The following is a 144179-nucleotide window of genomic DNA, read 5'->3' on the forward strand; positions in this document are numbered from 1 at the left end:
ACTCCAACACTTTCTATTAGTCATATAATGTTTGGCTGTATGTGAGCAAACAATTCCCTTTGACAGTAAATTGGACATTACAGAAATCTGAATAGACAGAACACATATGAGATTATAACAATGAGAAAAGTGTCATACTTTGCTTAAGGTTTTTTTATTTATTTATTTTTTTTGTGAAGAGGCTTGATTGGAGACATGTGGCTTTAAGGTAGTGTCCAAGAAGATAAAAACAAATAATAACCTTAGCATGTTTAATTTATAAACCAAGTTTAGCTTACTTTGTTCACTTATTTTAATATTCATTAATATACTAAATCAATCAACATTTATTCAAAATGAACAACATTCTAGGAAGATAATAATTTACTATCCGATAGCATGCGTTAGTTAATTTTATTATTGACTGTTAATTGTAAAGTACGTGGTATGCATTGTCCCTTGTTTTACTGAGTCTACTACTTGCGCAATGCCTGTTTAATTATTGCCTTGTACTTTGTTGTCTGCATTTTCACTGCAGCTTCCTCATTTTGCACACCATTTGGTCAGGTGTGTTTCATGGTCGTCGTTTTCAGTAACACTTTGCACTAGGACCTCGAAGAAGGATATTTCTTTGTACTCTATACCTTTGCATGTCTAGAATGACAGTACAGCTCTTTACTCTCTACTAAACAGTCATCTCCTCAACTCCTTGCTCTCTGTCCTGAAGACTTGTGTATCCTGTGACAGAATACTTCCTGAGTGCTACAAAAGGCTTACACTGAAAGCTTCTTTCATTAATGTTAAATATATAAATATAAATGTTAAATAATGTTATAATGAGTGTGTTAATCTAGAGTTAAATCTGTGATTTGAGTGACAGCTGGTGCTACTGTCTGAGCAATCTGTGGTGTAAAACTAAAATAACAAGTCAAAGAGATGATTTATCTGATCGGAAGCATTAACTGACAAGTAAGAACGTTTAGAATAAATAACAAGAAAAGTCAAAATGTATGATATTATAAATGTCATAGTTTTTTTTTTTTTTTTTTTTTTTAATAAATCTCTTTGCAGTTAATTTACTTATATATTGTATTTCTGTCATTACTGTTTTTTTTCTGCCTCTATTTGTACTATTTGTAACTTAAACTGATATGTGTACCAGAGCCTATGCTTTATGGGGTGAAAGGTGGTGACAGTGACAGGGGTTCCACAGTCCATAGGGGGGCCCACACATTCTAGTATCCCATAGACCCTTGATTAAATTGTTCTATGCGTAATAAGCTAAACTGTATTAAATGAAACAAAATTTAAGCAAAAGTACAAAAACATGTAATATTGATGAAAACATCCCAATCAATAACCTCCTCCAAAGAAATGGTTTAATCCATTGTTCATGGAAATAAGTTGGTTCATATGGAGCACAGGCTGGATAATTAACACTTTTAAAGTGTAAATAACAGCTAAATAACAACAACAAAAGGTAAATAACAAGTTTAAATAAATAACAAGGTTATATATTTATAACCTTTATTATAATTTATTTATTTATATTTATTATTATTTGTTTTTATTGCTTATTTGTTATTTGGCTAAATACTAGGTTAAAAAGGCTGTTCAAATGTATGACTATTATTATGAATTATGACTATTATTAACATATCACATAATTGTTTTTTTTTCTTATGTATTTATGCAAATTTTAATTTGCCTATATATTGCATTCCTATCACCGCTATTCATTATTTGTCCTTTTTCTTCTGTTTTGTAAATTTTTATCTCTTTTTTTTTGGGGGGGGGGGGGGGGGGAGGGGGTTAAATTGACTCATTCCATTAAAATATAAAAAAGAAAAATCTTCAGTTATCTTCATCTTCAGTTCTGCCACCAGATGTCGCCAGTGTGATAATTTATTTTCTCCGCCTTTTGCGCCCTCTAGTGGTGATCGTGAGTAATGACGGCTTAAATAAGAAGAGTGTCTTCTAGTGTTTGCGACTTTGGGGGCAGAACGGAGGAGGTGCGACTCCGTGAGTCTCAGCCGGGGCACTGCTGCTGAATTAGCTGCTGTTATGGAGTCCGACAGCGGCTCCAGGCTTTAAACTGGACATTTTGACGACCAGGTCAGTGGAGGACATTTAAAGCGAAACCGCTGCGTTCTTTAATTCAGAGCTGCTTTGTTATGGTCGGCGCGTGCACCAATGTTTAGCTAGCAGAGTGCGCGCGCGTGTGTTTGTTAGAGTGTGTTTGTTAGAGAGAGAGAGAGAGAGAGAGAGAGAGAGAGAGAGAGAGTGTGTGTGAGTGAGTGAGAGAGCTAGGCTGGAATTTCTGCAAGTATACACGTTGAACTGGCTTTCAAGCTGACATTCATTTACCAAGTGAGCCCGATTGCACACTAAAGAGAGCTATTTTAGAGACAAAAAATCCATATGCATAAATGTATAATTGATGGGACTGATGCAGAAGCGTTATTAAGTGTTATAACATTCACAGCTAGATCATTAATCACTTAACAGGGTGTCTCACTAGCTCTCCTTTGGGTATTTAAATGAAAACTGACTTTGCAAACTTTACAACTGGTTGTAATTTGTTGCAGAATCCAGAGCAACATTATTATTATTATTATTATTAATAATAATAATAATAATATCATCATCATCATCATCATCATCATCATCCTCTCATCTGTTCAGATTCACTTTTTTGAATAGAGATTCATTTGAGTTTATTCCCATACTGGGATTCATTTTCAAAATGAATGAAAACATCATGGTGTTTAAAGGCGCTCTCTTTCTCTTTCTCTTTCTCTCTGTGTGTTCTCCTAGTCGAAATTCTTTACTCTCTACTTGAGTAAACACATGACCTGATACTGACAGTCATCTCAGTAACACACTGATTTTATCATTCACTTTTAGTTGACGGAAAGAGAATAGTGTGTGTGAAACTGAGAACTGAGGGTCCCTGATTCGGTCCTGACTGAGCTCCGGTTACTGTCTGTTGGACTTTTCTGTGCAGGTTCTTATGGAGTTTTTTTTTCAGGGATCTCCGGTTTCCTTCTGCTTCACCCGAAACATACCAGTAGGTGGACAAGCGACTCTAAATTACCTATAGTGAGTGTGTGTCTTCGGTGCCTTGAGATGCACTGGTGTATTACGCCCAGTATTCCTGTGTGATTCACCGCAACTCTGACGTGGATAAAGTGGTTCCTAAAGATGACTGAAGGAAGACAACATTGACATGACATGACATGACTCTGATGATCCTCTCAGTAACACACAGTTTTTAACACTTTCTCTGTTGACAGAAACGACAATTATTCATTTAACTTAACCACTTTTAAGTAAAGGTTCAGGTTAACTAAAAGTGACATGCAGGTCTGATATGTACATTTACATTTATTCGTTTAGCAGACGCTTTTATCCAAAGCGACTTACACATGATTTAAATACAAGCAAAGTGATATATCAAGCGGAGAGTAGTGCTACTATACAAGATTTCATAATTGAGTTCTGGAGAAGCAAAGTGCGCAGAGTAGAGTTGTAAGAGCCAGTCTAAGTGCAAATTGGTTATTTATTTATTTATTTATTTATTTATTATAAGGGAGGGTAGGGTTGGGGGGGGGGGGGGTTAGTTAAGTGTTCACGGAAGAGGTGGGTCTTTAGCCGTTTTTTTTTTTTTGTGGAGATATGTAGTCTGTATTTGGGAGGATTAATGGATCTTTGATGTCTAGAGTAATTTCAGTCATGGCTGATCTCCCTTCTTTAAAGAAACATTAAAGAACAAAAATGAAATGTAGGCAGTCTTTGCTTTTGCCTATCAGTGTGTCGTACAGTGTCAGAAGCCACATAAGTTAGTCTCTTTGCGATTACTTGGTTTGAAGCAAGTGCGTGATGATTTATACGTGCAGTTTACACGAGGACAAACTGATGGACTTTTTTATTTCTTAACAAAATTAGTTTTCTAGCTTTGTATGGAATCCAAATTTGGATGAAATATGTTTTGGTTGATTTACTATATTTGGGGAAAAATTTAGCCTACTCTGGTTATGGAAGTATTATAGAAGTGATTCATTGTCGATGTGATCCCGGTACCGGAGCCCTGAGTATCAGCTGATGTGCGACACTGATGTCTGCTTAATAACTGATCTGACACTCTGCAGGCTTTTGTTGCCAAGTTATGTGTAACGTTGGAGGTGTGATTGCATCATGCCGTAAGACGACTTGTGTCCTGCGTTCACGTGTGAGATCTCTCAATTTTCACTGCATAATGTTAAAATAATGTGCAATGATAATATTAAATATTATGTTAGTTTACTTCTAACGGGTTCTAGAGGATTCTTCTAACTCTCTGAATTTCCCTCTGCAATGAGTAAACTAATCGATCATCTATCTGTAAAATATTACCGACAATGGGAATTTCGAAATCCGGATCTGATCCAGTTCTGATCCAGTGTTTCAGGACCCTATGCTGATATTCAGTATCGGATAGGTGCAACTTTAGTTATCACTAACTATTGGTTTGATGGAGCAAAAGAAACTGCTGTACTATGTATATACACGTCCAAATATTTTAGGCACCCTATACACTTGTATACATTTATGTAATAAAGTCTTACATGCCTGGTGTTGGAAAAAAAATAAAAATAAATCAAGTTCTCCAAGAAAACTGGAACAATCTACTAGTTGATGTACTTAAAAGAAATTGTGCAGTGTTAAATGTAAAGGCAAATTATTATGCTCAAATATCGTATTTATTGTAATAATCTGAAAGATTATTTTTGAAGGCGTTACATAACTTCTGTGGACGTCACAGACTTTCGCACAACACAGAATGTGCTGCTTATATCTAGTTTTCTTTATTGAATATTGGTTATGTTTCTGCATCCTCATTGGAAATGTGTGTGTTTTTAACTCATGGTTGCAAATTCATAGCATGCTCATATAACAGGATCATCTCCTTTAACAGCTTGGGATGCATTCTGTCTCACGCCAGATCAATAAATGGAAATCTAGATGGATAGAATGTTGTGTTACTGTGGAGAGTCCAGACTCGGAATGTTGTGTTACTGTGGAGAGTCCAGACTCGGAATGTTGTGTTACTGTGGAGAGTCCAGACTCGGAATGTTGTGTTACTGAGGAGAGTTCAGTCTCGGAATGTTGTGTTACTGAGGAGAGTTCAGTCTCGGAATGTTGTGTTACTCAGTTCTATGTCAGAGTTCTGTCTGTAGAACTTAACAGTATCCACTAGCTGATTCTCTTCCTCTCTGTAAAATGCTGAAGCTGGAATTTTCAATGCTTCAGTGCCTCTGTAAGGGTGTTGTGAGTTAGTCTGTGCTGCTGTTTTCCCATGATCCCACGTTAAGATAAGATTCTCAGCAGAAAGAGAACAGACCCAATCTGATCTCAGCACAGCAATCCTAATTTAACATCAGCACATCTGCTGCCTTGAAAAACACATTTGTCACAGTTTTCCAATTGATTTACTCGTCACACTCTAGATTTGCAACCAAATGTTTTCTCTGCTCCTGACATTGCTGTCACTCAAAAATGTCCTAGAATTAATACCCAAGGCAGGACAAATGATAACATAATAATAAGTTAGTCTGCTGGGCTAACATCTGATGTGACCCTCAATCCAATGTTCCAGTTGCCTGGAAACTGACTAGGCTAAAAGAGGTAGCTAACATAATGTAGTAATGCACAATAAGCTAGTTTGCTAGTTGAGTATGCTAATGCAGACTAGGGCTGCAACTAACGATTATTTTCATAATAGATTAGTTGGCTGATTATTTTTTCGATTAATTGGATGTGGGGGGGGGGGGGACTTTCAGTACAATTTTTGCGTTTATTTAAAATAAATTCCACAAACTGCATGTTACAAATATAAACTTCAGACTAAAACTTTACACAACTGTTTGTCCAAATATATAAGACTGAAAAGAACCCAATACACACACACACACACACACACACACACACACACACACACACACACCAGAATATATATTATTAATTTAGGACTGTAGTTTAATTCAGTGCTTTTTGTGCATCCATTAAAAAATAATGCATGAAATATATATATATATATATATATATATATATATATATATATATATATATATATATATATATATATATATATATATATATAATATATATATAAGCTTATATTATATTTAAGTGTTTATGCATTACCTTTTATAAAAGGTAATGTTGACATAAGCAGTAAACTGAAGAAAGTGATTGTCGGTGACTCTGGGTATCTGCTAAAGCTAGTGGCGTCACATTACATATGTATGACGTCATGCGCCGTCGACTAGGAAGCGGCTTATACTTCCAGTTAGTAAAGAACCGCTAGTGTTCCATTTGAGACAATATTACCTTTCTAAAATTCATACACTAGATGGTAGAGTATATAGTGCATAGTGTAAGTGTATAGTACGTCATTTGTGACACAACTTTAGTATTTACTCTCTGATGCGTGTCTTCGGAACAGAAGTTACGTGATGAGTAAACGCACCCCGTGCTGCGTGCAGACCAACTAATCCATAATGATTCGTTGACAGCGATTTTCGTCATTGATTGTTATCGATTTTATCGATTAGTTGTTGCACCTCTAATACAGACTAAGAGTAACTAAAGAGTTTATGATCATTGTCCATTATCCCTGATCATTTAGAACAGTTATACTATGTAGTTGGTCAATTTTTAACCACTATACTCTAAGAAAAGTGTATCTTGCCACAGCGTATCATGATATACAGCATATCAACAATATATAGTCATATTGCCCAACCTTACTTTTTTGGGGAAAAAATTATGAACAAATTCACACATTTCACTGAAGTATCGAGTGTTTATAAAACTTTTTGCCACTCGAGTGGTGAGCATGTTGTTCGCTGGTTTTCCAATGTCGAAAGCACAAGATCCAGCTGGATACGCCATTACACAATCTCTAACGCGCTTAACTGTGCTGACACATGGTGCTAGCGAGAGTTTAATTATTGCTGAATTTCTGCTAGCCAGAGTTTAATTAGCTTAATTTGTGTTGTCTGCTGAATTGTACTTGTCAGCCATTTGAATTGATTCTGCCACCGTTTGTCCTGTATGATTTACACAGCAGTCATCGCACAGAAAAACACAAATATGTATGATCAGAGTCTTCCTATGTTGTTGCCAAGAGGACCAAAGTGAAAAAGAAAACAACACTGCTGTCTTTTCTAGAGACATATACAGAGAGACACGAGACATGACAGACATGAGGGCCACTCGGTCCACAGCTGTCGTGCAGTATAAAAGTTATTTATAGGTAAACTGATGCTGTTTGTATCTCTTCCTTGACTTGGAAAAACAACCTGCTTGGTGATATCGGGTCATTTGTCAAACCTGTTTATGAGAAGATTCCACATGAATGGCTCACTCTTGTTTATTTTTTCATTTACTGACTGAGATCATGAGATGTGACAGAATGTTGACGTCTCTTCATGAGGCAGAACTCATGGATGTTAGCAGTTGATGCTAAGCGTAATTACAGTGCCATTTTAGTCTTAGGAATTTGCCAACACATTTGAGGGAAATGTGTTTTCCACAATGTCTTTACAAAGACTTAATCCCTATGTGATGTTTAGCTAAATTGCGAGCTGAGATTTTAGCTTGCTCAGTCCCAGTTACATAGCAACAGCGTTCTCAGTGCTTGAGCCACTTAAGCATATCATGGCAAGCATATTGTGTGTTTGCCTTCATATACCGCAAACATTAAATATTAACTTCCTGTAAACACACCATTGGCCATATAACACCTTAACCTGTGCCATCACCTAGTCTAGCCAGAGTTCAGCTGAATTACCAAGAGTTACATTCATTACATCTTTTAAAGAGTGTATAATCCTATGTAATGGCTAGTTTAATTTCATTACTGGGAAAATCTCTTTCCAGTAGATGAAACATGAGTAGTAGCAATAATTTAGGTTTCAGTATTTGGCTGCTGCTTTTATTTTAAGTGACATACAGGTGAACCAGGAACCAGTCCAGCGTGTACCGTAGCTGAGCACGTCTAAGACCGACCATTGGTTAGATTTCTGGGTTTTGAACGCTCAACCTTCTGGTTACAAGGATCTTAACTGACCAGTTGCTACATTTTTTTTTTTTTGGAGATCTGGGGCTGCTAAAAATTCAGACCTGTCTATTATGATGCATTAATATATAAACATGGTATTTGATTCCTGTAAATTATACAAATTTATATGATCTGCCTTGTAGAAGATCCGTATCAATTCATCTCCATCCTCATTCTCCCTCTCTGTTCCTTTATTTATATATATATATATATATATAATATAAAAATATATAAAAATATATAAATATATAAATAAGGCCTCCATGTCCTTTTTTTGGTTGTGTAATGTATCTGTTTTTGCATGTATATTATCTGCAAAGTTACAAAGCTCATAGTCTCCCCAAAGGGATTTTTTTTTTTATCTATCAGAGAACACTGCTCCAGACCTGTACAAAACGCGTCGTTCAAAGTCCAGATATTACTTCCGCAAACGTCTACGTCACAGCGTGAACTATTAGCATAATCCCGCCCATAGGCAGGCGTGAAGAAAGAAGGCGAGGCTTCAGTGAATTCAGGTGGCATGTCGAGGAGACGCTGTGTGTTTTGGTGCGAAAGCAAAACAGCTTTGTTTAGCCATCTGCAAACAGACGAAATTAGAAATCAAGGGTTACTGTACGGTTTATGTAAAACGCTGTCCCTGAGCGGTACAACCCAAACGTTTTCTTGTGCACAGCGCATTTTACGGAGGACAGCTCCCTGAACCTGGGCGAGTACAACGCAGGCTATACACGAAGGCTACGCCTGAAAACGGGGCGATTTCCACTTTGCTCGGACAATCTTTTGCTTGTGAATCAGAACCTGTAAGCGTGTTTGATTCTTTTATGAAGTATCTGCTATTGACCGTTCAGATGCGGAGTTTTGTGTTGTGGCTCAGTTGTAGACCTGTAGCTGACGTGCTAGCTAAAGTTTGCAAAGTTGCCAAAGTATTGTGTGTTTGTTTGTATGTTGGTGGTCTGACAGAGATGATGATTGTAGCTGCTGTTGTCATTGTATCTTGAAACGGTTTATATCACCCGAATCACAAGAATCTTAGCTTTCCAAAGATATATCGCACGAGTAGCTACATACACACAGAAGCTGTGTACATAGCATAGTTTTGCAAACCGTCGGCGGGGCGTCGGAATTTACATCATATCTGAAAGGTAAGAGAGTTGCAAAATAAAAACTTACTGCTGTTAAACGTTCTGCTCAAGTCGTGTTTGCAAAGTTGGTTCCGCTTGATCTTCTGAATTGAACTTGGGCTTGAACTGATACGGTAAAACCGATGACATGTTGCTTAGGAGCTTAGAATTGCTTTAGAAGCCTTGGAGGCTGAATCAAGGGGCGTTACATTTCCAACACATGCTTGAGGTTTTTGGCCAATCACAACACAACGGGTCAGCCGGCCAATCAGAGCACTCTGGGCTTTTTGGAAGGAGGGGCTTTGGAGAAATCGGAGCATTTCAGGCACTGCGATATTGTACAATATGTGACATAATGTGTTTTTTGAACATTAAAGCATGTTAATCTAATCATGTTAATAATATTACACCCAATAAACAAAATAACGAATGTTTAAAAACGTATAAATGGTGATCTGACTCCTTTAATATTAACCTTTGGTATGAATTACAGCTACTGTCAGAGCTGCTGTTATAGAAAATTAATCAACACCGATCAGGTTTAAGAATTCATCAGCACTGTGGTATTAAAAAGAGATGGGTTTTTTATTTCATGTGTAGATCCATCTTTGTTTTATGTTAAAACATCAAAGCAGCTTCGTTTCTGTAAGTGTGTATCTCATGCCATTTGGGCTGGACTTGATTGAATGACTGCCACATTCCTCAGCCATTCCAAGACCAAAGCGTGAGGAACGCTGGCTGAGTTGAGGGTGTGTGAAACCAAGCTGCAGGCATCGTGGATCTCTTCACCTGTTTCACTCCGTTCTCCAGCATAGCAGCTGCATGGAGCTATCAGGAAGTGTCTAAACTGTTTTTAGAGGAGAATGTTTTTACAATGGTGGAGGTGTGGGGTTTCAGTGCATCTTTATAGACTCTCTTTCTCTCTCTTGCTCTTTCTCTCACACACTCTCTCTCTCTTGCTCTCTCTCTTGCTTGCGCGCTCTCTCTTGCTTGCTCGCTTTCTCTCTCTCTCTTGCTTGCTCTCTTTCTCTCTCTCTCTTGCTCCCTCTCTCTCTCTCGCTCTCTCTCTCTCAATCTCTCTGTCCAGAGGAACACTAACATGAGCTAAATAGTAGGTTATAATGTAGGATTTGTGGTGCCTTTTTTTAGGTTATGCAGTTATGTGTAATGTGGCTTGGTTTAAGTTTGCCTTAAAAAATGTGCTCTCTGTGTGCAGAGGACGTGTGTTGATTCGAAATGCAGAGCTGGTGTGTGAAAAACGATTGCATAAGTACATCTATAGTCCTGATAAATAACCCGGATTTATAGTTCTTTATTTATTTCCTGTCCTTTCATGTTTGAGTTCATAAAAATTCATTGAACATGTGCTTATTAGTGAGTTTTATTGACAAACCAAATCACTTTTTCACCTTGAATTAACTGGCGAAGTGCAAAGCAACAGTCGCCCCCCTGGCGATCACCACAGATGTTGGATTAGTTTGGATCACCTTCCCAATGACACGGCACTCACGGTTCCTGAGCACCTGATGTGCTTCAGATGATTTTGGAGAAATCGCATGTGTCGGTGCTCCCGCTGACCTCCATTTCGGAGATGTTCTTGAAGACCTTGATTAGTTGGAGCGGCTGTGCTGGATTAGGAACTGGAGTCGGCAGGGGTACGGCGGTCTGACTCTGATCTGCTGAAAAGTGTCCATATCGGTCACGTCTGTTTTCATCCAGTGATTCTGCGGAAAGAGCTTAAAAGAACGCATTGCTCTCAGATTCTCTTTGCATCCTGTTTTCTTTCTGTCTGTGGGAAAAGGTTGGCTATTCTTAGATCTGATGCAGAATGTGGTCGGAGGTGGTGTGGAAAAAGCCCGGCTGTGGGATGCTGTGTTTTTCTTGTGTTTGGTTAGAAGAGAACGTTGACATGCTAATTCATTTCAACCTGTGGTTATTGTTAAGTCAAGCTGCATTGATGTAAAGTAAACTGACTGTAACGGTCGTAATGAGAAAGTAATATTAACCTTGGCACACACACATGAACAATTACTTAATAATTAATTAATTTCAATGAACAGTTGTACTGCCGGAAATAAAAATAACTACAGTCTAATGATATGATGATGATAAGAAACCAGTCCTCTCCTGTTTGTTCAGTTGTACATGTGTGTTTATTGTGGACAGGTGGAACAATTCTTGTCTTGTTACTGTGTTTTTGAAGTAGCTAATGGCTGACAGGTGATCAGTGTAGCTTCATTGTTTATGTATGGCTTCTCCTACAACTTCACTTTCATTCCGTTGCTATAACTCGTAAATAGGCAATTGCTTCCTATGTATAAGGAATAAAACACAATATGGCATGCTGTTAAAGAGAAATCATCAACGATGTACAATATGTAACATGGCCCAACACGAATCTGAGTTAATGTGTTTCTTCTTCTTATTCTTATTATTAGATAACAAGCATAGTTTTATACGCTATATGGCTAAAAGTAAATGGACACTCGATCATCATAACCACGTGTGGTTCTTCTCCAAACTGTTTCTACAGCGTTGGAAGCACACAATTGTATAGGATGTGTTTGTATGCTGTAGCATTACAATTTCCTTGTAATGTCCTGCACAGATCCTTGACCTCAGCCCCAATGAACGCCATTGGGATGAACTGGAACGCTGATTGCACCTCAGGCTAATGCTCTTGTTGGTGAAGGGACAAATCCTCACAGCCACGCTCCAAAATCTAGTGGAAAGACTTTGCATAAGAGTGGAGGTTATTATAACCTACTTCATTTTAAAGCCCATGGTTTTCGAATGCGATACACAAGTACATGAGGATGTGATGGTCAGATGTCCACATACTTTTGTCCATACAGTGACATTTTGCATCTATTTAAGTTGTCTGTTTGTTTGTGTGCTTTTGGATAAGAGTGTTTTCCAAATGACTAAATGTGAACGTAAGTGTGTGGTGTGTCCCCACTGAGCCTGCAGTGCCTAATAAGTTCGCTTAATGTTGTTAAATGCTGGCAGTTAGCGATGAGTGTAACAGTTAATTGGCAGGTGTCACGTTCCTTTAAATCATTACCAGCTTGCTAACAGTACACCGTGATTCCAAGGGCTACCAGTACAGCTTAAGGGCTGAACACGCTTTTCATAAACACATTTCCGGTTTTGCAAGGAAGAAATCGACATCTTAACATATCGTTTGCTCCAAAAGGCATATACAGCTACACTTTTAAGTGATGCAATAAAATGAAGTAAAGTAAACATAACATTAGGTAAATAGCTAGTTAGCCTACGTGTTTCAACATGTTTAGCACCTGACGTGTTCAGGACCTTACCTTACTCATGTTCTTCATTTTTCTTCTATAGTTTTTGTCATTTTTGTATTCAGAATAAACGTAGAAGTTTGAAAGTGCTCGAAAAATGCTCGAATTTTAGAAACGTGAGATAAACCCTGGTGTTCTGGAGCCGAATTTGGTTTATAGTCTTCCCTGAGTAGCAAGTGATTACATTGTATGCTAGGAATGAGGCTGATTTCTCAAATGAGATGCTGCCAAGGTTACATTTTGGTTAATTATGGAGACAGGTACAGGCAAAATTCCTGAGTGTGATATCGTTGTATGATCAAATGTTTGGCACTTATCTTGAGACGAACGTTTCATGCTGAAACGGGCCTAACTTTTGCGGCGGTACAATCACAGCGCAAAGCAACAGTCAGAATCAACTAGAGGTGTTAGTGTAACATCCCTGACGTTAACAGGCATTGGATTGTAATTTGCATTAGATATAATGTATTTTAATGCCCTGTTGTGCTGCTGTGCTCTTTTAACCCTTTCTCTGTGTATGAAATCGTCCTTCTAAACAGTGCTGACCTCCACACACACACACACACACACACACAAACCCTTTTGAAATGTCATGCTGTTTGTTTTTAGTGCTTTAATGAGGTCTGTGATGATGGATGAACCTCAGACAACATGCACTGGAGCTACCTGCGCCTCTGGCTCCGAATGTATTTGACCTCATTCGTTAGCAGATGGTCTGCTTACCCTTCACTGCCTTCCTCTCTTCCTCGTTCTTTTTGTCTTCTGGCTGTTTTCTTTTCTAATGAGCCATGTAGAAAAGCATCTGTTAAACAGAACTGAGATTGCACAGTGGTTACAGTACTGAGTGAAGATGAAAAATCGTGGAGATGATGTCCCGTTTCCAGAAAATGTACAGTCTTATTATTAACAGACAGACACTGACACTACATTACATTATCAGTGATGCAGGTACAAGTAATTCAGAAACCAATATTGTTGGCTGGTGATAATCTGTCTCTTTTGACTCTTATCTGATTCTGTCATATTAGATTATCAAAATTAGGCCTGCACATGTTTCATTTTAAATGATATACAATATGATAAAATGCCATCAGTCAACAATGTGCTTGTTCTAATACTGTGTATGGCAGAACCTTGTGTGTGCAGCTATGGATATGGTGAAGTTTTCTGTCTTTCTTCTGCATAGCATTTTTGGAAGGAGTCTCCAGTGTCAGCACTGCGACAGTCCGAGTTAAAGCTATTCCTTTAAGTTTTCCAACATGGAAAAGTCTTCAGGATGAATGATTTAGCAATTTCTCCATAACGTGACATGCTGCATCTTATTAACTTTGTGTGTGAGAGAGAGAGAGAGAGAGAGATATGGAAAAACAGGATAGTGAAGGAACAACTATAGTGATAACAGGAACTAACTTGTTTTGTAGACATTCCACAACATCAAATGCAGCTATAAATGGATAAAAAAAATACTGTTGGGAAATTGCTGTAGTATAAGAAGAATAAAACACTTTTTGGAAAATAATTAAGACCACCCAATCATTGTTGATTCTTTTATAACAGCATGCTCTGTTTATTTTAGTTCTTTCATACCAGAGTATTGTTTGATGCTCATTGCTTATCTAATACTGATATTTTCATTTTTAGTAATGTGTGTATAATTGCAATCTACGTGTTTGAACACATCTAAGCTACTTATCTTTGCATAAAACATTGTGTTCACGTTCACACTTTTTTCAAATTAAATTAGAGTTAAATTAGAAAAACACCAGATGTTCATCTAATTTATTTGGTTAGATGTTTGTCTAATCTTCCTGAAAAGCCATCATTCAAATAATCTTTTTTTATTACAATGGGCAGGAATCAGCCTGATGAGAATAATGATTGTTTTTTAACAGTAGATCTGCTGGTTTATATGTTTCTACCTGAAATCAGCATAAGGTATTAAATATGTAGCAGTACTGGCGCCTCTCTGACGCCTATGTCACAAGTTCTAGACAACAGAGCCAATAAATGAAATCACTTTTTTTAGCATCACACAAAAGTGTAACCATAGTAATGAATACTAAAGTTAATACTTGAAAGAGAAGGAAGCTTTGCAAAACAATACAGCTAATGCTGCGCACAGGAGGTTTTTGTTTGTCATTCCTGTTTATCCACTTCTAGTTGTGACCGACTTGCTGCACACTTTCCACTTCATGTTAGTTTGTTTGACTGTGTCCCTCAAATCTCAGCCATATGACGAGCAGTACTGGATCAGTGCTCTAATGAAACATAATAACGTTGTTAGGCGGTAGGCAGATAGTACGGACAGCGTAATGAAGGCGCACAACTTTTGTTTTAGATCTGAAACTCGTGACTCTCCTCATGCCGGTGATGTAGTGTATCCATTATATCTGCTTTCTATCTTGGATCTTTTATGTAGACAAATATATGACGTAGAACAAAAGGGGACTTTTTCAACAATACACTTTTTAACAAGAAAATGTAGTTAAATATACTTTTTAACAATAAAATGTAATTAAATATACTTTTTAGCAATAATATATGGTGAAATATACTTTTAACAATATAAATGTAGTGAAATATACTTTTTAAAAATATAAATGTAATTAAATATAATTTTTTAACAATAATATATGGTGAAATATACTTTTTAACAATAAATAATTTGTGGCATATACTTTTTAACAATATAAATGTAGTGAAATATCCCTTTTAAAAATATAAATGTAATTAAATATACTTTTTAACAATAATATATGGTGAAATATACTTTTTAACAATAAATAATTGGTGAAATATACTTTTAAACAATAAAAATGTAGTTAAATATACTTTTTAACAATAAAAATGTAGTTAAATATACTTTTTAACAATAAAATATAGTGAAATAGACAAAAATAATGTAGTGAAATAAATAGAGAATAAATAAATATATTACAATAAGATTAAATATAGTGAAAAATAAATTAACAATAGAATTTTGTGAAATACACTGCCTTCTACTAATATTGGCACCCTTGGTAAATATGAGCAAAGAAGGCAGAAACAAATTAAAATACTAAATAATAAGTGTACGACATCGTTAGAAACTATAAAAGGTCATAATAACAGCAAAACCTTGTGCTTTTGTAAAATAAAGAAAATAAACAGGGTGCGCTTTCAGCTGTCTCTGTCTATGTGATAATCTTTCTGAAACACGTCACAAAAATGAACTGAAACTCAGCGAATACTTATCACACAAACATGAAACATATGTCTAAAGAAAACTTCAAATGTCTACTTTTATATAAAACAATCCACATTTAAAACAAATATTCTCCTGCAAAGTAATCTGTGTGAAACTACATAGATGCACAGTTTCTCCTGGCTGAGTTAATTATTGTTAATGTGATCACACCCATGAACAGAGCGCGCTATTCATACGGTAATGTACCGAGGCGATCTATGCAAAATAGTCAACGCCCCCAACAATGCCTTAAAAAGCATCGAGTTTCATCATTAGATTCACTCACTGGTCGCAGGACATTCATGCTTTGCAAAGTACAGCGCAATAAATGGCAGGCCTGTTCACTTGTGTCTTCAGTTGAACAGGAACTATTTTCAAAACTGGCACAAAGACATGTAACTCTATTCTCAAATCTATGTGCTGTGAACTGTTCACTTCAAAGTTCACAGTGCTTATGTGCAATACTATGTGAGCGAGTAGGCTACATATAGGTGGATGAGTGGGCTCATATAAACCATCAACTTTCTGTAATACTCTCGTCTCTCCCTATGTGCACTGGACACTTCAATAATTTATCTTTCATTTTGCAGCTGTTTTCAACATTATTATTATTATTATTATTATTATTATTATTAACAATAATACATCTTTCTTGAGCAGCAGATCAGAATATTAGAATGCTTTCGGAAGGATCATGTAACATTGAAGAATGGAGTAATGGATGCTGAAAATTCAGCTGTGATCACAGGAATAAATTGCATTTTACAATATATTCAAACAGTTATTGTAAATTGTAAAAATACCTCACAGTATCACTGTTTTGCTGTATTTTGGATCAAATAAATGCAGCCTTGGTGAGCAGAAGAGACTACTTTTAAAAACATTTATAAATCTAGGTCTAAAGGTCTAAAGTTTCAAATAAAAGTAAAGTCTTTATGTATGTAAAGAAAATGTATAGTGAGGTTACTTCTTTTAACTTAAAATTGATTTTGTGAAATAAGCTATAAACAATACATCCAATCATGAAGTCTCTACACATTCGTCCTTCTAGTTCCCACATTCACATTCCTCATTGATAGGCCCAGGGGAGGGGTCTCTGTCTCCTCAAGTGTGAATCAATATTCATGATGATTCACGCCACCTCGAATACAGCCTTTCTGACACTAAACAACACTGTCTTACAAAAGTTAAATGACTATTATTTTGTATGAATGAGTGATCAGGATGGATTTCACATCATTATGTAGCAAAGACTCTACAGTAAGCTACAAGATTCAGATCTAGGCTAAAAGATCAAAGTCTTGTGAACAATTGTTGAGTATGTTTTATATGGTTTTATTTCAGTGACTTAAAATGTTTAGATTTTTTCAAAAACCATGCATAAATGTCATATTCTCTAAAAGACAAACATGTACATGCATGCTGCTCACATGTTATTGTAGCCCTATTTGTGCTGAATACAGTGTTATTAGACTTTAATATGTTTATAAGCAAGTTAAAATAATCACACGTCGAGACATGTTAAAAATTTTCCAGGGCCCAAAAACACCCTCAGGGCCCAGAGGGTTAACAAATATATATATAATTTTTAATAAACCTTTGTTGTGTTTGCAATTGTTTGATATCCATGAGAGCAGAGTATTTTTATGAATTTTCTGAACAAAAGATCAAAAGGTTAAACAATAAAGACAATTTTTCACAGCCTTCTTTGCTCATATTTACCAAGGGTGCCGATATTAGTGGAGGGCACTGTACACTTTTTAAACAATAAAATAGTGAAATATACATTTTAAGAATAATAAAAAAAATGGAGCGAAATATACTTTTAAACTATAAAATATGGTGGAATGTACTTTTTAAACAAACAAAATATAGTGAAATATGCTTTTTATTTAAATAGGGCTTCTGCATTTTCATATCCAAAGTGAAGGCCACAGTACTGGTGTTTGTTTAAACCTCTGTCAAATGAACAAATCCTAGTGCATATATTGCTTCCCTAGGCAGGCCAGTTTGATGGATTTTCACGGAAATAAGAGAAGATTAATCATCCTGCTACATACTTACATATGGATGGGATGACAAAAGTAAAAGGAAATTACAGACTGCTCACAAGGCCTCTATTTTTCTTTCTCTTTGGCTTATTCGTTTTTCCTGCACCTCAGTCGTTGATGCTTTGTTTTGCTCTGTAGTGGTTTTCTCTGTTGCTGTGTGTGTGTGTGTGTGTGTGTGTGTGTGTGTCCTGCCTACAGGCCTATGACTCTTTTTCTGTTTGAATTCTTTCATTCTTCTCCTGTTTTCTGTTTATTCTTTCCTATCTTTCGGTCCTTCCCTTGTTCTTTCAACTTTTAGCCTTATGTCTTTCTCTTTTGTGTGGATTTCTTTATTATTTCTTTGTATATGTAGTTTAAAGCTGTTTTGTTATGGTTTTGTCAGGTCCGGTGACGCCAAACAAATGATTCATTTGGTGTTTTGGACTCCAGGTGCAGGTGAACAGCAGTGTCCAGAGCCTGAGCATTTGTTTCTTACTGTTACTGAACCAACACCAGCACTGAAGGTAGTGATGGGTGATGTGATTTTAGTGAGATTGAGTGTACTGTGATAGTAAACACATTTTGTGAGCTGTGCTGAAAACACTCAGACATGAAATTCGGGAACGGCTGGATTTTATACAATGGCACGCACACAGCAGTTGTTTGCAAACTATACAAAGGCAAGATTGGTACCTCTGGAGGAAACATGACCAATTTGGTTAACCACCAAGAAAATGCCCCAAAGGGTATGGCAAAATCTGTATAACACAGGAAGTGTGTGTGAGCGTGCCAGAAATAAAGATGATGCTGATGCATCATTGATGCCATGACATTTTACCTGGCCAAGGATATAATACCCATAAAAGCTGTTGAAAATGAGAGTTATGAGCGACTTTTAACTGTAGTCCATGTTATGACTTACCAAGTCGCAAATGTTTTTCTGACACCATCCTTCAGTGCAATAAAAATCAAAGCAATGAAACTCAAATTGCTTATTTAAAAAAAAAGAAAAGAAAAAAGGTAAACCAACTCCGCTGATGTCTTAGGCATATTTAAATACTCGCTTGCCTCTCAGCCCCCGTTCCATTTATTCATTTAGTAGAGGTGATGTACTTTTTAATGTAACATTTTTTTCAAATACACTCTCCAAATTTGTTTGAAAAGGTACTTTGGACTAAGGTGCGTCTGTTATTTTTTATTTTTTTCTTTGAGGTTAAGTTTCCTTGTAGAGCTCCAGTACATTTTCATCAGTAGGGAAATGAGTTTAGTTGCTGTGTTCAGTAACAATCTTAAAAGCCAACATCATACAACATTTGTTATAATGTTGTGGATCATGATCCAGCCAGAAAAAAAATTGTGATATGATTTGACATTTTTGCCAGATCACCCTCCAGCCCTAAGTTTACTGTCCCAGCAGTAGGACTTTAAATTTTGTGTTTATCTTTGTAACTGGACTATTTTTAGTTATCTTTAGTTATCATTTTACCCCTCTGAGGGGCTTCATCATCCCTGAATGGTGGAAAAATCACTGCTATTTAAACACTGTGTGATTCAGACTTGTAACATTATGAGGACGACATGACACTGTTTTCTGGAGTTGTGAATTGGTGTGAAACGGCATGGTGGCAGGTAACGTGGGACAGGTTTGCCCATCTGTTCAGAGATGACTGCTTTAGTTTGACATATAAGGTTGTCTTTACTCTTATTTCAAACTTATTTTGGGTTCTCTGTCCAGAATGGATATGTTGAGTGTCCCCTGTCCTTCAGGTGTATATAGACAGCTGGAATATTTTTCCCTCCTGTCTTGAGACATGCATTTATAAAGCGGATGCTAAGTTTCACTAAAGTACAAATCTCACGTTTTAAATTTCACGTTTTTTTTATCTAGTCTTTTGGTTTTAGTAGTCTCTGTCTACGTTTACACGGACAGCAATAATCTAGTTATTGACCTTATTCTGAATAAGACAATATTGTGATTAAGGTGTTTACATGAGTCGCTTTTAGAACATTCCTTTCATGTTCCCATTTTACATGTTATAGAACATAATTAGATTAACGGCACACGTCATTACGTCCCCACGCCACGCCGTCCGACGTTCCCTCCAGAATTTCACGTATCGACATACAGTTGGTCTTCGCTATGGGACCATATACAGTTTTGGGTGTTTCATTTATAATTTTACGAAAGCTTCAAGTGCGGTTAATTATTTGTCATTCTATACGTGCTAATAGACGACTGCTTGAAGCCGTGAGCTGCGTCCCAAACCGCGTGCTTGCCTACTATATAGTAGCCGATATACGTGTATTTCTCCTACTATATAGTAAGTAAGTACACTGTTTCAGACGCAGCCGTGCTCTCTTGTTTGTCGTTAAACGGTTGAGCACTGCCGTGTGTGTGTGAACGTGTCCTGTCGCAAAATGCGGTGAAAACTCTCACGCGACATTAATAGTGTGATTAAGGGGTCTATAATGCACTTTGATTAAAACAGGAATACTCCACATGTCTTAATTCGATTTGTGTTTACCTCGAGTATGACTAGTCAGATTAAGGTCATCAAAAATGGCTGTTTACACGGTAGTTCTTAATCAGAGTATCGTCTTAATCGGGTTCATATTGGATTATTGTTGTCCATGTAAACTTGCTGACTGAGTGTGTTTATGGGTTTTCGTATTTTCTGGAATACGTTGTTTACTGAAGATCCCCTGAGTTTCCCTCACACCCTTCTTCCACTCGTCCTGATCTTACTCTTCTGGTGCTTTTCTGTTGTTCCAGTTCCAGTTGGACCTTGTTTCTGTTTTCACAAAGACCCATTTTGGAGAAACACAAGCTTTTAAGACATTCCTTAGATGCTTGCACTCCTCGTCCTTGGGTTCAGTGTTGATCAGCAGATTTTTCGTCCCAGCGGTTGTTGCCTGCTGACCTTTTCTTGTAGTTAAGGAGAGATCTCTACAATAGCCACAAGAAAAAGGTCATAGCTTGCTTAGAAGAAAGGAGCCTGAACCCCTCACTTTATTTGAGAGATAAAGCCACCTATCATCTACTTACTGTGCAGTCCTTGACCTTTGATTGACCTTGGTTGTCATGTCCGTTTCAAGATGTCATGGATGTGAAACATTCTTTAAGTACATTTTAATACAAATCTATTTAAGAGTACCATGAAACTCATCAGGAACTAAATCACTAAAACATTCTTAACACATTAACAATCATCTTCCTGTTTCTCTTAACAAGCATAACACTTAGGCCTTTCACATTTACTGTTGCTTGTATTCACTAGGCAGATATTCTGTTAATGTGTTACTTTGTGCTCCATGGCTTCATTCACTCGCTCACTTGAGTCATAAATACGGAGATGAAACCAACACACTGCAGTGCAATCATTACAGTGGAAATATACTGTAAATCCATCTCACATGCCCTTAATTATCAGTAGTGACGAGCAGAGAATCTCTTTACAGAAAAACAATGTTTGATTTTGAATCTGAATAATGAAGTGCTGAGTTTGTGTCAGAAATTAACGCGCCACTATATTCAGTCCGTATAGGATTTCGCAGATTTTTATTGTGATTGTTGCGGTCAAAAATGCTTGATTTTGCTGCAGCTTTTTTTTTTCTTCAAAAATTGCGATGCAGCTTGATTTTTTTTATTTTTTGTGCTTTTTTGCAGAAAACTACTTGAATTGGAGCAATTGCAATTTATTTTGCTACGATGGTTGTTGGTAAATGAGACGTTTTAGCTGTACTCATGTTCAATGCAAGATCAAAGAGGGCTTTGACTGAATGTGTACTGTGATAACGCATCTTCACCCAAATTAATTGCAAGCTCCTTCGAATATTGCAGAGTTCGCTTGATTTTGCATTCATTTCTGCAGGCTGGAGCTTTGAACAGCCAGAAGTAAAGCTGTAACTTTTAATTCAGTTCAGTTCAGCTCAATTCAATCTTATTTAATAATAGACATTGTCACGAAGCAGCTTTACAGAAATCCAGATATGGAAACCTTTTCAGACACTGGAATGCCTTCAAAACCTGTTGTAATTTTTTTAGTTTTGGCAAATTGCTGTGAAATGAGAGGAATTAAACATTTGACGTGCTGTTATAGGACGATATCGAAATGCATTGATTGCTTAACGTTTATTTCTGCTGCATTTATAGCAACTGCAAGGTGAAACATGATATTTTCCGAGTTTTACCATGTTTTCTGTGCATGTGTGTATTGCGTTGTAGTCATCGAATTTCAAAGTGCCATGAAGTCATCCTCATGCATCAGCAGAGGATTTATAGTGATACCTCGACCCTCACATTTCCTGACTTCCTAATCCTACGTATCGTCTCTTCTCATTTCTCCCATGAAGTGGCTTCTAATTCTCTGCTCAGATGGATTATGGGTAATTCAACACCTTTTGTCATTGGTCCCCTCTTGTCTTAAGCATTCGGGTCTCCTTTTTGATTGATGTCATCACTCGAAGTCCATTCTTGGCACATGTACACACATACGCGCACACACACACACACACACACACACACACACACACACACACACACTGAATCACACATGCCTGAATGTCTTGAGAGTGGAGATGCACTGATGTATTGGCCAGTAGTTGGTATCGGCTTATAAAGGCAGTTTTTGATTCTGTGGGCCATCAGCCGATAGTTTAGAAACATCCGATGATAAGGGCCGATTATATCCTGTCAATCAAAAGAAGGCGGGACAACATCGATTTCGTGCTGTGTGTAAAGATGATGTCTCTTGTGTGGAATGATGATAAAACTGCAGTTTGTAATCTCTGTAATCTCTGCACTGATCAAATTTTACACCGGACGCTGCAGCGGTGAAGCGGGAGTTTCGGCAACAAGTCTAATTTATTTTTTTGCTGCGCTGCTCGAGCTGAATTAAAGCTCCAGTACACCGTTGAAAGATTTAAATGAAGATGAGTTGACAAAAAAGTATATATTACACAGAAAAATATATTTGTAGAGTAGTATATTTCATATCCAGTTAATGTTAATATATAAAAAAGTGTATATTGTATATTAGCAGTTTGATGTTAATGATGAAGTAGAAATGCTTTTGTCTGTGCTGAGTGAATGTGAGACTAACAGGAGGATTTTTTACAATTCGGTCAATTAATTCTGTCAATATGAATTAATAACATTCAATAAGTTAATAATCTTACTTTAATCTTCAGAATTGAGTTCATGTGTTAATGTTAATGTGAGTAATGTGTTTTCTGTTTATGAGACTAGTTACTGTGAAACAACTTGTTGAAATGGAGAGAATAAAGTTTTTATTTACATTTCTTTCAGAATTGTGGAATTAATTATTATTAATGTAAATGAAGGCATAAAAGGCAGAACTATCGGTATCGGTTATTGGTATCGACTGATGTTACGTAACGGACTCAAAACTGAAGCAAGTGCAGGTTCCAGTATTTATTCACAGCTAAAGTCAGTGTATGTGAAACGGGAAAACAAGGTCTATACATGAAACGAGAAACGAGGTCTAAACATTAAACTAGAACCGAGGGCATGAAACATGAAACTAGAACAGGACATGGAAACACTACCGCTTAGCATCTAGGTAGCTAACACATACATGGGGTCTATACCTTTTATATCTCAAACTAAGGTCAAACACAAAACGAGGTCTAGACATTACACTGGAATTGTGGCATGAAACGAGAACAGGACATGGAAACTTAACTGTATCGACATCTATACACTCCGTTACCGCTTTACCCATTAGCACATTTAATACTGCGTGAAGTGCGCAGCAACACGAGGGGTTTAAATAACAAATGTAATTTACCTTAATCGCTGACAGCTGGTAACAATTAGTACACACCCTCGAAAAACAACCAATGACTAAACGAGGAGGAGACAAAACGGAAACAAACGCAGGTGTCCATTGTAAACAAAGTCTCCATAGTTCCTACGTAACCCGCAAGCATGTGCTCGCTCTGGGTCGTGCACGTGCGCGCCCTCCGGCTCTCCGTGCACATCTCCACCGCAGCGCCATCTGCTGGCGAGATCATGACAGCCGATATCACTCTGAATAATCGGTTATTGGTATTGGCTGAGAAATTTTGTATCGGTACATCTCTACTTGAGAATATTAAGTACACATTGGTAAACCTGCTGTGACCTATGTGTGTGTTGCTGCGCTTTCAAACTAATGTGTGTTGTAACGTAATATGTTGAGTAAAGGCTGATACATCAGCGCACGGGAGAATGCTAACGGAGCATGGATGATGTACTACATAACACATTTCTGAGAACAATGTGACATGGTTATCCTTAAGGGAGCCTGTGTGTCTGTGTATCTTCTATTACGACCATTTTAGACATCACCTTATTTAAAGATATCCTACACTCCCTTTAGTTGAGCTTTCATTTTAGTCTAATGTGGCTCTGAGTGCTGAATCACATCTATTTCTTCTCACATCTTACATAATGTCTTGATATCCTGTTTTTTTTTTCTTTTTCTTTTTTAAAGATATCATCCTTTTTCTCTGAATGTAATTTCCTTTTACCTAGGGCCATTTTTCACCTCTACTCAGTACTCCTTTCAGACCTGAACTTCAGGTCTCATTAATGAAAGATGGGGGTTTTGTCGGGGATAATGAATGTGTGTGTGTGTGTGCGTGTGATTGAGAGTGAGAGAGAAACAGAGACAAAGAGTGAGAGAGAGAGAAGGAGAGAGAGGCTGAGAAAGAAAAGAGATAGGGAGACAAGGGGAGGGGTACAGACAGAGACAGAAAGATAGAGACTGCAAAAGAAGGTGAGGCAGAAGGGGAGAAAGAGAGAGAGAGAGAGAGAGAGAGATAGACACCGAGCAAGAGACAGATAGATATACAGAGACAGAGAGAACAAGGAAGAAGTAGTGACGGGGGAGTTAGAGATAAGAGAGAGGGGGGAGAGAGATGGAGAGAAAGAGACAGCGCAGGAAAGGTAGAGAGAGCAAGAAAGAGAAAGAAGAGAAAAAGAAAGAAACAAAGTGAGACAGAAAATTACAGAGAGGGAGTGTCAGAGAGAGGACGACAATAAGACAGACAGAGAGAGAGAGAGAGAGAGAGAGAGAGAGAGAACAGAAGCAAAGAGTAATCGAGAAAGATGAATAAGAGATTTTTCACACACTGAGTAGCGTAATGTCTTCCTCAAGCTTCCCCTGCTGAGATTCAGTTAACAGAATGATTTGCTGTAAGTAGCATCATATACACTCAGTTATGTACACGCTAAAACACCATTCCTGCCTTTATACCCTCCAGAGCAGTGGAATAACCAGTCCTTCCAGGATTGTCCACTGACAAAGGCACAGCCGATGTGGTGCTGGCAAACATAGTCCATTACTGTATGGAGACTTTCCGGACACCCTGTAATGAATCACAGATTTTCTGTGTTTTCCTTGAAATGATACGAGTATGGGTTATAAATATTTTTTTAATCATTGTAATCTGCACCTTTAAGGAAATATGACCATGAAAGCTTGGTTTTCTTCTGTGAGAGCTTTTCTGCCCCTGAAGTTTTACCTCTTCATTTCACCCTCTCTGGACAAGAAGATATTAATGGTCTGCACTTATACAGTGAGGGGAAAAAGTATTCGATCCCCTGCTGATTTTGTACGTTTGCCCACTGACAAAGAAATGATTGTTCTATAATTTTAATGGTAGATTTATTTGAACAGTGAGAGACAGAATAACAACAAAAAAAATCCAGAAAAACGCATGTCAAAAATGTTATAAATTGATTTGCATTTTAATGAGGGAAATAAGTATTTGACCCCTCTGCAAAACATGACTTAGTATTTGGTGGCAAAACCCTTGTTGGCAATTACAGAGGTCAGACGTTTCTTGTAGTTGGCCACCGGGTTTGCACACATCTCAGGAGGGATTTTGTCCCACTCCTCTTTGCAGATCTTCTCCAAGTCATTAAGGTTTCGAGGCTGACGTTTGGCAACTCTTCAGCTCCCTCCACAGATTTTCTATGGGATTAAGGTCTGGAGACTGGCTAGGCCACTCCAGGACCTTAATGTGCTTCTTCTTGAGCCACTCCTTTGTTGCCTTGGCCGTGTGTTTTGGGTCATTGTCATGCTGGAATACCCATCCACGACCCATTTTCAATGCCCTGGCTGAGGGAAGGAGGTTCTCACCCAAGATTTGACGGTACATGGCCCCATCCATCGTCCCTTTGATGCGGTGAAGTCCTGTCCCCTTAGCAGAAAAACACCCCCAAAGCATAATGTTTCCACCTCCATGTTTGACGGTGGGGATGGTGTTCTTGGGGTCATAGGCAGCATTCCTCCTCCTCCAAACACGGCGAGTTGAGTTGATGCCAAAGAGCTCCTTTTTGGTCTCATCTGACCACAACACTTTCACCCAGTTGTCCTCTGAATCATTCAGATGTTCATTGGCAAACTTCAGACGGGCATGTATATGTGCTTTCTTGAGCAGGGGGACCTTGTGGGCGCTGCAGGATTTCAGTCCTTTACGGCGTAGTGTGTTACCAATTGTTTTCTTGGTGACTATGGTCCCAGCTGCCTTGAGATCATTGACAAGATCCTCCCGTGTAGTTCTGGGCTGATTCCTCACTGTTCTCATGATCATTGCAACTCCACGAGGTGAGATCTTGCATGGAGCCCCAGGCCGAGGGAGATTGACAGTTCTTTTGTGTTTCTTCCATTTGCGAATAATCGCACCAACTGTTGTCACCTTCTCACCAAGCTGCTTGGCAATGGTCTTGTAGCCCATTCCAGACTTGTGTAGGTCTACAATCTTGTACCTGAGATCCTTGGAGAGCTCTTTGGTCTTGGCCATGGTGGAGAGTTTGGAATCTGATTGATTGATTGCTTCTGTGGACAGGTGTCTTTTATACAGGTAACGAGCTGAGATTAGGAGCACTCCCTTTAAGAGTGTGCTCCTAATCTCAGCTCGTTACCTCTATAAAAGACACCTGGGAGCCAGAAATCTTTCTGATTGAGAAGGGGTCAAATACTTATTTCCCTCATTAAAATGCAAATCAATTTATAACATTTTTGACATGCGTTTTTCTGGATTTTCTTGTTATGTCTCTCACTGTTCAAAAAAATCTACCATTAAAATTATAGACTGATCATTTTGTCAGTGGGCAAACGTACAAAATCAGCAGGGGATCAAATACTTTTTTCCCTCACTGTATAGGGCTTTTATCCAAAGCGCTTTACACTGGTTCTCATTCACCCATTCTCACACACACACACTCACACACACACACACACACACACACACACACACACACACACACTCGCACACCATTGGTAGAAGAGCTGCCGTGCAAGGCGCTAACTTGCCATCGGGAGCAACTTGGGGTTCAGTGTCTTGCCCACACTTCGGCATGTGGAGTCATGTGGGCCGGGAATCGAACCGTAAACCCTACGATTAGTGGACAAGTCACCCATATTAACAGTTATACAGTGGATGAAATGACTCCATATTGGATTAGCTGGGACCATTTTAATAGCAAATGCATATTAAAATGGGTGACAACCTCATAACATGGATTAAACAGGTCTTTTTATGGCAATTTTAACCAGCACAGAATTCCAAACGAAAGCCTCGGTTTTTTCCAGAAGCCTGAAAATCGAGTAGTTTGAGCCGGGATTTCCTGTAGGTCTTCTTGCTTACAACTTTTGGTGGCTTAGGAAACAGAAGGCTTGGATAACTACGCTGTTTTGTTAATCTACTTTCTCTTCAGGCGATCATTTAAAATTCTCTTTTCTATTCAAAGACTTCAGCATCACTTCCCACATGTCCGACCAAAATTCATCTTTCATATGTTGTTCCTCAGCTAACTAATCAATAAAAGGCATTTCTTGCCAACAATTTTTCATGTCTGTTATTGATTTTGAAGACTTAGTTTCCAGTACTTATGTTTATGTATACTAATATTTCCTTTACTGGAAAAGCAGGACGTGTCGGTGTAATCTCAGGTTTCTGATTTGTCGGATTTTATTCACGTTAAGTCGTAAAACCTGTTAAAGGAAAACTCCAGCCTGAAACACATTAAAGATGATTTATATCGAAGTATTTGACGTGCTTATTAATTCTAGTATGTTGTTGATTGGGGCTGTATTTTTATGTTAGCTGTTGTCTGCTGCGCTGATGGCACAGGATTAACCTGAAGCATAATTAATAACAATCAGCTTTCGCTGTTAGCACCTAAAAACAAAACAAAAACAAGGGCTTCTTTTCTCAATCACTATTTCCAAGACTCCCAACATAATGCTAATGGAGACAACAGAGACTCGGCTGAGTAGCGATCTATGAGGTGACGAGCGCCATGGTGTTGACACTGTTATTGGTAGAAAAGTTGAAACTTTGGAAGCTGATCCGTTTAAGCAGAGTCAGTCCGTGAATTTTTTTTTGTTGTTGTTCTGCCAAAAAATGCTCGATTTTGCTGCAGCTTTTTAAAAAATTTGCAATGCAACTTGCAGAGTTGCATTGAAAAAAAATTTTTTTTTTGCTTTTTTGTGGAAAACTACTTGAATTGGTGAAATTGCAGCTGCATGAAATAGATTTGCATGGTCTTTCGCTGTAACGTTTGTATGTAAATGAGACCTTTTAGCTGTACTAAAGGACTAAAGCTCTGCTGCATCATCTTTAGTTAGAGATGAAAGTTAGTCGAACAGCATTGTGTTGGTAATTAAAGTGAAATGAAAATAGACCAACTTGACTATCAAGTAAAAAAGAAAGCCTCGGAATTTAATTTCAAAATAAGTCTTGGACATCATCCAAGATCACATGCAAATTCTAAAAAAATTCATATGCAGTGGAGGATCTTACCATGTAATAGGTGTAGTTGGAGATTCAGTACCGTGCTTGCATCTCCAACAAGAAATCTTTGGGGTTAGGTTACCACTTTTACAGGGACCGCTGACATTTTGGCGTATGAAGTGGAATTGAAGCTTGTGTCCCCTTGAGGCATGTGAACGTTTCAGAAGAAAAAAAAACATTATTCTGGAAATGCAGTATCGCTCAAGAAAACAACAACAAGAACAAAATCTCATCAGCGCTGTGATTTAAAACCATGATGGACTTGGGGAGGGTAATGCGTTATCGTGACAGAACACAGTATGGAGTCCAAAGTGTAGTGGAACACGCATTAATCTCACCGGCTGTAAGGGCAAGGAGGAAAAGAAAAGAAGGCGAAAGTGACAAAGGGAGCGAGTCGGAGCGCTCGAGGCAGGGCTAGCGGGGAGAGAGACATGCAGCCCTGGGAAGAAGCGAGGCGAAGTGCCGGCGGGGGCCGTAGGTTCTGGAAGGCCCATTCATCATGCAGTGCCTTGTGGGATACGGGAGGGTCACGCTCACACAATAGCTGTCTGTTCCAGCTTGCCCGATGGGGAAGAGAGTGTTATATGCTCCTTTAGATACGAACAGCAGATCCACACACACACACACACACACACACACCCTCCCTTTCTCACTCTTGTTCCCTTTTTCCTTCATATACTTGGCCATTTTTCCAATAGAAACAAATGATAAATTTCTTTGATGCCGAGCAGGCGATATTTACAGACTACTGTGTGTCATTAAAATAGCATTAGCAGAGTTCTAGAGCTCAGCATGTGAATGCTGGAGGGTGGGAATGTGTTGTATATTAATCGTGTAATAATGATTTTATCTTCCTTAATAAATGTGTGGTGGCCTTGGGAAAGCCCTTCACATGGTGGGAAAAAAAAAAAAATCTTCTATATATAGTTCTGAAAACTGCATGGATTCCTGGACTGAAGTATGTTTCTGTCTTGTATGTATCTCATTTACAAGTAAAGTTCTAACATTTTAAATTCTGCTCACACCCAGCCCAACGCATTCCCCCCCCACAAAATAAAAAGGGAGAGAATTGCATTTAAAAGATTCTATTCCCATAGCACAGGCACATCACGGACATATTTACAGCTGGTATTACAAAACTTACTGAAATTATTGAGCCTTTGTCCATTCATGTGTGTAAGGCTTATGGCGCGTAGTTATCTAACAGCTTGATCTAAAGTTATCTAAAGCGTGACATTTACTGTGTGAAGAAATCTTTAAAAGGTTTCAAACTGACTGTTTTTAAACTGCCACCTTATCTAACACGATTGTAGGCAGAAAGATTTAAAAAGTAAATAAAAACATTTCCACGTCAGTTTGACGATGCATATTTATAGTTAAAGTTAAGGCGTGAAAGTATGTTATAGGGAAAAATCCTACAAAACTCTCTGGTCAAATTTTTCCGAATTTTTATTTCTGGATAGTCCATCCTTGTGTCCATCCGAGATTCTCATTAGCGCGATGTCTAAAAAATTGAATGCGTGTAGGTGTCGGGATTCAATTGAGGACGCATGTGCAGGTACTCAATGGTTTTATTAAAAGTAGCGAACTGAACAGAAATGTGATCCAAAGGCAAAGTAAGATTCAGGCACGGGTTAGGCGATGAACAAGACTAGGCAACAGCGAAACGAGAAAACCGGAAGGAGATGAAACCATGGAAACAATTAATAATCAACGGCTTGGTGTAGACTGGTACACAATGACACAGAGCGGCTACTTCAACACGAACACGGAAACACGAGGGCTGTAAATACAAAAACTAATCAAGGGCAAACTAAACACAAGTGAGAATAATCATGACTCATTAGGGAGACAACCAATAACAAGACAATCGAGGAGACAAGACATGAACCAAAATGAAAACACACGTGACAACGTAAACAAACACTAGACAATAAGGAAGTGTGTCGTAGCTCTGTGTGCTGCTGAGAGTCGTGGCATGCAGTGCTCGGTGCAAGGGGGAAATACGTGACCGTGGGATTTATGTGGAATAATCGTTGTAACCAGCAGATGAACTTAAATAGTTTTAGAAATTAACAGGGTCAAGGTCACAGCAAGATCAGATGTCTGAAATAGTTTATCTTCAATTGTTTCCTTTCTGTTTGCCATACAGAGATGTTACTTACACGTTCATATTCAGGAACTCCAGGCCCATATTCTGGCCATGTATGATTTCTTACATGGGTTCTTCTGTATGTCTGTCCAAGATGCTTATTAGAATGATATTTAAAGAATGAGTGGTTGGATGTTTGCAGGATTTCTATGGGATTATCACTGTAACCAGCAGATGAACTGATTCAATTTTGGAATTGATTCAAACAGGGTCAAGGTCAAATATCTGAAATAGATTCCTTCCTATTCCTTCCTTCCTATGAAGTATAGTTTAAGGGTATTTCTAGTATACGATTTAGGACGAAGGACTAGACTTGGTGCTGGTGGTGGAGGCATGCCTGTGAGTTCGACTTGTTGGATGTTTGCCTGAATTCAGCCACAGCAGCATCTTGCAGGTTTTCCCAGACCACCACACAACTTAAACATAAACGACTACAATAATGATGAACTCTAGTAATGATGATATCTAGTTGACTTACATTTAAATATTTATCTACTGAGTCTGCTGTTTAATCAGAAGCTTTCCAGTCAAACATTTTGTAGACGTATTTTATGCCGAATGCAGTTGTCATTTGAGGCAAATCTGTGCTGGAAACAAACAAAAAAATGGTAGATAAAACAGGCTACAGCAAAAATATTTAGAATGCAGTTGTACAAGTTGTAAAAGTTGTAAAAGTTGTACAAAAATCCAAAAAAAAATTATTAAGATTGTTTACTAAGTTTAAAGTTAATTCAATTGTAGAATATTTACTTTTTTAAATTTATTAAATGTATTTATTTATGTGTATTTCACTGTTAATCTCTTGAGTTGAATTGAATAGTAACAGGGTACCGTCTTGTAGATTTATAATATGAAAGAATGCAGTCTATTAATGAGCTGTGTGTATGTGTGTGTGTATGTATGTGAACAGCAGTAATAAAACTGTATTGTTTTTAACATGGCTAAAAAAAATGGCTGTATGTAAATAAATTATTATAATTCCAGTATTGAGCATATGTTATCAGTTCTGACACTGAGCAGCTTTGTATCAGATGTGATACTTCCTCAATGCACACACACTAACACACACTCACACACTCTTCCCTTTCTGTGGAGAAAGAGTGAGCTCATTATCTAACCTGGCAGCATGGATGACTGATATAGAGTGCTCTCCAGCGCTTGGTCTGTCCTAATGTGACCTGCTCTAGTTTAGCTCTGACCCATCTATAAATCAGAGCTGTAATTCGAGTTCTGGGCCACAAATTGGGGTTTAACCAAGTGAGTGAATGACTGAGGGAGTGACTGACTGACTGAGTGACACAGTGAGTAAGTGAGCAAATGAGTGAGTGACTGACTGACTGACTGAATGAGTGACAGTGAGTTAGTTAGTGAGTGACTAAGTGAGCAAATGACTGACTGAATGGCTGACTGAATGAGTGAGTGACTGACTGAGTGACACTGAGTTAGTGAGTGAGTGACTCACTAACTCACTAAGTGAGCAAATGAGTTAGTAACTGAATGAGTGACTGAGTGGGTGGCTTAGTGAGTGAGGGAGCTACTAACTTAAGGTAAAGTTATTTCAACTTCCAGGTTTCAAAATAGCAAGCGTGATTAATAACAAATCCTGTGCTCGAGTTTGCACCATTTATGAATTTTTTATGACTCTTGGTACAATCGTGTCCTTTTTTTTGCAAACTTATGTCCCGAGAATCTTTCCTAACCTCTGCTGAGGGAGAGAGATATGATGGCAGGCCTGCAGCCCGCACACATAAACAGCGCTCCACACGCAACTGTCGGCCGGATGCTGAAAAGACAGCACCATTTTAGAACCCAATTTATTTTGGACAGCAAGAGAGTGTGTGGCTGTGAGGCGGGGTTGCAGAAATACACACAGGTGACATCCAATGAATGGAGCAGCTTCTCCTCACCATCTTTCAGAAGACAGCCGGCTATAAAAGGGCGCAGCAAGGACAGCGGTGCGAGTTCATTCTCAGAATGCATGAGTATTGATGCATGTGTCTCGCTGCCCTCCAGACGCTGCCACCAACGACGAGAAGAAGCGCCCTGTCTGCGTTGCACCCCTCACCGGCACCCTCGGCCTACATCACGCCCCCTGGGTCCCGTCTTGCTGCTACTCCGGCCTGCTCATTACGGCCCCCACCGGGAAGACAGCAATCACCAAGGCCGCTCCCCTCACTTTCACACCTTCACCCCTCCCCTTGATCCTAAATAAAAGAGCACCTTAAGCGCTTTGAAGAAAGCAAGGCATTGGGGATGAGGAACGCCTGAACACTCAGGGAGATGGTGGAAGCCCTCGAGTGCACCCTCACCACCCTGAGCATCAGCAGGGGCGAGCGGAGAGACAACTTGCCGAGACTCTGCTGGGGCCAAGCCTCACGGAAGTCGGAGCCCTGGCTACACTGGGAGAGGAGACCTCCAGAAAACCGCCGTGCCTATGGGACACCCCAGGACGAGCCCATGCTTACTAAGCTGGACCTGGTCCCGGCACAGTGAGTCAACAAGCCCTGGCTGGCTGGCTGTGCCCTTCATGCCACTGTGCCACCCAATGCCCCAACCCTGACCATCAAGGTAAATGACAAGCTGGTCACCGCCCTCCTGGATTCGGGAAGTACTTCCCAGTCTTCTGTGTCCACGAAGCGAACACCGAGGCCAACCCTGTGATCTCCTGGTTCTGCCGTGCCCCAGAACCTGGCCCCTGATTCACCTGGACTGACCAGCATCATGAGTAGATCTTAGTGATCCTCGATTATGCCACGAGGTACCCCAAAGTAGTCCTGCTGTGGTAGGCCACTTCCCGGAAGATGTCCAGAGAACTGGTGCTCCTGTTCAGCCACGTAGGGATCCCCAAGAACATCTTAACAGACCAAGGTATATTGATTAATGGGTGATATGTGTCGAAACTGGGACCTCCTTTTTCCCTACGTCCTTTTAGCCATCTGGGAGATGCCCCAGACCTCCATGGGGTTCACCCCCTTTGAGCTCCTATTCGGCCGGAAACCTCGAGGACTGTTAGACGTGGCCTGCAAAGCTTTGGAGGAGCAACCCTCTCCATTCTGCTCCTTGGTGGAATACATACAGGAGATGCAGGAATGGATCGACTGGGTCATGGCAATCTTCTGCGAGCACATGGAGGTGGCGCAGCGAGAACAACAGCGGACCTATAACCGACCAGCCCAGCCCCAGGAATTCTAGTCGGGCAACCAGGTGCTCTTGTTACTCCCAAATGCCTCCTGCAAGTTCCTGGCCTGCTGGTAGGGCCCTTATACAGTCCGCTAGAGGATTTGCCCAGTGAAATACCACCTGCAGCAACTGGGTAAGTGCACAGACACCCAGTACCCCAGTACTGTCTGCCTTCTCTACTGACGAGTGTACCTTGGTCCAGCGGGGAAAGGACCTCACCCCTGCGTAGCACCAGGAGCTAACGGAGCTGGTAGACCAGTTCGCAGACATTTTCTCATCCACCCCAGGCCTGACCCACCTGGTTCAACACGAGATTAAAACCCCACCGGGAGTGGTGATCAGACAGCGGCTGTACTGTGTCCCAGACACTTGCCGTCATGCTATTGAGGAGGAAGTTAGCCAGATGTTACAGGACTGGGTCATGGAGGAGTCTGCCAGACCCTGGTCTAACCCCACAGTGGTGGTCCTGAAACCTGACGGTAGCATCCACCTTTGTGATGATTTCCGGAGGCTGAACCAAGTGTTAGAGTTCGACAGCTACTCTTCCCCGAGTCAATGACCTGGTAGAGCACCTGGGGAGGGCCCGGTTCACCTCCACCTTGGATCTAAAAAAAAAAAAAAAAAGGGCTACTGGCAGGTCAGTCTGGCCATAGAAGAGAGACCCAAGATCGCCTTCAGTACCACCAGCGGTCACTACAGGAGATTTATCCCTAACTTCTCCTGTCTAGCTTCCCCCCTCTCAGACCTCACCCAGAAGGGACAACCGGACTGGGTGTGATGGACCGAGGATGCAGAGTGAGCGTTTCAGGCTCTCAAGCAGGCTCTCAAGCAGGCTCTCACCAGCTCACCCATTCTCAGGAACCGTGACTTCTTCCTTCCCTTCATCGTCCATATGGATGCATCTGAGACAGGGCTGGGAGCTGTCCTGTCCCAGACCTTCTATGGGAAAGAGCACCCGGTCCTCTACGTCAGCAGAAAGCTCACCCCTGCCAAGCAGAAGTACGCCACTGTGGAATAAGAAACCTTGCCATCAAGTGGGCCGTCGTGGAACTTGGCCTGGCCGGATGCCACTTTACCCTGGTCACCGACCATGCCCCTCTACAATGGCTGACCCGGGCGAAAGACATGAATGCCAGAGTAACTCGATGGTTCCTCTCTCTGCAGTACTTCTCATTCCAGGTCCAGCACAGAGTGGGAGAGCAGCATGGAAATGCCGATGACCTCTCCAGGAGACATGCCCTTTGGGCCCAACTCTCGCTGGCAGTGGGCTCGGAGCTGAGGGAGGGGGGTACTGTGACAACAGGTCTGCAGCCCGCATACGTAAACACGGCGCTCCTTGGGCAACTGCCAGCCGGGTGAATGGACGGCGCCATTTCAGCTTCTCGTTTGTTTTGGACAGCAAGAGAGTGCGTGGCTGCAAAGCGGGGCGTCAGAAACTACTACTCCACTCACAGTGGCTACTCCACTCATAGCCAATGAGTGGAGTAGCTTCTCACAGTCTGGCAGAAGACAGCCGGCTATAAAAGGGAGCAGCAGGGACAGGATATGAATTCGTTCTCCGAATGCACAAGTATTGTCGCATGTCTCTCTCTGCCCTCCAGATGACGACAACGACAACAGAGAGGAAGCTCCCCAACTGCGCTACACCCCTCGCTGGCACCCTTGGCCTGCTTCACGCCCCCTGGGTCCCGTCTCACTGCTGTTCCAGCCTACTCAGTGCGGCCCCCCCGGAGGACCGTGATCACCAACGCCGCTCCCCTCACCTCCACACCTTCACCCCTCCACTTGATCCTAAATAAAAGATCACCTTATTTTCCACTACCACCACCTCCAGTATGTCCGTGTTCAGCCTGTTGCAGTCTAGAGTGGCCACCGAGAATTAGAAAAAAATCATTTAGGAGTATATGCAACATCAGCCCTGAATTTCAGGTGTGCACCATCATTCAGGGAATGAAGAGAAGTGAAATTCTACTACTGCCAAATGTGTGTAGTCTTAGGGGGAAAAACATTAAATAATTTCACTTGCCAGGTATTATCACTATAATCATGTATTCTTTTTCATTACATGTTGTTATTTGATGTTTGAAATGAATAATTTTATGGTTAACTGTGTTTTTCCTGTGATTTGCCTATAATATTAGTTTTGGCAATAGTACAACCTAACATCCGTGCCAATAAAACATGAACTGTGAGTGCATGAGAGAAGCGTAAAAGCGTGAGAGAGACAGAGTGAGTGAGCGAGAGAGCTTGTGAAGTCGAGTGAGGGAACATGAGGAAGAGAGCATGCACTAGAGAGGAAGCAGGAGATTGTGTGTGAGGGAGAGCGAGAAAGAGAGCGGTAAAACAGGCTAGGTCATTACTCACTTAACATTGGCTGATGTTACGTATCCGATGCAAATGAAGATGGAGGCACGTCATGAAACAAAAGCTTGTGCTGTAATGGAATATAAGATTGGACTAAACTATTAAAATCGGTGTTCTGTCTGCATTTTAATGGAGAATAACAAAGCCAACACCTGGTAGGTCATTATTTTATTGAATGAATTGAACTTTTTTTCAGATGTTATTGACAATATTCCCTGATCGAGCAGTTCTGTGCATTAGTTTAAAGGAAGGAATGAACGAGATCTATTCCTTTTGTGTAGTGTGGAATAAGTGCACGTGTTTTCACAGTAGCTAGCTGTCAATTTTTATGGTCCTCAATTTTTATAGGCTCATACACACTTACATAGCAAGACATAACATCAGCTGTGTTTCCAGGACAAACTGCATGCCATAAAAGACAGTTCAGAGCTTCGGACATGATGTGAAGTGCAAACAGTGAGACGATGTATATGTCCTTTTGAAATCATACTGACTTCTAACTGAGCATAATTTCTTCTCCGGGAGATTTTCCTTTGCCACTCTCTCATGTCTTGCTGATTATGGATGTGGTGTTCTGTAGGGCTGCTTTGTCACATTGTCCATTGTTAAAAGCACTATATAAATAAAATAAAACTGATCATTTAATTGATCAACCAGAATGAATTAGAGACATGGATCAGATGCTCGCATGTTGCTGTTGGTACTGAGATTTGCAGCAGTCCTGTGATATGTTAATTGCCTATAATTCACATTTTCAATCCTCTGATGAAATGACTCCTCAGATAGTGCTAAAAAACAAACAAACAAACATACTGCTATGTTTTCGATTACTGATTGTGTCAGAAATGGACAGAAACCTACTCGGTGACTGTAAATTTCACTTACGGATACAACTTTCCAGGCTGATCTCTTTCTCTTTGTCTCGGACTTACTTTCTCAAACTCTCTCTCTCTCTCTTTCACTGTCCCATCAACTAATAATTCATCAATCTCGTGCTGCTTGTATCTGCTTAGTTCAAATTTCATGTATTATTGAGCTCACTCAAAAGCCGGAGTTGAATAATAGATGTTTGGAGCGAGTCATGCCACGACTTATCCAGTTCCGCAGGTCTTTCCCTTCCTCCTATTTTTGTTTGGCTCACATTAAAATTTCACCAGGTTCTTTTGTTTCATTGTTGTTGTGGCACAGTCAGAGATTTATCTGAAAACGTGGTGTGGATTTAAAAAATGAACAAAGTGCTGAAATGACCATCTGCTATGCCAGCTCACTTCAAATCCACACTTCATTTGGATGCACATAACTTTACGTAGGAGGAATAGGAATACTTTCTCAAAAAAGTGTACAAGGCGAGCACTTTCTCATTATTTCTAATTTGTTGCATCTAAATTTGACCCCTTTTCCCCATATAGTGCACTGTTTAATCTGCAGCCATTTTTCTTGTTGGCCAAATTTGCAGTGGACAAATATTGGATGATATTTGTCTATATTATTATCTCTGGTGTGCTATAAATACAGTGTACATGGCAGAGTGGACACCAGAGCGGACAACTTTGCATTTTATTTTCGGGTGTTGCGAGCCGTAGCGTTAGGGTGAGTGCGGTCACAAATTAAAGGATTGCGAATTAGTTTTTCAAAATAGCAAAATTATACCAGCTCTACACCGAAAATAAAATGCCAGAGTTATTTCACATTTGTATTTTAATAATGGTAGCAAATGCGTATTTTTCAGTTGGATTTGAAATCATATACATGTTTAAATTTAGCATTTTTAATTATTGTTTGAATTTGACTTGTATAAAAATTCCACAAAATTCTTCCTTTAACAGAAATGAATGCAAAATCGAGCAAACTGTGCAATATTTGGGGAAGCTTGCAATTTTTCAGTATTACTGCAGATTTTCTGCAGATTTGGGCCAAGATGCATCATGTGACGTCATCACAATGCACATTCATTCAAAGCCCAATTTCTTGTGCGTCAAACTTGAGTAGAGCTAAAAGTTCTCATTTACCAACAAACATCACTGCGAAAGGCTATGCGAAACTATTTTGTGCAATTGCAATTTCGCCAAGTAGTTCTCCGCAGAAAAGCACAAAAAAGCAGCAGCAAGATCAAGCAATTTTGGCCAGTCGCAAAAAAAAAATGCCCTTCCTCTCTCTTTTTTTTCCTTTCTTCCCTGAGCTACATAGTGTTAATTTGTCCTACATTATACATTCGTTATTTCTTTTCTGTGTTGATTGAAAGTGAGCTAAATTTTCTGACCTCATTGTGAGTTTATTATTGTAAAAGAGAAGTGTCCATAATGAGATAAAGAACGAAAGTAACCGATGAGCAACAATCAGCTGAACAGCCTCTTATCATCTCATCTCCTTTCTTTCGCTCTGATCATGTTAATAGCTACTCTCTTGTTTTCCAATATGTCTGATTATAGGGTTGAATATTTAAAAGCACATTCACCAGATCTGTCCGGAGCAGTCTCTCTGTTCCTCATTCCCCACCCCCTTTTTCTCTCTCTCGCTCACTGTGATCTCAATATACTCTTCAGAGCTTAATTAGGATCAAATCAATCATGTATGGACAATGTGTCCAATTAGGAGCAGCTCTTCTGGTGCAGCGTACTTATTCTCAGCGGGTGTTGTTATCTGTTATTAAGCCTTTTTTTTCCTTGTGTTGGTCTTCACAGAGCAAACATTCTGCTGTAATCACACATCCTCTCTGTACAAGGTAGGAGCAACTGATAGACCACGACCAATACATGCAACAAAGAGCACGCTGTTTAAGCATAGTGTAGCCAAAAGTCACCCACTCCAACAAGCAACTGGTGATTTTTATGCAACAGTGTGAATGATTTACTTCACTTCTTGATTTTTTTTGTCATGTTTGAGCACATTATTAACCTACATTTTCTGTAAATCATAAGCTAAGACTTTTTTTAAATTAGTTTTTTTATTTTTGTTTTGGTAAAGCCTGCAGGGTGCCCCAAAGTTGGCCACCACAAAACTATACTGTCTAACGCCTCGATAAACTGTGACTTTAAATTGTGTTTTCACTGAATGACGAGCGGTTTCTGTGGGTTCCACCTCAAAGCGAAGTTTCGCTCAAAGTGAAGTTCTGTCATGATTTTGAAAACATGCTTCATGACTCATAAAAGTAAACCACTTTTGGCTCCTAAGCGGACAGAAACAGAAAAAGCATCCAGTCAAGACATCACAATGTCAAATCCTGACAGTGATGACATAGTCTTTCTCCCCTGTCAATCACAATGACAATAGCCAATCGTCACTGTGCTGGGTGGGAATTAGTGACCAAATATGACATTTTTAAATGGACTAGTTTTGGTTGAAACCAAAGAAACCGTCAAATCTTATACTATCTCGATTAGGTATTATCTTGCCAAATGACTCGAAAAGGAATTCACTGTGGCTTGAATATATATTTATCAAAATACTACTGTTGAAATATTTTGCATTCAAGTAAACCTTCCAGAAACCAAGTGTCATTTAGATGAAAAATGGTCACCTTGCTGGTTCTCCCATCAATCAGGCTCCTATGGGATGAACTTTACCCCTCAGTTAGAAAAGCATGTCTCAACAGTCACTTGACTGGTCACTTGAATCTAATGGAATTAATCCAAACCTCAATAACTCAAAAATAAGTAGCCTGTAAATAATGTACACATGGGTCTAGTGTGTGCTGCTGGTCGACAATTCAGAAATAAAAAGCTTTAAGGCTCCAATAAATCAAGAAAAATACTACTGTACATATTTAAATAGCTTTCATGAAGGGTTTTTTTTTTTTTAAACAGATTAAAAGGTCCCTGGCTACAAAAACGTTTGAGACAGCCTGATATAGAGTACTTGAATTAGTTTGAAGTGAAATGTTTGGGTACTTTAAGAATCAGTTGCTCACTTATTTTAAGTGAAACATTTTTTTTTTTTTGTATATAAATAAACTAAATAGTTTCTTATAATATTTTTTCTTTACAAAGTTAATGTTGCTTCCAAGTTTTGGCCTGTAGTTTACATTTACATGCCCATTTATTCTTGCATTTATTCTGCACCACCACTTTATAGTCATGAAACCATCTGGCTTAGAACTAGAACAATTCATGGAAAATTATGGCTAGGTGTTATAAATAAACTTTGTTTTTTAACTTTGTTGCTTTTCTACTTTCCCAGCATGAACTTGAATGTAGCGCTTATGACGTTAGTGCCAGTATAAGTGATGCTATCCATAACCCCTAACATTAACACTAATATTAGGTTTGCAGGTGCCATTACCCGTGCCTATGAATAAATACAATGCCAGGCTTTTCTCTAATGCAGAAGGGTTTTTGTTTCAGCCTCTATATGATGTATGGTGTCTTTTAATGCCATTTTAGATAGTGGTCACATATCAGTCTGTTTTAAAAGCTCCACTGATGGCATGAAGACTTGGGCTATCTTTCCTAGTCAATCTACCTGTCAGACCTGTGAGAGAGTTGCTTTGTCACTGAGTCGTACCCTGAATAATAAGCGTGGAGAGTAGTGAAGAAGGCCGTAAATCACAGACCATTCAGCTTTCATGTGTGGCAAAACCGATTCCCATTGAACCCAGCAGGCTATCTGTGTGAAATCTAACGAGCTGCCATGCTCTGATATGCACACCTCACCATTTTTTTTTTTCTGATGACCCAAGCATCTCTCTTTTGGGAACACAGACCTGTTTTTGTTGTCTTTTTTTTTTTTTTTTCTTGCTTCAGCCCAGCTTTTCTCCTGCATTAATCAGCAGCCGATGGCTGCCTAGGAAGATGAAACGGCTCGAGTAGAACTCTGGAGAGACTCTAATACACTGATGCCTGCTGCAGAAGTGAATTAAAATCCAGTTCAGCACCCACTCTGAAGGGCTTTCTAGGGTATTTTGCAGGTGATTTTCAAGCATACCTGGATTATTTGGGATTTGATGTGAAGTGCTAAGGTGGTCCAAGGTTATAGGGGGGATTTTTATTTTTTTTTAGTTGACTGTGTATCCATTGCTTCATATTTATACCATTTTGATGCTTGGCAATGTGATATGATGTTATTAAAAGAGAAAAATATTTTTAGGCTTCTAAAAAATATATATTTTGTGTGTGTGTGTGTGTGTGTGTTCCAAACCTTTTTAAATCAGCAAGCGCTGTCAGTGAAGTGCGTTAGCTAAAGACAATAAGCTAGCTAGTGAATAGCTTCATTAATGTAAAGCGCTAATTATAGCGATCTGCCTAGCATTACATTAAGAGGTTTTCAGTAGGTTTAATGTTACATACTTTAATATTGCTAGCAAGCTAGCACAGCACTGTAACTTGCTGTGCGTTCAAGTCCTCCTAGGAAGTTCGTATTTACAAGTAATTATGACATCATGTGCGTTCAAGTCACTTTGGTCAGAGCAAAATGGCCGTGTACTGTCTCTTAATTAACTAAAAAAAATACAGCAAGGTTTTTAAGTCTACTTCTAGAAAATGAAGAACAAAGAATGCACATCAGGTGTTTTGAAGCCACTGTAAACTTTATCATTGCTTATTATATCGTAATTGTTCAGTGCTGTCATATATTGTGCAGGAAATTTGTTTGTTTTATTGTACCACATAATAACTGAAATCTTCTGAGACGAGTAATCATTAAATTTCAACAAATTTACCGTCAATTACAGACGTTGCATCAATTGATTCCGCCATGTTTTCTTACTGACACGCCCTCAACTTGAAAACTCTGATCTCGGAGAAATCCAGAGTTTCCCACTCGTAATTACGATTATTATGTGTAATTACAATCTTTCGGACATGATTTAAACACACCATTGGATGAGCTCATCATCATCATCTTCCATTTGGAGGACCACATGGAAATCTTTAGAACCATGGATGATGTTTGGGTAACACCTTCACTGTTTCCTCAAGTATATTGACTACCCAAACAACCTCAACACACTCCTCATCACCCAAGCCACACCTCTACCACCCCTTGTTTCTCACATAGTAGAAAACATTGATACAGGTCACCATATTGGAACTTTTGGCACCAGAAAACCGGTGTACATTTCCATTGGCAGCTGGTCTATTACAAAAGGTTCTAGTGGATGGGTTTTGTTATCTTCTCGTGACTGGCACCAACAGGAACGGATGTTATTCAGGGATGGAGTTGGCCCCATACTGTCTTACAGAATCAGATTTATTATTTTTTTTTCCTGAAAATTATGAAATTGAACCAGTGGAATAACAAGAAGGCACAGACACTATTTTTTTGTGCAGTCATTACAAGCTAATTTACCAAGCTGCTAAAGACAAAGGACCAAATGCGGTCTCCCTGCTGACACAGTGTTCTTGTATCTGCTTTTTACTTTTGCGTCCTCGTTTGAGACCGTTCTTATTGTTGGTGTGTATACTTAAGCGTTTTATCACCGCGCATTCAAAGACGTGCCACCACATTATGTGCATGTGTTTGTAAATAACACGCACATAGTCTGGCCTTTTCTGATTTGCACTTCATCAGCACTTCAGGCGCTTTTAGACATTTCCAAAACAGCGGGCTTCGCTATTGACTCGTCTAGCAGTTTAGATGGAAATTGAATTCTAGCTCTCATTTAATTTGTCCTCTAGCGACCGTTCTAGAGCGCGTCACTGCGAAAGTGGCACGCACGCACACTCAAATGCGTCGATAGCCAGAGCACGCTGCAGATATGACAGCTTATCCTTTGCCAACCCCCCTAGAGCTGCCAAAAATGATAAATTACCCCTCAGCCCTCTCAGTAGTTGGCTCAGGGGCAGTGCAAGCTATTTGTTCCATCCAGATATCCTATTGGTAAACACAACAGCAGTGATGTGTGAGTGCGTGTGCGTGTGTGGGAGGGTGGGTGTTTAAGTCACAAGACTGTGTGCATCTGTGCCACGGGTGGGTGGATATGAGTACGGGTCAATGGGTGAGCAATTGAGCATGTTAATGTGTTTGTGTATGTGTTAATGTGAGTGTGTGAGTGAGCATGTGTGCGTGTGTGAGTGAAAGACTTGTGTAATATATCGCCTGAGGTGTTCCATTTAATTTGCTCATCATGGTCCTGTCTGTTACAGTTCCGTGGTCAGTCGGTCACACCGTCCCCAGTGGAAAAGGTCTCTCTCTTGATGGTCAGAGCTCAGCAGTCAGTGCACATGGTTATGGCTCTATAGGTTATGGGTTTGATTGCAGGTAATAACTGTTGTCTTTGTGCCCTCAGGCCAGGCTTTTACGCCACATGGCTTCTCTACAGATTGCTCTGCATTCAGTTAGTGTCTCTTGCCACAAGCTAAATCGGTGGCCAAATGAAAGCTGGTTAATTTGTGTTGCTTTAAACCAAAGTGTCACGAAATTATAAGCTAATGTTTCATTGCTCTATGAATTTCAAAGTAGTTATTTCCATATTATTGTTCATGTATTTGTGAAATTCAGTTTAGTTTTTTTTTTTTTTTTTAAAAAAGATGTTTTGCTGCCAATTTTCAAGCATGCGTAAATTATTTGGAAAATGAAGTTGTGTTGATGTGCTGCAACATCATTGAGGCAGTTATATTAATGTTATATTAATATAGTGATTATGTCACAATTCTCTTTTCTGGGATATTGCAGATGTTGTCAGTATTTTTATAACAAATTTTGATCGTATGATAAAATCTTGTACTGAATCTTTAGAATTGGCAATGTTACAATTTTGTACAGGTTTTTTTTTTTTTCTTTTCATCATTCATAAATAATGAACCATTATTTAAAAATATAATTGAACACAGTTTTGAAAAATGTAACACCACTGTTTTGCTCGCAGTTTGTTAGGAAACCAAATCATGCGTCATAGAAACGTCTTCCGGGATTGTGGTGATAATTTTTTTTGTCATATCGCCCACCCCTGTTTTGGAATTTGGGGAATTTTTTTTTTTTTTTTTTTATGTACTTGAGTGATGAATTGTTCTAATTGTTTTTATACACTCCTGAGCTTTGAAAATTTAACTTTGGTCTCATTCTAATTGGTTGTTTGATGGGTGATTTTAACTCATTTAAAGAGGGCAACATTTTATACTTTTTATACTCTCATCGTTATGTATATTTATATCCCAAATTTATGTGATATTTGTGATTTATGTATATTTATCACATTTGGCTGGTTCTCATTGGAAAAAGTGTTTGTTTATTTATTATTTAAAAACACTAGTTTTTTTTTTAAGCCAGAAGGTTTCTTTATTGTTAGCTGCATTAATAATTATGTCAGTGGAAGATCCACTGTTTAAAAAAATAAATAAATAAAAAAAGTGTGTGTGTGTATATATATATATATATATATATATATATATATATATATATATATATATATATATATATATATATAGTGTGTGTGTGTGTGTATATATATATATATATATATATATATATATATATATATATATATATATATATATATATGTGTGTGTGTGTGTGTAATTTATTTATTTTTATTATTATTATTTTACTTTCCTTTTTATAAATTGTTTCTGTTTCAGTTTTAGTAGTGTAGTAGTAATCTAGTGTTCCAATGGCACTTGATATCCATAAACAAGCACGTTCTTCAGTCTTCTGCTCAGTAAATCAGGATTTCGCAGAGTTTTTTTGTGATTGTTGCAGCCATAAATGCTTTTCTGTGGGTTTTTTCACTGTTTATTTTTTGAAAAGTTTTTTTGTGGAAAGCTACTTGAATTGGCGAAATTGCATAAAAATGTTTTGCACGGTCTTTCACAGTGATGTTTGTTGGTAAATGAGATGTTTAGTTGTACAGTTTGACACACGTGAATCGAAGAGGCTAAATGCATGTTGTGATGCCGTGACATGACATGTCTTGGCCCAAATTTGCGGAAAATTTGGAAAAATTACGAGCGCCTATGAATATTGCGGCGTTTGCTTGATTTTGCGTTAATTTCTGCGATTGCAAAAATAACGAAATCATGGAGGGACTGGTATATGTCTGTAATAAGTTTCTGCCACATTTATAAATGTAGAGTTCTAATCAAAATTTTTCAACCCCCATTGCAAATCAGGTTTATTGTCAAAATTCACAGACTTTCATTTGTTTGCAATGAACAAACCTAACAAAAGCGATTGAAATAGTTCAACACAACGAATGCTTCAAGTGTTTTCCCCAAATTCAACTGAAAATGCAACTTATTATGATTTCTCCAGTTTCAAAATTATTCAACCCCCTCAATAGAATCCCTCAAAACAGCACAAATATGCAAAACAGGCATAGAACTATTTCATTGATTTTGTTTGATTTGTTCATTGCAAACAGCTGAATGTCTGTAAATTTTGACAATAAATCTGATTTGCAATGGGGATTTGAACAATTTTGATTGTAACTGTGTAAGTACAGTATAAATGTAGTCTAGTGCATTATTCAGTCTTTAAAACAAGTTGAGTTCTTTAATGTCCATATTCATTATACATTTTTTTTTTATTTCTGTTTTTCTATTAATAGTTTTCATGCTTTTAGTTCAATGTGAGTACTCTGGTAAAGTATTACAGTGGAATTCAAGAATTAGTTCACAGTCCTCTTTTTTGGAGCCGCTAATAATAGAGCAACATTTCAAGGACAATTTCATTGCAGGGGGTCAGCGCTTTTTAATATTTCCTCTTTTCTCAGTGCCTCCTCTCTCTCCCTCTCTCCCTCTTTCGCATCTCACATGATGAGATTGCCTCCTGCGTCCGCAGACTTCTGTAACAAGGTAATTCCATCACAGCAGAATTAGGTTTTGCAATGCAATTTGGAATCAGAAACTCAAACCATGCTCCAAAAATAGGTTGATTTAAAAAAAAAAAAAAGTAATCATATTTGAGACTATGATGTACTGAAGAAATAAGGCTATACTTCTGTTTGTTCTTTACTCCTTCTCATTCCTCTTAGTATGATGGATTTTTGAATTGATAAAGGCCAGAGGAAAGGAAAATAGAAGGACATCATGTTTATTTTATCCAGCATAATCTTGTCTAAAGCTGATTGACTGATAGAAGCTATCACTGCAGGCGAAGAAGAAAACGAAGAGAGGAGAAGAGTTAATGCTCAACACTTAAAGGACCTTAGTGAAAACTCCCAGCTGGGCTGTTTGCGATGGCATTTACCTTGACATTTCTTGCTGATGAACTTTATTGCTCTTTTAGACAGAGAAATTGCTTTCACCTTTATCATAATGCCTCACTTTGAAGGTTCTGCAGATACATTTCTTCTTTTGTCTCTTTGCCAGCAGTCTCTAAAGCAACGTCAGTTTGAAATGCAGTTTGCTGATTTTGAGTAGTTTCAGCACTGCCTCAGATTAGACTTTGGTCAATGGGAGAACTGTCATAAATGAATGTCTGTCTCTCACTCGCTCTCTCTCACGCTCTCTCTTCTCTCTCAGTCTCTAAAATGCAGTTAATATCATTAACACTGAGTTTCCATTGAGGCTTGGCAATAATCTTTTTTTATTTACATCAACAGAACTGCAAAATCAACCTACAACCTGTCACTAATTATATACAACATGAAATATTACATTTAATTTCTATTATAAAATTAACAATAATGTTGTATAAGAGAAATCCAATAAGGCATATGTGGAAATATTGGAATTTATTTTCTAGGATTTGTTTATTTTTTTATTTTTCATTCCACCTACCGAGTATTTAACTGTTATCTTCCACATTTTCTGTTATTTAAAATAACCCATATAGGCTTTTATTAACCTTGCTGATTTTTTCCCCTTAAAAAGATTGCTGTGCTGTTTCCTCTGTGTCTTACTTGCACTCCCAACCATACACGTCTACCATTAGGATGATGAAAATGGCTTTGTAGACCCATTTATACATCAGAGTTGTTTATATGGACCCTCGCTGAGATAAAGAAAAAATGATTGTTACAGTTGTATAGCTATAAAATCTAAAAGATGCCCCAGGGTAATGGAACACAACATTAAGCAGTGAACAGAGCACAATGGTATGGAGATACTTCATTTCCCCCAAAATAAATAAATAAATAAATAAATAAATAATGACATTGAATGGAAAATTATACTGGTGCAAGACCAAATACTATGATCCTAATTAAGGCAGTTGTATACTTTAAACAACAAAATAACTAAATGAGGGGAGGGAGAAAAAAGCCACATACATGTAAACCAAGCTGACATCCTGACAGAGAACAAACAAAGGCACAAATGCAGCCAGAGAGAGGTGGTGTGTATGTATGTATGTATGTATGTATGTATGTATGTGTATGTGTGTGTGTATATATGTATATGTATATATATTATATGACTTGGAATGAACAGCAAAAATTACACTATATGGCCAAAGGTATGTGGACACCTGACCATCCCACCCGTATGTGTTCCCTCCTCAAACTGTTGACACAAAGTTGGAAGCACTCAATTATATAACATGAATTTGTATTTGACAATTTCCTTGCACACAATGCAAAGCAAACTTCCCTGTGTTCAAACTCCCATGGGTTGACAAGGTTGAGTGGCCTGCTCAGAGCCCTGACCTCAACCTCACTGAAGACCTTTGAGATGAATTGGAATGCCGACTGCACCCCAGACCTCCTCACCCAACATCAATGCCTGATCTCACTTAATGACATGAATATGAACACATCCCACAGACACACTCCAAAATCTAGTGGAAAACCTTCCCAGAAGAGTGCAGATCATTTATAACAGCAAAAGTGGATTAAATCTGGGATGGGATGTTCACCAAGCACACATGGGTGTGAAGGTCTGGTGTCCAAATACTTTTGGCCATATTGTGAATATCTGAACATATGACAAACTACAATATGTCAAAGCATGTTGAAGGAAATCCAGTGCCTTTATGATATCCCACAATGCACCGGGACATTTCCGACACCGGGACAGTGTTTGAGAGCCTGGATGTTCACACCACAATGAATTTATGAATCTATGCTGAATGTAAACATTCTCAGAATTGCATTGGAATCCTAAATTCTAGACTCATCCATACATATCCTGATTTGGAAAACAGCTTGTAGTCCTGTTCATACTTTTTTTTGAAAATGGAAAACCTTTTTAAATGCTGACATGTGCAAGCTAGCACTATAGGTGGTGATAATGAGTTGTGAAATTTGATGTCAAACATGTAAAAAACAAACAAAAAAAAAAAAACAAAGGTAAGAGCATGCAGATTGCTCAAAATATGGAGCGTGGACCTTCACCTTGAGTGCAGTACATTGTAATGGATGGTGCAGCAATTAAGAAAAGGCACATTCCATGACCTAAATTGCCATTTTTATAAGGATGGAAGATCAAAATCCAGAGAAAAATATACGTTTTCCAAATATATACAATACTATGCAAAAAATCTTAGGCACCCTATTTTTTTTTTAGTACAAACTTTATTTTATTTTGTGACTTCTATATTATCGTGTCAGTACAAAAGCATTTTAGATTCACAAACATTAGTTTTCTAGCACAAAATTAAATGTTACAGAAATATGTCTGGGTGTCATTAAAGAAAGCAGTATATTACGTGAGAGACACTTTTCAGACAAAAACACAATGAAGGCTGATGGGTTTTTCTGCAAAACTAAGAAGCAAGTGTGACAGTCAAAGTCTCCAGAAGAACCGTGGCTGGTTCTGCAAGATGCTCAGTAAAACTTACAGCTCGTTTCCTATAAAACTGCATAAACTGTACTGGAGACTACTATTTTTATTTGTATTTTTTGTCACACCAAATATTGACTCTGTTTCATTTACTACTGTTTACTGCTCTTTCTGGTAGTTTTTTTTTTAATGTAGAAACATTTAATTTCATTATTTCAATTTGTTCCTATGGGGACCCTATTTTTTGTGATATTTCCCACTACTCATAGTGGTTAAGTAAACAGCTACTGTTACTAGTTAGTGTTTTTCCTCTTTTTTTTTTTTTTTTTTTTAAACCATAACTACAATTGATAAGAGGCATTAGGAAAGTAGCAAAGCAAAAATCTGGTATGATCATTCCTTTTTTTGGAAAGATATATAAGCTTATGTACGGTGGCTTAATAGTTAGCATGTTTGCCTTGTACCTCCGGGTTGCGTTGGGCATTCGATTCGTGCCTCTATGTCTGCAGAGTTTGCATGTTCTCCCCATGCTTCGGGTGTTTCCTCAGGGTACTCCAGTTTCATCCCCCAGTCCAAAGATATGCATTGTAGGCTGATTGGCATTTCCAAATTGTCCATAGGGGGTGAATGGTTGTGTGAGTGTGTGCGTGTGTGATTGTGCCCTGCATCCAGGATGTCCCCGCCTTGTCCCCCCGAGTCCCTTGGTATAGGCTCCTGGCCCGTTGCGACCCTGTGTGCAATAATCAGTACGAGAAATGGATGGATTTTTGCATTCCTGCACCTTTTTTCCTTTTCCATTGTAGTGAACTGGGAGGACCGACCAATCCTGCCCACACTCACAGAATGTTTGACCCTATTCTACCTGCCCTCAGCAGAAAATTTGACCAATCCCCCTGTTGGCTGATACTGCCTGCACTCACAGAAAGTTTGACCAGTCCTGCCCACTCCCGCTATATGTTTCACTCACAGTCTAACCCACCTACTCCCACAGAAGGTTTGACCAATCCCATCTTCTCTCACAGAAGGTTTGACCAATCCCATCGTCTCTCACAGAAGGTTTGACCAATCCTGCCTGCTCTGTTAGAAAGTTTGGCCAGTCCTGCTTGCACCCATAGAAGTTTTGACCAATCTCAACTGCTCTGATAGAACGTTTGACCAAACCAGCCTTCTCTAGTAAAAAGTTTGTCTAATCCTGCCTGCTCTGGTAGAAAGTTTGACCAGTCCAGCCTGCTCCCACAAAATGTTTGTCCAATCCCACCTGCTCTTGTAGAAAGTTTGACCAATCCCTCCTGATCTACTAGAAGGTTTGACCAATCAGTGACTGCTCCCACAATTCTAATTGGCCCTTGCCCACAAGATTTTCTGATGTGCTTAGTTGTTTCTGTTTTTCAGAATATAAACAAATTGGTCATTTAAACCACCGTGAATCTGACCAGGATAAAGCAGTTACAGATGATTATATTGAACGAAAGTAATGCAGTGCTGTACACGCATCATATATACTTTCATGTAAATGAATGTGGACTTTCTTTTGACCCACATGTTTTAGAAAGTAACCACCCATAGAACCTTTAAGGAACTCTACCAAGAATCTAAACATAACAACAACCTGTGATTCAAACATAGTTCTGTGGAACTGATCTTTTTCTCTCAGGGTGAATGTGGTTGAGTTGATGAGAGCGAGGGGTTTATAGAGATCAGCTTGCCTACCTCTCTCTCTCTGGTCCAAACTCTCTTCATGACTCTCCATTAGACAAAAGAGCTGGCGTTGTAGGCTCGTCACAGTTAACGCAACTCTGTTTCCATGGAGAGCGTGTGGTTTCCACGGCGCTGGTATGAGAGATTTTGCGTGAACGTTGGTATGTGTGAATGTGGAGCATGGAGAAGCCACAGGGATTCGCGCTGACCCCACTGCACTCACACTAACACAAAGAGTCACAGAACACCTCAAGCACTATTGTTTGACCTTCAGCATACTGCACTCAGCTATCTGACATGATTTACTTCAAGGACTTTTAACAGCATTTCACAAAGGAACGTCTCTTTCTGCTCAGTCTTCTGTAGCACAGAGATGTTGTATTGCTCATGGTGTATTATACCGTACACTCATACATGTACAATCCCATTTCTGGAGAAGTTGGGACAGTATGGAAAATGCAAAAAACAAACAGAAGAGTCATTTGAAAATTCTATTGACCCTGTACTATATTGAAAACACATTATTAACACTTTATTTGATGTTTTACTTTGTGAATTTAAATTATTTTTGAAAATATACACTCATTTCAAATCTGATGACTGCAACACACTCCAAGAAAGTTGGGACAGTCAAATGTTTACCACTGTGTAACATCAACTTTTCTTTTAATAACACTTATTAAGTGTTTGTACGCTGAAGACACCAGTTGGTTAAGTTTAGCAAGCGGAATTTTCCCCATTCATCCATTATGCGTTTCTTCAGCCGTGCAACTGTACTGCCTTCGTTACCTTATTTTACGCTTCATAATGTGTTACACATTATCAATCGCAGACAGGTCAGGACTGCAGGCAGGCCATGCTAGCGCCCGGACTCTCTGCTTATGCAACCATGCGCTTGTAATCCAGGCAGAATGCGGTTTGGCGTTGTCTTGCTCTGGATGGCAGCATATGTTGCTCCATTTTACATATCTTTCTTATTAAAGGTGCCCATGCCATGAGCACTGACACACCCCCATACCATGACAGATGCTGGATTTTGGACCTGACACTGGTAACTGCTTGGATGGTCCTTTTCCTCTTTGGCCTGCAGAACATGACGGCTGTTTTGTCCAAAAACTATTTGAAACATTGACTCGTCGGACCACAAAACACGATTCCACTGTGCTACTGTCCATCTCAGATAAGACCGAGTCCAGAGAAGTCGGCATTGCTTCTGGACAGTGTTGATGTATGGCTTCTGCTTTGCATAGTAAAGCCTTAACTTATATCTGTGGATGCAGCGGCGAATGGTGTTGATAATTGGCTTTTATTTTGTAAGTTGTGTCCTATACTATTTACAGAATATGAAACACACATTTGTATAAACACATTTTATTCATGATGCAATATTTTTGTCTTAAAACATAGTTAGCTAGCTATCCATAGATGGGTTGTTTTATTTGATTTTTAAACAGAAGATCCTGACGTAAACTCTGGCACCAATGTTATTTTGTGAGGAGGTTGAGTCGATGTAAGTGAGAAAATGGAATTAGGTGCTACTAATATCAAAATTCATTTCAAAATAATTTTTCATTGCTACTTCTTTTCCTCTTCCAGTGAACTTGCTTTTTCAAAGATTAAAATTGTCATTGTCCTGTGATCGTTTTTGCCATATTGCCCTCTGTAATCATAGCATTTCAATGAATAGCTAATGCGATTAGCTAGATTTCCCCCCATTTTGATTTTTTTTTTTTTTAACAACTGTGAGTAAGAAATGTTTTTGTTTTTCAGAAAAGGCCAGGCCATTGCCTGCTCGTGTTTGTTATTGTCTTACATTCATGACTCACTGAGTTACTGGATTAAAGTTCACCTAGATAAACCTGGCACTATTTCAACACGCAGATTTTTATTTGCATTTGACCCGACAGCAACTGTGAAACAATAGTACACTGAATATATTGTGAGGCAGAGTTTGGAAATGTTAAAGGCTAATAAAACAGGAAAGTGAACACACAAAAATCTGTAAATGTTCAAAATGGACAGTTGCCAAGATTCCACGAAACAGGAAATAATAAGAGGATTCCTGTCTAACCGGGGTGGGCGATTAAAGAAAAAAAATAAAACCTAATGTGTATCATGATGTTTGTTAAGAAACTCTGTAAAACTTTTATAAGGTAATTTATTTAACACTGAAAAGGAGAAGAAAACTTAAATCAGCTGCTTGTAAGTTCAGTTTGTAATTATTAAAAAAGTTATTAAAAAATATTGCATTACCCATGATGTATCAGAAAGTGTACTATGACATTTTATCACATTTTCGATATTATATCATCATATTGCTCAGCATGGACCCAAATAAGCACCTTTATCATTCCTCAAAGAGGGATCACGTCTTCTGAGCGAGGGAGCTCGCATTTCATTCTGAACATTAAGCCAGAGAGAATTCGCCATTATCAGTGTGTCTAGTTGAGCTAATGTTACCCAGCTGCTTTCCACACGAGCATTCTGTTCAGCTTCAGCCTTCACCAGCTAAAGTGGCAGTGATTAATGAGATTTTTCCTAGAGCCAACATTAATGTTACAATTTCACCTGTAGTGTTTGCACGAGGGGAATCTTTTTTTTTTTTTTTTTTCCCCCTCTTTTTTTTTTTTCTTTTTGCGCGTGTGTCTGGATCACCACAATTTCCATAATTAACCTGTCTCATGTTAGACATTAGTCACGGTGTATTAGGAGAGAAGACGGTGTGATGGAGAAGACAGGATGGGGGAGCTACAGCTGCAGAGTGAGAGCTCATGATGGAGGACCACCCTGGCAAGCTGCGAGGCATATTTTTGGATGCAGGCCTAGTGTATTAGGACTAAATTACACCGTCAGTTGGGAATGAATCTTTGGGGCTTCATCTGGGTTGGATACAAATGGCACTTTGTGTAAGACATTTGTCTGTTTGAATATGATAAACATTCACAGTTGAAATTGCAAGTTATTTTATTAGACACATTAGGTGATGAAAGTAGAGCGTATGTATTTTAAAAAGTGGGCAATTTCCTTTAGGATTAGAGTCCATACTTTCCTCATATGGTCCCACCGATATCCAAATCTAAGGCTTGTACAGCTATAATAACCATTTTATAATAGCCCTTCTGCTATTTCATATGATTCACAGCCCCTTCAGTCTGATCGTATTTGAAATTCGACTCTGAAAACCTCCAGATAGATTGATTCTCTGAAAGTTTTATAAGATGACTGCTCTAGAGGCATTGCTTAATGCATTAGCCTTATATCCCTACAGAAGAGGAAGCAATTATATTGGCCTACTTTCTCATATTCCATCATAAAGCTCTGTGAAATGTATGCAAATGTTCCTAGAGACACGAGACCCACTGTCCAACCCACTATCAACACACATGGCAACCCACTGACACTTGAGATGTGTGTTCTTTTTTTTGTTTTGTTTGTATCTTATCTGTGGAAGTTGTCCTTGTCAATGAAGGAACATTCTGTGTGTGTGTGTGTGTGTGTGTGTGTGCGTGTGTGTCTTCTCGCTTCGTTAACCTGTTTTTTATATGCAGCCACACGCTCAATGCCGCACCTCCTCCTTACAGACTAGATGGGTCTTTGGAAAGGGGGGTGGGTTGTTTGTGGTATTGTGTTATCTGCACTTTTTGTGCCAATTTTTTTTCTACACAAACGCAGATTTTGGACATTAAACAACCTGAAGCTACAGTATGTTCATCACACTGTACCTGTATATACGCTTAGGCCACCTGAGTATAATAGCCTACCTTTTATCACCTTAACCTGTTTTTTTTTTGTTGTTGTTGTTTTGTTTTGTTTTTGAAGATCACATCACTGCTTTCTTGCATAATTTCAAGTTCAGTTGTTTCCATAACATTTAAAATACATGAAAAATGATATCGCATATATGTTAAGATGGATGGATTAGAAAATGGATTATCAGTTTGTTTCATAAACTGTTTTTGAAAATAGGTACATTTCAAATTAAATAAAATTGTCTTTTGTTTGAAAACTTGAGATAGTACTGGGTGGCACGGATAAATAGCGGTCGACCGATAGTGGATTTTACAGATACCGATAATGGATTAATCAACAGATAAGTGTTTAAAATTGACACTGAATGAAAACACAACACTCAAATTAAAATATTGCTGAACTTTATTACAAAAATAAACAGCACTGAGTGTACCATGAAAATATACTGTATTTTTTTTTTTAAATGAAATAAATATATAAATATTAATATATATTATCTCTTAATAAACATTAAAGAAAATAAGAGATACATCCAAACTGAACCAAAAAGTAACACTCCAAACAAATAAAAATGGAGATGTCCAAAATGAATCAAAAAACACTTCAAATAACACAACAAAATTTCAGCGATAGTTTTTATTTCGCCTCTAGAGGCTGCTCTCGTGCTGTATAATGATAGCGGACCCTTCTCAGTCGCTCCCGCAAGGGACGCAACCGGGGAAAAACTGGCAGTGTGGATTTTTGCCTATAACCGATAGTTCCAGCAATCGATTATTTGTGCCTATTAATCTGCAAAACCGATCAATCGGCCAACCTTATGGCTAAAGGGTGGCTGTGGTAGAGCGGGTAGTAGAGCGGGTTGTCCACTAATCGTAGGGTTGGCGGTTCGATTCCCGGCCGACATGACTCCACTGGCCGAAGTGTCCTTTGGCAAGACACTGAACCCCAAGTTGCTTCTGATGGCAAGTTAGTGCCTTGCATGGCAGCTCTGCTACCATTGGTGTGTGAGTGTGTGTGTGAACGGGTGAGTGAGACACAGTGTAAAGTGCTTTGTAGAACCGCTAAGGTTAAAAAAAAGCGCTATATAAGTGCAGATTTACCTTAAAGAAATATATCATGATAGTTTAAACAAATATCATCTGTATACATATTTAAGCGAAATTGCACAAGCAAAAATGTGGTTATACCTAACTTAATCGCACGTTGGCTAGCTAAATCAGCATCCCTTCTTCCTTTATATCTTCAACTGATGAGCTTTCATATTTTAAACCAAAAGTGATATTCCTGAACGGTATAATTTTTCCTTTTTCCGCTGATGATTTCACTAACACTACTGTAGTAACCGTTACAAACTAGGAGGTAGAATTTTACATGGCGAACACAGATGACCGGAGTGATGCACACAGTGAAACATCCCAGTGCGATTATAGGAAATATAGGCACCCTTGAAATGCTGCTCGACCAGTCAAATTAGTGGACCTAATTTATACAATAACTGTTATATAAATCACAATATATTATGATGTTTCTCTGACATAACAAGGACCATAATATTGACATATTTGGGTTTCATGTTGAACAAATAACACAACCAAATGTTTTTTTCTGCGTAGCAAACCACACCATCATTGACTGAACACTGCTTCATCACAAGTGAGTATTAAAATAACATAAATATAAACGTAAAAAAAACATTATAAATAGAAATAAAATAATTTGTCAGTACATTAAATGCCAATAGTATCTAACGTTGTCTTTTTTGTTTTTATAAATAAAATGGATCAAACCTTTGTGTTTACATTTTTTAAATGAATTAAACTAATGTATTAATGTGTTTATAGACAAAGATACAAAAGTATTAAACCCTTATGTAATAATAATAATAATAATAATAATAATAATAAATACATCGATAACAACAATAATTAAAACAAAACAAAAACACTATCATTTTAAATGGGAATTTCACACCTAAGTTAGAGCTGTGAAATTTTCTTAAATGCAAGTTTAAATTATTTTGAAGACTTAGTATTCATTTTTCATATAATATTTTCTGTTGCCTTTAAAATAACCATTACATAAACCATTCAGAGTAGAGCTGCACAAACCACAGACACAATTGTTGCTTTTTTTTAAGTAAATAAATACATATACACGAGGAGACAATGAATTGATTGTATCAAACTTATTGTCTGTTATTTATTTAAATCGTTTCCTATGGTGTAGCTTGGGTAGAATGTTCAGAACGTGTGTGTGTGTGTGTGTGTGTGTGTGTGTGTGTGTGTATATATTAGTGCAGTTACAGATCCTACAGTATAACAGAAATAAGTGATTAGTAAGTGCCTGTTGCAAATTACTTCTTACATGGAAACAGATGCCCGTATAAATAATTTATAATCACACTTTGCTCAAATGGAATGATGAGATGCCTAGGAACTGTCACTTCTGATTAATACCCAGATGAATCGGAGTCCACTGGTAACAAGAAGCACCGCCCCATCACATTTTTCTTTTCCCTACAGTATTTCAGTTCTCTAATAACATATTTCACATTTACCAAAAAGAACATTTTGACCCTACCACAGTGTAATATTTACTGAATTCATATCGCTGAATTATTCTCTCTTGCGTGTATCCCCAGTAGAGTTCAACAAATTCCACCTCAACTTCTAATGTCAAGGTCGAACAGATAACATTTGCCATTTCACCATGTTTTCTACTGAACCTGATGGGACTAGCCTTAATATTATTGTCGAAGAAGATGCTCGCTGTAAGCCCCGAATAAAGGGATTATACATCCTGTCTATTTTTAATTCATTGGTTAACAGAAGGCAATTGGCTTTTTTTAATGAGAAAACAAAATGGTGTGGTAATTATCTCTTCCAGGCATAGTAATCATTTATTTATTTATCTTCCTGATTATGCTTCTCTCACTCTCTTTGTCCTTCTGGCAAACTCTTCTCTTGGGATTGACCATCTAAGTGGGATGGGTTTACTCGCTCAATGTTTATGGATCCAAAAGGAACTTTTCTTTTGATTGATTGTTTTAATATATAAATTACACAGGGTATAGAAATCAGTCAGCATAGTACAGTCACTCTGAAATACTCTCCCAAGTGGATATTGTGGTCAAGTTTGCTAAGACGGTGATGATCCTTTAGCAACCACAGAGCTATTTTTTATTTTTATTTTTATATTGTGCCAGTAATTTCAAACATAATGTCGGTCACGTAGTCCCAGAACAGAGAAATTGGCCAAGAGTATCATATATATTTCACCTCAATACAGTGTACAGATTGGACTGAGAATCGTTCCAAGTGCTCAAATGCAATCTGTTGGTTTCATATAAGTTGTGCAATCCAAGCTGATGCTGATACTGTAGTTACAATGCAAGAGATGCAAGTGATTTTCTAGCATCTAAGAGGAAGTTTTGTTTAATACAATATATGTTCAAAGGTTTGTGAACAACTGACCATCACACTTATATGTGCTTGTTGAACATCCAATTCTATATTTAGCCCCCATTATAATAACCTTCACTTTTCTGGGAAGGCTTTCCACTAGATTTTGGAGCATGGCTGTGGGGATTTGTGATTATTCAGCCATAAGCGCATTAGTGAGATCAGGCACTGATGTTGATTGAGGAGGTCTGGGGTGCAGACGGTGTTGCAGATCATCTCAAATGTGTTCACTTGGGTTGAGGTCAGGGCTCTGTGCTGGACACTCAAGTTCTTCCACTCCAACCTTGGCAAACAATGTCTTCATGGGGCTCGCTTTATGCACAGGGGCATTGCTATTCTGAGAGAGTTTCTTAGTTCTAGAGAGAGGAAATTGTAATGCTACATCATGCAATGACATACAATTGTCTATACAATTGTGCACTTATAACATTTTGGGGGCATTTTTTGGGGAAGAACCCCAAATGGTCAGGTGCCCACAAACGTTTGGCCATACGGTGTATACTTGCTTTACATATGATCAGAATTGTGTTTATAAAATTTTCATTTAACTGTGCCCCTTTTTTCTGCAGGTATTCTGACATTTCTGGAATGAAGGACTACATTTGCACCAGCTGCTCTGATGCTACTCCAACTCCTTCAAAAGTATCAATAAGGAATGAATTTGAATGAAGGACAGAAAACGGGTTCTATCAGCTGCTTATCATGCGTTCAGGGAGCCGTGTACAGACAAAATCATCTCAGTTAAAGAAGCCGACAACAGATATGGTGACATAGTGGTGTTTAATATGGAGGAGACCAGCTCTTTGAACATCTCTGTTCTTTACTCACAATGTTTTTATACACAGACATAAATTGATGGTGTAAATGGAAAGAATCTGAGATTTGACTCGATTTTGCCTTTTGCCCCTCGTTTATTTTATTTATTCATTTGTTTTCTGTGGGCTGGGGGGGTGGGGGGGTCATCCCCACGATGCTGGGTGCTGGCTGCGTGCGACGTCTCCTCCGCCAGCTCACGCTCCAGACCATCTTTCTCCTTCTCTTCCTCTTGTGCATGCTCAGCGTCTTCATTTCTGCCTACTTCCTGTATGGCGTCAAAAGGGAGTTTGAGCCTTCTGCTGGAGTCGTGCCAGAGGACTGCGATGATGATGTCACGGCATCACGGCTCCTGCCGCTCCAGGATGAAGTGGCCGGAGATGCGGCGGCAGATGGCAGCCAGACCGACCCGGTGGTTCTCGTGTTTGTCGAGAGTCAGTACTCCCAGCTGGGTCAAGACATCGTAGCTGTGCTGGAGTCGGCCCGATTCCGGTACCACACAGAGATCTCTCCAGGAAAAGGAGACATGCCTACGCTGACAGAGCGCGACCGAGGCCGCTTCGCTCTCATCATCTACGAGAACATCCTGAAGTACGTCAACATGGACGCCTGGAACAGGGAGCTGCTGGATAAATACTGTGTGGAGTATGGAGTGGGAATTATCGGCTTCTTCAAGGTCACATGATCTACTCTATCTCTCTGTCTGTCTCTACACTTGGATGATTAATGTGATAATCCAAATTATTATAGTCTGACCTCACCATACGAAATGGATTTTGTATTCTGCTAATATGTCACTCCCTGAGCCAGTTCACAGATTTTTTTTTTTTTTTTCTCACTCCATCCTTCTCCCAATCCCTGTGTGTGTGTGTCTGTGTGTGTAGGCGAATGAGAACAGTCTCCTGAGTGCCCAGCTGAAAGGTTTCCCTCTGTTCCTGCACTCAAATTTGGGTCTAAAGGACTGCACCGTCAACCCCAAATCACCCCTCCTGCACATCACCCGCGCCCACGAGGTCTGTTCAGATGTTACCTTAACAGACTTCTTATGATGTTTGTGCTTAAAGATGATAAGCATGTTGGATGAGGTACTGGGATTACCCGAAGACTCAGCATGATGATTATAGCTGGTTTAACTACTTCTCTAAGAGGGTAAAGAGGCAAAAATATCTTAAACAGATTTGGTTCTTGCATAAATATGGAATTTGAAGGCACTCGTACCTGGACAAATATCGCTGCTGGAAAAAAAAAACAACAATAGAAAGCCTCATAGAGTTTGTAATGGTTATAATGGGAATTGTATTGGTTTTAACGGAAACTGTAATGGTCCCTGTGGGTCTCTACTGGTAATTTATTGGTGGAATGTATGTCTAATGGATACCATTAAGGACCAATAATGGTAATGGTTTTAACAGTTAGCTGATGGTTTCTAATGGTATTTGTAGTGGAAACCATTTGATGTATTGTGATGGTTTCTGTTGATTTTTTTCAGCAGGGATAGAAGTGTATAAATTATATGTATGTACGTTATATACGCGCACTCAAGATATACTGTAAAATAAGGTTCTACATGTGTTGCCTTTAGGCATGTGTACCTTCTTAAATAAAGTTAGGGAGTAGATTAAAACTAAATTTTCAAAACGGAGGAATGTGGAGGGTTGTATATTTTTGGGAGAAAGTACCTACTACTGAGAGGATTACTTCCCTGTTTGGAGAATGGGTCCAGACAGGCAAAGGCAAGAAGTAACGGGAAAAGATGAGATAAGATGAGGATACGCGATGGAAAGAAGATCATGGTGAGGAAGATATGAGGTTGCATTATGTTAAAGTATGATAATCAGTGTACTTTGTAATCAAATAGTATGTTGATTTTTGTCTTTTACTAAATGAATAAGAATAATAACGGAATGAATGATTCATGAATGTAACCGTATATACTCCAATCTTCTACCTCAACCCTTGTAGCAGTCTAAGGTAAGGTACAGTTAGTAATCTAAGAGAGGCTATCTGGGCTTGTGAGCAATTTCTGATGGCAATGTTGTGAATTCTTTATATTTCTGGATTTCTTGTGTTAATACCAAAGTCTGGTGAAAATTTCATGTGAATAGACTCATTGGAAATGCATTTACTGAAAAGAAAAAAAAAATGTCGACGCATTCAATACTTATTTCCCCCACTGTATATATAATGTATACTCTCTCTCTCTTTCTTTCTCTCTCTCCTCAGGTGGTCAGAGGTCCTCTGCCTGGTGATAACTGGACCGTGTTCCAGTCCAACCACTCCACATATGAGCCAGTACTGTTAGCGAAGACCCAGTCAGCAGAGAACATAGGCCTACACGCCGTCCTCCACACATCCGTGGTTCAGGACCTCGGCCTCCACGATGGCATCCAGCGCGTGCTGTTCGGCCACGGCCTGGCCTTCTGGCTACACAAGCTCGTGTTCGTGGACGCTGTGGCCTTCCTCACATCTAAGAGGCTCTCACTGTCCCTGGATAGATATGTTCTGGTCGACATTGACGATATCTTCGTTGGAAAAGAGGGCACCAGGATGAAGATGGCTGATGTAGAGGTGAGGGTGAGCTGCAGCAATACTAAAGGTTTATCATATTAACTAGGGATGCACCGAATGTTCAGCAACCGAATAAGTGAAAATAATAAAATAAGTGAAAGGGCCTAATAAATTTGACCGAACAATGACGTGTTTTATGACTCGTCCAAATAGCCTAGCAACCAGAGTGAGACGCGCAAATGTCACGACCTCGATGAAGGGGCGCGCACATGCACGAGCTACATGCACGAGCTACGGGCTCTTCGGATGTTGACGGAAGTTTACTGTGGACACGTGTGTTTGTTTTGTTTCTGTTCCGGAGTCTTCTGTCATGTCGCGAGACGTAAGGGAGTAGAGTACAGAAGCAGGTAAAGACGTATTTATTTAAGGGCAGGCAGACAAATCCAAATCGTAATCCAAAAAACGTAGTAAAGACAGGCAAAGGGTCTGGCGATCGGCAAACGGGCATAAACGGAGCAAAGCAGGAATCAGAGTCGCGGTCACAGAAATCAGGGTCAAAACACAAAACAAGAAACATGAACTAGTACTATGGACTGGGAGCGGAAAAACCAGCGGGGACTAAATGAACTGATCTATAGTTTAAACTAACTAAATCTATCAAGGAACATAACATTAACAACGTATCTAACTATACTATATCTACTATAATACTCCGCGGGGTGTACAGGGACGCCAGCGGTATATATCCCCAATATATAATCAGCCATATAGAAGTGAATAGAACCATTTTTTGCACTCTTGTCAATGGACTTTTTAATGCACTTTTTTGTTGTAGGCTACAGAGTGTTCCATTCTTTCAGCAGTCAGTTATAGGCCTAACATAGGCTATTCAAGGGGGGCTCAAAGATGACCACATCAAAATATTTTTATTTTACTATTTTATTTATTTAAAGTTATATTGTGCCTTGTTGGTAGCCTATGCCTGCTGGAATGAAAAAAAATGTTCAGTGTTAAATAAATATTTTGAAATTTTAGTTTTCGTAATTGATTCTTTTCTTTGAAAAGCAAGACAAAATAGTAAAAAGCACATTTTGACTATTTAATTTATGCAATGGTAAAAAAAAATGGCAAAATAAATGGAAAAAACGCGAAAAAACGTATTCGGCCTTCAACTTTCGGCCAAGTTTTTCATTATATTCGGTTTCGACTTCGACCAAGAATTTTCAGTTCGGTGCATCCCTAATTTTAACGTAAATAAGCATTGCTCTTTTGTGTTTGTTCTGTGCATATTATTAATTAATTGGTATTAAGTGGTTATATCAATTGTTTTTTTTTAAATAAATGATTTATAAATTTGACACCCAAAATGGCCCTTGTAATTTTACCTTAAGAATTCCAGACTTTATGGTTTTGCCAATTAGAATGACTTACATTTGCATACTGAAACATGATAGGCTCTCATATTTTATGATGCAAAACTGAGTGACTGTTTATCCACTATGGACAGCACTATTTAATTCTTTCTTCTAGAGGTTTAACCATAAAAACAGTTATTAAAAATGAAGGTTTTGGGTGCTTTAGGATGTTGTGAAGACTTAAGATCAAATAGTGTAATGATGAAGATGTAGGACGAATTGGACATATTACATATAGAGACATGATACGATTGGGATAATATTTCAGACTTTAAATTAAAATAATCATTGTGTTAGTGAGAGTTTCTGATTTTGCATGTGTAATTCTTCCACATCCAGGCACTGGTACAGATGCAGGACGAGCTGCGGAAGTCAATCCCAAACTTCACCTTTAACCTTGGCTTCTCAGGGAAGTTTTACCATGCAGGTCAGTGGACGATATGACGGTAATGTTTTATTGAGAATTGTGTGTTTCTGTGCATGTACAAGAGTGTGCACTGGTACTGAGATATCATGCAACCTTGTTTTTTTTTTTTTTTGTTTTTTTGCATGTATGTAGGAGTGTGTTTGTCATTGGACAAAGAGAGATAAAACATTGTCGACTGCTAATAAATAATAAATTACATAATAGATTACAGTACACCCTATTGCTTTTTGTTTTATTTTATTTTTTTACACTGCTTCACGATTCGGTGGTTCGATACTTCAACTAATAAAACATTTTCTACTCCTACACTCCGATTTCTTTTTGCACCCCTGTATTATGCTGTGTTAATATAGACATCATATTGGTTTCTTCACAGTAATGTGAATATTTTACTTCATAAAAATGATGGGTGTGTAAAGATCAAGGTGAATTGTTGTCTTGTTGTCTGTGTGTGTGTGTGTGTGTGTGTGTGTGTGTATGTAGGTACAGATGAGGAGGATCTGGGTGATGACCTGTTGTTATCGTATGTTAACGAGTTCTGGTGGTTTCCACACATGTGGAGTCACATGCAACCTCACCGCTTTCATAACCAGAGCGTGTTAGCAGAACAGATGCTCTTGAACAGACGCTTCGCTGAGGTGAGTACGATACACACACACACACACACACACACACAAAAGATACGTTAAGATAGTCAGAGCTGTCAAGTTCAGCCAAGCTACAGCAGCCCTGGAGAGTTGAGTGTCATGTTGATGATTTGTGTGTGTGTGTGTTTGTGTGTGTTTGTGTGTGTTTGTGTGTGTGTGTGTGTGTGTGTGTGTGTGTGTGTGTGGGGCAGTGATGTCTAGAGGGCATAGAATTGAAGTCCAGTCAGCTTTCTTATCATTATATTACAATATAGAGTTCAGTGACAAAATGCAGTTATAGTTTCTTGAATATACACTGGGAAAAAAAAGCTCAGTGAATTTACTTAATTCAGATGCGTACATCAGTTCCACGTGATTGAACTGCATTACATTAACAGTTTTTTCTTCCGTACACCCAACATGATTCGAACGTGTATTAAATTGAACTCTGCATTCTCATCTGAGCTTAGGATCGAACCCTAAGCTCACTGGCATTGTGAAACAACCACATTACTGCTACGCAACATGCTCACAAGATTTTATAATGTAATCAGATTGTATTAATACTACGTGAATCGCACTCGCTCTCCATAATGCAATGTAATAATTAGAAACTTGTTTCAATGAAGTTTAGGATAAGCAACGAAATACCAACAAGACTTTTGATAAGAAACTTTGTTTTTATGTAAACTATACTTCATTTTCAATCCCTCCAGGATTTTGAGATTTTGCGATCGCAGAAATGAACACAAAATCAAGCAAACTCAGCAATATCTGGCGGAGCTTGCAATTTTTCAAAATTACTGCAGATTTTCCGCTGATTTGGGCCAAGACGTGTGATGTGACGTCATCACAACGCGCATTCAGTTAAAGCCCTCTTCGTTTCACGTGCGCTGTACATGAGTACAGCTGAAAAGGTCTCATTTAATAACAAACATCACTGTGAAAGGCCGTGCGAAACTATTTCATGCTATTGCAATTTCGCCAATTCAAGTAGTTTTCTGCAAAAAAACACAAAAAAAAACACTATGCTAATTGCATCGCAAATGTTTTGTTTTTTTTTTTGTTTTTTTTAAAGTAAGCAAAATCAAGCATGCAATAACCTAAAAAAAAAATTCAGCCAAATCCTGTATAGACTGCTTAATATGTTTTCTTAAAGCTGACCCACCACATGTCCCATTCCATTTATTAAATTTTTTTCAATGTACTGACATGCGAATCGAGACAGGATTGCACAACATCCAAAACGTGTTGTCATGATGCACCTGTGTAATCCTGTTTCGCATCCGTCACTGTATATAATCTAGAATCTTAGAACCAGCAACTTCATTATAAGTATATTTCTCATGTGCACAATGGTATTGGCTGTTTCTTCTAATTCAGACACTGCACTCAAACCCTATTCCATTATTTGCACCTGAGTACACACACACACACACATACCTTAAGTAAACTTTAATAAACTTAAAGGAAAGTTATTGTTAATGATCAGGATTGGGTAATCACTTTGAGAGCTCTTTTTAGAAGTTGCAATCAAAGCACCGACAAGCCGTTTACGTCCCTCAACGAACTTCACTCTGTTTATAGTGCGAAATGAAGAGACTAGAGCCCTTGTACTTCCTAAGGCATCCTTTTAAGTATGTAATTATTATAAATCTAGAACTGCGGCACCATTAAAGCCTGCTGTTTTTCTTGATTAAACTAAACGCTAAGCATTCGTATTGACATTATGGGTGTAACGCCAGTACTTTCATTTTGTAGTGAAATGTAATCTACTTTGCATTCACCCACACCAATTATAATGAGATTCACACTGCCTAGGAAGTGCATTCTTGTTTTTATCTAAACGAATCGGGAAAAAAAACCCCCATCCGTTTACGTCCTTTTATTGAGCTTGTTGACTAGCGTTTTGGTGGGTTTTTTTTTTCTTTGGTCTATTCTTTTGGCGTCAGTTTAATTAGATTATGATTTCGAAGAAGCTCCACCTCTTAGAGAGATGAATAAATGGGTAACAAACAGATACGAGCATAAGAAGAGAAATAAAAAAAGGGACATTTGTGTCATCACTGCAGTTTTAACTCTACTAGAGGTTACTTGGAAGCAGCCTGAGATTATCAAATCATTGTTTAGGATCAAAGATCGATTGCTGTGTTCACACCTAATCATAAGAACCACTCCAAGGGGGTAAAGACACCGGGATTGGATTCAACCGGACTAAAGGCATACTTCTTACCATTATATGAAGGCACTAAGAGTGTAACTGTCAGTAGGTCACACCCATACTACAAGTTCAAACTATGAACCAATTCATGAATTGAAATCAGGATAACTATGACTGGACTGTGAGGTTTGTACACACTCCACACCACACAATAATCTAGGAAGTTTGTTTAAGCCTAACTTCAGGTCATTTGTGATGATTAAGATGGACAAGACATACGTAAATTGGCCTGGTAGTGTTCGACCACTGCAGGGCAGTAGATCTCGGTTCCTTCTGAAAAAGAGCGATTCTTTTAAATATAACTGGGACACAAAAATTTCATATCAACACAAGCCAACGTTTTCATATTAAATGCTTAGTAACAATGAACATCATGGATATAAATGGTCTGCACTTATATAGCGCTTTTTTAACTTTTCTACAAAGCGCTTTACACTGGTTCTCATTCACCTATTCTCACACACCAATGGTAGCAGTGCTGCCATGCAAGGTGCTAACTTGCCATCAGGAGCAAGTTGGGGTTCAGTGTCTTGCCCAAGGACACTTCGGCGTGTGGAGTCACGTGGTAAGGGAATCGAACCGACAACCCTACAACCGTCCAATAGTGGACAACTGTCCATGATATATGATGTATGAATGAACTTCATGACTCTTGTTGTATGAATCTTGTGTGCAGGAGCACGCTATCCCCACACACCTGGGTTATGCAGTGGCTCCTCATCACTCAGGCGTCTACCCCATTCACGTGCAGCTCTACGAGGCCTGGAAGAAAGTGTGGGGCATCCGAGTGACCAGCACAGAGGAGTATCCTCATCTCAAACCTGCCCGCTACCGCCGCGGCTTCATCCACAGCGGCATCAGCGTGAGGGTCTACACCAACACACACATACAAGCAAAATTGCCTGCTTTCCTTCCCTAGGCTTCTTCTGGGTTCCAACTTCCAAAAACATGGCAGTAGGTGGATTGGTTATTGTAATTTGCCCCTGGAGTCCCAAAAATTCCCGTTAATTGTCCGCACCCAGTGTTCATGGATATGCTCCGGTTCCACCACAAACCTGACCATGATAAATTAGTTACTGAAATGAAAACACAGAAAACTGAAATAAAAGTTAATTAACATTTAATTAAATATAAGAGACATTTTCATTTCATTATTTTTTTTTTCATGTGATAACTACTGGACAGAACTAATTAAGTGTGGAAAGTTCTAGCTGCCTCCAAAGACATGCATGGTAGGCTGATTGGCATGTCTAAAGTGTCCGTAGTGTATGAATGGGTGTGTGAGTGTGTATGTGATTCTGCCCTGTGATGGACTGGCACCCTGTCCAGGGTGTACCCCGTCCTGTGCCCGATGTTCCCTGGGATAGGCTCCAGGTTCCCCGTGAAGCGGTAGAAGATGGATGGATGGATGAAGTTCTAGCTACCCATGCAATATCAGAATATATATATATTTTTTTAACTTGAGTCCATACCTTGCTTCATATTACATCAAATCACTATGCATGCAGATTATCTGTGACTTGGTTAACGTTGAAGCATTGATTATTTTATGGATTGTTACTAAACCAATGGCACATTCGTATATCCGTTACAGAAACATTGATTTAGTTCAACAGTATTCAGTAAAATGAACCCTCTCTCACAGTACACTGGTGTTCCATCACACCGGCGGGATGGAAACCGACTTATCAGACTTGTTCTATCAGTATGAATAAATGAATTATTTTATCACAGCACGGCTGTTATAAGATTTGTCAGGACACTGTTGGATTCCTGTATGTAGAGTATCGTATTTAGCTGCTGGTGAGCAGGGCACCTCTCCACAGTAAGGCCCTGTTTACACTAGTGTGTTTTCGTTTTAAAATGCATAACTGTTTCTACGGTTACGCCTGTCGTCTACACTACTCCGACGTTTTCCACCCTCCAAAACGGAGAATTTTGGAAACGCAGAAGACCCCGTTTTAGTTTGAAAACTCCGGGCTCGTGTAAACAGACCAAAACGAAGGCGTGGCTTCGCCCACATTCGCCCCCTAATTGGGTCTTCTGGATCATTGCGTATCCTTCTCTGATTCTTCAAGCCCCTACCATATGACCATTACGCTACCTTGATCGTATACACTACAACACGGAGACTGAACCACAAGCTTTGCTGGCTTTGTTGTCATTCTTAGCAGCCACTGTGCAGTTAAATTCTGTATCTTATTATACCGCAGCTGCCTACATGCGCAAGAGGCGAGCTACGATTAGAGCAATCGGCAACAAATCTCATTTCAAGCGGCGTAAGCCCTAAATGGACTGACAGTGACTAGCAACCAACTTCTTGATTACACTTGTATGTGCAGGAATGGTCATGTGACATTTGTATTCGGCCGTGTAGTGTGGATGGAGATCGTTTCTGAAACGCAAACGGCAGTGTGGACGAGGATCGTTTTCGTTTTAAAACATTGATGCAGAGATCAAACGGACAGCACATCCATTAGATAGATTATCCATCCATTTTCCGTACCGCGTATCCTACACAGGGTCACGGGGGAGCCTGGAGCTTATCCCAGGGAACTCAGGGCACAAGGCAGGGGACTCCCTGGACCCGGTGCCAACCCATCACAGGGCAACAGGCAGCACAACTAAAACTTTTTTGATAGTAAAACGTATGCTATAACTGCCACAATAAAATTATAAGATTTAAACCTGCTAGGCTAGGTAAAAAAAAATGACATACTTATGAATACCTACAAATTCTTAAAGTATTGAGTGTCTACTTTCTAATGAACCATTAATCACTACAGTGGAGTGTGACATCACAAGGGAACACGGGGGAACCCCCCAAACAGGCGCATTTTCCATTTCATTGACCTCATGTAAATCCACTTTTACTGAGTAATAACTTTTAACTTTTGTGACATAAATCATAAATTATTTATGTTTTGTCCATTCTCGTCTTATATTACACTATATGCAGTGTGTTTATGGAATAAAAATCAATAAAAAGCTAAACGAATCGAACAAAACCACACGAAGACGAAGTAAAACTATACTAGATGTAAATAATAGATCTCAAAATAATATAAAAATCTTAAAAAAAAAAAAAGACTACATTAACATATTCAGTGCTTCTTTCTGTATCTTCCAGTCGCTTTTTCTGTCACTTTCATTATTCACTTTTTCTTTCTCACCCATACTCTCTCTTTCTCTCTCTCTCTCTTTCTCTTCCATGTTCATACTACTTCTGTTCCTCCATGACTCGTTCTTCCATTTCATCATCCTCTTAGTTTCTTTTTCTCTTCACTCTCCCTTTAACCCAGACACAAGTAAGAACTGTAATAGATCAGGAGTTTTACTCGGTCTAAAGCCTGGACTGACATTAACCTGCTCTTTACTCTAAATGCCGCCTTTGGATGATTTTTTTTGTGAGCTTCATTTCTGCACGTGTCTGACCCCCGGTGTGATTGTCCTTGAAGCATAGAGAGGAGTAAGACAGGAGGAGGGAATGGAGAGCTGATTACTGAGAACAGATTTATATTCAGATGTGGGTTCTGCCTCTCATTGATTTTTATATACACCCGCTGAGTTCATGAACGCCCCGAGAGAGATTATGAATATTACATTAAGCCTCGCTCTATTTATTGAAGTGAAGAGAGAAGCTTGGTGCTTGCCTTACCGTGTGTGTGTGGATAGATGGAGGGTGTGCTGAGGTGTCCAGGTCATATGACGCTCTGTATATGTATGTGTGTGTTTGTGTGAGAGAGAGAGGGGTAATATAAGCATGTGCTTTTGTGCTTGAGATAACGTATTGCCTTTTCCTCTGTCAGGTGCTGCCGAGGCAGACTTGTGGTCTGTTCACTCACACTATCTTCTATAAAGATTACCCAGGAGGCCCTCAGGAGCTCGACAAGCTCATCAACGGAGGGGAACTCTTCCTCACTGTATTACTCAACCCAGTAAGTACACACGCGCACACCTCCACTACTCCCAAAAGCACATGCGATCAGCCTTCTTAAAATTTCATCTCCAGCATGTTTATACTCTGTGACAGAAAAGACACAGTTTTAAGTTTAGTAATCGGAGTCAGTGTTATGAAACAGAATAAATAATATGATGCTCTTTCCTTTTATTAATCCATGTATGAGGTGTGGTTGTGTTTCTTTTTATAGAAACTATATATAAACTGCGTATGTAGATGCAGCTTTTCGCAGATTGGTGAACTTCTGCCCATCTTTACTTCTGAAAGACTCTGCATCTCTAAGATACTCTTTTTATACCCAATCATATTACTGACCTGTTCCCAATTAACCTCCAGCTGTTTCTTTTTAGTAACACTTACTTTTCCAGCCTTTTGTTGCCCCCGTCCCAACTTTTTTGAGACGTGTTGCGGCCATCAGATTTCCTCGGTTTAAACATTTGATATGTTCTATTGTGAATAAAGTATGGGTTTATGAGATTTGCAAATCATTGCATTCTGTTTTTATTTACATTTTACACAGCGTCCCAACTTTTTTTCGGAATTGGGGTTGTATTTGCTTTGTAAAAGAGTGAAATATATTTATAGAAACACCGATGCATGAAATTACTTTAGTTAATATGAAGAACATCTCAGCCTGTTAGTTTACCCCTTTTTTTTTTTTTTTTTTAAACACATTGACACAAACCTGTTCATTTTCCACTCCAAAGTTTGTGACTTCACATTACTCAGTATGGACAGGTCCTCAGCTAATTAGGGATTTTATCTTATTGTAAAAGCCCCATGTTCCAGCCTTGCCAGGAGCTCAATCCAGGCCTGATCTAATGCAGTGATTAGCCCTTGGTTCAGACTGACTGGATCTGATCAATGAGCAACGCTCGTGGAGTTGGTCACCTAATTGCATGTTCGTCTCTTTCCTAATGAGCTTCTTGCTATTGATCAGAGTGACCAGCTAGAGTCATTAAGTTTTAAAGGGTGAGTCACACACCTGGATAGGACGTGTCTGCTAGCTTTAACCCTTTGAGCTGTACATTCGACAGTGTGATACAGAAATCGTAGCTACTTCACCATCACTACATGACCAACTATGATGGTAGAGGAAAAATGTTTTATTTGCAAAATGATATCTTAGTGCATGAGATGCTTGAAACTTCCTGCTATAACAGCTGTTGTTTACTTTATTTTCCATCGTCCAGTTGGTATATCCAGCCTTGCATATCCAGATTATTTCAGCACACTTAAAACTGCTTGACTGTGTAGTGTACAGTTGTAGAAGACTAATGATTTATAGTCACACTATCCGGTGTCACACAGATGAAGATGAGCCTTTGAGCCTTGTTCCGCATCCCATGGTTTTTGATCCTGTTCAGTCCTCGTGTTTCTCGATTCTTGTCTAGCCCGGTTTATATTATTTGCCGATCGCCACACCCCTTGCCCGGTTTTTGACCTCGAACTTGCTTTACGATTGGGATTTGTCTGCCTGCCTCTCTTAAATATAAGCTTAATCGGGACTCCAACCCCATTACACGACTTTGCTGTTGTTGTTGCGGTCGTTGTTGTTGTTGTCGCTGTATGGGCTGCAATGCATTATATAATGTTTTTCATTAAAAAAAAAAAAAATAGTCTTGTTGTAGATATTGTTGTCATTGTTTCTGTTGTTTTGGTGAGTCTTGATGGGTTTGGAATGGGATGGGTTATATACATTTTTCCATTAAAAAAAAATCAAAAATAGTATCATTGTTGTGTTTGTCACTGTTGTTGCAGTTGGTGTTGTCTTTGCTGTCATCGTCGTCGTTGTTTGATGTTATTTCTTCAGTTCGTTGGGCGAGTCTGTATGGGCTGCAATGCATTATATACTGTTTTTCATTAAAAAAAAAAAAAGAAAAGAAAATAGTCTTATTTTTATTGCAGCTGTTGCTGCTGCTGTTGTTGTGATTGTCATTGTTTCTCTTGTTTTGGTGAGTCTCAATGGGTTTGGAATGCATTATATAAATTTTTCCATTAAAAAAATAGTATCATTGTTGTGTTTGTCACTGTTGTTGCAGTTGTTGTTGCCTTTGCTGTCATCGTTGTTGTTGTTGTTGTTTCTTCAGTTCGTTGGGCGAGTCTGGATGCGCTAGAATGCATTTTATATTTTCCCCCAGGAATGATAGGAAATAGTTTACTGCTTTTCAGAACTTCTCTGTACATCCAGTCTTCCAGAAAGAATTTGGATAGCAGAGTTTGGGTGTGTACAAAATAACGGAGTGAGCAACACAACACGCAGAAAATATACATAGCAGTTTGATGACATGAGTGTTCCACTCTGACCAACTGGGGATTGGTAATTCGGCTGGAGTTTCACATGAAGCATTTATCCCAATCGGAGCACTGAAAAGACAACAGGGATTTGAAGAGGCCGGTATGGCGGTCTTTTGATGTATGGGGTTAATTACAAATCCTAATACACAAATGTTTCTTTGTGTTTTGCAGATTAGTATCTTTATGACTCATCTTTCTAATTATGGAAATGACCGTCTGGGGCTGTACACTTTTAAGAAGCTGCTGCGTTTTCTGCAGACCTGGACTCACCTGAGGCTGCAGACCCTGCCTCCTGTTCAGCTGGCTCACAAATACTTCAGCCTCTTCCCGTCAGACAGAGAGCCACTCTGGCAGGTGCGTGTATCTGTTTGTGTGTGTTGTATGTCGAGCGTGTGTGTAGGTGTTGCGTTTTTTTTTCTTTCTTCTCCCCCGGTTGTGACTCATTTGATTCTGCTAATTATCAAAACCCGCAGTGAGCTGAGTCAGTCGTCTTGGCACATTTTTATTATTATTTTTTTTTCCCTTTCTGTTTTCACAGTGCTTGAATGTTCCCAGGATTGCTATTAAGAAGTGTTCTTGTATGCCGAGTGTGTGTAGGTTGTTGTGCATGAGGGAGTGTGGGACTGAGGGCATCTGATGATTGAGAAGTTAAAAGAGGCCCAGGCGGTCGAGGATTGAGGGAGCGTGAGAGAGGGACTGAGGGGAAGAATAGCATTAGTGTACAGTGCGGTGCCGTGTCAGGCTCTGTGGTCAGCAACTACTCATCAGAGAATGTAGAGCTTGTTATTCACAGCTTTTCTTTTCCACGCTCGACTCACTGTAATGTGGCTCAGTGTGTTTCTGTTCTCCTCTCACTAACTGTGTTCTACTTTGCTCTCTGTGTGTGTGTGTGTGTGTGTGTGTGTGTGTGTGTGTGTGTGTGAGTGTGAATGTGCTTTGTTCTTCCTGCTCTGATCTCTTTTCTTGCTCATGTCATTTGTACTCAAAGCCTTTCGCATTAAGGTTCTTGTGGAGTCTTTGTATGTGCAAGCGTTTGTGCCTGCACACGTATCACCTCCAGCTGAGCCTTTCTCAGTGTCACCCAGTGCACAAGTGCTCTATTGTCTCAGTTCTGTGTGTGTGTGTGTGTGTGTGTGTGTGTGTGTGTGTGTGTGTGCTGGTACTGTCAAAACGAATTTCACCGTTCATGTACGATTCAGATTTTCCTTATGTTTACGAATACAAAAGGGAGATATTCACAGTTGAATATTTAAGTTAAGCCCTCCTCCCTGTAGTCACCAAATGTGAGTCTTTCAATGCTCACATTTCCTAAACTTCTCCCACTTTACATAGTATACTTTTATGCATTCTTCCCTATATTTTGAGTTATACCACAGCTCTGTTCAAGTCTTGATCCGGATTGGTAAATTGTAATTGATTGTAAATCAGCTGTTTCTGTAGTAACAGCTAATTTACATTTATTCTAAGCATAACAATAAACCGATTTATTTAATAAAGGGATATGAAGTTTGTCTTTCGCTATGCTGCTAATCGTAGGTTTTAGTGAGTGTGTGTGTGTGTGTGTGTGTGTGTATATGTGTGTGTATATATATATATATATATATATATATATATATATATATATATATATATATATATATATATATAAAAATTTCCACTATGGGAAAGTCGTCAGGAAGAACAGTTTAGCACTTTATGGTTTATCGATAACATGACAAATGGATTTTTTTGTTTTGTTTTATTAACTCCGAGAAAGAGGAATAAAAGACAGGTTGCCGTGGAAACAACTGTCAATAGCTGCTGTAACGGAACCGATAACAAGAACGAACTTGTTTTGTGAACGCTCCACGACATTAAACATAACCATAAACGGACAAAAGTCTGAACTAAGTCATTCTTTAATGAATAAAAATGTGTAATCACAGGTAAGTTGCTATGGTGTTGCTCGTATTTTATTTCTTACATATTTTTTTTATTATTGATCGATTTTTTCCAGTGTGTGTATTAAAAGCAAGATCACATTTTGCTTTTTAACAATTTTTTTTTTTTTTTGAGTCACCTTTCATGTGCTGAATTTTACTTGCCATTCTTTTGGGCATTTTGTCCAATAAATGATCCACAACACCTTTTGTATTATAGTATATACTACATGTAGTGAGCGTATATATTTTTTGGTGTAAGCCAATTGAGATTCAGCAAAACTATGTGCTGGAGATGCTTAACGAAATAAGTTAAAAAGTATGAGAAAACAATTAAAGATGCATCTTAACCCTCAAGGTTTTAGAGATTTAAATTCATACTGTTGGTGTCTGTACTGTGCTTCAAGAAAGTGTAACAGTTTTCACCTTTTGTATTTTGTAATATGAAGATATAATGCAGGGCATCTGCTAATGTTTGCTCAGACTGGACTGCACTATAAACCTACGATTACTAATAATTATTTTTTTAAAATAAATAAATAAACACATTTGGCTTAGTGGTTAGCACGTTTGCCTCGCACCTCCAGGGTTTGTGGTTCAAATCCCGCCTCCGCCCTTTGTGCACTGAGTTCGCATGTTCTCCGGGTTTCCTCTGGGTACTCCAGTGTTCTCCTCCAGTCCAAAGATGTGCGTTGTAGGCTGATTGGCATTTCCAAATTGTCCTTAGTGTGTGTGGGATTGTGCCTTGTGATGGGTTGGCACCCATGTTCTGGGTGTCCCCACGCCTTATGCCCCGAGTTCCTTGGGACAGGCTCCCCACGACCCTGTGTAGGACAACTTGTATGGAAAATGGATGGATGGATGGAAGTTCTAATGCAATTAGACAGTAAATGAATTGGACTTTATTGTGAATGTGTGTGTGTGTTTATAAGCCCCATCACCTGACACTGATTTTAGCAAGCACACAGTCATTTATGATTATAACTGGAAAGCATATGCCCATGCTTCAGTCATTTAGGGCCCAGATTAAACCCTGACTTGTTAAATTGGGCACAAAAATCTTCCTTCCTGAAAAAATAAACCAGGGTTAGTCAGACTGAGGTTAATCTTTCTTCAGGGGAACAAACATTTTCTGGTCATTTATAAGAAATATTGCTTCTTTAGAAGTGTAAATGTTTTCCATTGCAGACTGATTAAGGAAATGAATTGCAGTTTAGCTGAATCTGTGCTTTTGTTACAGTTAGTGTGGGTGTTGTGGCTTGGAGGATTTTCTCCTGCATCTTGTTTTTGTCTTAGGAACTAGCTGGCTACGGTTAAGTGAATCATCTGTTAGGATACAATATAACACCCAAAGAAAGCGACGATGAGTGTGCACATTTCTCTATAAGAAAGCTCTATTCAGCTCTATTCCATCTTCATGACTTGACTTTGACATGACTTTGTTAGTCCCTTCAATGCGTAGCGTTCTTAAAGGCACATCTGTCGATATTTTCCTCTACCTCCATTGTTTTTATAAAAATCATTCGCACCCTGTACTGCTCAGTGTTCATTTCTAATGACCTTTCTACCTTCTTTGCAATGTTTTAGAACCCTTGTGAAGATAAGAGACACAAGGATATCTGGTCTAAAGAGAAAACATGTGATCGCTTCCCTAAGCTGCTTGTGATTGGGCCACAGAAAACAGGTGAGTGCCTAGAGCTCCACCTACTGGACATGCTGGGTAAACACACTGGACTGTGACAAGGCAATGGCTCTAGTGTTTAAATAAATTGGGACAGTTTCTTATGAGGAATGATTTTTCTTGTGGTCATTTTTAAAATGGATATGGTTTCAAATACTACTTGCAGCTTAAGGGTTGGCAGTGTAAGAATATATTACAATAGTCGTTTCATATTTATGTTTGACACCAAAATGCAAACAAAACAATAGTAAAACATTTTGAAATGCATACAGAAGATGCATAGTTTCAATATTTTTAGTATTTTAATATATCTACCAATCAGCTATGGAACGCCCCCATCCCCCCACCCATTTTTACTCCATTTTATTTGGTATCAGGGACAACCGCTCTGTATCTGTTCCTGGGCTTGCACCCTGACCTCATTGGCAACTATCCCAGCAAAGAGACATTTGAAGAGATCCAGTTCTTCAATGGGCGCAATTACCACAGAGGAATAGACTGGTGAGAAATACTCTGGACTTGCTCCTGTACCTCTGTCTTTAGCCTTCTCTTTTCTTTCAGGTGATTTTTTTTCCCCCCCCACCTGAATCTGCAACACCATCAACTCCAGGAGAGGAATATTTTGCTGTCATTGTAACTCAAATACGTTACTCAGAAATGTTGATATCTGCACCTTGCTGCTGAAATCACTGCCTGCTGAGAAGCAGCATTATAGGTGTATGTGTTTGTAACTCATATTTCTCTGTTACAGGTACATGGAGTATTTCCCCCTCCCCTCCAACACCAGCTCAGATTATTACTTTGAAAAGTGCGCTAACTACTTTGATTCTGAATTAGCAGCGGCCAGAGCAGCAGCTCTCCTGCCTAAAGCTAAAATCATCACCGTCCTCATCAGTCCTGCAGAAAGAGCCTACGCCTGGTACCAGGTACTGTCCTGTCCATGCCTATTTCCCTGCTTCTACATGATTTACCACAAGGGTTTAATATCTTATGTAAAAGTTAATAACACTCCAGAAGCAGACCTACTCAGTAGCATCTGTCCCAAACAATAGAACTGCTATTTTTCCCTCTCAGTACTAAAAGACCACAGTTTGAAAAAGCTTGAGATTGGGTAGAGGTCAGGAAGTTTGAGGTCAGGAAGTGCTGAGCTTCATTGGGAATTGTTTGAGGTCATAAAAAGTTATGAAGATCATGAAGAGAGAAGCTTGAACTTGAGGTTAGGAAGAGCTTTAGATTAGGAAGAACTCAACTTGAGGTCAGAAAGAGCTTAGTTCGGAGATGGGTAGAGCTCATCCTGTGGTCATTATGAGCCTGAGTCTGAGTTCAGGAAGGTCTGAGCTTGGCATCAGGATGTTCTGAGCTCTGGGTGACAAAGAGCTGATGTTGGTGTAATAAAGAGTTGACCTTGATTTTCAGGAAGAGTCTGAGGCCAGGTAAAGCTGAGCTTGGAGTCAGGAAATGTTTAACTCGGGGTCAGGGGTTACTGAGCTTGGGGTCAGGAAATGCTAAGCTTGGAGTCAGGACGACTCCACAAAGAACTAATGTTGGATTCAAAAAGAGCAGATCTTGGGGTCAGGAAGAGGTCTTTTTGTGTTCAGGTAGAGCTGAGCCACATAGAGCTGATGCTGGGGTCAGGAAAAGCTGAACTTGGAGTCAGGAAACACTTGAGCACAGGAAGGACTTGAACACTGTAAGAGCTGAGCTCGAAGCAAGGATGAAGTCAGGAAGAGCTCTAGGTCATGGAAAGCTTGCTCCCAAAGACCTTGAGATGAGTAAGGGTTGAGCTTGAGGTCAAAAGTCATCGTGGAGGAATAGAAGATTGTGTGTGGAGCATTGTGGATCAGATGAATCACTATATATTCCCTGTTCATCGCCACAGCACCAGAGAGCACATGATGATCCAGTGGCTATGAAATACTCTTTTCATGATGTCATCACTGCACCCCGTGATTCTCCTGCAAAGCTGCGCGTCCTACAGAGCCGCTGTCTGGTGCCGGGGTTGTATGCCATTCACCTCGAGCGCTGGCTTACACACTACCACCCCAATCAGGTGTGTGTGATTCTTTCAGTTTCCATAACCTCATTGCCTTTTTGTAGGACTTCATTCAGTGTGGAATGAGATCTAAGAATATATGTACAGCGCTGTGAAAAAGTATTTGCCCCATCCTGATTTCTTCTGTCTTTCTGTATAGATCATACTAAATTGTTTGAGAAATGAAAACAAAATCTAAGATAAAACAAAGGCAGCCTGAGTAAACACAAAATAGAGTTTTTAAATGATAATGTTATTTATTGTAGCAAAAAAGTTATCCAATACCAACTGGGCCAGTAAAGATGACTCAACCAGATTTTAAGTTTAAGGGGGCAGTTAGTTTTTCACATGGGTGATTTTTAAAACTTTTTATTATTATTATTTTTTGCTTCAATAAAAATAAATAAATAAAAACTGTATTGTGTTTACTCAGGTTGCCTTTGTTTTATGTTGTATTTCATTTGAAGATCTAAAGCTATTTACTATGAGATATACACAAAAACAAAAGAAATCAGCAAATACCTTTTCACAGCACTATATGTTTTCATGATGTCTTTTTTTTTTTTTTTGCATTATGTAGATTATGGTTGTGGATGGACAGATGCTGAAAACTGAACCAGCATTAGTCATGGATAAAGTCCAGAAGTTTTTGGGATTAACGAATACCGTGAACTACCACAAGATCCTGGCGTAAGTTTAGTCGCTGTTTAGCTGCCGTCTGATAACTGAATAATTATTTTACGCAAGAAAAACTAGATCAAGTATAACAAAGAAAAAGGGTTTGTGTATGGTTTTTTTTTCTTCTTTTTTTTAAATTAAAATGTGTAGTTTGGAACCTTATTCTGTTTCCATGAAACATAAGAAAATAGGATCAATATATGTAGAAATAACTTTTGGGTGATTTAAATATTCTTAAAATGCAGCACCTGGATTTTTTTCAGTTGCCATGTTGTCTCTGTTACAGTCACCTGGTTCCTAATTTTAAAAAGCACATTGTGGTCTGTATTAGCAGTAAATCAGGCATTAATGGCAATCTTTAATTTAACTTCTTCTTGTTATGAATTACCCAGTAACTGTTGATACACAACTGGGCCATTCAAGATCAGTTGCCCATTTTAGCCTCAAAATGAATCTGAAAGGCAAGCAAAGGAGAAATACAACAGCTTTTTGCAATATGTATTATTTAAAGCCCAAACCCATTATTTTCTTGATTCTTAAATGGATAATGTGAAAAACTTACACAGTTTAGGAATGTGGCATGTCCGTAGAGTTTTCTGTGTTCACTGAGGATTTATGATGGTGCTTGAAAGTTTGTGAACCCTTTAGAGTTTTCTATAATTCTGCATTAATATGACCTAAAACAACATCAGATTTTCACTAAAAGTAGACACAGAGAACCCAAAATTCCCAATATTACATATCTGTGAGTGTGCAAAAGTATGTGAACCTCTAGGATTAGCTGTTTTATTTGAAGGTGAAATTAGAGTCAGGTGATTTCAGTCAGTAGGACGATAATTGTACTACAGAGTTGAAGCTGTTCTGTACTGAGGAACGGGCTAAAATTCCTCCAAGACGATGTGCAGGACTGATCAACAGTTACCGGAAACAAAACAAACAAAAGTTCACATACGTTTGCTGCTCACAGTTATGTAATATTGGATAATTTTTCTTAATAAATAAATGACCAAGTATAGTATTTTTGTCTCATTTGTTTAATTGGGTTCTCCTTATCTACTTTAGGACTTGTGTGAAAATCCGATGATGTTTAAGGTCATACTTATGCAGAAGTATAGAATATAGAAAATTCTATATTCACAAACTTTCAAGCACCACTGTACATCCTGAAAGCAGTTCTAACTTAAAGTCTGTTCGGACTGGTCTAGTTTTATACGGGGAGGTTGGGTAAGGTAATAATTACCTGAGCCTCGCTGTGATTTTAATCCCGTGTGAACTCGTCATGTCAGTTATTTTTTCCGGACTTTTCACCCGTGTCGGTGAAGATTACAGCGTCTTTTACTTTCTATAGAACGGCCTGTAAAAATAACCCCAGATTAAACTAATCCTGTGCAAATTGACCTTTAATACTAAATTGTTCTTCGGGGATATTGGACTTAACACTGAAATTATCTTCTGATCTGTGCAGGTTTGATCCTAAAAAAGGTTTCTGGTGTCAGCTCCTGGAGGGAGGAAAGACTAAGTGTCTGGGAAAAAGTAAAGGAAAGAGATACTCAGATATGAAGTTAGAGGTACACTATCTTCCCCTGTATCATGCAGCTCCTGCTACTTCCATTTGTCTCTGTACATTTATCAGGTGATCTGTACTGATCACAGGTTGCATGCAGGAAGAATTAATTTATCTTCCTCCTGAACCTGTCTGTTTACACCATGCTAGAGTTATGTACAGGAATGTAACCACACTTTCTTGCTCTGTTTCTCCCTCTTCCCTAGTCCCAGTTGTTTCTAAGAGAGTACTACAGAGATCATAACATTGAGCTGTCAAAGCTGCTGTACAGGATGGGCCAGCCTTTACCCACATGGCTCAAAGATGAACTTCTTAACACTAGGTAGCTTTGAGCCTTGTTCCTCCCCTCTGTCTGACAATGGTACAGTCGCCAGCACCAGTCATTGGTCTGAAGTGGAATAAACCATCAATATTGTCATGGGTGAGGAAGTCATGTCACAGTGGATTTCCCCTGTTGCGTTCAGAATATAAAGTGGTTTGTAAAATATAACATCTCTACATCTGCTTATTAAAACCCCCATGGGGTAGTATGTTATGTCACAGACTCATCCGAAGAGGAACTGGTACATCCTCTCACTATATCGTGACAGATCTAAGTGCGTCATGCTTGATATGGTATTTAGTACTGGCTTCTCTCACTTCTTCTTGATAAGAGGAAGATTAAAACACATCAGATGTGCTGAGATAAGCCATGTCAGCAGAACCGGAACTTGCTATTTCCTCATCTGCAAAGAATAAATGCACTGACCATGATGGTATGGACGAACTGCCGTTTCTTCACCTCAGGACTTCTCTGTTTTGGAGCCACCGGAGCAAGAGTGTGTATTTTAAAAGTGCCAGTAATTAAAGGCTGCACTGGGGTTTTGTACAGTGTAACTACATCATGCTCTTTATATGTATATGACCTAATTACAAAGCCCTTGTTCAGCATGACCCTGATACAGTGCCACAGCAGCCATCAACACTAAACGAATGAGTCGTAATTAAACGCAAAGCCTGATCGGTATTGATATAATAATTTTTTTTTTTAATGATTGTTAAGGGGGTAATGATTTCCCACAGCTAATTTCTTGACGTTTGTCTACTTATTGTATCCTGAATCATCACCAACTTAATACAGCTCTAACAGGTAACATTTCCTTAGGCTGGGTGTACCCTGCTCAGTTCAGAGCGCTTCAGTTGCCATGTTTTGGAAAATTAGATTGAGTACAAGGTCCAAAAATGTAAGTTTGTTAACACAGAGAGAGCCATGCATTCATGGTTCATTCAGAAATATATGAATATTGAATGTGGAGAGTTATATTTATATGGTGTCACAGAATACATTAAATTTATCTTGCTTTCATATGAGAATTGTATGGAAAAAAAAAAAAAACCCAGCTAGAATATTGTTTTGCAAAGAAATCTTGAATAGTACAGTTGATTGCAAACGCTTGCACCCCTGATGTTTTAAAATTAGAAAACAAAATCTACTGTTAATGTGCTTTTCATCCCAACCCCTACATCATTCATTTCAGCCTTTCTTCACATATCTCAACTCCTCCTTCACTCATCCCAGCCCCTCCCTTTTTCATCTCAAATGCTCCCTCGTACATCCCAAACCCTACATCAGTCATGCCAACCAATCCCCTTTTCATCCCAACACCTTCCCAACCTCAAGAGCCAAGCCTTCATACCCCACCATACCAAACCTCATCTGGATCTAACGTCAGTCTTTCCACCTCTTTTCCACCAGTCCTACCTGCCAAAGCTGACCGCTCCCTCATCCCTCCTCCTATAGATTCAATCCAATCAATGTTCGCCAAAAAATCTCCAAAGTGGGGATATTCCCTGCACTATTAACATCAGCCATCTAATCCTCTCGTTTAAATCTTCCAACTCACACTCTCCTAAAACACTCACTGGTTCTGCACTGGCCTTTTCTGTCTACCACAGCGTAATCTTGCTCTGACTTCTCACCTAATCGAAAGGAACTCCATGACAACCTTGCCATAATATCAGATCTATCTGTTCACTTTGATGGAACCAGCTTTGGTGAATACCGTTGTCTCTTCTCAGCCCACTCCTCAGCATACACTTGCTGTCTGGATTTAGAACTGTACTGCTGCATCTTTCCTGTGGCATAAGTGGCTCTCCGTCCCATCTTGTATCCTCATGCTCAGTGGCTACTGTTCATCCACCAATTTGATATTAATTTTTATTTTATTATTTTAAGATGTAAGTATTAACTAAATTATGTTTTATAATAATTTTTCAATTTTAAACATTTTTTTTTTAATGCACCACTTCTTGATAATGGGCTTTCTGTACTGTTGCTCAGTACTTTTTTTACTTTATTTTGTTTAATGTTTACAGTTAAAGTGCAGGACATCAGGACTCTGGGATTATACAAATGGCAATGAATTGCATTTTCTGAGGCTGGGAATGTGGTATTATTGTTCTACTTAAAAAGTAAGACGTTAAGTGTAGTAACTTTATCTTCAGTTCCTGGTTGGAGACTATGTGAATTATTGTTTTTTTGTTTAGTCCCCCCCAAAATGATGTATTATTTTGTTACATTCTGCTTATTATTTTATTATTTTCTTTGTTACTGTACAAAACCATGCAGGAACCCCTAGTGAATGTGATGCATTACATGCTTTTCACCACAGACCTGTAACATGTATTTACAGGAAACACAATGTATGAGAACACTAATGAGCCTACCTTTTTTGAAAACCAGGAAGTTTTTTTCACTTTGTGTTTTCTCCGGGGCAGTGAAATTATAAATGTTCCTATATTAAACTTAGTTTGTGGTTTTAATCAGATTCTACGCCATGCCATATTATTACACTTTTCCGCCAGACAGAAGAATACGGTTGCAGCATTTTGACAGTTTTCACTGCAATGTGAGTAGTACCATACCCAAGCACTTATGCTGCAATCAGTTAGCCTTCTTACCCAGGTTCCATGCACAGAAGTGCTGAATAGGGGTTTAACACAATGCCACTGTCAGTATATGTATCTGTTCAGAGCTCCAAGTATTCCTAACAGTATCTGGATTCGGACTTAAACTAGATGTGGGTGTGGCCTAATTACAAGGTTTTTTTTTGTTTGTTGTTTTGTTTTGTTTTAAACCCCTGCCTGCATAGCCATTATTTTTGTTTGTTTTGTACCTGTTGTATTTTCTAATGAGTTTATTTGGTTCAATTTCACAGAATATAAACAAACTTGTAGCCCATTTAAACCCTGATGACCCTGACCAGGCAGTTACTAAGGATGAATGAATGAATGCAATAAATACATTGCTGTAAATACGTCATTCACATTCATGTTAATGACTATGATCTTTCTTTGTCCCGAGAGCTTCATATCTGACAGTTCAGTCGCAAGAAAATAAAAACCTCCTGCTAGTGTGAATTTTTTGTTTTGTTTTTTTGGTTTCTTACACAATATGCCAGGTCCAATGCACACCATTAGCCTCGACCAGATGCCATGGGAACCTTTCTAGCAAGATTAAGGGTTTTTTTTTTTGTTGTTGTTTGTTTTTTTTTTTTTTAGAAACTCTTTCTACTTTTACAGATGTGTAAAGGAAAGGCACGTGATCGTGATTTGTATGGTCGTGGGTTTGGGTTTGTTACTGTTCCATGCTGTCCTTTGCTGTCTGGTGGAAGCATGCCATTAGATATGTGTGAAAACGTTGAATTCGGGAGTTTGCATTATGCTGTCTTGTCTTGTTTTGTCCAGCCAGAAATGTTGTACCATGTTCCCTTTTCAATTCCCATTTGCTCAGTGTATTCTGATCTGTGCTATTATTACATATCTAATTTTCCAAAACTCTTGTGGTGAAAAACATATTTAACTGTTGCCATACTTCAACACCTTCCTATGTTCTTTATCCCTCTGTTACTAATGACTGTTTTCAACGCACAGACCTGTAATCAACATTGAACGCACAGGTTTTACAGTATAATTTCATAAGCTGTGTGGTTTCATAGTTAGATGAGGTGGTAATTACAGGTTTGCAGACGTACATGAATGAATAGACCACTTATCCTGTCAGGTTGATAGTAAATGAACTGCAACCTCAGATGACTGATAATGTGCTTGTTGTTTTTTTAAACACCCACTCAAAAGTAAATTTGAGTCATAAGAGTCAAGTGTAAGTGTGTGTGTGTGTGTGTGTGTGTGTGTGAACTCTAAAACCCAGGCACTGTGGCTTGGCTGCCTGCCACAGTTTAACAGAAAACAGAATAAATGGGCTGCTGTAAGTACTATAATTTTATTCACTTGTGCCTTTCCTTCATGTAAAGTATTTAATTTATCTTTATCTGTAATCTAAAGATTACATTTTTTTTTTTTTAAAGGTGCAGTTGCCAAAAATATTTATAGGTTCAAATTTGTGGTATTTAAGAGGGAAAACACACAGACTCAAGACATGACATTACACAAAACACAAAATGATAAAATATCTACTTTATAATAATAAGACCAGATAAAAAATACTATGAGGCCCATGAAAGGACAGATAGTATGCCTACATTATGAAATCGAATTGAGATTTTCAGGTTACAGCACTAAGAAGTAGAATAAACATAAATGACTATGTTTACATGCACATCAATATTACGATATTAATTGACTTGACTTCAGGACTAGGAACTCAGGCATACTTACAAAACTGGAACTTTTCGGCATGATGGAACAGCAGTATGTCTGGAGGAAGAATTAAGAACACCACCCTGTCCACAGTCAAGCATGGTGGTGGCTCGGTGATGCTCTGGGGCTGCTTTGCATCCTCTGGCACTGGAAACCTGCAGCGTGTGGAAGGCAAGATGGATTCACTGAAGTATCAGGAAATCCTAGGAGAAAACGTCATGCCGTCTGTGAGGAAGCTGAAGCTTGGGCGTCGTTGGACCTTCCAACAGGACAATGATCGCAAGCATACCTCAAATTCCACCAAGGCTTGGTTGCAGAAGAAGTCCTGGAAGATTCTACAGGGCCATCACCGTCACCTGACACAGAAGATCTCTGGTGGGATTTGAAGAAGACGGTTGCAGCACGCAAACCAAAGGATATTACTGAACTGGAGGCCATTGGTCCTGAGGAATGGACTAATATTCCTCAGGAACGCTTCCAGAAGCTATGCATCTCGTTTGCAGCAGGTCATAACAGCAATAGGGTGCTCTACTAAGTACTAAATATTCTTGCCATGAAGGGGTTCAATCATTTTTGAAACTGGAGAAATCATTATAAGTTGCATTTTCCGTTGAATTTTGGGAAACCACTTGAAGCATTCGTTGTGTTGAACTATTTCAATTGCTTTTGTTTGATTTGTTCATTGCAAACAGCTGAAAGTCTGTAAATGTTGACAATAAACCTGATTTGAAGTGGGGGCTGAATAATTTTGACTGCAGCTTTATTATATTTTTAGAGTTATTAGCTTTTGACTGGTCAGTTGATTTGAATAGCGTTTATTTGTACAATGAGGGTGGAATTTATTTTACAGTTGGAGTCCCCGGCCTAAACATTTCACATTGGAACCTCAAACAGTTGGACGCCGCACCTGGCTCTGCCTATTAAGAGTTTACTACTGTGCGTGAGATAGTGTCTAAGGCAGCACTGCATAAATATCTGTGACTGTCCTGCCCTCAAGTGGCCACACAGATGCACTGCACCTACCTGCAACTAAACTTTTTTACTCTAAGGCGAGATTTCCAGGAACAGTATATCTTTAGAAATATGGTCAGTTTCATTTGAAGAAATGTCGACATGATTGACACTTGCTCCTTCTTCCTGTTCTTGCTAGCCATAGCTTAGAACAAAACATTAACATTTTACATTTATTACATTTATGGCATTTTCATATGACCTTATCCAGTGTGACTTGACTTGCTGGAGTGCTTTCAATTCTCTAGCAAAAGCACATCCTCATGCTAGTTCACTGTGTCATGGACTAAGAGTAGCATCAGTCTAAAATGGATGGAAAATAAAAAAAAGTGGAGTGGAGTTGTACATGTTCTCTGTGTCCATGTGGGTTTCCTCTGGGTTCTCTGGTTTACTTCCAGGTTGATTGGTTACTGTGTAATTAAGTATGTGAATGGTATCTTGTGAAGGACTGATGTCTCATCCAGGGTGTATTCCCACTTTGTGATTCTGGGATAGGCTTCATGGTCCCACCTAGTGTTCCAGAGATTGGCTGAAGATGAATGAATCAACAGTAGAGGTCTGAATATAAATGCAGGCTGTCTTTAAAAAAAAAAAAAAAAAAAAAAAAAAAAAAACCTGGTGCTTTAAACTAAATAAATCCTCAACTACTAGTGAACCATTGCTGAGCCTTTGAGCAAGGATCTGAACCCTCAATTGCTTCCCCCCTGCCACCCCCAATTAAATTTTCCTTCACTTGTGCATCAGTATGAATAAATTCTTCTGCCAAATGAATAAATGTAAATGTGAAAGCAGGTCTAAGAAAGGCTGCTGAAGGTTTCATATCCAAGACAGTTTGTCTTGTGCAGCTGATGAATAAAATTCAGTGTTCAGTATTCAGGCTGCGATACTTCACTGTACATACAGTGACTATACATTATTGATGCTGCCTTGAAACATTATCCCTGCGATATCCGTATACCATTTCTTCATTTGTAAACATCTCTACACAGGTTATATTGAATACATTTTTTATACTGAACATGGCAGTCTGTTTACTAAAACCAGACATGCACACTGAAATTTAATAACAAATATGCTGTTCAAGTACAGAGGGGTTGTTTTTTTTTTCTTTTTCACTTTCAAATTCTCTTATACTTGGTGAGACATTTTACTCACTGCCAACAATAAATCACGTTTCCATGCAACAGAGGCAATTAACAGCTTAATCATTTTGCTAGCAGGGAATAAATGATTGCTATAATTAAGACACTATTGCTAGAATTCTCAGAGCTGTAATGAAAAATATGCGCAGACTCCATCACCCCGTGATCTGAGCTTTTGTATTGTTTCAATTGTGTGAAATGTAAAAATGTCAATGACTAAGCCAGCTGCTAGTGCCCTAGGAGGTTGTTCTAAAATACCAAGAACACCAATCCATCACTGAGAAACACAAACTCACTGGCATGTACAGGAAGATATATAATAGATAATCCGCAGTGTGATTATTTATTTATTTAGGATATTAGGAACTTATGTAGACACAGTAGAACATGAAACTCCACACAGACAGAATTTGGGAACTAGTTCATATTAGAAACTTTAGGAAACAGAAGGTACACGACAACACACAGCCACGCAAAAATTACAGAGCAAAGATTCTGAGATGAATCCTCAATACAGATCCTCAGTACTTAATTCAGATCCTCCTTGGTTCTCTTTTGTCTCAGCGGTTAATTTTTCTCTCAGCTCTTCAGCGGGGTTTAGATCAGGTTTTGGATCACTGTCCTGCTGGAAGATCCAGTCATGACTCAGTCATAGCTTATTAGCAGAGGCAACCAGTTTTCATTTGAGTTTTTCTGGACTTAACAAGGTTCTCAGAGCTTTTTGAGGAAAACCATCATTCACACAGCGTCACAGTTCTTCCATTGTACTTAATAGTGAAGTTTCGGTTATGTTTTAGTACAACTATCCTTCTTTTTATGCCAAACCAACAATGTGTTTTCTGTGTGTCATCTGACCACAGAACCCAGTTCTAGTCAAGGATCCATAACATCTAGCAAACTTCATATTCTTACCTTTGGGTGGCTGTGGTTCAGGTGGTAGAGCTGGTTTTCCAGTAATCATAGGGTTGGCGGTTCGATTCCCGTCCCACGTGACTCCACATGCCGAAGTGTCCTTGGGCAAGACACTGAACCCCAAGTTGCTCCCGATGGCAAGTTAGTGCCTTGCAGCTTCCATTGGTGTGTGAGTGAATGGGTGAATGAGGCACAGTGTAAAGCGCTCTGGAAAAAAGCGCTATATATAAGTGCAGACCATTTACCTGTGTAGAAAAGGCTTTCTTCTTGCACACCTTCCAAAAGGTGTATTGGCATTTTTGTGGTATCTGCTGTAATTGTAGATTGGCCATCTTCTGCAAGTCTCCATCTGTAATCCATAGATAAATTGTTACCTGTTTAACCATCTTCCTCACGGTGTGTGGCGGTAAAATACACTTGGAGACACTTCCAGGCAGGTTCATTAATGCTCTTGGTGTTTTACTGTAAAATGCTTTAATCACAAAATCTTTCATGGAAAACTTCAAGAGTCTGATGGAATGTGTTAAGCCAATTCCCATTAAAGTCCATTACATGATGGAAAAATCAACGTTGTTCCTATTAGGATTTTTATTTATTTATTTATTTTTCAACAGTAAACAAGGCAAAATCCAATCCAAGTCCAGATCTGATCAGTTAACGGTTTGCTCAACCATCCAGCAATAGGTTTGTGGCAGTCCTGGACGTTAATATCTAAGACACCATTATTACATTTTACATCTGAAAACTGGGGTATCTACAGCATTACTTCAGAGTTTGTGTGTCTCTTCTTGTGTCTACTTCAGGCATCTTTTTGCTGATAAGCAGGGTTGTGATACACAGTCAACTCCAGGGTTATTGGTATCCTTGGTAAAGATGGGTTAAAAAAAAAAAGTGTCTATGATTAATTAGCTTCTCACGCTGAAAATATTTTCAAATAAATGCATCCTTATTCAAAGTAAATTATAGGCTTTTAAAAAAAAACAACACCTTTATCAAAAAAAAATCATTTTGTCACAATTATTTGCACCTTTCTTATAAATAAAATACAGCTGAAGCAGGTTTCTGTTACACACGCCCATTATGTTTTACTTTCACTTCACCTGAGTGCTTAGGGACTCTTAAACTGTCATCCATGACCTGCTGTTTCACTGGGGTAGAAATTTGTGGTGACACAGATGCCAAAATTCCTTAGTCATTCACCAGCGCTGGGAGGATTAGAGAATTACAGAAATCAAACCAAACAAAAGTGTGTTGATCATCAACAAAGTCAGGCAATGGCTAGAGAAAAAAAAAAAAAAAAATAGCTACACAAATGAAAATGCTCATATCCGTTAGTGCAATAATTAATATTAAATACAACCAGAACCCAAAAAGGACTTCTTTTGTATAGATGATTAACATTAGAGTAAAATATATTTATCAGGAAGATTTAAGAACATCCCATTCAACTAAACCAGAAACAGATTAAAATAAATTAAAAACCAGTGGAAATAAAAATAAAAATTCCTGGGTTACAGGATGATTTACATAACAGAGTATATTAAAGATGGCCGTGACTGTGAGGCTGGGTTGATGATGACAGCGCCCTCTGTGGATGGTATTATAAACAGGATTGCATTAGGCTGTGTGTCGATTTTTCACAGACAGCTTTACTAACAGTGATTTGGTTTAGTTTATTTGTTAATGACCCGAATTGTTACCTGAAATTATGCTTTTCATATGTAGATATATAAACATAAGTATATCATAAATATATCACTTTTTCTCCATCTACTGCTTAAGTTTTATGACTTTCTCATCGTCTTTACTGCTGAATCATGTTGCCAGGTAACAGACAAACACTGTGCTGATGTACATCTTTCTTTCTTTCTTATTCTCAGGTTGTAATTATTTTAGTGGTCTCTCTGTAAAAGCCCCTTCCTTCCCCTGTGAACCAGGGCTAGCAGCCCCTCTTCTTCTTATGGAGCAAGCTGGTGGTGGTTGTAAGGAGGCAATGAGGGGGCTGTAAGGGGGCAGTGAGAGGGGAGTGGGGTAGCTCTTTTTATTAAAAGCCTGAGTTCACCACCTCACTTTTGGGGAGAAAAGAAAACAGCACATTCCTGTCATCAGCTCCGAATGGAGCAGCAGGTGCAGGAATTTGTTTTGATTGCTTTAGCCGGGAATGCATTAATCTGAAGAGATGCGAGACCTGCCTCTCTATTTGCAGTGGCCATGGAGTCAAGTCTAAAAGTCACATGACTTCAGTCTGTGAGTGTGAAACTATTACAGTATTGTTTGAAAATAGCTCACTAGCCAGAACATTCCCGGCTCACTTTTGACTGTTTACATCTATCATACCACATCTACATTTATCATAAATAAATAAATTAGGATGGAATGGAAAATGAAAGAAAGAGAAAAGAAAGATGATGAAGAAGGAAAGCGAAGGAATATAAAAAGACAAATGGAAGACAGGCTGTATGTCTCCACATCAAGTCCAGTTAAGTGTCTGTAAGGTAGAAATCACAATTTACAAATCTTGCTTTAAGATAAACCAGTGGAAAAAAGGCCAAATAAAGGAACTGTGCATGCAATTTTTAGTTCGAAATAGAACTATATACAGAGATCAGCTATAACATTGAAAACACTGACAGGTGATGTGAATATCACTGATTATCTCGTTACAGTGGCACCTGTCAAAGGGTGGGGATATATTAGGCAGCAAGTGGACAGTCATTGATGTGTTGGAAGCAGGAAAAATGGGCAAGCGTGAGGATGTGAGCGACTTCCAGAAGGGCCAAATTGTGATGGTTAGACGACTGGGTCAGACAGAGCATGCAGTGGTTGGTGTATATTGCAGGGATATCTTCAGGTATCGTGTCATATTTTTTGCCATATAGTCCATCCCTACTTGTACAGATGAAACATATTAAATTCAATTTTCTCACACTTTATACATCAAATGAAATGAGTGAGACTCTTCACAGGAAGAATCACTCATAATGTATTATAACAGATTTGTTAACAAAACGACTCACTGAATCAATTTCATGTTTAGTGTACTGAATTGAAATCGAATTGAACACAAATTAATGAGCCTTGCACACCCATGACCCTGTTGTCTGTTCACCAGTTGTGGGTGTGAGTTTTGGTAGTTACTGGCATCTGTCAAGGGGTGGGATATACCGTATTAGACAGCAAGTGAACAGTCAGTTCTCGAAGTTGAGGTGTTGGAAGCAGGAAAATGGGGAAGTGTAAGAATAAGAGTGACTCTGACAAGGCCCAAATTGTGATGGTTAGGCGACTGGGTCAGAGCATCTCCAAAACAGCAGGTCTTATGGGGTGTTCCCAGTATGTAGTGCTTAGTACCTACCAAAAGTGGCCCAAGGAAGGACTATTGTTGAACCGGTGACAGGGTCATGGGTGCCCAAAGCTCACTGATGCACGTAGGGAGTGAAGGATAGCCCATCTGGTCCGATCCCACAAATTGCTGAAAAAGTTAAATGCTGGTTATAATAGAAAGATGTCAGAACACACAGTGTATCACAGCTTGCTGTGTATGGGGCTGCAGACCAGTCAGAGTGCCCATGCTGACCCCTGTTCACCACCGAAAGCACCTACAACGGGGGTGTGAGCATCAGAACTGGACCATGGAGCAACGGATGAAGGATTTCTTTTACAGTTTGTGGATGGCCTGGTGCGTGTGCATTACCTGGGGAAGAGATGGCACCAGGATGCACTATGGGAAGAAGGCAAGGCAAGTTTGGGTCCTGGCATTCATGTGGATGTTACTTTGACACCTACCACCTAACTAAACATTGTTGCAGACCAATGTGCCTCGCTACACTACAAAAATTGTTCAGGAAAGGTTTGAGGAACATGACAAAGAGGTCAAGATGTTGACTCGGCCTCCAAATTCCCCAGATCTCAATCTGATCAAGCATCTGTGGGACGTGCTGGAAAACAAGTCGGATCCATGGAAGCCCCACCTCTCAACTTACAGGACTTGAAGGATCTGCTGCTAACGTCATTTGTGCCATATACCACAGCACACCCTCAGAGGTCTTGTGGAGTCCATGCCTTGACAGGTCAGAGCTGTTTTGGTGGCACAAGTGAGACCTCCACAATATTAGGCAGGTGGTTTTAATGTTATGGCAGATCTGTGTATATATGGAATATATATGGAATATATATATATATATATAAATAATATACACACACACACACAACATAAGCATCTCTCAGCCCCACAGCCAGCACAACTCTTTCACATTTTCTCCACTCATCCTATTTCTGTCTATTGCAGAGACCTTTTGTGTATTCAGCTCTGTTGGTGTGCTGGTATATCACCCTCAGTCACACACTTTCCCCTTCTCTTTCTCTGAGTGAAGAGGCAAGTTTTAGGAATGTGTATATGATGCTGTAAAGGGTTAGGGGTCTCCTGCCCCCCCCCGGCCCCCCTTGCCTGTTTCTGTGGTTACGCTGTTGTATACATACACACACACGCGCTCTCTCCAGCACACACACTCCAACCATGGCAGCCAGCATGGAGGGCACTTCTGTGGACCCTGTGGAACTTGAATCTGAGTCCTGCTTCGGGCCTGACCAGAATCAAAACATGGGCTCAGAGGCTGAGCAAGAGAAGAAAGTTCTGATTCAGGACAGAACCGAGCAGGATGTAGAGGAGGAGGAGGAGGAGGAGGAGGAGGAGGAAGGAGGAAATTCCAGGATGCACTCAGAGCCCAAGAACTGTGAGCAACCTGACACGGACTGGATAGAAGAGAGGTTCCGCATTGACAGGAAGAAACTGGAGACCATGCTTTATGGTGAGTGTGTGTGTGTTTGAGTGAGAGAGAGAGAGAAGATTTTTAGTCTTAGTTTCATGTGACTTAGAAACTTAGAACTAATTTTGAAAAATGTTATTTTGACTGTGTTAATTATTGACTTGGTTGTTTATTAAGAGAAGGAAAGAAAGAAAGAAAGAAAGAAAGACAAGTCTACAGACAGACAGAAATAACAAAATAAGGTACAAATAAAAATAAAGAAAAAGCCAAATAAAGAAACAAAAAAATAAATAAATAAAGAAATAAAGAAGGAAAAAAGTAAGAAGGAAGCAAAATAAAGCAAAGATGTGTGGGGGATATAAAATCGAAAGAAATGAGGAAAGAAAGAACGGAAGCCTCAAATAAGGAATAAAGTCTAAAAAGGGAAAAGGAAAACAGAAAGGAATAAGGGAAAGAAGAACAGATGGAATGTAAAGGAAAAATGTAAATAAAGAAGGGAGTGGGGGGAAAAAAGAAAAACAAAAGCACCAAATAGGGAACATAAGAAAAAGTATAGGAATAAAAAAGGGGGGGGGGGGTAAGACAGGAAGAAAAGAAGGTAACGTATGAAAAAGGAAAGAAGGAAGGGAAAGAAATAATGACTCCAAACACGGTAGAATGTTCATTAAAATATCAGACTGACTTTAAGTTCAGAATCAGAGTCCTGTGTCTGGGGGGAAAAGTTCCGTCATAGTGATGCAGCTGAGAATCAGGATGAGAGATTTCCCACACACGCTGATGGCTGTTCCGTGCTCATCCTGGTGTTTACACGCTCCTCCATGTGGCATGCGCAGAGACAGCGATGGCAGGTTTTTATTTATTTCATTTTTTTGAACAATTTTTCCTGAGAAAGAGAGCGTGTTATCGGCGAGACACAGCTTGCTGACTGTTTGGTTTGGAGAAGTGCTCGGTCTCGCATGCTGAGATTCACTCGTCCCTGCTGCTCTTTGATATTCAGAGAGGAAAGCAGTGTTCCTGCCAGAACAATGAAAGTTTGAGTGAAGCTGATCACCAGAATGTTGAGCAGGAACGGTCGGGGAATGTTATCTCGGCCGCTGTGAGTCGCTGAGAGGAGGGTGGGGATGAGAATGAGTGTCTTTAGTGGATGTTGTGGTTTATCAGCTGTTTTCTTTTTCTCAAACTGTGTGCATGAGTGTGTGCTTACCGAGGAGGAGGAAGAGAGGTTTGCGTCAGCATTGTTGTGAGTTAAATGCCTTTGCTGCTTGACGCTGTTTCTCAGACACACACACACACACACTGGAAGTCGGGCCATTCCTACTGGCAGGGCAGCGTAACCCATGGCAATAAGAACAGAGGAGAAGAAAAGAGAGGGATGTTCACTCTAACCCTGTAAATGTCAGCAGATAGCTGTGGCCTTTCATTGTGTTTAACTTTAACCTCCACACACACACACACACACACACACATACACTTGTTCATCTATTTAAACTCAGTGTTTAAATCTTAGTGTTGTCGTCTCTGTTCTCCTTTACATCACTAACCTGAACTGAGACAAATGAGTTTACTGTATCCTAGAACACAGAACACACACTTTAACATTCACACATTATAGGGACAAAAAAGCTCTTGAGACAGGTTCTAGGTGAGCTTTTGGAGACTGAGCCCCTCTAGCACGAACCAGTCAGATTCAGTGCACACATAAATAGATTTTTTTTTAAATCAAAAACTTATAATTGGTGATTCAACATAATATCAATGTAAATATATGAAGTGTTTGTTTTTGGGCTGACAATTTCATTCATGATTCATTATTATTAATATTTTATTTAATAGTGAGCTTGAAATTGTAAATCATGTACAATTCGATTTCAATTCAGTACACTAAACATGAAATTGATTCAGTGAGTCAACAAATCTTATAATACATTGAGTGATTCTTCGCACTCATTTCATTTGGTGTATAAAGTGCGAGAAAATCGATTTAATGTTTCATTTGTACAAGTAGTACCAAATTGTGATGGTTAGGCGACTGGGTCAGAACATATCCAAAACAGCAGGTCTTGTGGAGTGTTCCCGCTATGTACCTACCAAAAGTGGTTCAAGGAAGGACTGTTGTTGAACGTGGGGAGTAAAGGATAGCCCGTCTGGTCTGATCTCACAAATTGCTTAAAAGGTTAATGCTGGCTATGTGTGTCAGAACACACAGTGCATCTCAGCTTGCTGTGTATGGAATCTGATCTCAATCCTATCAAGCATCTATGGGATGTTCTGGACAAACAAGTTGGATCCATGGAGGCCCCACCTTGCAACTTTCAGGACTTAAAGGATCTGCTGCTATCGTCTTGGTGCCAGATACCACAGCACACCTTCAGAGGTCTTGTGGAGTCCATGCCTCGACAGGTCCTGTGTACATTATCACACGAGGACTTTTCACATTTAGTGAAAAGTCACATTTAGTGAAAATTTACTGTATGTGACATTTGTGGATTTATCACTTTCTTCACAAGTGCTCACATATTTTTGACATGAAGTCATACATGTACTTGAATTCACGTGAAATTCCAGGAAATGCAACTTCATGTGTTTCTGATATGTGATCATATATTACTTGCATAATCACATGATCAGGTGAAACACATGTGACTTCTCCATAAAGGTCTATAAATATTTTTTTTTTATCTCTGTGCTTAATGGTTCTCGGTAAAACCTTTCAACAGATGTCTTCTCTTTAACAGAAGGATCCAAATAGTTCCTGGTTTGAAAGCTAAAGAACCCTTCCATCCAAAGAACCCTTGGGTTAATGCTGTAGAAGTGACGCTATGTAAAACACATGACGACATGGCATTCGTCTGAAGAACAGCATCATATCGCTTGCTATGATTAACAATGGATCATTTATTCAATAAACGACACACATCTCACACACGTCTTTTCCTTGTTTGCATTCGTTGCAGGTCCTTCTGATGGAACAGGCCTGACAGGAGAGGAGTTCTTCGAGAAGGTGAGAGAACATGGAATCCCATCTGAACAGCAGATAGCAAGCTTATTGTGTGAATTAAACATTTAGCGCTCTGTCAATCAGGTAAACGCTTCCACAGCTCAGTAATACACTTGTTGTGTTGTCAAATTCTGTGCAAATTACTTTGCTGTTTTTTTGTTGTTGTTGTTTGTCTTCTCGGGCTAATCATGTGCTGCTTTGAGATGCTAATGGTGTATTGTTACTATTTACAATGTCTTCCTTTTCCCATACACCTTCCTTTCTCTCTGTTTCTCACACACCTGTCTTTCTGACATGCTCTGTCTTTTTATGACAACACATACACACACATCCCCACGCTCACACGTCTATCTCGGCAGGTAACGAGGGAAACTAACACTCAGGTGAAATGGCCGTCAAAGCTGAAGATTGGAGCCAAGTCAAAGAAAGGTGAGAGGAAGGCTCATCTCGTGTCTGTGGGAAATCTTGGATTTGAGAGATGAGCCATATATGAGAATGAGCCCCTTCCAAAAAATATATCTGGCTTTAAATTTATTTATTTTTTTAAATTAATTTGCAATTTAAATAACAGATCAACATATTTGTAGCATATTGTTCTAAAACACACTACACACTTGCTTTCTGTAAAGTTACAATAGCCTAAATAGTAAGGGTGTAAGTTTTCAATACAGTGAATCACTGCAATTTGTTGGGTTTTAATTTGTTTGAAAAGCCATTTTTGGTAAATGATGAAGAAATTCAATGAAATTCTACGCACTAAAGACCAAACTGATTCAGAAATTCAATTTCTTAAGAAATATTACTGCACCTTAAACACATTCCTTCACTGCAAAAAAAAAAATGACAACAACAATGTCAACAAATAATTCTTTATTTTAGATTGTTCAGCATATATGTGCGTGTGTGTATATGTGTGTGTGTGTGTGTGTGTGTGTGTGTGTGTGTGTGTGTGTGTATGTATATATATATATATAATATATATTTCATTTCAGGCTTGAAATTGTCTTATTCTAATGGCAGATAATTTTGGCTTCTTTCAAGCAAATTGCAGTTTTAAGCTTGATATTAGTACATATGGATAAAAGTAGGCATAATGGTTTTATATATATTTTTTATATAATAATCTCCTAATGAGAAATGTTAAATAACTTTATTTAAGATATCTTCACTTTTTTAACTTATTTTTGCAGTGTTCCTCTAAAATCTATCACTGATTTCATGCTCCATGAGAGTATAACCGTTGATAAAAGCTTTGCTGCTTGTTTGTTTGGCTTGAAAACAACAACAACAACAACTTTACCAAGTGCAGACGTCATGTTTCATGATGAAAGTGTAAACATTAATAAAAAGACATAACATAAATAATGTTTAAAGCTCCCACTTGAAATTATGATTTTTTTATTTTTATTTTTAGGAACTCATATATTTAGGAAGTCATAGTTATGGTACTCTTATTTACACGATTTGACTGGAATTGTGTTTTAACTTTAAAAGTTAATCATAGTTTTGCTACTCATGCTGGAAAACATAATCAAAATGAGGACATTTTAAAACTAGTATCTTTAAAAAAAATATATCAAAATAAATAATAACACAAGCCACATTAGAGAATAAATGCAGTTGTTATTAATTCCAATATTTTGATTGTACGCTTTTGTCTGCATTTTCAGATCCACATGTAAAAGTGGAAGGAAAGAGAGATGATGTCCTGGAGGCCAAGCGGAAAATTCTGGAAGTTTTAGAGACGAAAGTGAGTAGGATGTGCGACTTTCAGTATTTTTTTTCTTGGTTGTGGTTTATATTGTTTTATGGCATGGTTTTCTGGCTTTAGGTTAATAAAGTCACTCTGAAGATGGATGTCACTCATACTGAACACTCTCATGTGATTGGTAAAGGGGGAGGAAATATCAAAAAAGTCATGGAGGACACTTCTTGTCACATCCACTTCCCTGACTCGAATCGCCACAGTGCAAACGGAGAGAAAAGCAACCAGGTATGAGAGCATTCATTTTTATTTTGTAAGTGAAAATGAGAACCAGGTATGAGAGCATGATTAGATGTTAGTTTTCTTCTTCTTCTTCTTCTTCTTCTGCTCTTGAGTCCATGGCAGCCCATAGAACCGCTTGCAGGAAAGTTATGAAGGACAGTCTGGTATGCTATTACAGCAAATTTGGAATCTCTAACTCAATCCCTCTAGCAACACCAATGATCCAAAGTTGCACTCACATTTATGTTAATAATTTTTGAACTGTGAGTCGTAGAACCAAAATATTTTTTTCCTCTGATTCCTTCGCTCAAATCGATTGAAATCTGTCATGAAACTCCGCCATTTTGAATTTTTGGAAAAAACCTATTTTTTAGAACTCATCCCAGATTTGCACAAAAATTGACCTAGATCATCTAGAGACACTTATGACAAAAAGCTATTCACAGAATTTTGATAAACCATACCGTTTTCGAATGGCACTTCAACGAATTTGAAGAACGCGCAAAATTGAACTTGAGGCTGTATCTCTGCAACGCTTTGAGGGATTGTGACGAAACTTGGTAGTTGTCATCACCATTAGGCTCTGAGGTTACCTGCAGAGTTTTGGCAACTATTCCCCAACTGGTCAGGAGATAGCATATCTCTTATAACTCTTGAACACTTTCCTGCATGATAACCATCATGCCCAGATGCTACCTGTGCAGTTTCATAACAGAACCACATACAGGACAAAAATTCTAAGAAGTAGCTATTTTTATTTTTTTTTTATTTTTAAAAAAGCATATTTTTATGATTGAAAGTTTACTTTTTCTATCTCCTCATACACTAATTGGACTCTAATGAAAAACATATCACAAAGCTTCTTTTGCTGCTCATGGTGCTGATAATTGGCTTGACCACGGTATTGCTGCTCGCAGCAATGAACCAAAATAATTAACAATAGCAATAATAATGATTTATTATTATTATCATCATTACTATTATCATCAGTAGTTGTAGTTGTATTTATATCTGTATTATTAGAATTAACAAATGACTTCTTAAAAACATGCTAGCATCATGCTACAGACAACGTGCATGTACATGTCTGTACATGATGTCATTATGGTTCACTGTTCCACTTTCTCTCTCTTTCTCTCTCTCTCTAATATAATTGATAACAGGAACTAGCTTGTTTCAAATATGTCACAACATTAAATGTAACTATAAATGGTTAAAAAGTATGATTATTAGTATGATCATTTTTAATAAATGAAAAAAATGATCATTGGCAGATTGCTGAGATATACGAGGAAGTGTTTGGAGATATAATTTGGAAGTGTTACTACTGGAAAATGATCGGTAAAAATAACAGTAGCATGGTTGATTATTTTCCAATAACAGTATGTTGTATTCCCTAGATAATCAAGGAGTTTAAAACACATACATGTAGTAAGACACTAAAAGCCAGATTCAAGTTTTTAGATGAAAAGTGTTTCTGTATCTGAGAGGTTAAGTTACTGGTTCTTCTTTCTGTTGTGTTTCTTGACAGGTGTCAATTGCTGGACCAGTGCAGGGTGTGGAATCTGCTAGAAGACACATCAGAGTTAGTATCATGCACTTTACACTAGAGATGTAGTGTATGTATCGGCCAATAATCGGTATCGGCCGATAAAGGCAATTTTTCACATTTAAAAACATCCGATGATCAGGGCCGATTATATCCTGTCAATCAAAAGAAGGTGGGAAAACACATGGATTTCGTGCTGTGTGTAAAGATGTCTCTTGTGTGGAGTGATGATAAAACTGCAGTGTGTAATCTCTCTAATCTCTGCACTGATACAATTTTACACCGGACGCTGCAGCAGTGAAGCGGGAGTTTCGGCCACGAGTCTAATTAATTTTTTCGCCGCGCTGCTCGCGCTGAATTAAAGCTCCAGTACACCGTTGAAACATTTAAATGAAGATGAATTTACAAAAAAGTATATATTACACAGAAAAATATATTTGTAGAGTAGTATTTCATATCCAGTTAATGTTAATATATAAAAAAGTGTATATTATATATTAGCAGTTTGGTGTTAATGATGAAGTATAAATGCTGTTGTTTGTGGAGAGTGAATGTGAGACTAACAGGAGGATTTTTAGAATTCAGTCAATTAATTCTGTTAATATGAATGAATAGCATTCAATAAGTTAAGAAATCTTACTTTAATCTTCAGAATTTAGTTCATGACAATAATAAATGGTTCTGAACAATAAAAACACACAGAGAGAATAGCTTTGCCATTGTGTAAAATCTATTTGGCCTCTCACTGTGACCTTTAGGATCTGCAGCCTCTGGCATTAACCTTTGACCTGCCTCTTAACCTGATGGGCGGGGTTGTTACAGATGCAAGCTCACCACCGATTCAGCATGTAGCACAGGCATTTGGAGTGAGCGTGACATTCAGAACACAACCCAAACTGTACTGTTCCACCTGTGTGGTGCGAGGCCTGCAAGGAAACTGCACTGCTGTGAAGGTAACACACACACAAACACTTTAATTCAGAAAAGCAACCAAATTATTATGTAGTGTTTTAAACAATCAAACAAGATAACTGCTCTGGTATTGTAACCTTTACCCTTTGACCCCTGTAGAAGGCTACGTGCATCTTGATGGAGCTGCTCCTGGACCGGGAGGTGGCAGTAGTTTCTGGGGTAACAGGCGTCATGGTGAGCACTCAGCTGGATGTGACGTCTCAGCAGCACCTCTTCCTGCTAGGCCAGAATGGAGCCAACTTCCTCAACGTCATGCACCAAACACACACACAGATCGTACTGCCTGACCTCACCGCCCCACAACACACACCCTCTCTACTCATCCAGGGCACTGCGGATGGAGTGTGTCTCGCAAAACAACAACTCATGGTGAGTGTGTGTATGTGTTTGCGAGTGTGAGAGATGTGACCAGCGTTGTCTTTATGATGTATTTGTTCTTTGCCCAATAAGTTTGTGTCTGAGGATGTAAACAATTAGGCCGTCTGTACCTCCTTAAAAGGAAAAAGAGAAAAAAGGGGCGGGGCAAAATAGAAAGAAACAAATGAACGAATGAATGAATAAATAAGCAACCAACCAACCAAATAAAGAATAAATAAATAAATAAATTTCTTATTGTTGTCATTGTTTTTATTAGTAGTAGTATTATTAAATGCAGATGAGAGTAAGTATTAGAGCAGTGGTTCTCCACCAGGGGGGTTTATTTATGCACATTTCAAATAGAATGTGCATAAATGAAAAACCCCACATTCCTTCTCCCTCTGTATTTTCTTTTTGCTGGGGAGAGGCGGAGCTTAGCTTGCCTTTTATCTAGCTGTCAGTGCAGACCAGTGTTGCCAACTTAGCAACTTTTCAGACCCCTTTAGCAACTTTTTTATGCAAAAAAAAGCGACAAATCTAGCGACTTTTTGTACAAACCTTAGCAACTTTCCAAATGTTAGCAGTACTGTCCTGCAAGTGCGAGGTCTTGCTTTCCTGCTGCACTCACACCTCTCTCTGTGTCTGCTCTGTTCAGTGAGTGTCTGAGAGCTGGAGATTTAACAATGTCATGGATAACGAGACGCACCCTTTGTCCCAATTTACTTCATTCATATGCAAATGTTTTTAGAACGCAAGACGAATGTAATGCAACATGTTTTACATGTAAAATAATCCATGCTATTACAGCCTAGTTCTCTTGTTCAAAGTAGTTATAGGGTTCAGAAACATTTTATATAATTCATGTTCCATACCTGTCCGTTATATAGTTTAACAAAAGTCATACAAGTTATTTTAAAAGATCATGAACGTTATGAAAAAAGTAATTAAAAAAGTACAAAAACACAAAAGCAATAAAAGCCATCTATCTATCTGTCTGTCTATCTATCTATCAAAAACAGATTATAGATTAGGTGTGTGTGTGTATATATATATATATATATATATATATATATATATATATATATATATATATATATATATATATATATAATATTATATTATAGAATAAATAATCATTATACCTGGTTTCCTCCAATATGGAGCTTTTATTTGGCCTCTTTATTGTATACAATATTTAAAAATAAAGGTACATATTTTATTGACAATAAAAGCTTTTACCTAAATAAAAGTATTGGTATATGAGGAACAAAAATAAATAAACACACAAGAGATTGTTTCTGTGCACGTAAAAGTCATTATTTTGAAATAAAATAGGTTGTGCTGTTACCCATTTTAGATGTTATGCGCATTCTAATTTGCATAATGTATTCCTCTGTGAATAAATTCCTTGTAATATTATGGCTTCCTTTGAAATAAAATGTCCCTGCACACAGGCATAGTGGGAGTTCTGTCCTGATTTCCTCTGTGTGTTTGTGCTGGTGTAGGAGTGCCTGCCTGTGTGTCTGATGTTCGAGATGAAGGATGAGGGTGAATCTGACCCTCGCAAACTCGCGCAGATGATGCAGAGTCTTGGAGTCTTCATCAGTGTCAAACCAAAGGCTAAACAGGCTGCAAAGGTATTCCACCATCATAGTCCACTCATCTTAACACAGAGAGTCTTTTTTATTCAACTCACAGCATGTCTTTGTGGACTACAATCCAGATAATATGCACGTTACAGTTTTTTTTTAGTTTCTCTGACACTACAATGCCTTCCTAACATTTTAACATCAGCAATTTCCAATTCACAGCTCAAGTGTGAATTCACACCAGAAAGTGTCATGTGACTTTCCAAATGTCATGATAGCGATTTCTCATTGTTAATAGTGCTGGTCCCATTTTTTCTCTAGCTGTAATTTAGTAACATCTATACTTTATATCAAAGTGCATGATTTATGACAGATTATCATTTGCTAAGCTCACAATACTCTCATTCAGTCATTTTTGAAGACCTAAGATCAACATTCTGATGAACCTTCAAGCTTATTTAAATGAGTAAAAATGGGAGAGAAAAAAATTCAAACATAAGCAGTTTGTCTAAGTGAACTGAGAATTGTTTGTTTGTGACTTTATTTTATTGGAAATAACTGGGCAGAAGTTGATTCACTTTTTTGTAAGGCCGAGGCTTAAGTCTTTAGTAAACACTCATATATTAAGCTGTTTATAAATGCCACATTAGTACAACTTCACTGTGATATTACTGGGGAAAGCCCTGGAGTGCACATTACTCTTGTGTAAAATAAAACACCATTAAGCCTTACTCTTGTTTAATGTCAGAAACTATACTTACAAAAAAGAGCACTCATTTGCATGTCATAACTTTATTTCCTCGTGTGTTTTAATGTTTTATAAAATATCTGATGTAATTTATTTTGATGAATTTATTGAACTGAATGTATTTATTTATTTCTATTTATTTACTGGACATTTAGTTCAATTATTTGTATAGCATTTTTAACAATAAACGTTGTCACAGTGTACTTTATATACACTGAAGCTTTTTGTAAATAAATGTTATTTTGAAGGCTCATTCATTTTTAGCAGGAGGTTTTCTATGATTTGAAATAAGGATTTAGGGAGGCATTTTTATATTTTTATTATAGCATATTTTATATAACATCTTTATTACCATCCAGAATCTAGATGAACCTAGAATAAGTCTATGACTAAGTACAACCCAATTAGCTTAGAATAAATGATTTTTTTTTTTACCGATATATTTTGATCAAGCAATGCCATTTCACATTTAAATAGATCCCCTGGGCCTTTACCTGAAACCAGGACCACTTCCACCATGCTGGCAGGGCTGAACCTAACCATAAAACAATATACTCTGCATATTTTGTACATTTATCTTTAAATATCATCTTCTCTTTTAGATTAAATTATAATGCAGGCACTTTTAGCTGGTGTTGTAGTTTGATATGCAGTGAATGACATATCCCAGTAACAAAAAAAAGTTGTAAATAATTTGTATGTCTCTCAGTCTGTGGTGGTGAAGGGTTTGGAGAGGAACATAGCGAATCTGTATGAAGCCAGAAGACTCCTGCTAGGCCTTGACTCCTGTGAGGTCTCCATGGCAACAAAGAACTCATGTGAGGTGTCTATAGTACCAAAGTCCACAACGGACCCCCTGCTGGTCAAAAGTGGAATTACAAACTACTGGCTCAACATGCTAATGCAGCAGCTGCATGTCACTGAGACAGGTGTGTGTGTGTGTGTGTGTGTGTGTGCGCACACATACGATGATAGAGAACAGTATGTTATCTATCACATTGACTTTCTTTAAACTTTGATGTTCAGCAGGTAGTGTCACTACGCTGGATTCAGCTTCAAACCCCACCCCTATGAAGCCCCGCCCCTCTCTGCCACCTGGACTGAATGCTCCTGCCGACGAGGGACGGATGGGACTGAGGGGAACAGACACTAAATTAGAGAAGGTGTGACTAATTAGACACACTTATCTACACTAAAGGCTTAATTGGAATTTAATGTGCATACATCAGTGGACAAAATTTGGCCATCTGTAAAAACCCAAATTGTGTAGATAATTCCTTATTCACAGTCTGGTCATTTTGCGAGCAATCAAGCAGTAATTTTACCCATTATGGACATTATGCACATTCTATCTAATGCCTGGACACCTAATTGCAGAGAATAGGGACTGTGTTTTAATTTCAGATCCCGGAGAATGAGGATCAGTCGACAAATGGGGCGAGTGAGCACTCGGGAATACAGGTTCCAGAGGTCGCTGAGGTCAAAGAGGTCACTGCGAAGACTGAAGGATCAGTCAGGAGAAACAGCCATTCAGAGGCTCTCAGGTACCAAACCCTCAAATCCCACCAGACGTCTCAGAGGTAAACCGTAAAGCCAAGCACTGCTTAGGGATCTGGTCTAGTGACTGAATGGTCATGAGTTCAAATCGTATGTCTGCTACAGCACCATTATTTATCTCTGGGAAGTGATTAGATACAATGTAGATGTAACAATGACCCAGCAAACAGGGGACGTCCTCTGGACATTGCGAAAGGCCATTTAGGTCTGCATTTGGTCCGGTTTATAACGTTCGCTGGTGGACATTCCGAGGACATCCGCATTTGGTCCAGTTTATAACGTTCACTGGTAGACGTTCTGAGGACGTCAGAGGATATCAAATCATAACACTACTGAATGTGTTCATTTCAGTGAAAGTCCCCTAAGCATCCCGAATGACCGCTGGACGTCCTGTGAGCGTCCCCTTGAACATCCATAGGACGTCAGTGGGACCCTACACATGGATGTTCGGGGGACGTTCGTAGAGGCCATTTAGTGGACGTCCTGGGGAACTTTTTTGTCAGCTGGGGAGATGTGCTCAGCTATGGTGCTAGAATAGTGCCACGTTTGACTTTCCTTTGAAGGGAGAATTCTGAGCTCGGAATTATGTCATTTTCGACCTCCGTGCTACAAAGTGGGAAAAACCATGGAAGTCTTTTGTTATCAACAATGTAGCCCGCTAACTGTGACAAGTGATATTAGTTAGTTACAGTTACATTTATACAGTGCTTTTCTAGACACTCAAAGCACTTTACTTGGTATATGGGGGGGGGGTCTCCTCAACTACCACTAGTGTGTAGCATCCACCTGGATCATGCGACGGCAGCCATAGTGCACCAGAACGCCCACCACACACCAGCTATTAATGGAGAGGAGAGAGAGATGTAGCCAATTCAGAGATGGGGATTATTAGGGGCCGTGATAGAGAGGGGCCAATGTGGCATTTTTAACGACCATAGAGAGTCAGGACCTCGGTTTAACATCTCATCCGAAAGATGGTGTAATATATCTGTATTTTGATTGATCTAAGGGGAATACTAATATAAACAGTACCTTATTTAAACGCAAAGAAGTGCTACAGTGTTTATTGTTGATGCTGTGAGAAGCCATGCCATGTTTATTTGTCGTCACTTGCTGAACTCGAGGTTAAAAAGACCTTCCTGAGTTACCAAGTAGGAATCTTGAGTTGAGGGGTGTCTTCTTTTTTTTCTTTTTTTTTCCCCCTGTTAGGATGAGTTATGACTGAGCAGACAATATATACATATAATACTTATAATCCTGTTGTATATTAAACAAAATCCTGCACCGTGTATTATCCTGCTGTTAAAAACAGTCACCTTTACCCTTAAGAGCATGGGAGCACTTTCAGCTCAGATCTTCATGAAGGCTTTAGTGTGACCGTTGTTATTTTCTCTTGCTGTCACAACCTCTCAATGGGGTTTTGTTTCCTCCTTTGGAAAAAAAAACAAAAAAAAAAACAGGTAATATACTAATACAACATAATAAAAACATAATAATTGTTGCCTCTTACTCTAATGATGCAGAATAATTCACCTTCAGCTCACATATGGCTGGACTTTCACATAATCTATATTTATAATAATGAGACATTATCTTGTATTGGCACTATATATATATATATATATATATATATATATATATATATATATATATATATATATATATATATATATATATGTATATATGTGTGTGTGTGTGTGTGTGTGTAATATACAAAATGTATATAATTTGAGCACTTTTGACTTTTTATAACTATAATACATATAGTGTGTTGTCTGTGTGTGTGTGTGTGTACAGTAGGTCTATAAGGATGGAGGTGGATGGTGTGTATTTTAACAGAGACAGACGCTGCAGTCTTAGGATCTTTCCCTCTCTGGAGTCAAATTCAAATAATGAGGTGAAATGAGCATTACGTATCTTTACCAAGGGTGCCAATAATTCTGGAACTGACTGTATAAAAGGCGTTTTACACTGTGAGCAGAATTTCTGTCTACTGATCACTGATCTGTTGTTGGATTTCTTACAGAAACATGAATATGAAAGGAAGAAACTTCTAGCAACTCAAGGTTGGTGTTATTTCTTCCTTACCTCCATCCTTCCTTCCTTTATATGTCACTTCCTTCCTTTCTTCCTTCCTTCATTTCCTTATACCGCTCCTTTCTTCGTTCCTTCATCACGTCCTTCCTTCCTTCGTCTCTTCCTTCCCTTATACCTCTCCTTCCTTTCTTCCTTCCCTTTTACCTTTCCTTTCTTTCTTCCCTTATACCTCTCCTTCCATTCTTCCTTCCCTTATACCTCTCCTTCCATTCTTCCTTCCCTTATACCTCTCCTTCCTTTCTTCCTTCCCTTATACCTCCCCTTTCATCATTCCTCCCTTAAATCCTTTATATCTTTCCACTCGCCCTTCCTTTCATTCCATTCTGTTCCCTCTTTCCTTCCTTCCTTTCTTCCTCCGTTTCCCTTCCCTATTCATCCTTTCCTTTCTCTATCCTTGTCTTTCTTTTCTTTCCGTCCTCTTATTTATTTCTCAGCTAATTACGCGTTGTATGCTCAGAATATGTGATTTGTTTGCATATTGAGCTGCTAAAATGGTGCCATTTAGAAACAGGACCTGTCCTCCCAAGAGTAACAGTAAGACAGAAATGAGTCTTGCATTAACCATGAGTTCTGCTGAATCATGGGTGACCGCGTTTTATGAAAACTGCACTGAGACTACAGAACAACCTACAGAACCAATCAGCATTCAGTGTGCCTCTTCCATGTCTGCCTTTATATCCCATCCCATCTGTTCAAGCATGTGGCACTGTTTAATATATATATACCAAATTCCTATAGCTGTTTACTAGTGTGTCAAAGTAGTTTTCAGATTTTATATATTCTATATTTAAATTTTTGCTGCGTGTGTGTGCACGTGTGTGCATGTATGTGTGTGTGTATGTACACGTGTGTGCGTGTGTGCATGTATGTATGTATGTGCGTGTGTGCGCATGTGTGTATATGCATGTATGTGTGCGTATGTGTATGTGTGCGTATGTGTGTGTGCGCATGTGTATGTGTGTGTATGCGTATGTGTGCGTATGTGCGTGTATGTATGTGTGCATATGTGCGTGTATGTGTGCGTATGTATGTGTGCGTATGTATGTGTATCTGTGCGTATGTGCGTGTATGTGTGCGTATGTATGTGTGCGTGTATGTGTGCGTATGTGCGCGTATGTGTGTGTATGTATGTGTGTGTATGTATGTGTATGTGTGCGTATGTGCGTGTATGTGTGCGTATGTATGTGTGTGCGTGTATGTGTGCGTGTGTGTGTGTATGTGCGTGTGTGTATGTATGTGTATGTTTGTGTGCGTGTATGTGTGCGTATGTGTGCGTATGTATGTGTATGTGTGCGTATGTGCGTGTATGTGTGCGTATGTATGTGTGCGTGTATGTGTGCGTATGTATGTGTGTGTATGTATGTGTATGTGTGCGTATGTGCGTGTATGTGTGCGTATGTATGTGTGTGTGCGTGTATGTGTGCGTGTGTGTGTGTATGTGCGTGTGTGTATGTATGTGTATGTTTGTGTGCGTATGTGCGTGTATGTGTGCGTGAATGTATGTGTATGTGTGCGTATGTATCTATGTGTGCATATGTGCGTGTATGTGTGCATATGTGCGTGTATGTGTGCGTATGTATCTATGTGTGCGTATGTGCGTGTATGTGTGCATATGTGCGTGTATGTGTGCGTATGTATCTATGTGTGCATATGTGCATGTATGTGCGTGCATGTGTATGTGTATGTGAGTGTGTATGTGTGCGTATGTATCTATGTGTGCATATGTGCGTGTATGTGTGGGAATGTGCGTGTATGTGAGTGTGTATGTGTGCGTATGTATCTGTGTGTGCATATGTGCGTGTGTGTGCATATGCATATGTGTGTGTATGTGTATGTGTGTGCTTGCGCGTGTGTGTGTGTGTGCTTTAATCAGACTCGATTTTTTAATCGATTAAATTTTATAATGCACTAACAAATATATTTTACTTACCGAGGAGTTATCAAAGTGAAATTTTTTATGCTAAATTCTCTGGTAGAATCGACATGCAGTGGATCTTTTGTCTGAAGCATCCAAATCTTTGCTTATAGATGAAATATAGTTGCCATTCATCATGGTCACTAGGCCACAAAACACATTAAAGGGTGACAGAGGCCACTCGTTTCAGTGTGACATGCCACCAGATTTTTAATAAACTGAAATAACTGAATTAATGCATGCACCCCCCCCCCCCCCCCCCCAATCTTATAGGAGCCTAAATGTTTGTCCATCAATCAGATTCTGGCAAAGTCATTTTAATGCTGATGTATGCCAAATGTGCTAGTGCTCCCACAGAAGTGCTTAATGGAATTATGAGACTGAATGAACCATCTGCTACACACACACATACACACACACACACACACACACACACACACACACACACACACACACACACACACACACACATACAAAGACTCAGTTTAAGAAACTCATATACATCTGAGAGAGCGAGAGAGGAAGAGCGGGAGTTCAAGAGAGCGAGAGAGAGCGAGAGAGAGAGCGTGCACGCATGAGAGGTAGAGAGAGGGAAAGAGAGACAGACAGAACATCAGGAGCTCAAACTGCTACATATTCACACATAAACACACACAGCAATTCAAAATACTGCTCAGTGCCACTGTACAGCATATATTATTAGCTTGTAATTCACGTTTGTGTGTGTGTGTGTGTGTGTGTGTGTCAGCCATGCAGAAAAAGCCAGTAGTGACGGAGGTTCGGACCCCCACTGACACATGGAGTGGTTTGGGTTTCTCCAAGTCGATGCCTGCTGAGGCTGTTAAAGACCTACGCAGTGTGAGCCGCCGCTGTTACAAATCCTACCTCAATAATCAACAGGTACCCACACACACACACACACAGATGAGCTTATTCTTCTACAGACATCAATCCTTGTATAGTATTGAAACGTGTTGTTACTAATATCAGCTCTGCTGTTATAGAAGAGTAATCAGTACTCTCTGTCCAATCAAAATCAAGCATACAATTGTGCTGTGATATAAAATACATGAATGCAGGCAGCCAATCAGAAATTATATTTTGAAAGTCTCGAATCCCTCCTCCGCCCTGTGTGCATGCTCTCTCCATGCTTCGGGGGTTTCCCCAGGTACTCCTGTTTCCTCCGCAAGTCCTAAGACATGCTTTGCAATCTCATTGGCATTTCCACATTGTCCGGGGTGTGGGAAAGCGCGAGAGATTGTTCCCTGCAATGGGTTACCACCCCGTCGACGATGTCCCCTGCTTTGTGCCCCGAGTCCCCTGGGACAGGCTCAAGGCTCCCCCTGACCCTGTGTAGGATGAGCAGTACAGAAAATGAATGGATGGATGTTATGATGTTACTGTGTTACTACATCATGGGTTTACCTTTTTTTGGGTACAAGAATGAAGGCAAGTTTCATCACCTTACGTAACCTAACAGAATTACACTGTAATAATATACATTTTCTTCTTCTACTTTAACACACACACACTCTCTCTTGAAGCACTCTCTGGATGACCTACATTTACATTTATTCATTTAGCAGACGCGTTTATCCAAAGCTACTTACAAATGATAACATTCAAGCAAAGCGATATATCAAGCAGAGAACAATACAAGTAGTGCTACAATACAAGATCCATTAATTGACCTACACATGACACCAAATTTATCGGTATAAAATGGTGTTAATTCTAGGCATCCCTCAAGGTTCTGTCCTAGGTCGGGTTGAGTTTTTTTCTTTTCTTGCAACCCCATGCAAATAGCAAACTATTGAACTAGCAAATTGTTATACTGGTCAGTAGGACTTTGGTGATGTTTTAGAAAGTGTGTGGATTGGTTTTGAACCTCTATATAAAATGTTTACTAGCCTACACTTTCATAAAGTAGTGAGACATTCCCTGGGGCATAAATTACATCTATGTGTTAGGTGATTTGTTTGGGTTTGTGAGAGGCCATGGCTCAAAAAACGGTTAATGCTAATTAGGGTTGGGAATCGAGAATCGGATACTCTGTATAAAATAAAAATTTCGATTCCACTTATTGATTCCTCTGTCCGCATTTTCAGATAGACTGGATCTTTGCTTTTTTTTTGTACGTCATCTGTGAGCACCCGACCTCGCGATCTGCCTCCTTCCTCGCTAATCTGCGGCATGTAAAAGACAGTCCCGATGGACCACAGGAAGCACTCGAAAAAGCTAAGTGTGATATTTGTGATAAGCTAATATGTTGCAAGAGAGGTGTCACTACCAACATGACAAAACATCTGCGGTTGATTCACCGTCTTTGGTGAAGAGTGCACCGTCTTTGATGCTTTGCATAGCCCGAGTGCCTCATCATCTGCCGCATCATTAGCCAGCACTAGTGCGGCGACAACTCCACCAAATGTTACCTGCGAGATGCCGTTCTTCCTCGCTTCGAAGGGAAAGCTGACAAAAGAAAAAACTGAGGAGTATCACAGGTCAATCACAACATTCAAAGTCAAAGGGTTGCATCCATTTTCAGTTGCTGAGTCGCCCTCGTTTAGGTACAATAGGTACAATAAATCAAATTGGGGCAGTGGTGGCTTGACGGTTGAGGCTCTGGGTTACTGATCAGAAGGTCGGGGATTCAAGCCCCAGCACTGCCCAGCTGCCACTGTTGGGCTCTTGAGCAAGGCCCTTAACCCTCTCTGCTCCAGGGGGCGCTGTATCATGGCTGACCCCGCGCTCTGACCCCACGCTCTGACCCCAGATTCCTGACATGGGGTATGCGAAGAAAAGAATTTCACTGTGCTGTAATGTATATGTGATCAATAAAGACTCATTATCATTAAAGCGAAAATGAATAAAAAAAAAAAACTTTTGGTTGCAGCCAAAAAAAAAAAGCACTTTAATGGAACAGTTTTGCACACATACAGCTCTTAAGCGAGTCCTCAGTTGTTATGTAGCCTGCTGATTTTTGTCCATGGTATTCAGCTGCAACTAAATGTTTTGCAAAAAGAAACACAGAATAAATATGATTGATATCTAAATGTTTGACTTCATTTTTTTACCACCTTCCAATCGAAACTAGGAATTGATAAGAATCGGCATCGATAAGCGGAATCGGAATTGATAAAATTCAAATGATACCCAACCCTAGTGCTAATGACCTGAATGCGCTCTCTCTCTCTCTCTCTCTCTCTCTCACTCACTCACACACAGCAATAATAAATGAATATGTGATTACTGTCATGTGGTGCAGAAAATTTGTGTAGCTATTAATTCCAATTACTAGTTATGAAAGAGAGAGAGAGAGAGAGAGAGAGAGAGAGAGAAAGAGAAAGTGTGAGAGAGAGATAGAGAGAGAGAGAGAGAGACGCATTACTGTCACGTTTATTACAGTTTCCTTCACATCGTGTTCTTCATAAGGAGTAAATATATGACCCTATCCATGACACTACTACTAGGATTTGAGTTTGTCATTATAATGGTTATGATTATAAAAAATATATATGATATAATAATATAATAGTTCCAGATTACGTTTGAAGGACACTTGAAATTGTGGGGCTCTGTTTTTGTACTCAACAGATTTATTTCACTACAAGTTTAAATGTCACCGGTGCCGCAAGAGCATCAAATTGGTAGGAATGAATAATGCCTCATTCAGCAAGAATTCACAAGACCTGTGTGTGTGTGTGTGTGTGTGTGTGTGTGTGTGTGTGTCTCACTGTAGTCATGGAGCTCTCAGAGTAGCAAAGACCGAGTGTGTAATGGCAGCGATTCAGAGAACTGGCGAGAGAGACGAGGATCTGCATCATTGTCACCTGTGTCCTTCTCCTCCTCGTCCTCCTCATCATCCTCAGCCATGATGGCGTATAGTTCCTGTTCAGGACGCACCAACACAGACAAAACATGTGAGTCTGGGCAAGAGAGGTGGACAGATTGTGTGTGTGTGAGAGGAAAAAGTATGAGTTGTGTCATTTTTCTTTCTTTCTTCTTTTTTGGGATATTTTACCTTATATTCTCCCAATTTGGGCATTAACCAACGTCCAACTAACTCTCCTCTATCACATGACAGCTACCAGGTCACCATCGGCCAGCTGAATAAACACAGAGGAAAATGTTAACAGCCCTTTTCCACATACATAGAGTTCCACATGTCTAGTGAAAATGCAGTTTGGCATTCTTTTTCAATTTAATGAACTGAAAACCTTCCAAAGGTTTTCATTACTTTACAAATTATATGATTAGTGGGACTCAGTGGCCTAGTGTTTAGCACAAATACAACGCACCTCCGGGGTTGGGGGTATGAATCCTGCCTCCGCCCTGTGTGCATGTTCTCCCTGTGCTTCGGGGAGTTTTTCCGGGTACTCTGGTTTCCTCCTCCAGTCCAAAAACATGCATTGTTGGCTGATTGGCATGTCCAAATTGTACGTATTGTGTGAAGGGTTGTGTGAATGTGCTCTGCGATGGGTTGACACCCCGTCCAGGGTGTTCCCCACCTTGTGCCCCAACTTCCCTGGGATATGCTCCAGGCTTCCCATGACCCAGTGTAGGATAAGCAGTACAGAAAATGGCTGGATGGATGGATGGATGGATGATATTATCAGATATTTTCACTTGAGTGAAAAGTAGAATTTTACAAATATTTACATGTATTTCAGAGTTTTTTAGTATTTAGTACATCCTCTTTTTACTTTAATGACCGTGTGCACTCAAGCTAACACATACTCTTCAAGTTTATAAAACCTGATCATCCATGTTAGATCAGATCCATCGTCATGTCATCTGAACACGGGCTTCAATGGAAAGGGATAAGACTATAAGTGACCTAGAAATTGTGATCAACATCTTGAGTATTGAATAGTCCAAATGTTTCGCATTTCCTTTTTTGTTTTAGAAACTTTCTGTTCGTTTCCACATTTAAATCAATTTAGAGAAAAAGCCCAGATTTTCAATGTGGTCTTAGACTTTTGGGCCCCACTGTACATAAGCTGATTTGAACTCGTAATCTCTCAACAGCAGAATGAACATTTTTTACTGTAGTGCTACCTTGGTGGACTGATGTAACTGGGGCTGATAGACACACTTCCACACAGTAGTATGGCCAAGAAAATAAATACACAGCGAGAACTGCCTGAAACAACTTCCAAAAGCCCAGGCATGTTCATGGTTTTTCAGAACACTCGAGATTTTTAGCTATTCATTGAACAGCTAGTAAACTGTAAGTAATACTGGGTGAAAAAGGTGTTCAAACTGAATTAATGGTGGAAGGCTTTCACAGAGACAACTCCATCTGCAATATCCATCCAGGAATTGTATGGTTTTTATAGTAAGAGTAATTATAAAGTCAAGAGTCTAGGATAACCTTTACTCTCGTTTTCATCAGTCCCTCCAGAATTTCGCAATTTTCCGATGAAATTTTCTGCAAAATCAAGCAAACTGTTCAATATTTGGAGGAGCTATCTTTCAAAATTCCCACATATTTTCCGGATTCTCTTGGAGCAAAGAGGAAATTATACAATTAGTATCTTAACCTCCTTGTGCTATAATGTTATAATCTTGTGTTACAGTGTTGTAGTGTCATATAAGCATGAACATTTTTACTGTAAATCACCCTGTATAAAAGCCTGCTTTATTAGCTGATTTGTATTTATTACCCATCAGAACTTTCACACAGTCTTTCCCCAGCATTCAGCAATTTAAGTGCAGTCCATTAAGTTCTGCTGAAACATTCAGCCTGTGCACAAGCTTTCACTTAGCTTTTTGTTTGATTTGTATTGGCATTTTCACTAGCGGACCGACTTCCTTCCTATACTTCTTATCTCAGACGATCAGCTCTATATAGTGGCTACAGAGGTGAGATCAGTTGATACGAGATGTGGGAAGCAGCCAAGCCGGGGGCAGAAATCGAACTCCCGCGATTGTTTATCCAAACGTGAAGAACGATTTTCACTCAGCTTCCAGCAGCAATGATCATGAGACTCAGAGTGAAACATAGCAAAAGCTTATTCATTTCAGAACGGGTTTGTGAAGCTACCACGTTCCTGTTGGGAACTCTGGGGCTCGGGAAGTGTAAAAACCCTGAATGATTCACGAGACCAGAGCCAGACAACAGCCCTGCAATATGTGGTACAGGGTGGTGTGATGAAGAGTTACCTGAAATGTTTTATTCCTCTTATATTTACTAAATTCCACACAGCAACTGCATCATTTTTTAAATTTCTTTATAGTTATGTTTAATGTTGTGGGACATTCATGAACCAAGTTAGTTCCTGTATATTATCACAGCTATAAACAGTAATTCCCTCACCAGCCTCTTTTTTTCTGTCTTAAAGCCAATTTAATATATATATATATATATATATATATATATATATATATATATATATATATATATATATATATATATATATATAGATTGGCATATTACTGAGAAACCTCAGTCCTTTATCGTTTACCTCTGACTGTTAAAAATGCATCTGACACTGGAGACTCCGTCCAAAAATGCTAATAATGCTCCTTACAGAAAGCTTTACCACATCAACAATTACACGCATTTTTAATCCATTTCATCTGGAATGTCCTCCATACAAGTCCTTGTGTAAATTGTTACCAGTGCTTAATTTGTAAATCTGCAAGTCCCGGAACAATAAGAGGGTAGTGATCCGGCAGGTCGGGAGGTGTGCGAAAGATCCCGGTCCCTGAACTTACAGACACGTAAAAGTGCTTCTAGAACCTCATGTAGCTAACGATATTCAATGCTGATAGGTCGACCTGTGTAAATGATCGCACAAGTACAGAGAACTAACGCGTTTATAGCAGTGAGTATTCTCAATACAAAGGGAAATATTTATGGATTGCACATGCTATCAACTTAGTGCTGTCACCTCAGTTAGCTACAAAACACGTTTGCATTTCGAAAGCGACGCTACGTTTCATACAGTAGGGCTACTTACAAGAAACTAACATTAACTGCACAAAATAATCAAGAAAAAGCGTCTTACCTAACACAAAATATTCCACAAAGCTGTCATGTCAGTGTCCTCCTCCTCTTCCCTGTGTCCCTTACGTAACCATGAACACACAATGGCTTGGGATTGAACTTTGTAAGTGGTGGACCCACGATGCTCAAAAACATCAGAGACTAAATGGTGGGGATGAAAAGGAATTCACGCTGCGAGCTACAAATGATATTCATTTTGGAGAAACCCCGCTCATACTCCACTTGAGATTGGTATGGTATTCACAGTAGCCAACAACTGCCTCAGTCCTTCTCAGTCCTTTTTGTGTATTTGAGTCCCTGTACTCCCTAAGATCCCAAATGACTGTACATGGGCTGGTTGTTACCATAGAAATAAGACCACATTAATATGAACCTTGTAGCCGGAACTGCTTTAAAAGCCGTTTCAATTTATTTAATAAAAAAATTGATTACACCTCGTAATCAAATCTGAATCAAGCATTCAACAATGATGTGATGTGATTAATTGTAATTTCCAATTAGATTTATTATTACAAAGGTACAAGTTTAGTTGAGGTTCTGCAACCTCTTGAACATCTTGTATATCTCATTACCTTTGCAGCCGATGGATTCATTAATGGCAGCAGCTACTATGAAGGTGTATCCAGGCCGTTGATTGGTGGATCTCCCAGCCCTCCTCCTCAGCCAAAAGATGATCTGCTGGAGCTACTGATTCAGCTGGGTTTGGAGAAATACACCACTATATTCCAGGAGCAAGAGGTACATTCATACAAACACACACATGCACATACTCTTAGTGTTCACACTGCCTGTTGCACTGTTGCACCTGTGTGTGGGTTCCATCACTACGTGTTTCTGATGTGTTTTTACTATTATACCCACAAGTGGAGCTGGATTTTCCGAGAGAATATGAATTTTATGGGTTTAGATTGTTCTAATGGCCTTCTATAACACAGTGCAGCTTTTTCCAGCTGCTCGGTCCTGCCTTGTTTTTTTTTTTTCTGAATCAGTTGATTACTTTAATCTTTTCTGGCATAGGACAGATCAGCAATGATTACACTTTTTATTCCCAGTTCCAGCTGTTCTACTCTACATCAAGTTCAGAATTTATTGGCACCCTCAGAAAAAATACGCCAACATGTAACGTAAATTTTCTGCTCAAATGATAGAAAAAAATGTCTTTATTTCAACAAAAATCATTATAAATACTTCTTTACATAAGAGTATTGTAAGGATGTAAGTACTGCTTGTGTGTGCACTCGTGGGAGATTTGTTTGTTCTTGACAATAAACCTTAAACCTTGAACCTATTTTCTCTCAAAAGTATATGTGCCAAAATAATTAAGATCCCAAGGAATATTTTGAATAAATTAAAATAAATTGTCATTCTTTGAAAATCTTGCATTATTTTTCATTTGCTCGCAGTCCCCAGGAACCGTTGTTGCATATATGCCCAGTTTCCCTGGGGTATAAATATGAGGTTGTACATGTGTAAATTCCATTATTATCCATTACTATGGAAAAAAAACTCAAAGAACTTTCAACATAAAAAAAAAAGGTTCCACAAATTGGATAATCAATATAAAATACATTTGAAACCTATGTTTTGGACAAATAATTGCGCTACTTAGTGTTTAAAAAAAAACCCAAAACACATTTAAATAAATTACCCAATGTAACATATTGTATACAATATGTTTGTGCTCCAAATATCACAAACTGCATATGCGTATTTTTTCATACATACACTTCATTCATACAGTTTTTCTCATTTGAAAGCTGCCAGTAATTCTCAAGGTCAAAGTATTGAATTGTGTAGTGACATTCATCAAGGAACTTCACTGAAAAAGATGCTAATCGAGAAAAGAAAAAAAAAAACCCAAAACATTGTAAAGTATAAACTTTATTTAAATATTGTATAATATAAATATTGTACAATAAATTTCTGCAGAAAACATGATGGTTTCACTGCCTGTCACGCTCTCGTACTTTTTTTTTCTCCATCAGATTGATTACCAAACGTTCCTCACTCTTTCCGAAGAGGATCTGAAGGAAGTGGGCGTATCCACATTCGGGGCCAGGAGGAAGATGTTGATGGCTATTTCTGGTAAGAATTTGGCAGAGCTGCCTAGGCTTTTTATAGATCGCTCAGTAGGATCTGAATACCTTGGTAAAATTAAATACACTCATAATTAGAATTGAATGAACATTTTAGGGCATAACATGGTAAAATGCACCTTTTTTTTCTGTAAGAGATGGGATTTGTTTCCTCCTCTGGCTACCTTTCTGCCATTTTGCATCTCTGCATATACTGCTTTTTGTCTCCAGATCTGACTAAAAGTAAGATAAAACTCCCTGAAGCTCCTACAGTTAAGCCTGGCTATCTAGAGGGTGGAGCTAGTGGCCGCCTTCCACGAATCATGGATGAGGACGTGGCTGCTAAGAGTAACTGCTGGTGAAACGGGACTGGCAGTAATCTAGACTGTATTATCTACACTACAGTGCTGTAGAGGCTGTGCTTCAGTGACCAGTAAATGAGAATTATATAAACGACTGGCTATTAAGATTAATTACAGGAGAGCAGCGGAGTGGACAGATGTGATATAACTCTCAAAGGACGAGTCTGAGAATAACTGACCTTCACTTTGGATCGACTCTCCTACTACTGCCAACGTTGAATATGCAAACAATTATGGCCTTCTCTTACTCTTTCTCTTCGCTTTCTCATAGTTTTTCTATTGTCTTTCTGCCTCATCTTTCTCTCTCTCTCTCTCTCTCTCTCTATCTCTCTCTCTCTCTCTATGTAATCATTTCTGTGCAGTACCATGGCGCGCTGTGCAAATATGAGAAAGTATTGAACATTGTTAAACATTTTAAATAAATTGTACTCTTCACTGAAGGAAATAAAATATAGGACCTCATGCAAATGCTTAATCAGAAATCCATTTTAAATAATACTGCAGGCTGGCTTTTTGCCTAAACAATGCTTGTTAACAGTGTTGATTCTGTTTCAGAACCACGCACTCTCATCGCCTTGTGGGAGACACACATTCAATTGTTTCACTCATTGAGCAAGTAAAACTGGGTTTTGAGATGAGATGGGAGAAAAACCAGGTGAAGGTACACAATTTTCTCAGTTCAATAAGTGTAAACATATCCTGATATGCAGTGTTTACAGTTTATCATCCACCACCCAAATAATAACAGGTTAGTGTTGGACCCATGGTGGTCCATTTTCGTTGATGAACTGGCAAATTATGCTTAGTAGTAGATGAGCTACAATTAATAACACTTACTAGTGATCGGTTTACCTGATAAAATGGCCGATGTGTATAAGATACAAGGCAAGAGTACAACAACAAACCTTGCACTTCAATATAGTATCGCTTGGTTGTAAATGGAAACCAGCAGTTAAAAATGCATACAGTATGAGGTCATGTATTGAGGTACTACAAAAAAAAAAAGTAAAACAGGCTACAATTATGAGTAATTATGAGTGTTGAGGTTGAATTAACATATAATGCTTTCTCTTGCAGTTAACCAAAAGTATATGACTGAAATGAAATGTATAATCCATCTCTTTTAAGCATGGATTAAAAAGATATAACTAGAGAGCAAGATTACTCTGAACAAATTCAAATAGATGCCTCCATTTGTGAGTTTCTGGATAATTAAGCTAAGAAATGTCCTTAAAATAAATACATTGGGAGATTTTTATCCCCTCTCTCAAACGTTTTCACCCTTCTCTCTTTAAAATTCTTCAAGGGTTGCTTGGGAGTTCTTAGCTTTCCAAAGATGGCTGTACTTATCTGATATTGAAACACTCCGGTGTAAGGTTCTATATAGACCCTTTAAGGGTTACACTCAGAGATACATGATGAAGAACGCTTAAAGGTTCCAGATTTAACTTTTGTACGCTTCAGCCAGAGCCAAACCAATCCCCATTTGCGGTTTGCTATGCATCCACTAGGGGGCACCACAACACCATCTGCCCGTTCTTCCTCTTCATGGAGTACCATTCCTCATTTGTGACATTACACACAATAACGGTTGGAAATCATTTTCACAGAAAAGCCAGTGACGCAAATAATTACATTGTGTTGAAAAAGCCTGTTGCTAGTAATGTTGATTTAGCACAACCTATTGTTGAATAAATAAATGCTCTGATAAATGAAATATTACACAACATTAATCACAGTGGTAAAATAGAAAAGCATTCTGAATATCACTGTAGTGCACCAGATGAAAAACGATTAAAATGAGTGGTTGGGTTTTGCCTCCCCATGGGAAAAGGGTTTATTTCTCCTCCCATTTCCTTTTCTACCTGCCCTCTTAAGTGAAAGACATGTTTGGTGGAATGTAGCCTATGATTCATCAGGCCAATTATGTTTGAGTCAGGCTAATTATGTATATAAGTCTTTAGGCAAACCAAGTGAATCCAAAGGATATGATGCAAAATGACATGAGAGCAGGCTTTACAGTTCAGACTTCAGTCTTCAGGCTCACATATTATGGCAAGTAATTATCATACAGTATATGATGTTGGTGAGTCTTCAATGTGGTGTAGCCCCATCTCTTAATCTGTATATAGGTGCACTAACTGGAGATTCAGCCATGTTCAAGCAGGAATATATACGCTGTAGCATTGTTTGTGGAGAACTGCACATCAAAATCTCGTTGTGAATGTACAATGACAAAAAGGGTATTTTTATACAAATACTTTTGTCCAACCAAATAACCAAACAACCAAATAATTAATAAAAATATTTGCAATTGACAAAAATCCAACTGACCAATGCTACTTTATTCTTTCCTTGTTTTAATGTGTCACACACCTTCAATCATCATTTAGTCATTTACATTTGGTGTGCTTTTGTGAACATCTGTATAGGGATCCTCCCAATTAGCATTTGGTTTCCTTGTGATGTCACAAGCTTTCCAGAATGACAGCTGACTCAGTGTGACAGTGTTGCTCGGTAATCAGGTTTTTCACTTTCATATTATAGACAGTACTATGCCTAAATTGGTACAGTACAAACCCATTGGCACTGGAGATGAAGTAACTATTGTGAGAAAGACTCCTAGAATGAATGCTTGTTTTGGTTTCCAATTTTAGATTTAGAGTCATTATAGTGAGATTAACATTCCATCCGTTAAAAAAAAAAAAAATGATTGAAGAGCCTCTGGGGGCTCATTTCCCTTCTCAAAGGAGCACGTGGTTCAGTCTGAAGAGGCATACAGTGTAGAGTCATTTAAACATGGCAACAAATCATGTTAAATGCAGTAGCTCGAAAACAATCATTTCCAGAAAAAGCATAAAGCTGGATTATAAAGAAAACAAGAAAGAGCTAAACTAAAAGGAAGAAGCGAGGGGAAATTGTTAAGTAGATGCTTCAGGAACCTCTCAACCTGTCTATTATTTTTAGAAAATGGGCCCAGCAGAATTGTTAAATACTGCATCCACTCTTCAGTACAGAACTGGGGAATCATTTTCAGTCACAACCCTTCTTAAAAATCATCTTCAGCCACAGAAACCCAGTGGGACTTGCTATCCCAGTTCTTCAAACCTCGCTCACACTCCATTTTCATATTGTGTCTGTCACTGCAAATGCGAGACTGGAGTTTTTTTGGGTCCCCTCCCCGAAATTAATGATAAGCTCAGCCATGGCTCTGTCTTGTCTCTTTCTATGCCCCAAAGAGTGCCATCAAATACAGACAGCTTTTCGAAATACATTATTATGGTCCTGTTTATTAGGACCAGTGCAGAGTTGAGTTATGTCAGGCCTTAAGAAGTGGAGACAAATAGATTAGTGAATTTCTCATCTAATTAGCAACCAAAACAGCATTCATGTCAAAAGCCCACAGAGATCTCGAACAGAAGTGTCTTGCAGATGCACTCAGAATTATGGTACTGAACATCTTGTGTGTGTTCTAATTGTTCTGTCTTTGCTCCCTGCCAGTGTTGAGACATGTCTGTCTGTCTGTCTCTCTCTCTCTCTCTCTCTCTCTCTCTCTCTCTCTGTGTGTGTGTGTGTGTGTGTGAGATGCTGAAAGAATGCTGCAGTATAAAGCTGCGGCTGATTCAACACACCAACACACATCATTAGTTCATGATTAGATGTAGTGGGTGTATGGGCTTAATTTGATATGTTAAAACACATAGAGGAAAAGACAAATCTTTGTAGACTAAGACTCTGTGCCTGAAATCACATCTTCAGTCATCATTCACTATTTACTATGCAGACTGTTCTGTACTGGGCAGCAGCAGGAGCACAAGAGAACAGACTGTTCTATCAAGTTCACCGGAGACTTTCAGGAGGTGGAGGGAGATGAATGCAAGTGCAAGCCATTTATTAACAATCCAAATCAGCAGACGAGCTTGTGGTCAAAAACAGAGGTCGAATGTCAGGCAAACAGAGCAATGCAGGGCAGTCAAAAATGAAAATGAAGGGCAGAAGTAAAAAGTCAAATCCCAGGAGTAACAAACTGACAACAAAACACTGGAGACTCTCGAGCAGCTCAACAGGAAAGTGTGTGCACTATCATCAAGAGACCACAAGTTCAAATCCATCCATGGCTAGGGGCCAAAGGAGCAAAATTGGCTGTGTGTTGGAGGGATGCCATCCTCTCTTTAACTTGTCAATCACAATGACACAAGACAATTGTGGATTAGCCATTTCTGAGCTCATGTATGTGAAGAAGGCAGAGAGCGCTTTCCTCCAAGTGTGTTATGTTGCGCTGTGACACAGCATGACGCAGATCGGAAAGATGCAGTTGGCTGGCTTTATATGTCTCTGAGGAAGTATGTAAGCTTTCACTATACCTGGTTGGTAGGTTCCTGCCTCTGCCCAGTGTGCGGAGAGAATGATCGTTCTCCCTGTGCTTCGGAGGTTTCCTTCCCCAGTCCAAAACATGCATTGTAGGCTGATTGGCATTTCTAAATTGCCCGTAGTGTGTGTGTGTGTGTGTGTGTGTGTGTGTGTGTGTATGATTGTGCTCTGCGATGGATTGGCACCCCGTCCAGGATGTCTCCCACCTTGTGCCCCACGTTCCCTGGGATAGCCTCTAGGCTCCCTGCGACCCTGTGTAGGATAAGTAATACAGAAAATGGATGGATGGTTGGTAGTTTACATGTGATAAAGGAGAGATGGATGATGGATGGATATTTACCAAACTGTAGAGAAAATGGAGGGAACAGACTAAAGAGGTGAATGAACTTGTCTAAATACGTGGACGTATATGAAGGTTAGCAGGAAAGTGAGTGTAACTGGCAGGAGGGTGAGACCAAGATAATATTTGGACTGGATTAGTAGTGGATTTGGAAACACATCATCACGACCTATCATCTCCTAATCCACAGGTTCCCAACCCTACTCATGGAGTACCGTGTACATTTGAGTGTTTTCCCTGCTCTAACACCCCTCTTTAACTAAGGAAGAGAGGATAATTATCTGACTGGGAGCAGGAAATACTAAAATGTGCAGGACAAGAATCTACTCCCGGATCAGGGTTGGGAATCAGGCCTAAACAATGCAAAAATGACATTTTTATTTTTAGAATTTATTACAACAGATCTAAAAACAGAGAAATATAGAAGTATTAAAAAATTCTGTGCAAAATAGACCATTAACAAGTGCTTGTTTGTTTTAGTCATTATTAAACAACCTTTATAAATTTACATTTATATATAAAATTGGCCTGGCAAGTAAATTCGGGGCTAAAAGAAGACATTATGGAGAACCAGCATGCCCTGGTGCCCTGGTTGTAAACGAGGCTTACGGTGCACTGTGTGTAATAATATACTGAACTATTTAATTAGACCATTTGGTCCGCACTCCAAAATGTCTGAGACCCAAATAGTGCATTATAACGTAAACAGGGAACAAACATACACACAGCAAGACACTGAGCATTGCTCAATGCAGCCAATGGGCTGTGACCACTCTAATCTCACTACTACGAGCGAGTTTATTCTAAATGAAAACAACAGATCCATTTAGGAAAATAATGGAAGCTTGCCTCATGGCAGCATATCGATTTACCATTTTTGACACAGCCAAGCTTTAGTATGTGCAGATGAGACCTGGATATTACTAGCCCCGTCGTATTCCAGAGTGAGTGCACCAATCCATTTTGTTCTCAATCAATCAGAAAGAACTAAGAGGTGTGTGTGAGAGAGAGAGAGAGGGAGAGGCTGTGTCCGAATATCCCTACTACCCTACTGTACAGTAGGTGAAAAGCAGAACGTCAAACAAGTAGTATTTCGGAATTCTCAGTATTCATAAATCAGTAGGCAAGAAATACCCGGATGACCTTCTGCTTCTGCAGAGATTCTGCAGTATGGAAGCAATGAACACTGCGCTATCCCATAAGGCAACAGGACTGAAACGTGGAAGAGTTTCAAAAATGAGAATCAAAAATGGCGGAAGGCAGCGCATCGGTTCTTTTTAAGTTGTAGGTCACATGACTGCCAACATGGCGGAGGTAGCATGTCCGGATCGTATTCATATTACACACGTATACTGATCAGTACGTACTGTATCAACGGCCGAGCTTTAGGTACTGAATCGAATGCAGTAGGTACTGTCACAGTATACGATTTTGCACGCAGCCAGAGAGAGTATGTTGCACACGGAGGAGCCAGGGAGAGGAAAAGGGGGCGGAGATTATCATCATTGAGTCATGCACGTCTGTTTCTCCACCCGCCCACTCTTTGGTTGGGAAAAAATATCAGTTACAAAAGTTTTCAATCCCTTTCAGGAGTGTAAACTTGAACATGTAAACTGAACTTGTATGCCCAGCCTTTGCCTTTATATCTTTCTTTATTTTGTAACCTTTTCTTTTGTGAATAGATTTTGGATCCTCTCAGCTGCAATATTCAAACCTAACTCTTCTTGACATCTCGAAGTCTGTCAGATGACACAAACTGCCTTCAGCTGGGTTTTCACTGTATGATTTTATGCCCAATTTTCCTGTCACCTACAAAAATCAAACACTGTAAAAAAAAATAAAATAAATAATATATATATATATATATATATATATATATATATATATATATATATATATATATATATATATACATATATATATATATATAAACAGCCCTTTGGTCGTGAATTGAGATCGATGCTCTTAGAATGCGACCGATTTAGTGTCATTACACCCAAGGACAGTCAATTATGTCCGAAATTTCTAACTGAAATCTGTGTGAGTACAGCTACGATGCTCTTCTTGAAGCCAGCAATAGGAGGACAGCATACCATTACTCAAAACAGAGGGCACAGCTACAAATACAGTAGTGTCAGTGGTGAAGTGTGAAACACTTGTGTGTTTCGGTTTATGCGATATTTTCGGCACAAGCTCGGATCACACTAATTGATGACATAAGCAAATTATACACTCTGTTCTGTCAAGAATTCCCTCAAAAGGTTTACATTTTAATCTTTCAGATTGAATAATCTTAATCTCAAATTGCACAGTATAAACTAGCTTTCTTTATTTTCTGTTATTTTATATTGTGGTGTTCTTATGTTTCTATTTAGTATGCTTCTGTTTTGGTCCATTCTCCACCCCTGCCACGTCATTGGTCGGTTCCCTGATTGCATTCACCTGTTCGGTGTTAGTTCTTGACTAGTTTGCCTCTTAATATCATCAATACGTCATCGATTATTGTCCAAGTCTTACCACACAATGCGTTGTTAGTTTTAAAGGCAGGTTTATACTTGATGCATGACTTTGTGTGCATTGTTCACATACTTGCCTGCATATCTTAAGTACGCTTGGAGGATGAAAAGTGACGTCAAATAGATAATATGTCAGAGCCAAAACATCCTTTTCCATCTGGCCTGTTAAACTGTATTATTTGATGGTTTCGTGCACAGCGATGATAAACACACTCACAAACGTTGTTGTCATGATTGTTGTCATGAACTTAAGTCCAAGCCATGTTTCCCATGTTTTGTGTTTTATGTTTCATTCTACTTCCTGGTTTAACCCTAGTCTCCTTTCCTCAGTTCTGTTTAATGGACTGCTCTTTATTAAGTCTGCCTGCTTGTGTTCTGCTTGTGCTGTGGACTGAGTTTACAATTGTTGGATTTAAAAGCACTTGTGTCCTGACACACTCTCTACATGCCACACATTTCAGCTGCGCTCCATATTAGCACATCATCATCTTCATTGATATATGTGAGCACTCCATTCTGTCCTCATGTTCATAAGCTCCTTTGTTCTTTGTCAGATGTCCATGTCTTCTGTTTACCCCTGCAGGCAATGCTGTGTGCGTGGTGTGTGCGTACATCTCACTGCTTTCCTGATGACCCTGGAGGTGGTAGCTGACATCAACAACCACCACCACCACCTCTTTAATCCATCCTAATTTAGCAGACACACACACACTTTTACACTTGGCCCTTTCTTAAGCCAGCACCCAGGTGCTGTGTGATCAGATTGTGTACATACGGAGCAGAGCTTTGATGGTGAGAAATCCTCTGGAAGATAATGAGCTCTACACAGCCGCACCAGGGAGACATGTTGGATTTTAGAGTTTACTCAAGCTGCATTTGGACGAATGAATGCACCACCCTTGCACAAATCTCCCACACAACAAAACTCCCAATGCATAACTATTTATTCAACACCAAAATGAAACCTATTGATGTGCCAGCACTTTTCTGGTTATGAAAAAGCTATTAGTTGTCTTTGTTTTGAGCTGAACTTTAACAACCCTCTGACTACCTAACACACTTGAACAGAATGATTCTGTTCCTCTGTTTACGGTTTCACTCTAAAATATGAGTATAAGGCATGTTTAAAAACAAATTTAGTTTTTATTGATCTAAAAGTGTCTTGGGAGGGGCATGGTAGCTTAGTGGTTAGCGCATTTGCCTTGCACCTCCGGGGTTGAGGGTTCAAATCCCGCCCCCACCCTGTGTGTGCTGAGTTTGCATGTTCTCCCTGTGCTTTGGAGATTTCTAGGTACTCCTGTTTCCTCCTCCAGTTCAAAGACCTGCATTGTAGGCTGATTGGTTTTTCCAAATTGTCTGTAATGTGTGTGTGGTTGTGCCCTGTGATGGGTTGGCATCAACCCTTGCTTAGTGTCCTGAGTTCCCTATGATAGGCTCCAGGCTCCAACCCTGTGTAGGATAAGTGGTATAGAAAATGGATGGATGGATAGATGAAAGTGTCTTCAGAGAGTCATGAGAGTTTCAGAAAGCCATGTGAACAGCACATGGTATGAAACGCGTGCCTGTAGTACTGTGGTTGTGAAAATCACCGAGCTTTTAGGCATGCTCTGGTGTGAGACGAGAATAGCAAGCCAATTTTGAATACGCAATCACGACCACATTCATGCAAGAAATCAATGTCAGCACCTTCCACAGAATAAATATCGAAAGGTGGACTTTTTTATTAAGAGTTAGCAGAAAGGAGTAACTATACTGATATCGATTAAATGTGTGTACAGTGAAAACATAACTTTTTTTTTTTACTCATCTTCCATGTTATCTGTTAGTGAAAGAGGTAGCTAAAAACAAACATCAATGTAGTGGTTTTGCTAACTTCCATTTAGCGATTTTACTGCAGTTGATGTGTGAATAATTCAGCCTTTTATAACTCTCTTTATGGGCAAGAACAGGAGAGTTTGGGAAAATATAGCTTTAAATAACTTGAAAATGATATTAAATGGCGCACTTATATTATTTTGATTCGAAATGTCTTGAAGTCTGCTGTGTATGTGTGAGTGCCAGTGTTGGGTACGTTCCTCAAAAAAAGTAATCCACTACACATGACTAATTACTACTTTGAATCTCATTCAGTGAAATGAACCAAATTTTTTTTCGAGTCATTTCGTTCATTTCAGCAGAATATAATTAAAATGTTACATGTTAAATTCCCCAACAAATCTAGTACTTACGCAAACGTTGATCACATTTGGAATAAAAAATAAACTATAGGCTAATGCAGCCGAGGCAGAATTATGAAAAACAGAAATTATTAATTAATAGCTTAACATTAGGTCTTCAGGCTATGCAGTCTGTTACTTTACCTCACCACCCGATCCGAGTGTTTCTTTCTTTTGTCACATCACATTTGTCACGTCTGTTCCCCGGAAACATTAGTTCACCTCTCGAGTCTTTGGGTTTGAGTCGTTCGTTCGTCACATGACCGCCCCATAGGCTGAATGCAGTGGGGCTGTGACATAATGAACGAATGACACAAACAGGGAGACTCAAGAATTGAACTAATCATTTCCGTTTCCTGTACAAAACCTATGTGGATGTTGCAGCACATGCTTGGTCAAAAATGAACGAATCGCTCTCTGAGACAACTCGTTGTTCCAGAGTCATATTAAAGATTCGAATCGTTCATGGATGACACATCACTATTGTTCATGCTCTCTTTCTTATTCTGTGTCTGTGCATGTGTGTGTGCATGTGTCTGTGTTGTGTGTGTGTGTGTGTGTGTGTGTGTGTGTGTGTGTGCGGCTCATTACCCAGAATCTGCCTGATTATGAGAGCCTGAGAGTGGAAAGAGAGAGAGCAGAGGTGCAGTGAGGAAAGGTCTGTGACATTTGGCTCAATGTTTTGATGTTTTATTGCTACTAAAGTAAAGAGGCCTGTTAGTGGAACACCACGAAGGTTCCTTAAACTCACACCCTCCGTTTTTCTCTCTGTCTCTCTCTCTCTCTCTCTCATTCTTTGATTTTTCTGTCTCTGAATCTCTACAGACTCAGAGTCTCTGTACACTGACTGTCACTGCTCCATCTTTTGGCTAAGGTCTCCTTCCCCTGTATCTGTCTTCATCCTTCATTTTTTATGACACTCTCCAACACAGTGCTGTGAAACACACGCATAACACTCACACACACATATACAGGCTAACCTGCTTAAATCAGCTGCTGCTCTGCTGTTTGTATGCTGAACAGCTGACTTCAGATGTGTGTGTGTGTGCATTTATGTGTGTGTGTGTGTAGTTTGGAAACATCTTTCAGCGTTAAGTATAAATCAGCTGTTTGTATTTCAGTGGATTTAGTAGATTTTTATTTTAGCTGTTTATATTTTACACCCTACCGAGTCATAGACTGTAAAAAAGACGGGCGGCACACTTTCACTCTCTTCCATTGCAGAAAAGTGAAGCAGACAATATCCCAATATGGCGCTGACATCTCGGACCCTGAGACTGCACAGTAGTGATCTCGGACCCCGAGACTGCACAGTAGTTTGTTTAGTTTGTCTCACGTCCCATTAGGTTACACGGAGAGGGCGGGGTTTATAACCTATACAGCATCCAGCCACCTGGGGGCGATCCAAACGTTTTAGCTTCACTTTTCAGGACTTATGCAGCACACTTGTACCAAATCTGCAATACCCTAGATGTTGTAACAGATTACTGGGACCACATCTCGACAACTAAATTAAAAATTCTTCTTAGCCTCACCTAATTCCCTGGGACAAACTCTGCACATCCCTGACGGGACAATTTTCTCCAAATAGGCCAGGCCCGATGTCCTATCTGTCCTCATCCACTTCAGCAGGGAGGAGAGCTAAAAATACCTGCGTGATCTGCTCTCCTGCTTATTGTGTATGTGTGTGTGTGTGTGTGTGTATGTGTGTGTGTGTATGTGTGTGTGTGTGTGTGTGTGTGTGTGTGTGTGTGTGTGCCTTTGATGATTCTTCCTTTCCCATTTCATTACGTCAGTGAGTTAGGCAAGCAGAATCAAGTCCCTTCACATACCCTTTTCTCAGCAACACACAACCCAAAATTACCCCAACTCAACCCAGTAACACACACGGGAATGTGGAGAGAGCTAGAGGAAGAACAATACAGAAAAAGAGAGAGACTGAGACAGAGATACGTGAAATGAATGAGTGAGTCTAACATTTGTCTGTTTTCATCACCTTTACCCGTTTTCATGAACTTTTAATAAGCAGAGAGATGAATTATGGGAAAGAGCTGACAGTAGAACCCTACGGCCTCCAGGTTCTTACAGCATCTCCATTCTTTTAGTGATAACTCATAAATGAATCAATCTTTTGAACTTATTCTTTTTAATGAATCGGATCAAACAGGTTCACAGGTCCTACGTTTGTGTGTTATCAGTGCAACGTTTGTGTGGTTGGTTTAAGAGTTCTACTACAATTGAACATGAACCTTGTAACACCACCTAAACTAACATATTACTAACAACTCTTCTGTATTCACTCACGTTCTCTGGTTGAGTGAAGACCATTGGTCTACTGGCCTGGGTTCATTTTTGTGCTATGTGTATGCTAGTCTACTTGGTGGCTCCATGAGCTGAGCTCTGACCAGGGAAGTTAGCTGGATACTTAATCATCCAGAGCTGAGCCCAAATTATTCTCCATCAAAAAAATGTACTTCTAAATAGGCTGTTTCCATGCATTTTCTTTTTCCTTGCATGTGAGGGCTAATTGGACAAAAAAAATTGGACAAAAAGGCTAGTTTGGTGTCTCTAGCCAAGGAGAGGCACAACTAAGCTATCACTGTATTCGCTGCTACAATGCCATGCGAAGTACATTAGCTGTTCTTATGCTCTACTCAGATCATGTTCATGTCATTTCAACCAGCCCAAGAGAACCCATGTCACACCCCTCTTCATCTCCCTCCACTGGCTTCCTGTAGCCACCCATATCAAATTCAAGGCCTTGATGCTCACGTACAAGATCTTGTCTGGAACAGCACCCTCCTACCTCAACACTCTCCTGAAGGTTTACCTTCCCTCACGCAATCTGCGATCGGTTAACGACCGACGTTTAGTAGTGCTTACTCTGCGTGCCTCAAGGTCCCTTTCCAGAACCCTCACAGTAAGTGTCCCTGAGTGGTGGAATGAACTTCCAACCTCAATCCAGACCACAGAATCTGTCACTATCTTCAAAAAACCGCTAAAGTCCCACCTCTTCCATCAACACCTAACTAACCCCTAAAAAAATAACAACAAAAAAACAACTCTGGCACTTACACCTCTACTCTGTGCACTTTGCTTCTTCTAGAACTCAATTAAAGATCTTGTATGGTAGCACTACTTGTATTGTTCTCCACTTGATATATCGCTTTGCTTGTATTTTCTCATTTGTAAGTCGCTTTCGATAAAAGCGTCTGCTAAATGAATAAATGTAAATGTCATTTGGAACTCATAGACATTTACACTATGACATTGATACAGATATTTTCCTGCTCAGTATCAGAGGATGTTAGAGTTCTAGTTTCAACCCCTTTACTGGTTAAAAAACTGTGTATATCCATTTTTCCTCACACTAACTGATTGTGTTAGCTAGTGTTTGGCAGAATTATGACGTGTCAGCCAATAAGACATGAGTATTTCCAGTATTCTCCTGTAAACCCTACCTTGCCTCCATTCACGGAAGGTAAAATACAACACTCCTTTCACTGAAGATATAAAATTCCAACACTGACATCTTCTTTTACTGATGCTCTGTTACGTAGTGACAAACCACTCCAAGTGAAGAATTATTCGGGGCTAAAGAAAAAAAATCTTCTGGGCTACAGACGCCAATGCCCAGGCCAGGTTGCACCCCTGGTTCTGACTAGATAAATCGAAATGAGTAATGTACACTTGGATAAATGAACGTTAGTGTTGTCAGCCATAGTCAACTCAAGGAACTGAAAACTTACTAGAGAATGAATTCAGTTTCAGCACACTTCCACTGCCTTCCACTTTTTGAGTGCTTAAGTCCTTAGTTACTTAGTTGATGCATTATTTCACTCACTGTTGCCTGAGGTTTCTTGGGTTCCTAATTTTTTTAGTCTCTGTTTCTCTCTTTGGCTCTTTGACTGTTTCTCTCTCTCTCTCTCTCTCTCTCTCTCTCTCTCTCTCTCTCTCTCATTCTCATTCTCTTCAGTGTCTCTCTGTATCTGTCTCCTGAACTTTGACACTCTCTTTCTGTGTGTCTCTATGTGTGATATCTCATTTCTATCTCTCTAACTCCAGCTGTCTTGGCCTTGGTCTGTCTGTCTCTTTCATTGGCTCCATGTCTCTGTCTCTGCATATGTAGATATTTTTTTTCTTCTTCTCCTGACTGTCTCTGACGGTTCAAAGAAGGAAAAAATACTTCTCTGTCATTCAGGTTTATTATTTGTTTGCCTTCAAAGCTAAGCTGCTTTCCTCTGTTTGGGTAAAGTGCGTTGTCCTTCTCTGTCTCTCTTGCTGTCACTTGTCAGGCTGTCTCCTCTCAGAAACCCAGAACATTTTTTCTTTCTTAGTTTTCTACTTTTTCTTTCTGTTTCCCATCACATATATGCACATGTCAGTAATTCAGTAATGTTCAAATCTTAATAACAGCAGTTACAATACAGTGTTATGAATTGTGTCAGTTCCTGCATGGGGAGTACTGCAGGGTTGGACATTGAGATGGTAACAATAGTGGACACTTTACATCACTGATAGGATTAATAATCATTTCATGACTTTTTATGTATATTAGTCTATTAATTCTCAGTGTGTTCATTAATTCTATTCATGCTAGGTCATTATCATTTTTTTGTTCTCTATTAAAATATAAAAAGTGTTTGAAGGCAGTGGCTTAACAATTAAAGCTTTGGGCTACTGATCAGAAGGTCTAGGGTTCAATCCCTAACACCGTCAATATGCCACTGTTGGGCTCTTGAGCAAGGCCCCTTTCTTAACCCTCTCTGCTCCAGGAGTGGTGTTTCATGGCTGACCCTCTGCTCTGATCCCAGCTTCCTAATAAACTGTGATATGCGAAGGAATGGATTTGGCTATGCCGTAATTAATCAGTGAAATATTGTTACTGATTTCCTAATTCAAATATATGCATGTTATTTTTGTCAGTTTACCCACAGCTGCACCATGTGAGCTCGAGCGTCGAGCTCTATTTGTTCCAACCGTGCATCCCAACCCCCAGCTTCACTAATTGGATTCTCCCTCTTTATTATGGAGAAAACCTCGTTAGTGTAAATCAGGTGTTTTGCTACACATGCCTGCACATGCTCCGTTTGATGTAGTACTTTTTGTGTTTACTGACACAAATCAACCACAAACCTGTGATTTGTAGGTTCTTTAGGTTACACAATACTGTGATTGCAAATCCTTCAGCAGAATCAACCCAACAAATATATTAAGTGATTATAGTTATTATGGTTGCAAATATCATGTGATTAAGTGATTATATATTAAATATAGTTGAATTGATCTAATATCCCATATTATGAGATTCTTATAAAATAAATATAAGATTATTAATCCTATTTCTAGACATGTTTTTTTTTTTTTTTTTTTACTATTTTCAAGCTTGTCCTGTTGTTTTGTAAATAAAACGTGTAAATATTTTTTCCCCGTAGAACTATTTCCTTAAATTAAGCAACATGATTAGGTTTGTGCCACTGGTGGGTTACAGCATCACTCATGTATGTAGGTCTCTATTGGCTATTCCTGTATAGTGTAAGAAAGCTTTAATGTTAGTAACAATACATTTAAAATAACATTTAAAAAATCATCAACTTATGTAGGGATATAGCTGACTTAGGCCTGTCCACATATATATGGATTTTGTATTTATTCAGTTTTTACCCCTGTTTAAAAAAAACAAGGCCACACTAGGCCAAGGTTAACTCTTAATGTGATCCTAATACTATCATGCTTCATGTGGCTGGTGTAAAATTCTAAACTTTTATGTGAATGCCTTTCCTTTTCTAAAATCGTAAAAGTTTGATATATTCATTTCATATGTCTAAGTCACATGATTTTTGTGTAACAAATCAGAACAATTTATGTGTCTCTGTCCATGTATACACACACACACACACACACACACACACACAAAATCATCATTCATGGATACACTTAGCTGAACCTCCATATATTTTTTGCCACCATTATGATTTCTCTTCATCCCTCTTTTCTTTTTTTTGTATTTTAGTCTCCTCTTCTGTCTGACGATTTCTGCTTCTCTCTCTCTCTCGCTCTGTGTGTGTGTGTGTGTGTATTACATTCTCTCTGGCTCTGCCTCTCGGTTTCTATCTCTTAGACTCTTTTCCTATCTCTGTCTCCTGGACTTCTGCTCTCTGTTTCCATGTCTGTCTTTGTGTTCCTCCCTCTCTATTTCTGTCTATCAGTTTCTATCTCTCTCTGGTCCTCTGGCTTATTTTGGTCTTTCTGTCTGTTTGTGTCTCTCTCATTGGCCTTCTGTCTCTCCATGACTAGAATCGCACAAGTAATGTATAAAACCTAATGCGGTGACAGGGTGGTATGGTGCAGCCCACGACAGAGTTGTTTATTTTCCAATAACACCGAGTCAGATCCATGGAGGTCCCACCTCACAACTTAAAGGACTTAAAGGATTTGCTGCTAACTTCTTAGTGCCAGATACTACAGAACCTATCAAGGTCTTTTGTGATCCATGCCTCGATGTGTCAGAGCTGTTCTGGTAGTACAAGGGGAACCTACACAATATTAGAGAGGTGGTTTAAATGTTATGGCTGATGAGCGTAGAAAAGTGTTTTAAATGTAATCAGAATGCATTAAGGAGAGATGTGTGTATTTTCACATATTGGGTTGTTTATCACCAGTTTCATTAAACTATCCGTGATCTGTAATAGACATCAATTCTCCAAAATTGCTGATCGTATCGCTCTTTAAAAAACTGCGTCTAATCATATGGCCACATGGTGGAGCTGATTTTTTTTTTTTTTTTTTTTTTACTGTATTGCTGAAAGTCAGACTGAAAGATATAAAATCCCTGCAGGTCAGACCCCTTATAAAGAATTTGATGATAGGTCACTTATGAATTTGATGAGTCGACTAAGTTTGGGACTCTTTTCAACTGCAGTGTCCACTGGCGGTTTATTAAATGAACTGTGATGGAGACATAAGGCTATAAAAGCACATTGGGTCACATGTTTGTGGTTAGTGAAAGATAGTTTGCCTTCCTGATTGCTGTTTGCACTTTTGAGTAAACTTTATTACAGTAACTATGAATAGAGGCAAGTACTTGCAGCTCAATATCTCATACCAATGGCCAAATATGTTTAAAGGAAATAAATTCTCTACTGTGAGAACACCAACCATTTTCTTATATATCTTCTCATATGGTTTCAAAAGCTCAGGTTGATTGGTTGCTTCCAAGTCTGAAAGGTGATAAAACGTACGCTGTGTTTGACATAAATTGGACGTAGGAAATTATTAATTACAACGTGGGGGGGAAAAAAAAAATTTCTGTGGGCACATCCATGAAATCATGTGTTTTGTTAGCAACAAGCTAGCTAGCTAACATTAATAATCACTAATGATCTCATTAATGAATTTTATAATGGATTTAATCTCAGAAAACAGCAAACTATATGGTCAGTGTTGTAGATTTAACCAACTAATGTATCTATGTTGAAGTACTACTATAAATGCATTTAAAGTGATATTTTAATTACTGTTAACAGTGTAAGAAGCCATGTTTACATACAGTCATATGCTGAACTGACTGTTCGAGTAGGAATTTCGAGTCGAGGGGTGTTTTCTTTGGTTTTTCCTAGTCAAATGTAGATAATTCCTAATTCCAAGCTGTGGTTGACCACAGCAATAGTCTTTCTTTTACTTATGAGCAGTGGCATGTCTAAGAGTGGCACAGACTTAGTCGGTGAAGCCACTGATGAATACTAAAATTTGACTTTCACACAAGTAATATGTCAAGATTACATAACATGTACACCTACCTATCATGTTCAGCACTGTAGATTTATCCCATTTTGTTTTAATTTGTAGTCAATAATGCATTTGTATTATTAGAGGCAAGATTACACTGTTAAATTATAAACACATTGTTTAAACATCCAAAATGATGGCTCTGGTTTGTTTGAATGGAATACTGTTTGTCACATAGCCTTAAACCCTGTGAAGTGATTACTAAAAAACAAACAATGTAAGTTCCTTCAAATGACTATAAATGTATGCCAGTGAAATGAAATGGATTCTGCTAAAGAACTTATTGAATTAAATGTTTAAATGAGACGTAAAAGAAGTTTAAATTAAATCAAAAACATCTCAGAACAGACTTTTAACCTTAGTAGCTATTTTAGTTAGTGGAAAAAAATAGGTTAATTTGGCCAATGCATTGATTAAAAAGGCAATGACTCAAAACAACAATTATAAATCAAGTATTATAGTAGTATAGTATAGTATTATATAATTGATTAGAAATCTATTGTTATGATTATAATTGTTTATAAATCATTATTTAAAAAGGACAGACAAGTGGTGTGTACAAAATATTTCATTTTTCTAAGCTGATGATAGGTAAGCAAGGTGATTAGCTTGTAACTCTGATACTTAACAAAGTCCTTCTTTACGTTATTATCATTCCCAAATTATCAGTAGGCTTCCCAGACTCAGAAGGCAGTTGGTCACATGTAGTATATCATATCAGATTCAGGGGTATCGTCATATTGTTGCTTTAAGAATTGAAAGCAGATTGTACCATGTGGAAGCCTCGGGTTTACACCCGTAAAAATGACATACTAATTTTCCTGCGAATCAAAATAAAACCATATAAAGTCTATTGGTCAAGAAATAGTTCATAAGTGCTTTTCCCTATATATATATATATATATATATATATATATATATATATATATATATATATATATATATATATATATATATATATATAATATGGTTGCAGAAATCAGTGTGTTGCTGCACTAAGTAATTGAGGGAGTGTATGCACAACAAGGCCTGTTTTTATTTCTGGATTATTTTAAATGTGAATTTTGTTATGTGCCATTAAACTTGCATGTGCAATTAAGCTGTAGAGTTGCTAATCAGTGTCTCAATACAAACATAATATTTTCTGTCAAGACTATGGTCATCACAACAAGAATATTTACTAATTCAATCGAGACGTGTCTTTTTTTCAAGCAACCCATTTCATTCCTCTCTCTCTCCCCCTCTCTTACTTCATTACTTACTATTGATCAAAATAGCCATAGTCCTTGTTCTCACAGCAACAGGTTCTACATACATACTGTATTCTTAAATGTTTTCCAGATCTTTACTTACTGTCACGTTACAAAGGTAGATACGGAAGCAAGTGCAGATCTTCAAACAGTTTAATAAATAAACAAACAAACAACAAAACTAAGACAACTCAGCAAAATACTGTGGCTAATGCTAAACATAAACTATGAAACAAAACATGGTACAGGGACACAGGTCAAGATAGACAATACGTAAGACGAGGAAGCAGTACAAACAGTGGCTATATATAAAAGCACTCCTTAAACAGAAACGTGATACAGGTGCAGTGGTCATGTGACAATGATGTAGTATGGTGCAGGGGCTGCTGGGAAATGAAGTCCAGAGTTACCTCCTTGATATATGACAGAACCCCCCAAGGGTGAGGGTGCTTTCCCAGTGCGCCCAAAATACACCCCATCCCTCTGGCGGTCCTGGCCCCCTGGCCAAAATGTCCCCAGCTGAACCAGGAGACTGAGCAGCGTCCTCAGCGGAGCGACAAAGCAACGCAACGTGCTCAGTGGAAGAGGTAAGCAGAGCGATGTTCTCAGCCGAACAGGTAAGCAGAGCGACATCCTCAGCCGAGCAGGAAGGCTGAGTGGCGTCCTCAGCCGAGCAGGAAGGCAGAGCGACGTCCTCAGCCGGGCAGAAAAGTGGAGTGCTTTCCTCAGCGGTGCAGAAAAGCAGGGTGAGTTCCTCAGCAGAGCAGGCAAGCATAGCGCATTGAGTGTGGGGTTGGCGAACAGAGGGGAGTCCTTGGGTATGTCGGGAGACGGAGCAACGTCTTCAGCCAACCAGGGTGACTGAGCGAAGTCCTCAGCTGATCCGAAAGGCTGAGCAGCGTCCTCAGACGAGCAGGGAGGCTGACTCCATTTGCTGGACTAGATCCATAATAGGTGAGGGAGGATGGGAGATGGTACTAGCCCAGTTAACAGGCTCCCACTTGTACCTGGACTCCTCCATGTCCTCCTGCTGCTTACATGGTGCAGCTTGGTACTCCTCCTCCTGTTGGCGTGGCGTGGCATAGTTCTCCGTGAACATAGGTGGCAGAGTGAAGCCCAGGTATCTCATGATGATCCGCTGCTTCCGTTGTAGGTCTTACGTTCTGTCACGGTTCAAAGGTAGATACAGAAGCAAGCACAGATCTTCAAACAGTTTAATAAACAAACAAACAACAAAACAAAGACACTAAGACAACTCGGCAAAATACTGTGGCTAAGGCTAAAAATAAACTATGAAACAAAACATGGTACAGGGGCACAGGTCAAGATAGACAATACATAAGATGAGGAAGCAGTACAAACAGTGGCTATATATAAGAGTGCTCCTTAAACAGAAATGTGATACAGGTGCAGTGGTTATGTGACAGTGATGTAGTATGGTGCAGTGGCTGCTGGGAAATCCAGAGTTACCTCCTTGATATATGACACATACAACATATGAATATGATCACACATACATAAACAATGTACTGATTGTTTGATTTCAACAGTGTGTCTACAATCCACATCTCTCTCTCTCTCTCTCTCTCTCTCTCTCTCTCTCTCTGCTGCAAATTGTTTGGATGAGTCTCATACGTCTGTAATGGATGTAGATAAATGATCATGCAGCTCATTAAAGTACCCATTTCTCAATCCCAATACAATTATCCACATCTGGGGCTCCTTCTGCAAGAACATGCACAATGCAGTAGAAAGCAATGAATGAATGAATGATAGTGGTATACAATACAGATCAAGAACAACAAATTTAATCATCATATATTCTTGAGATTAAATTGTGTTAAAAAATAAAATTGTTCAATGAGGCCAAAATAATTCACCTTGTAACTGGTTTCTTTCTTTCTTCAAATGACTCTGCATTGCATAGAGTTGTAACACACACTTGGAGGAAAGTTCCATCCTATCCACCCTCTTCCACATACAGAAACCTGCGATTAGCTATTGACGCTGTGATTGAAGAGATCCCTCCCACCCAGAGAGAATGGTCAATTTTGCTCTCTTGGTTCACAGCGATGGTTGGCTCTGACATCGTCAAGATTCAAACACACAATCGCACAACCCGGCAATAAGGAGACACCTTCCAGTGTTTAATGTCCTGTAAACATTTTAGTCAAGAAGGAGTACAAATTATTCAATACAATTCAATTCAATTCAATTTTATTTGTATAGCGCTTTTTACAATAGACATTGTCTCAAAGCAGCTTTACAGAAAATTATCTATGAACCTTGGTGACATCAGCATAGTAATGAATCTGTACACCATACTAATGAATGAAAGACCCAATATTAATCATGTTGATAATAAATAGAAGTTGCCCCCGAACAGAGGCCTGTGGGACACCTTGATAAATTGTAATAGGATTTGTGCCTGTCACTTATAATAAAATATGGTCCATCAGTGTTGTAAAATATGAACCAGACTAAAGCAGTACTGCAGATTCCTCAGTGACATTGAAGAAAACAGAAAGCTGAGATTGAAAATGAGAAGGTTGTTACCAAGATCAAAGTCAGCGCTGTAAAAGAGGTCATTTACTTAACCTGAAAAGTGTTGCTTGAGTACTATGGAAGAAATAATGATGCTGCAAAAGGCTCATACAGGTCATATGGACATGTTCAAGTATCTGTCATATGACAACGTTTGAAGGAAAAGGAACATGAATGATTGCCCTGTAAATAATGAGAACAGTGAAAATTGATAGGAAAGAGAAAAGAATAATAATAAAAAAAGTTTTGTATTGTTTCCTAGTATGGGTCATGGGAAATCTTGGGAACCCTGGGTGAAAGGCAGGAATACACCCTGGATGAGATGAAATATAATCTCATCCCCATACACATTGTGTGGATATTCATACATTGCAGTCAGACAGCACCAGTCTGTTAGCTTTGTGTAGTGTTCACTATCCAAACCCAGTGAAAAGAGTGATTTTTTTCCCCTGTTTTTTTTTTTTTTTAACTCAATTTTCTCCCAATTTAATCATATTTATTCATTGTAAACACCATCACATCACCCAACCTTGTCCTGTTATTCCCTTGTGCCTGTTCTATCGATGCTTTCTGAAATGCAGGCCAACATCACAGCAATCTAATAACCGTGCTTGCAGTAAAGCAGGCTGTTTGTTCCATAATGCTTGCCGGAGGCGTGGGGGCAATGTGCTTGATGATAGAGGCTTTGGGCTGCAGAGACGTGCTCATGGGCTTCTGATGATGGGCAGAGAAGAGGCTCTGTTGTCCAGCCACACACAGTTCCAGAGTTTCATCAACACACACTCAGCATCTGAGTGCAATTTTCTTCTCACTCTGAAGAGGAGGGTTGAATGAATTAGAAATGAAATATGAAGAGTTTATGGTCTGGATAATCAGCTTTCAGAAAACTCACCTCTTCTCCATGAGTCTGACAGACGCTTAAATGTGAGGAGATTTCTCGCCTGTCCGGTGTCGAGTCATCACACATATGCTCATGAGAGAGAGAGAGAGAGAGCGAGAAAATGGGGTGGTAAAGGAGATCATTCTGTATGAGCAGAGATTCGTCAGTAATAAGTGGTGTGTGAAACGAGTTGTCATCATCCAGGCAGCTTTTATCAAGCAGCTCACAGCCAGAGAGAGAGAGAGAGCAAGAAGAAGAGCTGGTCAAAGAGGAGACAAAAAGATGGAAAAAGAAAGGAGGGATGGAGAAAAAACTAACTGGAGGAAAGAAATCTATGGAAGTTCAGAAAACTGTATCCATGAAAGATGATTTTGTGTGTGTATGTACACATATGCCTGGGTATGTAAGAAGCAAATTTAAACGAGCTAACTCTTTATATTTGGCTAATGTATTCTAAAGACACATCATCTACCTTGGCAGGGCAGAGAAAGGAAACTTTTGTTACCCAAAAGTCATGTGACTTTGCAAACTAGCACCTTTTTAGAAAGCAAAATGTATTCACATAAAAACTTAGCATTTTTCACAATCCACATACTGAAGCATGGTGGTGGTAGCAACACATTAAGAGTTACCCTCGGCCGCTTAACTGCTTCTTGTCCTTACCCACTGACCTTTTGTAGACATGATCTCTAGGCAGAGTCGCCATATTCTTTATGAATTTTAAGAATGAATTTAAACCTATGTACATTTACTTTTCTGTATTATCTCATTTATACAAAATGTTTTACAATTGTTTACCTAAATACTACTTAAAGGAACAATGCACTTTCACCAACAGACCCCAATATTTGCACTATCATACTGTATATCTGACACAACTAAACCTCTAATTAGAGCAAAACCTGTTTAGTTCACGGTCCTTGATTATCTGAAATACAATTGTTCTTTCATTACCAAGTCTCAGAGTTTCCCTGGTTAATGATTTCATTCCAATTCCAATCCCCTTCAAGGACTGCACTTTGGGGACACCATTTTGGATGTTCATAAAATGCCTAGATCATGAAACTTTTATACTATTATACATTCACAGAACTTATTAAAAAGTTCCAAGCATGCTTTTACAATGCATTTAAGACCAAACATAACATAAGGGCTATGTTGGGATTAGTTTTATATAGGGAGGTTGGGTAATGTAATAATTACCAGAGCTTCACTGTGATTTTAATCCTGTGCGAACTGGTCATGTCAGTTATTTTTTTTCTGGACTGTGGGTTCCTGTGCCAGTGAAGATTACAGCATCTTTTACCTTCTATAAAACGGCCTGGAAAAAGTAACCCAAGGTTAAACTAATCCCATGTGAATTGACCTATAGGTGCTAAGGTCCCTATGCATTTCAAGAAAATGGAAGGATTACACATACATTGAGCTGTGTAATGTGTTTGGAAAATGTCTTCTTGATAATTTTCTGTTTTATCTTTGCTGGCTCTGTCCCCTTGGAGTGTAGTGGTGTGGGGTCTTCTGTATTCTAGACAGCTGGCCATCATTGTTGTTGGGTATCTTACAGATAACCTCAAGTGAGGTTTCTTGGTATGGCTGGATGGAGATATACATGTATGTATGTATGTATGTATGTATAATGTATGTGTGTGTGTGTGTGTGTGTGTGTGTGTGTGCGTGCGTTTGTGTATATGTGTATACATATGTATATGTATATGACTCACACTAGGCTCCAGATCCATCACGATTAATGAATCTCTTTGACCATATTAGAGATATTTAGCAAACTGCATCAAACCCAATATTATAACCAGGGCTTCCAAACAAATCTTGCTTTATCTAGATAAACACTAAAAACAAATTTACGCATAATCAAACAATTAAATTTTTCCATGGACACTGCATTGTTGCATGGAATTTTATGACATCATCGCTGAAAATGTATGGTTGTGAATAAACACCTTGATGTACTTTTAATCTTTATACAGTAATAACAACAACAACAACAACAACAATAATAATAATAATAATAATAATAATAATAATAATAATACTTAAACTTTATTTATTTATATAGCACCTTTCATACATGACAGGTAAAATTACATAAACATCAAATGTAAACGACAAATAACACACACACACACACACACACACACACACACACATATTTATGTAAATAAAACATAATAAATAACATATAATAATAATAATAATAATAATAATAATAATAATAATAATAATAATAATAATAACATAGTAGTAAAAAATGCAAAGAATGTTTACATGATGGGGCCCAAACTTCAAAGTGCTAAACAGAGTAAAGTATTTATGATGAAAATGACTACAAATCATAAAAATACCCAACAACTATGAATAGGCCAGATGAAACAAGTGTACATATGTTTAATTCTGAATTTAATTCTGGATACAAGTCCAGCTTGTCACTGTGATTGTACACTTTTTGTAAAGCCAAACCTCAGCACCACAGAGCTGTTTTAAACTAGCACTGCTATCCATCCATCCATCCATCCATTTTCTATAGCGCACAGTGTCTCAGTGGAGAGTTTCAAGGCATTTTAGACTTTCTACTTCTGTGTAGTACCTCTGAGGCATTCATTTTTAAATCCAATCCAAGCATTATTGAACTGCCTTCTTATTTTACTCTGATTATAAATTTCATAGAAATAATGTATAACAGATGCAGCACATACAGTTCAGAGTATGATGAAGTGTACAATTATAAATGGCAATTTACAGATTGTCAGAAAACACAGACAGATAAACATATAGAATAAACAAATCTTAAAGGCACATCTTTACCTCTGACTGATAACCAGTGCTGATACTGGAGACTCCTTCCATGAATACAAAACAGACATCTCCTCACAGAAAACTTCACCATATAAACAATTACACATGATTTTATCTTTTTATGTCGAGTGTCCGCTGTAAAGTCCCTGGTTAAGCTGTCTCTATAGAAACCATAATGTAGTCGAACAAGTGTGTTATTCCTTGAAGCCATAGCTACTGTAGGAATTGCTGTTATAGAAAATTAATCCATACCTTCTGACCAACCAGATTCAATAATTCAACAGCTCTGTGTTATAAATGATAAAAGTACTTCATGAACAGCAAGGTGTTTTTACTGGATTGTAAAAAGTAGTTTAATACAATTTAACAATATACAATAGAACATAAAATTTGAAACTAAATATTCAGACAAGGTTGTATGCTCTTAAAAACTGCTCATGTTTAAAAGAATGATATAAATATTGCTTTGACATTTCTCTAATTGTTGCACGTTTGCATGATTATCAAACCAGTATGCTTACCAAATACAAAAGTCCCAGGCCCAGAGAACCAAATCAGCGAATGACTCTGAACAAATCTTTAAAACTTCACCTCTAGTTATTCATTCAGGCCTTATGTTTATTTTGTTCCAGCTCTAAATGATCCAGGTGATAAACGTTGTAGAAAGCTCATTATGTAATTCACATAGGCTGAGATACAGTACAAGGGTAACTGAGATGACACTCAACTTGATGAAGAAGGAATAACATGTTTTCCTTTTTTGTTAAATATAACCAGGTCTTTTCTCTCATCTCTCAGTCTCGCACACCTTACACACTCACAAAAAGGCAGTATAATGCATAATCAACTCTGGTATGATTGGTGCAATTAGTCTGCATTGTGAATAAGTCTTTTCCTCTATTCAGACTGTTTAAAGGGGGTAATTAGTCAGCGCAGCACAATAACAGGCCTGTGTAGTTACCTTGGCTAACTGGATGAAGTTATTATAGTGAGAGGTAGAAAAATTGAGTGAGTCACGCGAAGGCACTCTAATACTGTCTGAGATATGATATGTACAGTACCTGTACTTTTGACAGTGTGAGCAATTCTGCCTGTTATTAAACGCTTTGGGAGATACGATTATACATATTATCCAGTGTTAATGGCCAGGTACATTTACATTAATTTAATTTGTCTCTGTAAAAATAAAATCCCTTACAGCTTTCATTGTATCATCCATTCCAATAGTTTTACTATCAAACATACTATCACACACCCTTCTTTTTTTACCCATGCCATCGATTTGTAGTTTTTGCCCTGTGCTTTGACTTATTGTAAGGCTAAATCGTAACCCTAGACAAAGATTTCTGTCTGACCGGAATAGGTTCTCCTCAAACATTTGCTTGTATTTGCCCTTGAAGGCCAATTCCTCTTGCTGAAAAGCCACCCCAAAGCACGATGCTACCACCACCATGCTTGATGGTAGGAATGGTGTTATCTGGGTGTTGGGCTGTATTTGGTCTGCGCTAATCGTAATGCTTTGCTGACCAAATAGTTTAAATTTATTCTCATCACACCACAAAACAAAATCTTTTTCCAAAAGTGCTCAGATTTTCTGCCATTAGTATAAAATATTTAGCTAAAAACTAAGAAATTGCATCCTTACGTCCTTGTCCTTATGTTTTTTACGTTTATGTCATGTACTTGTGTCTAGCCAGGTGTATTCTAGTCTTATCCTTTCACTGTGAGGTCGATGTTATCATACTTTGTTATTGTGTTTTCCTATCTGTTTTACTGCATTACTTGTTTGTGTTTCCTAGTTCTCATTATTTGTATAGTTTTGACAGTTGCCTGTGTTGTCCTTTATGATTATGCTTAT

General features: G+C 38.9%; 2 protein-coding genes across 8 annotated transcripts; both read left to right on the forward strand.

Annotated features, from left to right (window-relative positions):
• The first annotated feature begins 1958 nt into the window (after positions 1-1958).
• On the forward strand, positions 1959-81060 carry ndst1a (N-deacetylase/N-sulfotransferase (heparan glucosaminyl) 1a). Of its 4 annotated transcripts, XM_053641009.1 has the most exons (18): positions 36291-36431; positions 38958-38998; positions 55931-55970; positions 58348-59267; positions 59476-59604; positions 60815-61159; positions 62854-62941; positions 63425-63579; positions 66465-66650; positions 69598-69726; positions 72219-72401; positions 75554-75650; positions 76025-76148; positions 76399-76573; positions 77527-77697; positions 78260-78369; positions 79823-79925; positions 80128-81060. In XM_053641009.1, exons 4-18 carry the CDS (start codon positions 58749-58751, stop codon positions 80245-80247), a joined length of 2634 nt encoding a protein of 877 aa, XP_053496984.1. In that variant the 5' UTR covers positions 36291-36431; positions 38958-38998; positions 55931-55970; positions 58348-58748; the 3' UTR covers positions 80248-81060. The 4 variants fall into 4 exon arrangements, with proteins under 4 accessions (XP_053496986.1, XP_053496983.1, XP_053496984.1 ...); XM_053641011.1 differs by lacking the exons at positions 36291-36431; positions 38958-38998 and adding an exon at positions 1959-2094; XM_053641008.1 differs by lacking the exons at positions 36291-36431; positions 38958-38998; positions 55931-55970 and adding an exon at positions 1959-2094.
• An 11134-nt stretch (positions 81061-92194) lies between these two features.
• Positions 92195-117901, forward strand: bicc2 (bicaudal C homolog 2). Of its 4 annotated transcripts, none has more exons than XM_053641935.1 (19): positions 92195-92429; positions 95342-95388; positions 95745-95814; positions 97056-97135; positions 97217-97378; positions 98904-98957; positions 99680-99874; positions 99993-100262; positions 101756-101887; positions 103297-103516; positions 103614-103750; positions 103992-104131; positions 105942-106041; positions 106171-106210; positions 108905-109056; positions 111896-112076; positions 115749-115906; positions 117154-117253; positions 117475-117901. In XM_053641935.1, exons 1-19 carry the CDS (start codon positions 92222-92224, stop codon positions 117603-117605), a joined length of 2577 nt encoding a protein of 858 aa, XP_053497910.1. In that variant the 5' UTR covers positions 92195-92221; the 3' UTR covers positions 117606-117901. The 4 variants fall into 4 exon arrangements, with proteins under 4 accessions (XP_053497910.1, XP_053497911.1, XP_053497913.1 ...); XM_053641936.1 differs by having other exon boundaries at positions 103617-103750; XM_053641937.1 differs by lacking the exon at positions 92195-92429 and adding an exon at positions 92966-93235.
• The last annotated feature ends 26278 nt before the right edge of the window (positions 117902-144179 follow it).

Source organism: Ictalurus furcatus, chromosome 14 (genome assembly GCF_023375685.1).
Source record: "Ictalurus furcatus strain D&B chromosome 14, Billie_1.0, whole genome shotgun sequence".
NCBI lineage: Eukaryota > Metazoa > Chordata > Actinopteri > Siluriformes > Ictaluridae > Ictalurus > Ictalurus furcatus.

Excerpts from the sequence above, each read along its gene's own strand:
- ndst1a (XM_053641011.1), top strand. The coding sequence starts at position 58,749 with ATGCTGGGTGCTGGCTGCGTGCGACGTCTCCTCCGCCAGCTCACGCTC. Across the intron at positions 63,580-66,464 it reads TGAACAGACGCTTCGCTGAG|GAGCACGCTATCCCCACACA; the intron begins GTGAGTACGATA and ends TCTTGTGTGCAG. Across the intron at positions 75,651-76,024 it reads GATTGGGCCACAGAAAACAG|GGACAACCGCTCTGTATCTG; the intron begins GTGAGTGCCTAG and ends ATTTGGTATCAG.
- bicc2 (XM_053641935.1), top strand. The coding sequence starts at position 92,222 with ATGGGCTCAGAGGCTGAGCAAGAGAAGAAAGTTCTGATTCAGGACAGA. Across the intron at positions 99,875-99,992 it reads GAAACTGCACTGCTGTGAAG|AAGGCTACGTGCATCTTGAT; the intron begins GTAACACACACA and ends TGACCCCTGTAG. Across the intron at positions 103,751-103,991 it reads CAGACACTAAATTAGAGAAG|ATCCCGGAGAATGAGGATCA; the intron begins GTGTGACTAATT and ends TTTTAATTTCAG.